The 144,179-nt window shown below is 38.0% G+C and overlaps 2 protein-coding genes across 5 annotated transcripts in view; one reads left to right on the top strand and one right to left on the bottom strand.

Moving 5' to 3' along the window:
- Positions 1–14,973, bottom strand: part of ANXA13 (annexin A13) — a 79,000-nt gene extending 64,027 nt beyond the window's left edge. The window contains exons 1-2 of one of the 2 annotated variants that reach the window (XM_027854068.1): positions 14,914–14,958; positions 13,272–13,394 (exon numbers count right to left, since the gene is read on the bottom strand). In XM_027854068.1, the coding sequence (XP_027709869.1) occupies positions 13,272–13,394; positions 14,914–14,928 (138 nt within the window). In that variant the 5' untranslated portion in view covers positions 14,929–14,958. Of the gene's footprint in view, positions 1–13,271; positions 13,395–14,913 lie in introns of both variants that reach the window. The other variant, XM_027854069.1, reaches the window with a different exon arrangement.
- Positions 14,974–66,706: 51,733 nt separating this feature from the next.
- FAM91A1 (family with sequence similarity 91 member A1) lies at positions 66,707–126,178 on the top strand. 3 transcript variants are annotated; one of them, XM_027854006.1, is made up of 24 exons: positions 66,707–66,809; positions 77,815–77,899; positions 79,292–79,443; positions 80,725–80,782; positions 90,719–90,786; positions 91,699–91,812; positions 92,809–92,899; positions 94,627–94,689; positions 99,364–99,470; positions 101,307–101,345; positions 101,750–101,862; positions 102,244–102,359; positions 103,063–103,175; positions 103,781–103,867; positions 106,048–106,180; positions 106,561–106,709; positions 107,927–108,061; positions 108,234–108,347; positions 109,862–109,934; positions 115,405–115,557; positions 117,660–117,764; positions 118,723–118,846; positions 119,800–119,869; positions 123,179–126,178. In XM_027854006.1, the coding sequence occupies exons 1-24, from the start codon at positions 66,738–66,740 to the stop codon at positions 123,362–123,364; spliced, it is 2,520 nt and encodes an 839-aa protein (XP_027709807.1). In that variant the 5' UTR covers positions 66,707–66,737; the 3' UTR covers positions 123,365–126,178. The 3 variants fall into 3 exon arrangements, with proteins under 3 accessions (XP_027709807.1, XP_027709808.1, XP_027709809.1); XM_027854007.1 differs by lacking the exon at positions 66,707–66,809 and adding an exon at positions 76,505–76,864; XM_027854008.1 differs by lacking the exons at positions 66,707–66,809; positions 77,815–77,899 and adding an exon at positions 79,946–80,022 and having other exon boundaries at positions 79,357–79,443.
- The last annotated feature ends 18,001 nt before the right edge of the window (positions 126,179–144,179 follow it).

The raw sequence follows: 144,179 nt of genomic DNA, 5'->3' as shown, positions 1-144,179 counted from the left end.
TGGTCTGAGGCTGGATTTGAACTCAGGTCCTCCTGACTTCAGGGCCGGTGCTCTATCCACTGCGCCACCTAGATGCCCCCCAGAATCATCTTAACACCAAGATAGGGTACAAAAGTAGGATTCTAGTGGAATCTAATATGTGAGCCTTTTAAGGCTAAAACAATATTTTCCCCAAATTGTGGTTTACTTAAGTTAATAGTTCTAGCTATCTCTCTAATTAGGCCCACTCCATACCATATCTAAGTAGTTCCTAACAGATTTCTGTCTAGCAGGGGATGGGGAAAAGAGAGATTCTCAGCTGCCCTTCAGTCATTCCTCCTGATATTAGGATGAAGAAGTTGAGTCAACTTGCAAGGTATGGTCCAAAAGCAAGAGCTGCAAAACAAACTCATCAGAAATAAAGAACTTAGAAAACATGAATTGCTGTAATTACCCCAAGAGAAGACTACTGAACCTACAGTTTTCCCCTAATTAGTTTAAGAAAATACCTGGAATGCAGGTGTGAAATGTAGACAGAAGAAAGTAACTGGGAGAAAGAGAATGATATGAGATCACTGCAAGGAAGTAAGGGACCTGTTATCATCCACTTCTTTGTTTGGAGCAAGGCTCGTGAAGGGTATCCGGTACAACCCAAATCAATTTCTGTAATGTTTCTCAATTTCCTCATTCCTAGAGGTATTTAAGTATTGTGTTCTGAGGGAGTTTTTTTTTTTTTTTTTGAGTGCTTAGTTGCAGGGGAGCAACATTAATTGCAGAGAAACAAGATTCTACAGCCCATGACAAATGAATGTCTGCTTCACTGGGTTCCTCAGATTGAATTGGGACTTTAAAGACCTCAGAAGTGTGTTTTATAGCCAAGTAACCAATCACTGCTTCTTCTCATCAGCAAAATTGGATTTTGGATGGAGGTGTAGGAAATGGAGAAAGAGTTGTTTTTTTTTTTTCCTTTAGCAGTGAAAGTAGCTGTGTCCATTAGTGTTATGAAGACGCAAGTATTACTTAGCTTAGGAAATAATAATCCATTTCTTTCTGATGTTGCCAAAGAAAGTCTTTTGGCAACTTAGTATGAGTACAAACATGGGACTAATTACACGTGAAAGGAAGTGGCTAATGTGTTCTGGAATTCCCAAGAGTTGAGGGTGAGTGGGCAGAGGGTATTGAACAGAGGAAGCCTGGGGTATGGAGGTGGGCTGACAAATAGCATTAAATGGTGCTATGTGGTCAGAGAGAGCTGGTGAGAGCAGAGGAGCAGGTATCAATTTACTGAAAAGGATTAACAATAGTGCTTAATTTACTGTGAGCCAATTAACGACTCAATCGGGATAAAAAACAATGAACTTCATTTCTCCCCTTTGCTAGGGTGGCTTAGGCCTGTCTCAATTTGCTCTGCATACAGAGTGCTAAGAGTTCTTTTCAAGTATATTCTGTCACATCATTTCCCTCCTTTTCTTTACTGTAATAGCCACCTTTATTAAGCCCATCAATACCTCAGGGCTACATTATGCTGATGGTCTTCTAGAAGTGGAGCAACATCGGGTTCTGGGTCAAAGAACTTGGCCATAAATCCTAACTTCTCACTGACTACCCATATGAGTTAGACAAGCCCATTCATTCTCTAGGACTCATTTTCTTTATTTATAAAATTAGAATTGAACTAGATTCTTTTCTGTTCTATTTTAGTCTATCCTTCTGAAATCTCTTCCAGTCTAGTTAATAGCTGACTTTCATATAGTGCTTTAGAGTTTGGCAAAGCACTTTACATATATCATCTCATTTGAGTTTCAGAACAACCCTGTGGGGTAAGTATTATTTATTCCAGATTTTTACAGATCAGGAAACTGAGAACCAGAGAAACTAAGAGATTTGCCCCAGGTTGCAGACCTAGAAAGTATTAAGGGCAGAATTTAAACCCAGGTCTTTCTGACTCGAAGTCTCTCATTATTTTCACTATCCCATGTTGCCATTAGGAATCTGCCTTTCCTAAAAGGGCACTTTCATCCTGTTCCTTCCTTATCAAAAACCTTTCATATTTTGCATCAGCCTACAAGATAAAGTACAAACTCCTCAGTCTGGCATTGAAGACTTCCATTATCTAACCATACATTACCTATCCCACTTAAACATAGTCCAGATTTGTGATTTTATCAATGTAGGAAACTCCCTGTTTGGGGAACCTATCTCACAAGGTTGTTGTGAAGTTCAAATGAGATAATATATGCAATATTTGCAAGCGTTATAGAGACATATAAAAGCTAGCTATAATTATTATCCATACCTCTCCCATCTTGTACTTGTGAAGTCTCTTTTTTTTTTTTTTTGTTTGAGGAGTAGATGGATGCTGTCCATTCAGTTCATTAATTATACCACCAAGTTTATGGCGGCAGCTAGGATAGAGAGCTAGACCTGCAGTCCTCTTTCTGAGTTCAAATTTGGCTTCAGACACTTACTAGCCATGTGATCCTGGGCAAGTCTCTTAACCCTGTTTGCCTCAGTTCCTCACCTGTAAAATAAACTGGAGAAGGAAATGACAAACTGCTCCAGTATCTTTGCCAAGAAAACCCCAAAATGGGGTCATGAAGAGACAGACATGGCTGAAACTCTGAACAATATACATATGTACATATATGTATGTATAACTTACATGCATATATATGTATATATCTCCAAGACTCTTTCTCAGATCTTCTCTCTTTATACTCTCTTCCTCAATAAGCTTGCACACTCATAAGCCTTCAATTAACAGTTCTATACAGAAGACTAGTAAAGCTATTCCTCCACTTTGAGCTCCAGTATGATATTTCCAATTATCTGTTGGACATCTCCATTCAGATGTCCTGTTGGTACCTCAAACTTAATACATAAAAAATTGAATCATTCATTTTTCCCATATAACCTGACCCTTTTCCTAACTTCTCTCTTTTTGACCATGGTATCACCATTCTTCTATATTTGTCACCTTGGCATTATCTTTAACTTTTGCCTCTCCCTGACCCCTGCATCCAATCAGTTATCAAATTCTATGCTTTCTAACTCTGTAATTTTGGCATTGTCAATCACACTCTTCTTGATACTTTTTTCTCTTTGGGTTTTCATGACTCCAGTCTTTTCTGGTTCTCCTCCTATCTATTTGATCTCTTCTTCTCAGTCTTCTTCATTGGATCTTCATTCACGTCATATTTGCTAAGTGTAGGTGTTTCACAAGATTGTCGTAAGATCCTCTTCTCTTTTCCTTCTATGATATTTCACTTGGTGATCTCATCAGTTCCCATAGATTTAATAATCATTTTTATGCAGGTGATTCTCAGATCTACTTATTCATTCCCAAACTTTCTCCTGACCATCCTCAAATTTCCATCTGACTATTGGACATCTTGAACTAGAAATCTCAGAGACATCTTAAACTCAACATGTCTAAAACTGAACTCATTATATTCCACCCCCCCCCAAACCCTTTCCTCTTCTGAACTTCCCTATTATTGTCAAGGGTACCACCATCTTCCTAGTCACCAGGGCTTGAAAGCTAGGTACTATCCTCAACTCCTTACTATTTCTCACCCCCCACCCTCATTTCCAGTCTATTGCCAAATCCTCTACCTTCCTAACATCTCTTGCATATGCCCTCTTCTCTCCGTTTCCATTTCCACCACTCTGGTGTAGATTCTCACCTCATGCCTGGACTATATAGCCTGCTTCTTGGTTTCCCTGACTCAGGTTTCTCCCCACTGTGGTCTGTCCTGCATTCAACTGGCAAATTGATCTTCCAAAAGCTTGGATCTGACCATGTCACTTCTCTACTCAAACTCTAGTGGTTCCCTATCAACCCCAGGATCAAATATACCATCTTCTGTTTGACATTCAAAAACCCTTCATAACTTGGACCCCTCTTCCTTTTCCAGCCTTCTTATACCTTATTCAATCCCATGTATTCTGTGCTGCAGTGACACTGGTTTCCTTGCTGTTTCTTGAACAGGATATTTCATTTCTGAATTTTAGGCATTTTTACTAGCTCATCCTCATCTCTGCCTTTTAGTTTTCTTGTCTTCCTCTAAGTCTAAAATCCCACCTTCTATAAGAAGCCTTTCCTGACCCCTCTTGATGCTATTGGTTATCTCCAGTTAATCTTAATCCCTAATTAGGCTCTTAGCTCCTTGAGAGTAGAAATTTCTGCATTCTCTTGCCCTTCTTCCTTCCTTCCTGGAGGTAATTGAGGTTAAGTGACTTGCCCAAGGTCACACAGCTAGTAAGTGTCTGAAGCTGAATTTGAACTCAGGTCCTCCTGATTCCAGGCTCTGTGCTCCATCCACTGTGCCACCTTGCTGCCCCTGTCTTGCCTTCCTTAATCTCAGCATTTAGTATGCTGCCTGGTCCATAGTTAGAGCTTATTTGTTGCTGTTCATCCTCTGTTCTCAAGGACCACAAGGACATAAGGTAGGATTTCAAATGACACTAGATTATGGCATCTTGAAAAATCATAAATTCTAATCATTTTCTACTAAGGACATTTCCTATAAAATCCTTAGGAAGACTGGTCTTCCTATGTTTCCTATAGACCTCTGTTCACTTGTATGTTTTGTAGTATTGTTTTAATGGGATTCTAATGACTGAAAAGCATTTCTAGCTAAAAGAAGTATGCCTCTCCCTAGGGAATGAGCTTCCTTCATTACAGGTTTTGAAAATTCACTAGATGTCAATTATTTTCATTATATCCTCTGTCCCCCTACAAACTGAGTGCTTATAGCTTTTCTAGGTTGAATATAAAATTATATTTCTTGGTCAACCAGATAATCAGCATGTAAGCGGTGCCCTGGGATTTGGTTGACACATTTAAAAGGGCATTATAACTCTTCTAGACCATTAAGGAACATTTAGTTCATTAGAAAACATAATGAACAATGCTTTAGTGCACTCAAAGAGTTAATGCTGTTCATAGAATCACTTAAGGGCTGTACTAGAATAACAATTCATTCATGAGTCTCTGACATTTCTTTTAAAAAATGAAGGATTTGTACTAGTTGATCTCCAAAGTCCCTTCTGGCTCCAAATCCTATGGTCCTATTGTGACTTACTCCTATTTGTACCTGCTCTAGCACTTAGCTTAGTGACTAGCTTGACAAATAGTTGTTGAATTGAATTGAATGATACTGGTCTAGCCACTATTTTACTACTGCACTACTACTATTACTAGCTAATATTTATACAACATATAGTGCTTTAAGGTTTTCTAATCCTTTACAAATATTATCTCATTTGGTCCTCATAACAACTCCAGCAAGTAGGCATTATGATTATCCACATTTTACGGATGAGGAAACATAGGCAGAAAGAGGTTAAGTGACTTGCCCAGGGTCACATAGCTAGTAAGTATCTGAGGCCAGATTTGAAGTTAGGCTTCCTGACTCCAGGTCTAGTACTCTGTCCACCATGCCACCAAGTCCTGAACATGACTTGATGTAGGACTCCTAATACCACAGTACCTGAGTGCTGGCTACCTACCTTGAGTAATTATCTTGCACCATTTAAAAGAAATGTTGTAAATAGCTTGTTCTTAATCTGTACAGTGATTTTTTTTTGTTTTAATTCAACTTACCTATAAGAATCTATAATCCACTGGCATTTTATCAGAGAATAGTAGACTTACAGGTAAATATATTTGTTAGAAGTCTTGTGAATCTGATCAAGAGGGCTTTAAATTGAAAAGAAAGGAGGAGGAGTAAGATGTTCATATAGTTCTGTTGGATTCAACATCATGGACAGTAGCAGAAATAACAAAGGCAGAGTTATAGAAGAGAAGGACAAAACTTTATGGGAGGCAAAATCCAAGAAAAGAGCCAGCAATAAAATGAATGCCCTCAAATATCTAGATAAAAGGGTACAATGTATGAGTAATAAACAAGGTCAAGTAGATATCCCGAAGCAAGGAAGCACGTTTGATCTCCTAGGCATCCCTGGGACTTGGTGGGATAGTAATAGCCAGCCTTTATTATCATATTTGATACTAACAGCAACCCTGGGGTGGGGGGCAGGTGCTATTATTATTCTAATTTTACAGGTGAAGAAATAGAGAGAAGTTAAGTGACTTGTCCAGCATCACATAGCTAATACATGTGTGAGATAGGATTCCAACTTAGGTCTTCTGATTCACTGCACTAGGTGGTGCAGTGGATAGAGTGTTGGGTCTGAAGTCAGGAAGACTCATCCTTATGAGTTCAAATCCAGTCTCAGACTCTTACTTGCTATGTGACCCTGGGCAAGTCACTTTGTCCCTGTTTGCTCATCTGTAAAATGAGCTGGAGAAGGAAATGGCAAACCGCTCTAGTATCTTTGCCAAGAAAACCCCAAATGGGTTCACAAAGAGGAGGATAAGACTGAAATGACTTAACAACAGCAATAACTCACTGAACTACCTAGCTTTGATGGAACTGTGATAGGATGGGAACCCATGACTCAAGTAAAACTCTGGAAGATTAAAACTTCAAAAGGAATGGTAAACTAGCCTTGTACATTAAGAAGATATACTTATGAGGAAATTCAGGAAGTGAAAGGGGAAGCATGGCAGAGTACATCTGAGTGGGATCAGTGAAGGAAGAAAAGAAAAAGAGAATTATTGTGGAGGGCTATTACAGACCACCTAAGAGAAAGAAGAATTAGATGAGGAGTTTGGGAAATAGCTCACAGTATTGTAGTAGTATGGGAGAGGACTTGCTGTGTCTGGTAAATTTCGCGGTACTCTTTCTCCACCAAAAGAAGAGGAGCTGCCTTGGGAGGTAGTAGAGGCTAGATGACCGTGTCATGTGAGTTTTCCAATCTGCATCCTTTGAGAGTCCAGGGAGAATTTCACCTACTATCAGGTGTACAAGACTATTTGATTGTAAGCTCCTTGAGGGCAGGGTTTGTCTTTTGCCTTTTTTTTTTTTAATATCTCCCACACTTCGTGTAATGCTGGTTCATAGCAGGTGCTTAATAAATATTTATTGTAGGGGCAGGTAGGTGGCGCAGTGGATAGAGCACCAGTCCTGGAATCAGGAGGACTTGAATTAAAATCCGGCGTCAGACACTTGACACTTACTAGCTGTGTGAACCTGGGCAAGTCACTTAATCCCATTGCTTAGCCAAAAAAAAAAACCAAAACATTATTGATTGATTGAAGACTGAGGGTCAAATAAACTGAGGAGCTAAATTAAAAGGAAAATAAATTTATTAGCGCACCGAGGAAGACTGCTCAGGCTGGTGGTTGCTTCAATTTCTTAAAGTATAGATTGGGTTTTCATAGCTTTTTAGGCTCTTTTAGAGTACACAGTCAATCAGAGGCATTTCTCAGCAAAAAAGAAATGAGGGAAGTGTATGAGCCTTGCAGTCACAGGAGTTGATAAATGTTAGGTTTCTTCCTTTGAAAAGGATTTTTCCCCCTGTGGTTAGTCTTATCAGAATTTCATGTTGGCAAGAAATCTCGAAGATTATGCAGGACTCTTTTAAAATCAAGTTGTTCTTGTTCTCCTGCTGTCACCAATAAAGAGGTGAGTAAAGGACAAGCCCTGTGAGTCTGTTTCATTGGCCTTAAGGGTTACTTTATCTGGTTAGTGATGTCTCTCCCAAACTCATAGTACTCATGTGTATCTATCCACCTCCTCCACAATCATTTACTACAGAAGAGACTTTTCGTTAAGCGTGGCTTGGAGTCCCTTACAACTCTGGTATTCCATCTTCATGAGCCACAAGAGTTTTTGGGTCCAAGGGTCGGCAAATTATGGCCTGCCAGTCAAATCCATCCTGCTGCCTGCTTTTGTATGACCTGTAAGCTAAGAATGGTTTATGTCTTAAACCATTCTTAGTCTATAGGCCATACAAAAACTGGTGGTGGACTGGATATAGCCCATGGGCCATAGTTTGTTGATTCTTGGTTTAGTTTAACTCCCTCCTTTAGAGGTTAAATGATTTGTCCACATTACATGGGTATGAGGAGAGCCAGGATGAGAGGATACTCTTAGGAAGAGCCCCCAGCTTTCTTGCTGGTCAGGATATATTGGAAACTGTCTGGGGCAGCTAGGTGGTGCAGTGGATAGAACTCTGGCCTTGGAGTCAGGAGGACCTGAGTACAAATCCAGCCTCAGACCAAACACTTGACTCTTACTAGCTGTGTGACACTGAACAAGTCACTTGACCCTAATTGCCTTAAAAAAAAGAAAGAAACTGTCAACACTCAAGACCGTGATACCTTCAGAATAGTGGAGAGGCTATAACTTTACTGTGAACAGACCCCTATCAATTTTGGTACCTGTTGCTCATGGAATCAAACCATGTCTGTCTACTGAGTCCTCAGGGTCTGTTACTTTTGCAGATTTCAGATGTGACCTTGAAAGTTTAACCCTATTATTACTTTTTGATCACTGTACTTTAAGCTTGGGTTAAACTCCCTTTCTGTTATCTTTATATTATTTGTCAGTTACTACTATACTTGTACCCAACACTCATAGTCAATTTTCAACGTCAGTGGGAGGGAATGCCCCATTCTAACTAATATTCTTATCAAGGTTTACAAAGTCCTTCACATACTATCTTGTTTGATCCTTGTAACAACCTTGTGAGGAAGTCATTGCAAGCATTATTACCTCTATTTTACAGATAAGAAAATGAAGCTTTGGCCAGTCAAGTGACTAACTTAAAAATCTTAAAGCAACTAATGAGTGGTAAAGTTGAGTTGAGATGGTTTCAATAAGGCTGAGATGAAGCATCTGCCATCTTGAGTCAGGGACCTCCCACTTAGTTGAAGGTCAAGAGAGAGCTCTGCAGGATATTGGTATGTCATTCTTTGACAAAAATGGCCCAACCCTGCTCCTCTGCGTATGATGGATAATAAAGACACAAAAACCAGGTGAGAACAAAGAGAGTCTAAATTTAAAGGATAAGGAAAGTGGTAAACAATAGACCTCATGGGACCATTATATCCAAGAAAAATAAGAGGGCCTGATTTGGCCAAGGTTATCTTTTAGGGGCTCAATGGAGATAGCCCCATCACATGCCAACAGGAGGCAAGATAGGCGTCAGTGGAGCTTGGTATAATTATAAAAGACTTTAAGGTCCCTGAAAGGGGTAGCCACAAATAGGGCTACATAGCATTTGTTAACAAAAATTCTTTGGTGACATGAGCTATGAGTACTTGCAAGTGGGGGATGCTTGGTGGTCCAATAGGATCTATTTCTTAGATTTCCAGGTGGAGAAAACAGAGATCCCCGGGAAGTAATTCAGAATTATGCTTTACACCAGTGTACACTCAAATAGAGATGGGGCCGCTAAACCATACAGAAGAATCTCTGCGTGCTGCATGTTGACTTAGTGTACTGTATAGTTAAATATATTATCAATGTTCTATTGTTGTTTTATTTATCTTGTTAAGTGTTTCCCAATTACATTTTAATTTGGATCTGGCAGTACTGGGGAGTGTTGTGTCCAAACTACATGTTTGACAGCTCTGCTGTATAGGTTGAAATGTGACAAAACATTAGTGCTTCCCCCCCACCTTTTTTTTTTAGCCTGTGACACATTTGTGAACTTTCTGGGATATAATATCAGTACACACTAGGTTTCCTCTGTCACCTCCACCTATCACTATGGCATCTGTCAATTCACACGTCCTACATGAACCACAGAATTTGTAAATACCATATAGAGAATGAAAGAATGTTAAAGTAGTAAGGATTCTTAGAATTCATCTAGTTTATCCTCCTGTCTCTTCCCCCTTTTAAAAAATAATCAAGGACACTGAGTCCTAGAGACAGAAGCTGTTTGGCCAAGGTGGCAAAGCAAGCATGTTGCCAGAGCAGAGCTAAAGAAAAGCTCTTTGACCCCTGCCCTTGACCCTCTGAGGTAAACCAGGCAAATATTTTTATCTCCTTTTTATGGAGGAAGAAAATAAGATGCTTAAAGGTCAAGCAACTTGTTTGTGGTCATAGAACTAGTAAGTACATGAAGAGGAGAACCCGATTCTCCTCACTCCAAGTCCCGTAATCTGCCCATTATATCACACTGCCATTCTAACATGTGAAGGTGGCAGAGAGGTAAAAGGGCTGATCACAGAGTCAGGACTGCCTGGCTTCAAGTGCCATCTCTGACATTCACTGGCTTTTTGACCTTGGGAAAGGACTACAGATACACAGCAGTCCTCCTCTCTTGTCTCTTCATTGAGGTCACCACGAATATTTCCGTTGTCATCTTCCTGCTCAAAACAATATTCAAAATGGGAGGAAGAGATCCTGGATACTGCTGGACCCCAAATATATCTTCAGGATGCACCCAAGTATTTTGCTACATGGCCTGAGCAGCAACATTGTATATGGGGGTCCAGGGATATCACTGCTGCCCCTTTGTGCCTTAGACGGTGAGCTGTTACAGGGAGAGGTGCCAAGATCAGTGCTAAATGCGGTTTAGTACTTGACTACCCATGTGATCTTGGGCAGGTGGCTCAACTTCCAAAGGTCTCAGTTTCCTCCTCTGTCAAAAGAGGCATCTGGACTAGATGACTTCTTGGCTTCCTTCCAACTCTCAAATGCTATGCACAAAAATGCCCATAAATCCAACTGAACTATCCTTTATGATAATTCAGTAGTCTTGACATCCGCTGTGTTCTTTTGTTTACTTTGTCGGTTGGCAAAATGCTCTGTTTGTCATTTGGGTGTTTCCCTGTGAAACAGTGAACCAGTCTCAACTGTGTGGAGTACAAACCTCTCAACTTACACAGAATTCTCTCAATTCTGGTCTTGCTAAAGCCTGGATTTTGTTTGTTTACTTGGTTTCATTTCAGTGGTATGGGAGAGTGCTAGACTTCGAGTTAGGAGTACTGGGTTCACTTCCCATTTCAGACACTTTCTAGCCATGGGCAAATCATTCTTCATCTGTAAGGTGGGGATGATCACAGTTAGTGTTGTGACCTTAAAGGCCATCTAGCCAAATTCCCTCATTTTACAGATGAGTAAATGAAGGCCCAGAAAAGTTAGGTAATTGGTCTAGTAGTCAGAAGAGTCCTCAAAGAACTGGATCCCCTGACTCCAAAGCCAGTGAGCTCTCCATGGCAGCATGCTTGCCTTCTCTTCTTCCCAGGGTTATTTGAGGAAAATGCTTTGCAAACCTCAAAAGCTATAAGAATGAGGGTTGTTGCTCATTTGTGGATGTGGTTGGGTGGGCCAGGGTGCACCCAGCAAGAAAATGGTCTTGAGGCAGATGAATGATGAACATGAGAATAAATATGGATGGGGATTTCCAATGTGAGTGAGCAGGGGAGCTGAGAAAGAGAAACCAAGGGGACTGAGAGACCTGGGGAGGGGGCAGTCCTGGAATCGGAAGGCCTAAGCCGGAGGTATAGCTCTGCTCCTTACTGGTTGTGTCATGTGACTAAGCCATTGGAATACTGTACAGGTTTCTCATCCTAGCATAGACCTTGCTCAGTTTCAGTTTTCTTATATGTAAAATGGAGATAATTAAGGATTTATTCTACCAACTTTAGGGTTTTCTTGAGAATCAGAAAAGATGATGAGTGAAAAATTGAAATTCATAAAGCACTATAAATATATAGATTACATATACTAAAATTATAATATATTATATATAATATGATATTTTATATTTACTTTATATTATATATACTATAATATAGAACAAATATATAATTATATATACATATCTATACTTATGTATATGTGTGTATGTATATACATATACATGCATACATATATACATATACATATTTTTATATACATAGATTGTTAGATAGATAGGTAGATAGATAGATGGTTATAGCCAGTATGATGTAGTGGCTGCAGTGGGAAGGGACCTGGAGTCAAAAAGATTTGGATTCAAATCCTATCTCAGACACTTGCCTTCTGTGTGACCCTGGGCAAGTCATTTAACTTCTCTCAGACTCAGTTTCCTCATTTGTAGAATGAGGATAAGAATAGCGCCTGCCTCATGGTGTTGCTGTGAGGGTCAAACAAGACGATATACATACAATGCCTTGCAAGCCTTAAAGCACAATGTAAGTGCTAACTATTAATGTTATTTTCATCATCACATTATGTCTTCAGAAATTATTAGTGTTAAAAAACACTGGGGCCAAAAATGTTTAAAACTTGGAAGCAGTTTTGAAGTTTGTTTATTGCCTTAGTTGTTGTTCCATAGAAGCTTAATAATGCAGGACTTTAAAAAAAATATGACATTCAGGTGGGTGACATCCTGTCTCTTGATAATTAGTAGCGGTATGACCAGGAGCAAGTCACTGGACTGGTCTGAGCTGCAGATAACTCTCTAAGACTCATCGGCTCAGTTATAGAACACTAATGATCTTCCTGGTGATGGGAGCTCCCACGCTTTTGAAACCATAGATCCTTGGCAAGTTGGCAATGTTCCATTGTCTTTAAAGGTTTTCTCCTTCATGTTCTCGGCTATCTGCTTTTCATCCATTTCTCGCTTCCAGGAGTATTTTGTACAATACTCTCTGGTAGACTCAATGTGACTTGATTGATTGATGTAATTAGAGAGATCTTAATGTCATAGGATATCAGAATTGGAAGAGAACTTTGAGACTAGTCCAATATTCACATTTTACAGATAAAGAAACTGAGGCCCAGGCACATGAAGTGACTTGACCATGTCACACAGCTAGTTAGCAGCAGAACTGAGATCATAGCCCAGCTCCCAAACTCCCAGTTCAGTATTCTTTTCAGTACATACCAGATTGTTCCTAGAAAACCATAGTCCATCATTCATTTAAACATAAACCATTTCAAGCTCTTAAAGGAAAGGGTCCATTAATGATGTAACATTATTATTATTATTAAAATCACTAAAATAAGATAGTTTATGGTATAGCAATATGTGCAAGCAGAGGCATTCTCTGGGTGTCAGGGTTCCCAAACTGGTGTACGTCTATCCTACGGGGTGTGAGAAGCTCGTCAAGAGGGTAAAGGGAATATGTGAATCAGTCATCTGATTGAAATTAATCTATTGTATTTCTTATGTGCACATATATTTCCTTTCATATTGAATAGAGAAATATGAAGGTTTTTCTTACGTGAATATGTATGGTAAACTCCAGCATTTATTTCCATTCGTAAGAAATAGAGGACAGAGGAAGGTTTACTGAAAGACAAGGAGTACTGGGACTGAAAGAGCTTGGGAACCATTACTCTGTGGCCCAAGTTATAGGGTATAACCGGAAGATGCTGGGCTGTGAAAGGTCTCCAGCTAGGCTCTTCCTTGGGAGAAGGAATGAGAAGAATGCTTACTGGTTGCTGGCTCACTGGTTGTTGGCTCTCTGGCTGCTTGTTCAGGGGCTGAACTGGTAAAGTTGATGGGGTTTTCCCTTTGGGTACCTGCTGACTGCCCTCTGAAAGTTGGTAAGACTGACTCTGAGGATCCAAATAAAGAAATAAAAAAAAATGCTCAAAGACCAGCCAAATTGTGACTTTTGAAAGACTGAAAACAAATCATAATAAGCTAACTATGCTAATCAATAAATGAAAATTTTCCCAATGCCCAATAGCTTTGAAGAGTATTCCAGAAGCGGATCTTAGTATTTCCCAAAGGTAATCTACAAAACTACTGTTCATGATCTTGGATCACTTGCTAAGGTGACCCACCCTCCTCTAGCTTATTAAATAATGCCTCTTTGAAGACAATATCTTTAGGCTTAGGATCTTGAAAATTTCTGAGCAAATATGGGACAGCTAGGTGGTACAGTGGATAGAGTGCCAGGCTTGGAGTCAAGAAGACCTTACTTTAAATCCAGTCTCAGACAATTACTAGTTGTGTGACCCTGGGCAAGTTACTTAATCCCTGTCTGCCTTAGTTTTCTCACTTGTAAAATGGGGATAATAACAGTACCTACCTCACAAAGTTGTTGTAAGGATGAAATGAGATAATATTTGTAAAGGACCTAGCATGTAATGGGTGTTATATAAATGTTTATTCCCTTCCTTTCCCTATCCTCTACTTACTAAATAGGCAGAAGCAGAAAAACCTTGTAAGCAAAGCTATAGTTAGCACAGAGATCTAGCACTTCCTGATGGGTTTCAGAGTACATATATAAACCTTATTATACTCTGTAAACCCTCCCTCTTAAACATCACTTCTAATGACAGGTAAACACAGTCGACCTCAGGGATTTTTTTTTCTCCTTCAATGTACAATTCATCAAAATAAGAAGATGCTGTATTCATTAGCATGTTTTTTATAATGTCCCTATGACTTCAAGGAATGCCAAAAGTTACTGCGATTAACAGAAATTAAACCCAAAGTAAAACATTTAGTCTACTACCTGGGTATTTTCATATGTGTTTGATGCTGGGTGAATGAAATCCCTGGATGACTGAATTTTCCCCTTTATATCCATATCGCATGTTGCTTTGTTTAAACAGAACCACAGTGCACATACATATCCTGCTGTCTGTTTGGCACATTTGTATATGGAGCTGAACTTTCTCTCCAACCAAGACAACTGTGGAACTAAGGGTTTGTGCAATTCTCTGAGTTGAAGCAAAAAAGCCTTCATTCGTTCACTCATCAAATATTGATTGCATACCTATTATAGGTAAGGCACAGTGATTTATTTTGTTGCTTTCTTAAGATACATTTCTTTCTTTGTTCCTTACTTAGGATCCATTATTTCTGAGCTAATTAACTGAATTCTATTCAAAGAAATGCCCAGTACTTGTTAAAATTTTGGTACTCCATAGTTGAAATGAATAAGAAATCACATTGACACCCCCCGGGGTGTGGAGGGGGAAAGCTTTGTATAAATCAATCCAGATTTCAGATTGTAAATTTATATCATCACATAGATTTGTTAAATTTATATAAGTTCCCATCTCATGCATGGCAAAATTAAGGCTTGATTTCTTTGCTGGCTTCCCCAGTGAAATTACTTACATGGCGATTGCCCATTTTGTAGATTTCTTGGATGAAAAAGACAGAAGTGGCGTGTAGGTTGATAAAATGATAGTGGTAGGAGTGGTGAAGGTTTATAACACTTCTCTGAGGGCTTGGGACAGTTTCTCTCAGGTTAATAAATAACTTATAGAATTTAATTTGAATAAATTTTTGGTGGGAGGTTTTTTCCCCTACCCTTTCTGAATATGCTGTTTTTTATTCTGAGGTGTAGCAACAGCATTGCAACAATAACTATTTGAGAACTTAGAATGGTCAAGTGGCCTTGGTCAGAAGTCTCATTCAAATTAAATATTGTATCAGTCGATAAAATATTAAGGTTTATTAATATTAGTAACTAATTAATCACTAGGGGTGGGTGGATCAAATGCAATTCTCTGACTTGGAACTTATTGTTATTATTGTTTTATTTTTCATTTGTGTCTAGCAGGGCCTCAGTTTCCTCATCTATAAAGGAAGGAGTTGGATAAGGTGACTTCTAAGGTCCCTCCAACCTAAATCTATGATCCTGTGCAGAGTAGGAAGGCTTTTGCTGTTGTTCAGTCGTTTTCAGTCATGTCTGACTCTTCGTGACCCACTTTGGGGTTTTCTTGGCAGAGATACTAAAGTGGTTTGCCATTTCCTTCTCCAGCTCATTTTACAGATGAGGAGAAGCAAACAGGGTTAAGTGACTTGCCCAGGGTCACAAAGCTAGTAAGTATCTGAGGCTGGATTTGAACTCAGGTCTTTATGGTTCCAGGCCTGGTGCTCTATCCACTATGTCATGTAAGTACCTACCAAAACTACAAAACAACAAAACTACTTCTTTGTTTGTCAATTAAAGCCCCTTACAATCTGGTTCCAAGTTACCTCTCCAGACATTGCAGTGTTCCCCTCACACACTTGACCTTCGGACCTATTTATCAGTCAGTCAAATGTATTTATTAAGAGTTTACCTGCTCCATGATCTAGTCACTATGGCCTGCTTGCTGTTCCTCACACAAGACACTCCATCTCCCAACTCCCAGTACATTCTCCCTGGCTGTCCATCTGCCTGGAATTCTCTCCCTCCTCATCCCTGCTTCCTGGCTTCCTCGGCTTTCTTCAGGCTTCAGCTAAAATCCTCTCTTCTGTTGTTCTTGTCGTGGAGTTGTTTCAGTCATGTTTGACTCTTCGTGACCCCATTGGGGTTTTCTTGGCAAAGATACCGAAGTAGCAAAGATATAGTTCATTCTGCAGATGAGGCAAACTGGGTTAAGTGACTTACCCAGAGTCACACACAGCTAGTAAGTATCTGAAGCCATATTCAAACTCATAAAACTGATTCTTCCTGATTCCAAGCCCAGTACTCTATCCACTGTGCCACCTATTTGCCCCGCTTCCATAAGAAGTCTTTTTCTAATCCTCCTTAATGCTAGGGACATCCCTTTTAGATTTTCTTCAATTGATCCTGCCTATATCTTGTTCACATGTTGTCTCACTCATTAGAATGTGAACCCCTTGAGGGGAGGGACTGTCCTTTTCCTTTGCATCTCCAGCTCTTATACAATGTTTAGTGCATAGTTGGTACTTAATAAATGCTTGTTCTGTTGCTGTTGTTAAGTGGGAGGGATACAAAGGAAGCTAAGAACACCCTCTTTGTCTGAAAAAGGCTTTTATCTATTGTGGGAACAACATGCCAATATCTATGTCCATGCAAGATAATAGATGGTTTATATGGAAGGTGTTTCTCTCCAAGGGCAGACAGTAATTGTGTGTGTGTGTGTGTGTGTGTGTGTGTTCGGGTGGGGTGAGGAGGGTAGGATAGTAACAAGGAATGGCCTGATGTAGAGTGTGGGAATTGAGTTGATCTTGAAGGAAGTCAAGAAAACCAGTAGAGGACGGTGAGAAGGGAGAACATTCCAGGCAAGGGGAACAGCTAGGGGAAAGGTACAGTTGGGAGAAGGAATTCTGTGCAAGGAATGACTAGAAGACCAGTGTCATTTTATTGTGGAGTACATGGAAGGGAGTAAAGTGTAAGAAGATTGGAAAGGTAGGAAGGGGCCAGATTATGATGGACTTTAAAAGCCCAACAGTGGATTTTATATTTAGTCCTATAGGTAATGGGGAGCCATTGGAGTTTACCGAGTAAGAGAGGGTGTGACTTAATCAAACCTGCACTTCAGGAAAATCTCTGGCTGTCCTGTGGAAGATAACACCCTTCCTCCATCTTGGTTGCTTTGCACAGCCTGTCACCCATATCTGGAAAACCCTCCCTCCTCATTCCCTCCTTTTAAACTCCTGAGCTTCTGGGAAGCAAGGAAGGGGTGAGATAGGGAAAGGCCTCCAACCAGAAGATGGTATCTGAGCTGGCTCAAAGGAAGCCAGAAACGCCAGAGGCAGAGGTGAGGAAGCAAAGCCTTCCAGGCATGGTGGAGAGCCACTACAAAGGCATAAAGTGTAGAGATGGAGTGTTATGTGTGAGGAATACCAAGTAAGCCAGGTACCCGGATGATAGAATACAATGAAGGGAGAAAAGTGTAAGAACACTAGAAATGGAGGAAGGAGCCACATTATGAAAGGCCATGAAAGCAAAAGGGAGAATTTTGTATTTGACTCTGGAGGTCTTTGGGAGCCACTATAGCTTCTGGAGCACAGTGGATGATATGGTCAGACCTAGGCTTGAGAAAAATCACCATCATGGTTGACTGGAAGATGGATTGATTGGAATGGGGAGAGACTTGAGGTATAACCTGTTAGAAGACTCTCTCAATAAACCAGGAGGTAATGATAATGGCCTGCCCTGGGGGGCGGGGGGGGGTTGTATAAGTAGAGAAAAGGGGATATACATAAGAGATATTTTGAAGGTTGAAACTACAAGACTTCGCCATGAATTTGGGAGGTAGGGTGAATGTGAGTGAAGAGTTAAGGATATTGCTGAGGTTGTGAGCCTGGGAAACTGAGAGTGGTGCCCTTGATAGTAACAGGGAAGTGTGGAAGAAGGGAGGGTTTGGAGAGAAAGGTAATGAGATTTTCTTGCCCATATTGAATTTGAGATGCTATGGGCATTGAATTTATCTGGTGAATAAAGTGACTAGTGCATATCCTCACTGGGCACTTTATTCTTAGATCAAAAAACAAATAAGCCAACTAACAAACCCACAAATGTTGCTCACAAAAGTGGGCATTGGGTTATGTCAGCTGCTATGGTTATAATCTGTTTTGGGGAATGAGTTGGAACCAATCACAAATTATTTCAGATAAAATTTAAGAGAAAAAAAGTAAATAACGAAAATTTGTGGGGAAAGCTCTCTGCTACACATACTTAGCTCTAGAGCCACAAAAACTTCCTTGGGAGTCCAACAATTAAATTTTAGTGCCATGAGTTGGCTTTAAGCTAAAAACTGATAAATGAAGCATTTTTGGTTTTTAGAAAATATTTTCCATATATACATATATGCATGTGTATCTGTAGATAGAGCCTGCACAACATATGGCCCCATGGATCGCTTGCAGCCCACCAAAGGATTTTGGGTAGGCCACCAAAAAGTAGGGTTGCCACTGTGCATTTTCTCCAGTTTGTCACATGATCCATGGCAACCAACCATTGTCTGTAGTCTCACCTATCTATGACCTGAAGAAATGTAGCCTATTTTAATTTCGGTCCCTACCCTACTGCCAAGTTGTGCAGGGCTGCTATAGATACATACACATGTGTGTATATGTACATATACACACACACACACACACACACACATATCTGTAGATATATTGGATGCTATGGGACATCCAATTTGGGATGTCCAAAAGGCACTTGATGATGTAGAATTGGTGCTCAGGACAGAGATCAGGTCCAGAAAAAGAGATTTAGAATCATCTGCATTGAATTGGGAGCTGGTGAGATCACAGAGTGAGACAGTATAAAGTGGAAAGAGAAGAGAGTACAGGACAGAATCTTAGGAAATACCTACAGTTAAAAAGTGAGACATGGAAGAAAAACCAGTTTAAAAAAAAAAAAGACAGAAAAAGTGGTTGAACAGAGACCTGGAGAGAGTAGTATCACGAAAAGCTTGAGACTCATGTCAAAATATCATGGAGAAGAAAGGATTCTACAGTGTTGAATGCTGCTGAGAGGTTCAGGATTGGAAAAAAGGCTTTAGAGGTGGCAAGTAAGTGTTCACGAGTATATTTGGAAAGACAAAGTTGAATGATAGAGACAGAAGCCAGATTTCAAATGGTTTAGGAGAACAATGAGAGGAAATGCAACCAATGAGGCTATCTGCATAAGTGTCAGGTGCTAGTGGGGATTCTTTTTCTTTTTCTTTTTTTTTTTTTGGTTAGGCAATGGGGTTAAGTGACTTTCCCAGGATCACACAGTTAGTAAGTGTTATGTGTCTAAGGCCGGATTTGAACTCAGGTCCTCCTGAATCCAGGGCCAGTGCTCTATCTGCTGCACCACCTAGCTGCCCCTGGGATTCTTTTTCAAGTATGGGCTGAATGTCCTCAGACATCCCCTCCAAATCCAAAATTCTGTGATTCAATCATCCATTTTTCATCACAAGTAAGATCAATAATTGTGTCAGAGGCTCATAGGAACTTAGATTTCAGGGCTGGAAGAGACCATCTGGGACATTTTTTTTTTAAATTTATTTTTATTTTTTAATTTTTATTTAAAATTTATTGTTAAGACTGGAAATGTATTAATATTTTCTTTATAAAATATACATTACTTAAAATAAATTTTATTAAATTTATCATTTTGTTTATTTTAAAAATAAGTTTTATTAATGCCTTTTATTTTTGACATCACCGTTCTTTCTGTAAAGTCCCATTCCTGCCTTTTTCCCTGCAAATATTGAACCTTCTCATAACAAAGAAAAACCAGTTAAGCGAAAAGAATCAGTATGGTGGTTGTAACAGCAACAACATTTTAATGATATTTTATAGGGGCAGTTAGGTGGCACAGAAACAGAAAGACCTGAGTTCAAATCCAACCTCAGATATTTACTAGTTGTGTGACCCTGGGCAAGTTTACCTCAGTTTCCTCGTCTATAAAATGAACTGGAGAAAGAAATAGCAAACTACTCCAGTATCTTTGCCAAGAAAACCTCAAATGGGGTCACAAAGAGTTATACATGACTGCACAACAATAAGAAAACATTTTTATACTGCTTACTATGTGCCAAGCACTTTACAAATATTATCTAATTTGATCCTCACAACATCCCTGAGAGGTAGGTACTATTTTGGTCCCCATTTTATAGATCAGGAAACTGAAGCAAAAGGAGGCTAAGTGACCATGTCAGATAATACATGCAACATTCTTTCCCAGATAGTCCCCCTCCACAAGTAGGCTTCGTATCTTTTCTCTAGGACATTATTCTTCCCCCTTATTTTACAGATGAAAAAAATGGAGACCCATAAAAGTTAAGTGATTTGCCCATGATCATTCAGGTAAAATCAACTCTGCTATCTTCCAAAGCCCAGAAGTCAAGCTACTATTATTATTATAGTTCAGCGACACTGATGTTTTTGTGGGTTTTGTGGAAAAGCTTGGGAATTGAACTGCAATTTATAACATTTTTTAATAATGGTAAATACATGTTTCAATTTTCAAACAGCTGAACAGTGAAATTTAAAGCAAAACTTATGTGTAATTTGGGGTTCAACTGTATAAGCCTCATTATCTGAACTAGATCGTAAGCTTCTTGAAATAGGGGCCCCAGATTACCTTTTTGTATTCCCAGCATCTAAATCTAAATTTTAAAAAATGTGTGCACACACACACACAGGGCTTCTTGATAGTTGAACCTAAGACTAGTCCTCAACAACAACAACATGTTCTAACCATTGGAATTCCCCAACAAGAAACCAACCTAAGTCTGAGATGTTTACTCAGAAGCGAAAGATCATTTCAGTTATCTGGCCTACTTTCAGAACCTGAGAAAATTTAGGTCTCTGACAAAGGAAATCAAGTAGAAGTTTTATGTAATGCATATATGAATTTAGAAGTTCCAGACATGATGTTGCCACAGAGCCAAAGATGAAGGTCCTCTTTCCGCAACCATATCATCATGGACAAGGATGGATGAAGAACTGGGATTAGAGGAAATGGATAACTCAGTCATGAATGAAAGCCTAGTGAGGTCTTCAGACTGAATCTCTATATCTGATAGGCAGTTTCTATTAAAAAACAACAACTGCTAAGTATTATTTCAGCCTTATTCAGAGTAGGCAGTCCATAAGGGCTGAAGGGTATGAAACAGAAGATAATGGCTTAAGAGCTTTCTGGGCTAATGTATTGAATAGATCTTTAATGATAAAGCCCTCTGATTTTGGTTCTAGGATCTTGTAACTTCCCAACTTACAAGAGCACACCTTGTTTAGATCATTGACTGAGAAGGTTTTCTCGTTGTTTTCTGTGGTTGTTTAATAGGCAAGGTTTTGGGGGAAGTTTCACAGTTTTGGCCCTTCACTGTGACATCTTGACTCTTCCTCCCTGAATTCAAATATGAAGTAAAATGAGCATTTCCACATTCATACTAGAACAGAGAAAAGAAGATTGTGCATGAAACTGTGAATATGATAGACAACTTGCTTTTCTTTTTAAACATATACTAAATTCAACATGTAATTTTCAAAGCTGCCCGCCCGACTTATTTATGATTTTTTTCTGGCCTCCTTTTTGTTCTCTTTTCCACATGAAAAGAAGAAGGTTTCAATGACCCTCTGTTCTTTCTCTTCTCTCTTCTCCTCTCCTCTCTTCTCTTCTCTCTCTTCCTTCTTTCTTTCTTTTTTCTTTTATTTCTTTCCTTCTCTTTTTCCTTCCTTCCTTCCTCCCTTCCTCCCTCCCTTCCTTCCTTCCTCCCTTCCTTCCTCCCTTCCTTCCTTTCTTTTTCTTTCCTTCTTTCTTTCACCATTCTATTACTACCCTCCAACTCCATTTGGGGGAAAAAAAAAAGAAAAACAAATCCCTTGTAACAAATATATCAGAATGACTCTTGAAGGTGGGAGTAATGGATGAATCATGGTTCCAACCCTTCTTCCTTGAACTCTGAAACTATGATAAATATATGAGGGAATGAACAACCTGGGTATAATTCATTTCAATTCAACAAGTATTTATTAAGTACCCACTATGTGTCAGGCACCATACCAGATACTGGGGATATTAAGACAAAGATATTGTTAACAATCTTTGCCCTTAAGGGGCTTATGAGAGAAACAACATGAATGTACATGCTTGGGGGAGATTGGAGAGAGAGATGGGCATGCTAGATGACATCAAGGTCTTTAAAGTCTCTCATATGGAATAGGAATTAGACTTATTCTGTTTGCACTCAGTGGTCAGAACCAAGAGGGATAAATAGAAGTTGCAAAGAGGCAAATTTGGGGTTGGTGTCAGGAAAAATATTTCTTAACAATTAAAGCTGCCCCAAAATGAAATGGGCTACCTTGGAAGGTGACAAATTCCTCTCACTGGAGGTCTTCGGGCTGAGACCAGGGGAAAATTTGTTGGGTATACTACAGTAGCATTTCCTTTCAGGTATGAGTTAGACTCTATAGCCACTGAGGTCCCTTCCAAATCTGAGATTTTGTGACTAAATACAAAATACATGCAAATAAAGGCAGAGTAATTTCAGGGAGAGGGAGGGTATTAATAACTGTGGGCATCAGTTCCTGTAAGAGGTGGCACATGAGCCGGGTCTTAAAGGAAGCAAGGGATTCTAGGAGGAAGAGACGAGGACAGAGAGTTTTCCACACCTGAGTGCCATGGTGCACAAATGCACAAAGATGGGAGGTCTATTCTCTATACAGCTGCCAAAGTGACTTTCTCAAAAGTCAGATCTGACTATGCTTTTCCCCTCCTACTTAGTAAACTCCAATAACTCCTTCAAGACCAAACACAAAACCATCTGTTTGGCATTTAAAGCCCTTCACAACCTGGCCCCCTCCTACTTTTCAGATCCCTAGCACCTAGCACGTAAAATGCACATCACAAATGTTTGGTGGCTTGCTGACTGACAAGTAAGCCAGTTTGTCTGGAATAGAGAGTTTGTGAAAGGGAGTGCTGTACATTAAGTCTGGAAAGGAATGCTGGAGTTGGATAGGAAAGGCCTTTAAAAGCCAAACAGAAGAGTCTGTACTTTTGGAGCATATGTCCTCCTAGAGTGAACTTAGTGGGAATGGAAATCTCCAAGGTTAAGCTAGTTGAAGGCCAGATTAGGTCTATGATCTGTTGTTTCTCCCTACCACATGAAATTCCCTTATATATTTCATTTGCTTTCATTGCATACAGAATAAAGTCCACATTCCTGAGACCAGCTTTCAAGGATCTTCACACACTGCCTTATACCTATCGTTTTAGACTTATTGCTCACCAATCCCTTATTGGAGTCCAAAAGTCTCTAGGCATTGTCTCCTAAACATATTTTATATATTCCAGACTCCACACAATACTCTGGGCATTTTTCTCTCCCCTTACCCTATGTCCCTACCACTTCTTCTCAATGTATTCAATTCCTACTCATTTTTTTTTTTTTGGCAATTGAGGTTAAATGACTTGCCTAGGGTCCCACAGCTAGTAAATGTCAAGTCTGAGGGTGGATTTTAACTCAGGTCCTCCTGACTTCAGGGCGGGTGCTCTATCCACTGTACCACCTAGCTGCCTGATTCCTACCCATTTTTAAAGATCCAGCTCAGGTCCCACATAATCTATAAACACTTCTGTGACCTGTTAAGTCTTCTACTGATGAATTCCCACAGCATTTGCTGTCTGAGCCATATATAAAACATGTTGCTTGATATTGTCAATTATCTTGTTATGCATATGAGTCTTGATTTCCAAACTAGACTATAAGCAGGGACCATGTCTTGAATTATTTTGTATCAATCACATCACTTAATACAATTCCTTGTACATATTAAGTAATCAATAAATATTTGTTGATGAGTGTATAATGCTCCTGCTACACACATCTACAATATCAAAGTCTTTTTGTCCTGTAGCATGTAGGAAAAGTGGTCCTAATGAATGTGGTGCTCCATGAAATCTTTCCCTTTTGGCTGCCAAAAGCACGTCTCAGATGAGTAATTATGGTTTTGGAGCATCAGAATAAACCTCCAGAATATTTCTGGCATCAACCACCTTTTCCACTCATAGATGGTGAGGCAACTAGTGCTTCCTGTGGAATCAGGAAGACTGTAATTCAAATCCTGCCTCAGATGCTTCCAAGCTGTGTGATCCTGGACAAGTAATTTAACTTCTTTCAGCCTCAGTTTCCTCACTTGTAAAGTGGGAATAATAATAGCACTTACCTCCCAAGATGGATAGATGTTTAAAAAGTTCAAGATACATAATTTTGAGGTAATTAATCATTTTATTAATAAAAGGGTCAGTGACACTCTCAAATGCCAAAGACCCATCATGAGGGTGGGTTACAGTTTATACGCCCTTGGAAGAGTGGGTGGTCCTGAGGCTTAATCAACTCTGATTGGTTAACAATTAGTGAGAGAGAATGAATATTACAATGAGAGGTGGACCTATTCTCATGAGGAACTGGGAGAACTTTAATTAAGTCATTTACTTCTAAATTGCTAGCCTATGGTAATCTAATCAATGAATCTATCCACACCCATACCTGTGTAGAGGACAGTGGACTTCCCCACCTTAGATTAAATTCCTTGTAGGATGGGTTGGAGTCTGAACAAGATTGAGGTAAAAGTCAATTCAATCTCATCATCAGCAATGTCCTTCAGAGACTGAACCTTGAAATGAGGATTTAAGAAAAAAAGGGGGAACTCTGGATCTCCCCAAATCATTGGCTATCATTTCTCTCAGTGGTTATGAATCAAATAAGATTACATATGTAAAGTAGCTATCACCCTAATTCAATCAGAATACGACGATTAACACACAAGGTCTCTTGAATCTGCTATTTAGTCGTTGGATAGAATGCAGGGTTGGGAGTCATAAAGGCCTGGATTCAAATCCTGGCTCTAACACCAGCCATGCCATCCTGAATCAGTGACTTAACTGCTAAAGCCTCAGTTTCCTCATCTATAAAATGGGGATAACAATACCTATAGTTCCTACCTCACAGAGAGTAGTGAGAATATGGGACAAAACATGCCAAGTTCTTTGCAAACTTTCCAACACTACCCACATGCCAGTTTATCATTATTTCTGCTCTCATTGTCTAGATTCACACTCCTATTTCTGCTCCTTAGCTTTTGCTATGTGAACGTTATCTTTCTTTTGCTGCACAGTGTCTCTCTTCTGGGCTGGCTCCTACTACCAAATCTCAGACTTCTCAAGGTATTGCACAATCCCTGCTGCGGTGGCAGTCTTTTGTGCCAACCCCCCCCCTCCCCCCACCCCAAATGACATAAAGAACAACTCCTTTCTCAGCCTTGAGTCATATCTTTTCCTAATCAGCCATACCCAGCAGAGTTTCTTGAATATCAAAGGTCAGAACCTTTGGGAGATAGCTTAGGGGTATACATTTCCATTTAGTTTAAAAGAGCAGAGTGAAACTATACTGGGAAATTCCTGGCTGAGAAAGAGATATGGTTTGTCACTATAGGATGATAGATACTAAAAATGAAAGAGGCTGGGGAGTAGATGTGAAACCATTCAATTTGTCAAAGTTAAAACAAGCACTCCATTCCCCAGCCCCCTCACCTACCCAGGTGCAGAATGCCCACAGACAATGTTTAATTTAGCAGAATCAAAGTCACTCACTGTCACTGCTACCTTTGTCTGCTCCCACTGATAAAATTATTGGTGTGGCAGGAACTCTGGGAGGAAACTTTAAAGACAGAACCCCAACTGGCTTTTTTTCAATCTGGCAGAACTCAAATCATACCCAAGGCAAGCAGCAAAAAACATACCCTTAAATACCTGAGAGTGGAGAAGATGTGGAGATGGGGAGGAAAGAATGAGAAAAGACTTCGTTAGGGAGGAGTTCAAAAACAAGTCACTTAGTAGCTTTTTATTTTCATGAATTCTTCTTGCTAAATATGTGCTAAGCTTTGTTATTTCCCTCCTGAAGGAGTGCACCTTCTAAACATGGTGTGTGTATGAGTGTGTGTATGTGTGTGTGTGTGTGTGTGTGTGTGTGTGTGAAAAGCCCTAGTCACACCATCGTAGTTATACAGTCAGTCCTCAATATTCTAGTGTTTAACTTTGGTGACTTCAAGCATTCCTGTGATTTTACTAATAACCTCATTTTCACTTGTGCGTTAGCAACCACACATGTTAGGGGCTATGTACAGTAGAGAAAAAAAAGGAGGAAACTATTCGTACAAGTGCTCATGAAGCCACTCTAGAGTGCGAAAGTAAAGTCTCATGTGCATGATGAAAAAATGGAGAAGCAGCTGGGCTTGTGGGTAAATGAGATGGTGGTCACCCTTGCCCTCTCCCCAGGAGCTAATTCCAGCTGGGGAGGTTGGACTAGGCTAGGGACTCATCCCGAGCAAGTGCTGAAACTTTCATGTGGGAATAGTTCAATCACAGAACTGAAAAGCAGATTAGAGATGGAAGGTTCCCTCTTCTCGTTTTTACCTTGGGGTTCTTCTGACAATAGCCACTTCCCCTTCCTATGCTGTCCAGCATTGCTTCTCCTCTCCCTAGCATTTTATGTTGTTTCATGGTTACTGTGTTAGGAAAAGTGCCTATCAGAATGAATATTTTGCTATAAAGAATTACAGGCAGAAAAGTGAATTTTCAGCAATCTCTAGTGAAAGATTACAGTTGTGGATAGTTGAGGGAACCTAACCCTCTATTTCCCATGGGTTCAATGTATCAATATTGGCATTTTTTACTTTCGTGTCCTTTTCTAGGAATGTCATCCCAGCAGAAGGTGAGGATTGACTGTAGTTCTTTTATGGTTGGCTTCAAGTACAGCTGGTGCTAAAAACGAATGGAAAAACAATTTTTAAGTGTTAACACTGTGCCAAGCATTATGCTAAGTAATGGGGGATGCAAATATAAAAGTGAAGGTAGGTCTTGCCCTCAAGGAACTTACATTCTAATTCTAGAGAAGCTAGAAGGGTAATGATCAAGGAGTGAAAGTTTGGTTTAGAGAGTTACAGAGCTGGTGAGTGGAACCATAGAGGCATAGATTGACCCACCTTTTCTAGGAGCAATTACAAAATTATGCCAAAAATGGAAGGGGAGAGGGAGGGAGAAAGGGAGATGCAGTAAAGGAGGCTGATGAGAACATTGCCAGGGAGTGAAATGAGGCACTGCTGGAGCTCAGCCCAGATATGGTCAGTGTGAACCAACCACCAATCGGAAAAGTGAGGTGGGATTTGGGTATGGAGGTGAAAGGGTTAAGTCCTTCAAGATATTTCCCTGTTCTAGGTGGAAAAGAAATCTTTATTCATAAACAGTGCAGAAAACCAAAACCATGGCAAAGTGGTGACACTATTGCTCTCTTGTGACACATGCTCATACTTCCCAGGCTGCCTTTTTGTGACTTCCTCCCTCACTGACATCTGCTCTTGGGGGCACCAGCATCCTCTTGAGGTTCACAACCTTGACTCTTCCTTCTCCCTTACCACCTATATCCAATCAGTTATTAAGTATTGTCAAGTATATCTCTGGGTCATTAGTTACCCCCTCTCCACTCACACAGCCACTACTTTAGTTCTGAATCTCATCACCTCTCACCTGAATTATTTACAATAACCTATTAATTGGATTCTGCCTCCAATCTCTTCCCTCTCTAATCTACCCTCCTCCCAACTGCCAAATTAATATTTCTCAACTATGATTCTGACCAGATCATGGCTCTCTGTTCAAAAATCTGGAGTAGTTCTCTATTACCTTTGGGATATAATACAAAATGAATGAATGAATCAATACCAATGCATTTAATAAGCACTTACCCTGTACCAAGTACTGTGCTAAATCCTTAGCCTGGAAATTAAAGTTCTCCATGGTCTGATTCTCACCTATCTCCCAGACTTAATGAATTCTATTCTTTTTTTTGTGTGCTCTAGTATTCTCAAACTAGTTTACTAGCAGGTTTCCTAACTTTGACATTCTAGCTCCCATTTATCTTTATGTCTTTGCAAAGTTTGTCCTCCACGTGTAGAATATATTCCTTCTCCTATTGCATGTGAAGCCTTTGCTGATTCAAAACTGGTCCCTCCCTCCTCAAATTATCTAGTGTTTACCTATTTGTGTGCATATTGTATCCTAGCTACACCACCCATGATTTCATTGAAAAAGATAGAGACTATTGACTTTATCTTTGTCTCCTCATCATCTTGTACAATGCCTTGCTCGTAGCAAGTGCTCATAAATGTTTGTTAGAAGGTATTGATGTTCATTTTAACCTAATTTTTCTCTGTAAAAATGGGATGTGATGGTGGTGGTGGGGAAGCATGCTGTGATTTGCTGCACAAAATTCCCTAGGGAAAATTCTGGATAAGAAAAAGTTTCTGAGTCTCCTATTTTACTATCATTTAAAAAAAATTATGAACCTAACAGGTATCAACAAACATGAACAATTCATTACATTCATTTCTTTTCTTCCCTTTTCTAGCATTCTTATTATTCCTGCCCCCCAAATACTCACCCCCCTTCCCACTGCCAAAATAAATGAAAGTCCTCCTTTACAGTAGGTAAGCTCAGATAAACAAAACAAATTCATACATTAGTTATATCTGAAACTGTAAGTCTCATTCTATACAGATAGTCCATTATTTTTCTACCAAGACATGGGAAGCATACTTCATTATCAGTCTTCTAGAGTTGTTAAGTCTTTCAAAATTGCTTTCCTTTACAGTATTGTAGCCATTGCATAGATTGTTTCCCTAAATCAACTCATTTCATTCTGCATCAGTTCATAAAAAAATCTCCCTAGATTTTCCTGAACCAATCCCTTTTGCCATTCCTTATGATGTAATATTATTCTAGTACATCCATAGAACACAATTTCTTCAGTCTTCACCCCGGTTGATGAGTATTCACTCTGTTTCCTTTTTTTATTTGTTTGTTTATTTTGTTTTGCTACAATAATAAGAAGTGATGCTAAAAATATTTTTTGAGTCTTTGGGTCCTTTTCTGTTGACCTCTTTGGAGCATATGCCAAGTAACGGTATTGTTGGGACAATTTAGTGACTTTGGGGGGGGGTTAGTTCCAAACTGCTTTCCAGAATGGTTGAACCACTATACAAATTGCCTTTCTTTGTATTCACAGTAATTAGCACAACACCTGGCACATAGTAGTTGCTTAATAAATACGTCTTAACTTAGCCACTATTGAAAAAATAGGATATAAACTTAAAATAAACATGAGATTTGAATAATAACTGTTTTATAAAGGCTATTTGATTGATTGACTTTAGAGGTTATCTCATAGTATACTCCCCCATTCTACATATGAAGAAACTGAGTTCCAGAGAGGTAGTAATGACTGATGGAAGTAGATGTATAAAGGAGGAGAAATATTGTGGCGATAGAATCAATAGCACTTCTTATCTTTTTGGATGTGGAGGACAAAGAAAAATGGAACAAAGCAAAAATGACTTGGACTATGAGCATGGGTAATTGGAACTTTGGTGGTGCCATTGACCACCAAATAGGGAAGATAGGAAGCAAAGCAAGTAGACTTTGGAGGAAAGATAATGAATTACATTTTAGACATGTTGAGCTTCAGATATGATTGGAGTATCTAGGTGGACACACCTGAGTCTCTGGAGAGAAATGTGCATCTAAGCCTCAGAAAAAAGTCAGGCCTGGAGTTATCTATTTGAGAGTTATCTGTTGAAACTATTGGAATAAATGAGATCACAAAGGGAAAGAACATATAGAGACAAGAGGGAAGGTGAAAGTGGGCAAGTCTTGGGACATGTCAATATTAACAGGGCAGGGGGTAAGAAAGAAAAGTAGAAGGGATCAGAGAATTAGGAAGAAGATGAGAAGAATGCAATGTCTTGACATCAATGAAGCATTTATTGTGGTAATTCACCAAGTGAGATGATATTGTCTTTGCCCTTGGGAAATTTATTAATAATGGAGACAAAAATATATAAACACACATGACAAGAATCTTCATTTCTTTGCTTTTGTTTACTTATTGAAAAATATCAGTTTACCAAGAATGCACTGTAGCTTTTGTGCACTCTACAAATGACACAGAATAAACTGTCACCAACTCTCTAATATGTAAAAGGGTTGGCCAAATATTTTACTTTTATCTTTATATTTAGAAAATCACCATCAACATGTTTTTGTTTTCTAGCTATTACTATGACAGCAAAAGAGCCTCCTATTAACATACAATGAAATGTTTACTCAGTGAATTTCTAAATATGAACTTTATGAGAAATTATTCCTGAATCATCTATTTGCTGGAGGCAAATTGTTTTTCTTGGTTACATAAAGTGTAATTTTTAAGAGTGAAAGAAATTTGACCAAGGAGAGAAATTTTGGAAAAGTTTGACTTGTAACTGGATATTAGAATCTTAGTATTTATAGCTGGAAGGGACCTTAGAGCCCATCTAGTTCAATCCTCTCAGGAAACTGAAGCGGTAAAGTAACTTGCCAAATGTCACTGAGGTGGCATAGCCAACATTGGAACCCATGTGTTCTGTCTCCATATTTGCTGCTCTTACGTCAACACTGTCAATATGAACGTGGCCACACTCACACTTTGAACCTAAAAGAATTTGGGAAAGCCAACAGCAACAATAACAGCAATACCAACAACAAGATATTTAAACACCCACTGTGCTAAGTGCTGGAGATACAAAGGAAGGCAAAAACAATTCTTGCCTTCAAGGATTGATCTCACGATAAGCAAACAGCTATGTACAAACAAAATGTGTATGTGGTAAATCGGAGATAATTTCAGAGGGAAGGCACTAGCATTGAAGGTGACCTCAAAAGACATCTTTCAAGCCAAATAAATACCGAGATGTTACTTTGAGAGATTTTGCTGTGGAAATGTATATTCATGGGAGAACTCTTCGTTTTTGGCTGATCAAGGCTAGAACTAGCTAATAAAATGCATTCACTCATAAATCTTTTAATCGATCCAAAGTCAGATTTGAGTAGACAATGCACCATTGTGTAGTAGAAAAAGTGCTGACTAGGAGTCAGAAGTCGTGGAGTTCTAGTCCTGGTTCTGCCTTGGTTCTTGAAGCAAATCAAGGCTGCCCTGGGTTTTTATTTCCTCATCTGTAAAAGGAAGGGATGGAACTAATTAAACTCTGAGGACCCTTCCACCTCAATAGTCTATGAGTTTTGAGTACTAATGGATAGCATAAGATAGATGAGAAAAAAAGGAAACTGAGAAAGGAAGTGAAGAAAGAGGATGGAAAGAAAGAAGGAGGGGATGTCTCAGGGCTGCATGTATCCCCTCAAAAATGGGGGGAATGAATTGAAAGCCACTGGAGGAAGCAAAGGCTAGTCATCTGTGCACATGGGTCATTTGGTGGGGGGGGTGATGGGGGTGATGGGGTGTGTGTGTGTGTGTGTGTGTGTGTGTGTTTGTGTCTCAAGTGCACCCTGGTACACTATGAGATTTCTAAACTGTTAAAGGGGAGGAAGTCACACAATCCTCAGGACGGTGTCATCGGCACCTTCTGAAGTTGCTTCCCAGAAGCAAAGCTCCAGTCATCCTTTTCTAGCTATGGATCTGAAAAAGAGAACTCAGATGTTTCTTCCTACTGCTTCTACCAGTCTCAATCACTGCTTTTTCTCTATTCAAAAATCCCATTTTTGGGCTGTCTCATGAATGATTGGACAATTTCCTTTGGTCCATCACAGGATCTCAGAATTGGAAGAGACCCCAGAGGCCATCTAGTCCAATTTGGATCTTTAATATACGAATCCTCTTTAAAATACGCCTTTCCAACTTCTGCTTGATGACATCTAGAAAGGGGAGCTCACTACTTACTTCCTGAAGCACCAGCTTCTCATCTCTTAAAGAGATGAGTGTGCGTTTTCACCCATCTCCAGCACAAACAGATGAGCTAGACTGAGGTAAATGCTAGTTTAGTGCTTGTTGACTGACCAAGTTCTATGCCTTCATTTATAGTGATCCTGTTAGGAGAAACTTCTGCTTACACACTTCACTATGCAATTCTAGATTGCTACGTTCATAAAGTATTTACATAGCATATTGTTGCATAATGTTCTGCCAGGTGCCATAATAGATCAAAAAAGTACAAAACATAGTTTGTTCCCTCAAGAAGACAAGATAAACTCACATGACTCTTAATCTCCTGACTCCATACCTTTGCATTGGCTGTCCCCTGTGCCTGGAATGTGCTTCATCTTCACCTTGGCCCTTGGAAGCCCTAGTTTTCAAAAATACTCCATTTAAATGCTACTTTCTGCTAGAAACTTTTCCTGATTCCCATAACTACGACTACCTTGCTTCCAATAATATAAGTATCATTCACATATTATATAAGAATGGTATTATGAATATTATTAATATAATAGGAATATTCTATGAATGATGATACAATTATACAATATATTATTTTACATATAATTATATTTGTGTGTAAATATAATTATATGTAATATATATTATGTAATCATATATAGTATATAATATAAAATTAATATGAAAATAAAACATAATAGATAATAAATAGCTCACAACATTAATATTATGTGTGAATAATATGAATGTTATTAATATGACATGACTATATTAATTATATAATATCTATATATGTACATGTTGTCTCTGATAGAATGTAAGATCTTTGAGGGCAGGGACTATTTCCCTTCTGTCATCACATCTGTCATACCTAGCATAGTGCTGGGTAGCAGAGCGATGGAGCTAATAAGGGTGTGTCTTAGGAATGTCACTTGCTGTAGAGAGCTGTAGGAGAATGACAAATGAGAAAAGGCCCTTGGATCTGACAATAAGGAGATGTTATTGGAGAACATGGAAAGTGAAGTTTCAAGAGTGGTGGAAATAGAAACCAAATTGTGAGTAGTTGAGATGACCAGTAAGAGAGAAGTAGTGGATGAAAACCTCTCTTTTGAGAAGTCTAACAGCTAAGAGGAGAGAAATAGATTAGAAGAAAGAAAAGTGAGTATTTTCAAGGTAAGAAAGACAAATGCATTAATATATTTATCTGTAGAGTATTGGAATGTGTACTCAAGCAAAAGGCTGACACAACTTCGTTCTTCCTTATGGCAAATATCTTATGGGACTCTACCTGGGATTACAGAATGATATCCTGTTAATAGGATATTGCTACAATTTTAAGTTGTTCTTTTTTAGATTTCATAAATGTGTAATTGTGAGGGTATATTAGCTAAAGTTAACAGTGATCCTTTGATTAGAATATCTGATTTCTATAAAGTCAAATCAATTTTAAATGGATTTGTTTAAAATACAGCTAATAAGTCACATTAAAAAACCCAGCAAAACATTTATTAAGCATCCATTATATACCAGGTACTGCACTATACACTGGGGATGTAAATATAAGCAAAGATAGTCCTTACCTTCAAAAAGCTTAAAAAATAAATGAAGTTCTTTAACAAGAAACTTCACAACAATAAAATCTTATTACAATCAGTGGATTATTAGCCTACAAATGAATTTGTTGTGTTGCAATTTTGTTTTATTTTTTTCAAATTTTGCTTGAAATAAGTGGGTAATTGGCTAGCAAAACTCTGTATAGGCATGCCCCACTGAATAAATACAATATATAAAAATCAGAATTCATAAAAATAATATTAAAGAGGGATAAATATTTTACAAAAGGATGAATAACAGATTATCTTAAATAATGAGTTGATGGATTTAAAATAGATGTATTGTTCCTCCCTTTCTATTTGCAGAGGTGAAGAACTATGGTTTTGGAACACTGAATATATTATTGGATTTGGTTGATATGTTGGTTAGTTTTACTGAACTGTTTTTTTTCTTTTTAATTTTTTTTGTTTAAATAAGAGATGGCTCTCTGAGAAGGGTAGGAGGATGATACGTTGGGAAATGAAAGTGATGGAAAAGCAAAAGATAATGAATAAAGAGTTAAGTATATGTAATTTTGTCAACAGAACTTGACATACAAAATTTTTCTGTAACATTTGTTAAGTAAATTGAAGTGCATATACACAAATAATTTTGTTGAAACAGTACTTGTTTTGGAATTTATCTATAATCAGAGTCAATTTTATGTAGAGGAAAAATAAATGATTACCTATATGGGATGTTTTAAAGGGTTTCCATTACAACATCCCTCCCCCTCACTTCCTTTCTATTGAGACAATGTGGTGTGATGAAATGAGCATGATTTGGTGTTAGAGGATACCTGGGTTCTAATCCTGTCTCTGACACCCAGTAACTGTGTAACCATAATAAGTCACTTCCCTTCTCTGAATTTCAGTGATCTCAAATGTAAATCAAGGATAATACCTGTAGTACTTACCTTACCTGGTTGTCAAGTGGATCAAAGGAGATACTATATATAAAATGCTACATAACTGTCACAATTATGACTTCGAAAATGTGTAGTTATAGGGAGTAATTTTATGGTCTTTTCCCATGCTCATTTGTCGATGCCAGGAAGCCTTAGTGTTATGACAAGGGAGTCAGAGGAGCAGGGCTCCAGGAAGTCTCTCTTTAAATTAGACCGATGGACAAGGCTTGAACACCTAGCTGAGAACTCATGTTGTGAACTAAGGGAAGCTGACAGATTTTGGTGGTGGGAAATGTTTTGCTCAGCTCTCGAAGGCTTGGGGTAGCAGGTTGTTTTGTTCAGCTGCTTCTAAGGGAGGAAGGGCACCGAGAGTCAACTCAGGGGACCCCTGGAACCACTCTGTAGGAGTTTCTGCTATCTTTCTTTTAAGGCACTTGCCCAAGCAACAAACTCCCTTAAATTTAGAATGGACCAAACAGAAAATGATGACTACACGAGACAGCAGGAAATACTGGACCAAGACCAAAAGACAAAAAAAAGAAGAAAATAAAAGGCATTTCATAGCAAAAACCACTGACTTGGAAAACAGATCGAGGAGAGATTATTTAAGAATTAAGGGACTATATGACCACCATCACTAAAAATGAATCTAGATCTCATATTTCAAGAAATCATTAAAAAAAAAACTGACTAGATCTCTTAGAACCAGAGGACAAAGTGGAAATAGAATCAATTTATCATCTCCTAAAAGAAACCTCAAAATTAAAACACTCAGGAACATCGTAGCTACAATCCGTAACTTCTGGGTCAAAATAAAAAATGTTGCGAGCAATCAGAAAGAAAGAAAGAATTTAAGTATGAAGGAACCACAGTCAGGATTATACCCAATTCAGCAGCTTCTAATATAAAAGAGTGAAGAGTTTGGAATATGATATTTCAGAAGGCAAAGCATATAGGCCTACAACCAAGAGTAACTTACCCAGCAAAACTGAGCATTATCTTACGGGGAGAAAATTTGATCTTTAATGAAACAGAGGACTTTCAAGAATTCCTGATGAAAAGACCAAAAGTGCATAGAGATTTGAAGTGCAAATTCAAGAGTCTAGAGGACCATACAAAGCTAAACATGAGTGAACAACCATAAAGGACTAAAGAAGGACAATGTGCCCACATTTTAAAATAGGGAGATGACATGTGTCCCTTGAGAACCCTATCATCATCGGGGATCTTAGTAGGAGTCTAATTAGATGGAGATCGTAAGGATAGTTCTGTTATATTTTGATGATCTTAAAAGAAGAATGGAAAAGGAGGAGAAGAGAAAAAGAAGGAGAAGGAAAGATGGGGAAAATTATGTCACATAATTAGTGTACACAAGTAGAAGTCTATACAAACAAAGAGGAAGGGATAAGGGAAGAGATTGACACTTGATCCTCACTCTCATCTGAACTTTCCAAAGGAGGGAAAAATTCAAGAATGTGCACACACACACACACACACTCACAAGTGGGACTGGTGTAATTGTGTACAGGGATAGCAGACAGATTAATCAGATTATCACTATTATATAGTATATATAATATATATTATATTATATATATATAAATATAAAATATATATTATATAATCACTATTAGTCCTAAACAAAACAGTCTATAAAAAATATTCATAGGTTTTTTTTGTGGTGGTAAAGAATGAGAAATTGAAGGGGTGCCCATCAATTAAGGAATGGTTGAACAAGTTGTGGTATATAAATGTGAATACTACTGTGATATAAGAAAGGATGAAAGGAGTGGTTTCAGAGAAATGTTGGAAGACTTGTGTGTACTAGTGCAGTGAGGTAAGCAAAACCAGAAGAATAGTTTATACAGTGCAACAATATTGTAAAGATAAATAACTTTGAATGACCCAGAAGTTCTAATCAATGAAAAGACCAATAATGGTTCCAGAGAACTCATGATGAAATCGACCTCCTCATAGAGAGGAGATAGACTCAAAGCGCAGTTTGAAATACTTTTTTATATACGATGTAGGAATTTGCTTTGTTTGGTCATAGCTATTTGTAACAGGATTTTTTTCTTTATCAGTTGTTTGGTTTGGGGGATGGGGGGAAGTTGAAAGAGAGAAAAGGTAGATTTTTGTTGATTGAAAAAAGTGTAATTTAATTATTTAAGAAACCTTGGCTCACCTGGTCAAGTCACTGAGCTTCTCTAAACCTCTGTTTCTCTAGACCTCAGCTGTATAAAAGAAGGGTTGGTCAGGGATGGAGAACTTTGTTCTATGAAGTTTGGATTCAGTCAAAAGGCCACACTTGAGGACCTAGGGAGGGATTTGTTTTGTAAAGTTTGGATTCAGTCAAAGAGCCACACTTGGGGACCTAGAGGGCCACATGTGGCCTTGAGGCTGCAGGTTCCCCACCCCTGGTCTAGATGGCTCCTTCTAGTTCTGACTCTTGTGACTCTATGAAACATTAGATGCTTTGCATATTTGCCTGATCTTGTTTCTACAATAGCATGTAAGGAAATGCCCTTTCTTTTCTTCCTATTTCACTCTGACCTCTTGACTTTCACCAGAAACCATCAGCAACAAGATGGAACAGTTCCATCCCAGAAACATTGTTTTTCCATCGTTTATTTTTCAACTTCATTTTCCAAGTTTCATATAAAAATGTATTTTGCTAGGGTGCAGAAAGGGTCCTGAGCTATATGAATTCCTTCTTAACATTTTTGTCTTATACTGCTGGACTACTCTGAGATGTGGTGGTGTTGAGATTTGTCTAAAGAAATCACATGCTTAAATCTTTGCTCTGTGGCTAGTTGTTCCCTTGTGGCTGCTCTAAGTGATAGTTCAGAATTCAGTCAAGGATCCAAAGTATGGTTCATGTGATACTCTATATGTTGCAAAGAGTGAAGGCAAAATATTTTTGGGCCACAAAAATGTTTTCTAAGCACTGAATTTTGGAGGTCATAAATAAATCTAGTTGGGCACAGTAAATTTACGTAAAATAAAGGTTGTAAGAAAACTGTATCATAAGATTTGTAAATAAGAGAAGAAAGCAATAAACCACTTCTAGACTTAGAAACATAGCAGCTCACTAATAATGTATGTTGAAAATATAAATTCTAGAGTATGGATGGATGCTGGCTCTGCAATAATTTTTTCAAGAAAATGTGGTTCCCTAAGTTTCTTTGCCATCTAAAACTGCTTTTAATGACAGATTTCTAAAGGCAACAAAGAAAAATGAAGTACCCAGAAAGAGAGTTTAGAAATTTTATTTCATTTACTTGTTTTATTTTACAAATGAGAAAGCATTTTGTAAACTTTGTTTACAAAAAGTACTATACAAATATACATAAAGTGCTATACAAATATAAGGTATTATTTTTATTGTCATCTTACTTTCACATTTTTCTTACCTCTTTTCTTTTCTTTTTTTTTTTTTTAGTGAGGCAATTGGGGTTAAGTGACTCGCCCAAGGTCACACAGCTAGTATGTATCAAGTGTTTGGTCTAAGGCTGGATTTGAACTCAGGTCCTCCTGACTTCAGGGCTGGTGCTCTATCCACTGTACCACCTAGCTGCCCCCCTACCTCTTTTAATATTTATATTAATCAGCCCACTGAGTTGGTGCGGGAGCATATTAAACCTTTGGCATATTACTTTGCGGGAGAGGTGTATGTTTTTTTTTTTTTGATAAGGCAATTGGGGTTAAGTGACTTGCCTAGGGCGACATAGCTAGTAAGTGTTATGTGTCTGAGGCCGGATTTGAACTCAGGTCCTCCTGACTCTAGGGCTGGTACTCTATCCACTGTGCCACCTGGCTGCCCTGGGAGGGGTGTATGTTAAAAGGGTAGAGTAACTTATAGTTTCTAAGTTACCAGAGAGTGATAAAGCTTATTACTTGACTATATATTCAGGAGGTGCTCAATAAAAATGAATGAATCCCTTTTCCTTAATACTTCAATGAATCTATGATCTAATGAATATGCACATTCCATCCATTGGGACCAATCACAAATCATTCATGGTTTCTCAGGCTTCTAGTCTGTGGATTTTCATAAATCCTCTATTGAGAATCTGCCTAAAATGTTGGAAAGCACACTCTAGGTTATTTCCATTCCACAAGTAACAAAGCAACAGTTAAATTATCCTTATGTTTGTTATTCTTTGCTCTTACTTCATGACTGGCCCAACTTTTCTAAACATACATTTCCTGGATCATAAGTTTTATGCTTCTTGTGTACAAATCATCATTGATATTATGCTTCAATCTATATGCCATACTTTACATATCTGGTGCTATTATACTAAGCCATATCTACTTCACTAATTATCACCATCAGGAAGATATCCTGGCCAATTAAAAAAAATTAACATAGGGGAATAGTAAAATACATGGGTGGCTGTGAGCACACAGCTACTTCCTCTTCAGCCATCAGCAGTCTGGACAACCAGCGTTACTTAATAAATTAGGTTGCTACTGGGTGTACTGTTTGCCTTGTCCCTTTGGGTGGTTGTGTGTCTCATTGGTCACCCATAAATGGGACTATTTGGAGTACTTTCCCCATGTTCCATTTGTGTCTTGCACAAGATCTCCTCTGCTCCAGTAAAAAACACCTTTGGAAATTATACGTCTTCATGATTTATGACTCATTTGATATTATTCACCAGAGGATTGTTGGAAAAGTTGATCTCTCTGGTTGGGTTATATCTCTCCAGAAATCTTGTATGAACTTAGCATGTGCATGGGCAACATCTTATTTGAAGGAGTCCTTTAAGACCATATTCTGTTCTACCAAGTCAGATTTTTTTTTTTAATTGAAGAATGGTCATATAAGGCCAGGTTGGTGGTACACTGGAAAGAATGCTGGATCTGGAGTTGGGAAGACCTGAATTCAAATTTGGCCTCAGACACTAGCTGTGTGACCCTGACCATGTCACTTAACTTCTGCCTCAATTTCTTCATCTGTCAAATGAGAAAAATAATACCACCCACTACCCAGTGTTGATGTAAGGATAAAATGAGATAATATTTGTAAAGCACTTTGCAAATCACAAAGCAATATATAAATGCTAGCTATCATTATTATTTTGAGAGTTTATGTTCTCTATACCTTTCAGTCAATTGTTCAGTGCCTTAAGCATGGCATTTAGCTTACATAATTGAATTAATATGCCTCTAGACTGGAGATATCAAACTTGAGTGCCAAACCAGATTAAAATGTAATTAGAAAATGTTTAACAAAATAAATAAAAATATTATACAACATAGATAATGTTAATTTGTGGTTTTCTTTTCTTTTTAAAAAATTTATTAATTTATTTTTAATTTTCAATAATCACTTACATATGCTTTTGAGCTTTAAATTTTTCTCCCCCTCCCTCCCCACCTCCCTCTCAAGATGGCACACAATCTGATATAGGCTCTACATATATATTCCTATTAAACATATTTTCACATTAGTCATGTTATAAGGAAGAATCAGAACCAATAGGAGGAACCACAAGAAAGAGGAAACATAACAAAACAGAAGGAAAAAAAAGAGCTAATAGTATACTTCAGTCTACATTCAATTTCCATAGTTCTTTCTCTGGATGTGGATAGCATTTTCCATCATGAGTCTTTTGGAGATGTCTTAGATCCTTGCATTGCTGAGAAGGGCTAAGTCTATCAACGTTAGTCATAGTACAATGTGGCTGTTACTGTGTACAATGTTCTCCTGGTTCTGCTCACTTTACTCAGCATTAGTCCACACAAGTCTTTCCAGGTTTCTCTGAAGTCTGCATGCTCATCATTTCTTATAGCACAATATTATTCTATTACATTCATATACAACAACTTATTCAACCATTCCCCAATTGATGGACATCCCCTCAATTTCTAATTCTTTGCCACCACAGAAAGAGCTGCTATAAATATTTTTGTACATGTGGGTCCCTTTCCTATTTTCGTGACCTCTTTAGGATACAGCCCTAGAAGTGCTATTGCTGGGTCAAAGGGTATGCACATTTTTATAGCCCTTTGGGCATAGTTCCAAACTGCTCTCCAGAATGGTTGGATCAGTTCACAACTCCACCAGCAATGCATTAGTATTCCAATTTTCCCACGTCTTTTCCAACAATTATCATCTTCCTGTTTTGTCATGTTGGCCAATCTGATCGGTGTAATGTAGTACCTCAGAATTGTTTTGATTTGAATTTCTCTGATTAATAGTGATTTAGAGCATTTTTTCATATGACTATAGATAGCTTTAATTTCTTCATCTGAAAACTTCCTGTTCATATCCTTTGACCATTTATCAATTAGGGAATAATTTGTGGTTGTTTAAGTCAATATGTTGTCCACAGGGATATTTCTATTTGACTTTGACACCAGTGCTCTAGATCATTCCTATAAAAATTTTAGAGATGAAAAAGTAGTTGGGAGGGCAGAGTACCTAGTATGTGTGTATCCCACCTTCTAAGACGGGTCCTACAAGTATATTATCTTTATTTTGCAGATGAGGAAATTGGTTTAGGGAACATAAGTGACATTGATCATCAGAGAGCTGGTTAGTATTCCAGCCAGAATCCAAATATAGTCCACTCAACCACCTTTTTGGGAGGTTATAATACCATCTATTATTTTTTCTAATTGTTTGGTATCTTTCTCCTCTTCAGCTTTCTTGAGAATCTCTTCCTCAAAGCTTTCATAATTATGCCATCTCATTTGGTCTCATCCAGATCAGTTCCTACCTTCACCGTACATATCGTTATTCAGTATATCGTGTACTGAGTTGTTAGAGTCCAAATGTGGTGGTTCCATTGCCTTCCATGGTGAATAGATTGCTATAAAAATGCTGGGAAATATTTTCCATTTTTTTCTGTTTATTCTTCTCTATTCATCTTTGTCTGTAACTGCTCCTGGGATGATGGTTTGGCTTGATTTAGTTCATGCTAAGCTTTAAACTCATTTTTCACTTCCCCTCCATTTGTTCTTGTTACTACTGTTCTTGAGGTGATATTGCTCATCCCCTTCTTACCACCCTTCTTTTTAACCTCTAGCAAATGAATGTATTTTCTCAAATGATGTTGCCCTTCCCCTCCATGTCTCTTCCTGGGCAAGGAGATCAAGTGTTTGCTGGCTGGTATTATTTCTGGGTTCTTTTGGTCTCATTGTGGTAGTTGCTTTCTATAGGTACCTGGAAAATATGCAAATATGTGTTAAAGAAACTCTCAGAATGGGTAATGAGAAATAGTAATTCCATTGGGACATGAAATTCTACTTTTCTATGCCAAAATTCTTTCACACGTTGTTGGTTCCCGCCCTACTTCCTTTAAACATGCCTACTTCTCCTCATGCCTTTAAAAACAAACAAAACAAACAAACAAAACCACTAGATTCCATTATCCCTTCAATCTGTTAGTCTATATTTCACCTCCATTCCTTAGCCAAATTTTGAGAAAAAGCTATCTGTGCTTGCTGTTTCCACTTATTCTCCTATCACTTTCCAACAATTTGCAATTTGGCTTCAACGTTCAACCAAAACTGCTCTCTCCAAAGTTATTGATAATCTCCTAATGGACAAATGTTTTAAAAGTCTTGCTCTTTCTAGACTTCTCTGCTGTATTTGACACTGTTGATTGACACTCCTCTCCTTGGAGACTTTCTTGGTCTTAATGAGAATACTTTTTGCTGGTTGTCTTCCTAGTTGTCTTCCAGCTCCTTCTCAGTCATCTTTGCTGGCGTGATCCAGATCATGCCCCTAATTGTAGGTCTTCCACAAGATTCTTCCTGGCTCTTTCTTTTGTTTCTATATTCTCTGAGCCATCAAAACCCAAACAATTGCACTAGGGGCCATCACCAGTCATCTTGATCTGTGTCTTACCAATTGGACTCAGATGACTTGAGGAGAGATTGAGGAAGATAACCTTGCACAGCTCTGTCTCACTCAAATCCAATGCACTTACAAGTCAAGACATCACCCTGCTGATGTCATTGGTCCTCTTCAAAAATGAAAGACCACCACCATCACCACCACCACCAGCACTCTCTTGGTGACTTCATCAGCTTCCATAGGTCCAATTATTATCTATATGCTGATGACACACAGACCTATATATCCAGTTCTAATTCAGTCCCACGTCACCAGTTGTCCATTGAACATTTCAAACTGAAAGTTTTAGAGACATCTTAACCTCAACATATCCAAAACAGAACTAATTTCTCCACCGCAAACCCTCACCTCATCTAGCTTTCCCTAATCCTGTTAATGTCAACACCATCCTTTCAGGATCTCAGGTTCATAACCTTGTCGTTTTCCTCAACTTCTTCCGCTCCCTAACCACACATATCCAACTGGTGCCAAGTCTTGCTGTTTCTACCTCCATAACATTTCTCACATCTGACCCCTTTCTACTCACACAACCAACACCTTAACTCAGTTCCTCATCACCTCTTTCCTAGTCTGTTGCAATGACTTCTCAACTGGTTTTCCTGCTTCAATCCCGCCCCCCCCTTCCAGATCATCTTCCAAAGGGATGCTAAAGTGATTTTCAAATGCAGAACTCTCTCTGTCACTCCCTTCCTCAATAAACGGCAGGGGTTCATTGCCTCTAGGATAAAATATAAATTCCTTTTTTGGGCTTTTAAAGTCCTCCACAACTTAGCCCCAACTGATTTTTCTATTCTTGTTGTAGGTGACTCCCCTTTCCTCTGTAGTCCAGGGGTGGGGGAACCTGTGGCCTTGAGGCCACATGTGACTCTCTAGATCCTCAAGTTTGGTCCAAGTTTGGATACAAAGTGCCACATTTGGGGACCTAGAGAGCCACATGTGGCCTCGAGGCCACAGATTCCCCACCCCTGGACTAGTTAAGCTGGCTTTTTCTCTGTTTTCACACATCCCAGCTCCAGTCTCAATGCCTTTGCACTGGCCGTTCCTCATTTTTGGAATTCACTCCTCACCTCACAGAATCTTTCTATTCCTTCTAGACACAGCTCAAGTACCACCTTCTACATAAAGCCTTTCCTCTTCCCCCAAGTGCTAGTTCCCTCCCTCCCAAACTATCTTGTATTTAACCACTTCATATTTATTTATATCTATTTTATCTGTATTTATTCTGCATGTACTTATGTAAGGGTGTGCCCCCTTTTATACTTCAGCAAAAGGCAAAGGTCGTGGAGAGAGACAATAAAACATTAGGGAAAACCCTTTCAGATATGAAAGAAGCCACCTATACCTTTTATGGGTCTAAGGCTTTTAAAAGCTCATTAGAGAGGCAGCTAGGTGGCACAGTGGATAGAGCACTGGCTCTGAAGTCAGGAGGACCTGAGTTCAGATCTGACCTCAGACCAAACACTTGACACTTACTAGCTGTGTGACCCTGGGCAAGTCACTTAACCCCAATTGCCTCACAAAAAAAACAAAAACAAACGAAAAAAGCTCATTAGAGTAGGAGATGACAGAGACAATTAACTTACCCCAGGACACGGACTACTGCTACTACTAATTTGCGAACACCCCAATAGGATTCTGGGAAATTGTCTGGGATTGTCACCACAAATTAAGGGTGTGGACCCTCACAGAGAGTCTGAGTTGAACAGGAGAGACAATGTGACCTCCATCCCATACTTGACAGGTAATAAATCTCAGCTGAGTCCCTGAGTAGAAGTTAGTCAGTCTCAGTGTCTGCACTTTCTTAAGGAGCACAATAATGTTCATACTGAAAAACAAAAGAAAACAAAACAACAAAAACCTAACACCTAGCTGACCCTGAGGTTGAGAGGCAGAGCTGAGTCCAACCCAATAGCAGCCATGCCCTGTGAACTACCAGCCTGGCTCCACCTAGCAGTGGATAAACCCAAACAGCAGAGATGCTTGCCCTATAAAGAACCCATGTGATATGTGGTAGTCTATGGGGTGTCAGCCAAGCCTAGTAGGAACGATGTGTCCATCACTGACACTAATGTCTTGTCTCACAGTGAACGAAAAGCAGGACACAACTGAAACAACTGAATGACAACAAAGCAGAATAGCAACTATGGAGGGCCTGGTCCCTTTAAAAAGGACCTTTTCTGCACCAGAAAGACATTTTTTTTTTTTTTTAGCAACAACAAGGGGCTTTAATCAAGGTAAGAGAATTACAATTTGGAACATCATGCAGCAGGAAGAACTGGCCCCAGGCAGGGACAGAAGAGGTCAGACTTAAATACATAATACATAGATAGTATAATACATGGTATTTAAATATATAGTACAATATGTTATTCTTGCCAGGCTTGAAAATTAAGACTCCTTTCCCTCTCTCCTTTCTCATCTACTCATAGAATTTTGTCAGTTTGACTATTTCCCATACTCAAATGAAGCTATATAACCTGCTGGATACCAGCTTTAGAATTGGAAGGAATCCTAAATCACATAATTTTACATAGAAACAGACCTAGAGAGAAGAAATTACGAAGTCCTAAGGTCATAGAGCTCTGTCGTTTCATAAAAGAGTATTATGTAGCATGAAGAGTGGTGGATTTGGCATCAATGTACCTCAGTTAAAATCCTATCTGCACTTCAGTTTCTTTATCATAAATTGAGGAGGTTAGACTAGATGAACTCTAAGGTATCTTTCAGCACTAGATCTTTAATCATATGGACAAATGAACCTGAGTTCTCAAAGAACACAGATTCTGACAACTACCAAGCTGGGAAGCATTTAAATATAGGTCCAAATGATGCAGTTTAGGGGTTCAGGGGTGCTGGGACCCCAAAATCACAACATGTGGGTCCTGCCCAAAAGAATTCTACCCAAGCCTTCTTTCAGCCAAAGGCAAGGTTTATTAGAACGTCCATCATATTGGGCAGACTCTTAAGGAGTCTGAACACGGGTAAGCAGTGGCTGGATTTTAAGAATCTGACCAGTGGCTAGATTATAAGAATCTAAGCCCAGAGAGACATTTTCAAACACTCCTCACAGAGATGGCACCCTGAAGAAAAAAAATATCTCTTTACTCTTGGGGGCCAATGCAAAGTTATTCGGCAAAGAAGAAAACAGGAAGTTCACTCTTTATGTAAATTTCATGGCATAAGATCATCTTTTCCCATTTATTTATTTATTTGTTGTTTAGTTGTTTGTTTACTTATTTATGCTGAAAGAGACCAATAATTATCCCAGTTTGGGGAATGGCTTTCTGGTTTTGGCCAATCCCTGATGCTTTCATAGATGTCCTAATAGAAGAGACTAAATAATTTTGATCAAGCATATAGTGTGAGGAGGGAGCAACCATAACAAGAAGCTTCTGAATGTAGGCAAGTAAACTCTTTTTAAAAGGTATTTTATCCCCGCTATCCCCAATTACATGTAAGATAGGCATTTTTGTTTTTTGTTTTGAGTTCCAAATTCCATCCCTCCCTTTCCTTGAGAAGGTAAGCAATCTGACATAGGTTATACATGTGCAATCATGTAACACATCCCACATTAGTTATTTTGGACAAGAAAACTTGAACAAGAAAGGAAGAAAGAAAAAAAGAGAAAGAATGAAAGAGGAAAATAGTGTGTTTCAGCCTGTATTTAGACGACATCATTTCTCCCTTTGGAGGGCAGATAGCTTTTTTCATCATGAGTCTTTCGGGATTGTCTTGGATCATTGCATTGCTGAGAATACCTTGTCATTCATAGCTCTTCATCATACAATGTTGCTGTTATTGTGCACAGGGTATATATTCTTCTGGTTCTGCTCACTTCACTTTGTATCAGTTCATGTAAGTCCAGATTTTTTTTGACATCATCGGGCTTGTTGTTTCTTATAGTACAATAACATGGGGGGCGGAGCCAAGATGACGAAGGGAAAGCAGTGACTTGCTAGAGCTCTCCCCCAAACCCCTCCAAATACCTATAAAAATGGCTCTAAACAAATTCTAAAGCAGCAGAACCCACAAAAAAACAGAGTAAAACAAATTTCCAGCCCAAGACAACCTGGATGGCTGATCGGAAAGGTATATCGAACCGGGCTGGGAGAGGAGCACAGTTTGGCATGGGCACGCAGGCCGCAGTGACCCTGGAGCAGGCCTCAGAGGACTGAATCGCGGGCAGCTGTGGTTGTTTCCAGATTCTCAACCCACAAACACCAAAGACAACTTAGAAGGTCAGTGGGAAAAGTCTGTGACTGCGGTGAGAAAAGGAGCTAGGTCTCAGCCACAAGTCCTGAGTGTGGGCCACGGCTGCCTCCTGAGCTTCTGGCCCACAGACTGGGGGAGTCGAATAACTGATCAGAGGGGGATTGCAGGGATCTCTTTGCCAGGGCTTAGGCAGGAATCTCTTGCTTTGCCCGTGCTTGGATCTGGGTCACAGTTCTGAGGGGCAGTCCTGGGGCAAGGAGGAGTGCTGGCAAGGAGGAGCGCTGGCATGGTGGAGCTAGTTGTGGCAGTAGAGAGGAAACATCTCGCCCCTTATCATAGCACCTTGGAAGAACTGACACTTTTCAGGTCCCTAGAAGTATCTCTGAAAACAGCTGTACAAACCCCCGAAGCTTGGGACAGTACATTCTCCACATTGGAAACAGACTCTTACCTTAACAAAGAGTTTAAAACTCAAGTAATTGGTTGGGATCATGAGCAAGCAGCACCAAAAGAGTCAGACTATATTATCTTACTTTGGTGACAAAGAAGATCAAAACATACAACCAGAAGAAGACAACAAAGTCAAAGCTCCTACATCTAAAACTTACAAGAAAAATATGAATCAGTCCCAGGCCTGGGAAGAGCTCAAAAGGGATTTTGAGAAGCAAGTAAGAGAAGTAGAGGGAAAACTGGGAAGAGAAATGAGAGTGATGCAAGAAAATCATGAAAAGCAAGTCAACAGCTTGCTAAAGGATACCCAAAAAATACTGAAGAAAATAACACCTTAAAAAATAGCCTAACCCAAATGGCAAAAGAGGTCCAAAAAGCCAATGAGGAGAAGAATGCTCTAAAAAGCAAAATTGGACAAATGGAAAAGGAAGTCCAAAAGCTTACTGAAGAAAATACTTCCTTAAAAATTAGAATAGAGCAATTGGAAGCTAGTGACTTTATGAGAAATCAAGACACTGTAAAAGTAATCCAAAAGAATGAAAAATTAGAAAACAAGGTGAAATATCTCATTGGAAAAACAACTGACCTGGAAAATAGATCCAGGAGAGAGAATTTAAAAATTATTGGACTATCTGAAAGCCATGATCAAAAAAAGAGCCTAGACATCATCTTTCAAGAAATTATCAAGGAAAACTGCCCTGATATTTTAGAACCAGAGGGCAAAATAGAAATGGAAAGAATCCACCGATCTCTTCCTGAAAGAGATCCCCAAAGGAAAGCTCCTAGAAATATTATAGCCAAATTCCAGAGTTCCCAGGTCAAGAAGAAAATATTACAAGCAACCAGAAAGAAACAATTCAAGTATTGTGGAAACACAATCAGGATAACACAAGATTTAGCAGCTTCTACTTTAAGGGACTGCAGGGTATGGAATATAATATTCCGGAGGGCAAAGGAGATAGGATTACAGCCAAGAATCACCTACCCAGCAAAACTGAGTATAATTCTTCAGGGTAAAAAATGGTCATTCAGTGAAATAGAGGACTTTCAAGCATTCTTGATGAAAAGACCAGAACTGAATAGGAAATTTGACTTTCCAATACAAGACTCAAGTGGAACATCAAGAGGTAAATAGGAAAGAAATCATAAGAGACTTATTAAGGTTGAACTATTTACATTCCTGCATGGAAAGATGATATTTGTAACTCATGAGACTTTTGTCAGTATTAGGGTAGTTGGAGGGAAAAATTTATGTGTATGTATATATATATATATATAGATAGATAGATAGATAGATAGAGGGCACAGGGTGAGTTGAAGATGAAGGGGTCATATCTGGAGAATAAAATTAAGGGGTGAGAGAGGATTATACTAGGAAAAAGAGAAAGGGAAAGGTAGAATGGGGTAAATTATCACACACACAAAAAAAAAACAGAAAAGAGAAGGCTCTTACAGTGGAGGGGAAACAGGGGAAGGTAAGAGGGAATGACTGAATCTTATTCTCATAGGATTTGACTTAAGGAGGGAATAACATACACACTCAATTGGGTATGGAAATCTGTCTTACCCTATAGGAAAATAGGAGGGGAAGGGGACAAGAGAGTAGGGGGATGATAGAGAGGAGGGCAGATTGGGAAAGGGGGTAATCAGAAGCAAATACTTCTGAGGAGGGACAGGGTCAAAAGAAAGAATAGAATAAATGGGGGGCGGGATAGGATTAAGGGAAATAGAGTTAGTTTTTCACTGCGTATCTACTATGGAATTGTTTTGCATAACTGCACATGTATAGCCTATATTGAGTTGCTTGCCTTTTTAATAAGGGTGGATGGGGAGGGAGGAAGGGAGAAAATTTGGAACCCAAAGTTTTAAAAACACATGTTTAAAAAAAAATGTTTTCACATGCAACTGGGAAATAAGAAATACAGGAAATGGGGTACAGAAATCTATCCTGCCCTACAGGAAAATAGAAGGGGAAGAGGGGGAGAGATAGCAGGGAAAGCAGACTAGAGGAAGGGGTATTTAGAATGCATGCCATCTTGGGTGGGGGGAAGGGTGAGATGGGGTGAAAATTTGGAGCTCAAAATCTTGTGGAAGTGAATGTTGAAAACTAAAAATAAAAAAAAAGAAAAAAAAGAAAAAAAAGAAAAAAAGTGGTACAATAATGTTCTATTACAATCATATACCACAACTTGGTTAACCGTTCCCCAAATGATGGACATCGCCTCAATTTTCATACCATAAAAAGAGCTGCAAATAAATATTTTTGTACAAATAGGTTTTTTCCCCTTCTTAAAAATCTCTTTGGGACACAGACCTAGCAGTAGTATTGCTGGATCAAGGGATATGCACAGTTTTATAGCCCTTTGGGCATAGTTCTAACTTGCTTTCCAGAATGGTTGAATCTGTTCACCATTCCACCAACAATGCATTAGTGTCCCAATTTTCCCACATTCCCCTCCAACATTCATCATTTCCCTTTTTTGTCATATTAGCCAATCTGAGAGGTATGAGGTGGTACCTCAGAGTTGTTACAATTTGCATTTCTCTAATCAATAGTAATTTAGAGCATTTTTATATGACTATAGATAGTTTTGCTTTCTTTGTCTGAAAACTGCCTGTTCATATTCTTTGACCATTTATCAATTGGAGAATGACTTGTATTCTTAAAAGTTTGACTCAGTTCTCTATTTATTTGAGAAATGAGGCCTTTATCAGAGGTACAACAAGTAAACTCTTGAAGCGTATCACCAATAGACTGTAAGTTCCTTGAGGGCAGGAATCATATATTATTCATCTTAGTAGTATATACAAAGTGAGTTTACATACATACAGGAGATGGAGAAAGGAAAAAAGGAAATGATGAAGGAAAAGGAGAGGAGATGAGAGTGTTTGCTTATAAACACTCCAGTTATAAATAACTATAAAGGTGAAGATTTCTACTACTTCCTTCTCCTCCTCCTTTTCCTCCATATGTTCTCCTTCTCTTCTATCTCCATCTCCTTCTTCTCCTCATCTCTTCTCCTTCTCTATCTCCCCTTTTTCTCCTCCTTTTCCTTTTCTCTTTCTCCTCCTCTTTCTCCTTTTCCTCTCCTTCTCCATCCCCCTTTCTCTCTCTCCTCCTCTTTCTCATTGTTGTTGTTATTAACATACAGTGGCTTAGCAAATGCTGAATTTCCTTTGCTTACCACAACCCCTACATGGAAGTGATCTTTTTTCTTTTCATACTTCCATCACATTTAATCTGGACTTTCCCTTTGCGCTTAACTCGTTCTTGTTATATTTTAGTTATTTGTATACATATCTAATTCCATCTTAGACTGTAACCCTCTTGAGGGGATCATTCTTGTTTCTGCACTTTAAAATCTGTTTTATTTCATCTTTGACTCCTCAGCACCAAGAATATGGCCTTGCAATAGGTACTTTTTAATAAATGGAATTGAAAATTTCTATTCAGCATAGTTTGGGTCTGTGGTCAGGGTACCAGGGGAAAGGAATGATTTTTCAAACCACGTAGTTGTGTAGTAGATAGAAATCCACTGAATATTTTAACCAAAATTGGTTGAGAAGCCTGGTTAAAGCCGGATGTTGCCTATCAGTGGGATTGCTTTATGCTCTAACTTCTTTCCTCTAATTCACTCATGATACAATGTCATTATTCATTAATAACAGGTGTGTCTAGTTGCTCATATCAAAGACAAACAAACAGTACCAACTCACAGTTTGTACCAGCTGATAGCTTGTAATGAAGCATATGATGAATCTTGACCTTTACAGCTTACTTATAAACTGGAATGACGCATCCAGAGATTCCAGTTTCACTAATTTCTATTTCTGTGGCTATGCAGTTGGCAAGAATCTCTATTAGAACATAATGTACTTGAATATCTAAATCCAACTATACTGTTTTACTATATTTTCCATTTGGTCATATCAAGGTTATATTTTTGTTCTTAAATATGGAGTAAATTGCAACATTACTCTTCTGTATGTGTTTTTGACATTTTGACTGGATTCTGCAGCATAGAAGTCAAAATTTCGACCATGATGTAGTAACACATAGTATCAAACATTTGGATAGCCCTCCTAAAAAGGACAAATAGTTACCCAAGGGCATAATTTTACTTTATTATACCACTAGTGCTAGAGGCAAGCATAAAAACTAACTTTATTGTCTATTTGAAGCACTTCTGACCTCTGACATTCCCTTCCATCTCTAACTCTTGAAATTCTATTTAGTATTTAGGGCCTAGCTCGACTGAGAACTCCTCTGAGAAAACTCCCTTTATTTCCTCTTTACCCCCAATCTCAAGCAAACTCTCGTGGCACTTTACTCATACCCCATATGGCACTTACAGAGTCCAGATGTGTTTTATGGTCTTTTCTGTACATGTCTTATCTTCCCAATTAAAGAGGCTATACATTTCTTAAGAATTAGGATCTTTTTTCATGTGTTTTTGCATTCTCCGTAACATTTAGCAATGTATTTTGCACACGATAGGAGTCTAATAAATGTTTCTGGAAATTGGCCCTTTGTTTCATCTGCCTTTATTATTAATTGACTCTAGCAGCAGAAATACTTCCATTTTTCCAGATGAACAAGTCAGTTGCTAGTGTTTTATCTGAACTATTTTATTTTTAAAAAGGCTTAATAAGTATTTAGGCTCTATTGACAATTTCCAGAAAGGTATAGACTTTTAAAGTTGAAGAAACATTTATGAATGCAGAACATACAGAGAATCTAGAACTTCTGAAAAGAAAGAGAGCAAATGACTTGTGGGGACTTGGGCCAAGAAATAGCAAATTTATATCTGGGGATGGTTGAATCCATAGCCAAGAATATACTCTATCTCTCATTCAAATCTCGTTTATAGAGGCCATGAAGCTGACTTACTTGTACTTGGTTTTTATCACTGATCACAGTTTACTCTAGTAGTGAAACTTGTATTTCTTGTTGGACAGTTAAGAGATTGTGTGCTGCTAAGGGGTATAAAGTTTGATTGGCACATAAAGTAGAAGGAAACAAAAGTGTTTCATGCCCAGCCAAATTTTCTGCCATTCTGATGATACAACCAAATAAGCTAAAGACAGCTAAGACAAACCTATGCCATATCTGTTACATAAACTCTGAAAATGCCCATATTAGTTCAGTGATACATAGCTCTATAATTATCTCTGCCAATTGTTAGCAAGGGATGGGGCTGGTAGGGATCATATAGCTTATAGAAAAATCTGTTGATTGAGCACCTGTTTATTTGATCATGACAGAGCATTAACAATAGGGCCAAGTTGGGGGGTTAGCATTTATTGGGGGGGTTAACTTTCATAGAAAAAGAATTTGTCCTCTAGTTGTTTCCAATAGTTAGAGTTGGACAACATGTTTTAAGATAATTTTGTCCCACACGCACATTTCATTACTGAAGGAGCTAAGGCCAAGACAGTTTAAGTGATTGGGCCAAGATCACAGACCTAATCGGTTCGAGATCTGTGACTAGAACTGATGTCTCCTGATTTTCAACTGGATATTAGGACTGTTAGATAGGACAAATTTTATACAAAACTGGGAAGTTGAGAAGTTGTCTTTGGTGTACATTCCTCTCTCTAATCAAGGATAAGCTGCCTGGACTCACTATGGTCCAATGATATTGGTCTACTTGCTGTTCTTCACACATTCATTTTTATTCCACGCCTTTGTGGAGGCTCATCCCCATGCCTGGAATGATCTCTTTTCTCACCTCCAACCTCTTGCTCCCCCCAATGCTAATGTCTTCCCTTTGAGATCAATTTCCATTTACAGTCTCTTTGTATCCCCAGTACTTAATGTGATGCCTGGCACATAGCAGGTGCTCAACAAATGCTTTTTCAATGATTGACTGGCAAGCTCTCTGTGCATTCCAAAGACATAATTGATTAATAAATTAATCTGTGTCAGTAGGAAAAGGGTAAAGAGGCTTGAGGTGTGTGTTAAAGAGAAGTTTGGAGTTTACATGTGAGAAGAGGAAACTTTCCAGATTGTAGCTTAGGACCAAATGGACTGAGGTGAAAATGAAGATGGTAAATATGCTAGGGGTGGGGTTGGGCTGGGGATGAACAGAGAAGTAGAGCAGAACAGTAGAATAAATGTTTGGATAGTAAGATGAGGTCAATGGCTCTACTTATTCTAACTTCTTAAAGGGTCTTTTTTTTTTTTTCCAATTTTATTCTACTTTCAGTTCTAAATTTTCTTTCTCCTTCCATCCCCTCCTCCACCCATTGAGATGACAAATACATTCTTAACAACTTTTGTTAGGTGTACTACTCCATCTTCAGTTTATTTATCCTCCCTATATATTAAGCCCTTGTCCAGAGGTCCAAATCCCATTCTCGGACACCACCTTCTTAGCCCTCAATTTACTTCCCAAGTTCATTTTTCTCTTCTGAATTCCTTGCCTTCAATGGGCAACAGCCAGAAAAATGGAAACAGTGCTCTGTGTGGTTTTCAATTTCTTCACCAAGATTTCATGGACTGTCATTCTTATGTACTCTATGGTCTAGCCAAATGGACTTATGTGTTGATCCTTATGCATAATATTCTCTCTCCTACCTCCATGTCTTTATACTGAATGCCTGGCATGCACTCCCTTCTCGCTTCCATCTCTTTAATTGCTAGCTTCCTTGAAAGTTCAGTCCAACCGCTACATCATATATGAGTTCTTTCTTAATCTCCCCAGATGCTAGTGTCTTCCCCCACCAAAGCTACAGTTTTTTGGGGGGATGTGTATATTTTATGTATATGTGTACATATTCTTTCTATTAACAGATTGTAAGGTTCTTGAGGGGAGGAACAGTTTTGTTTTTGTCTTCATATCCCCAGTGACTATCACAGCTCCTGATTGTAGCAGCCACTTAATAAATTGCTTGTTTATTGATTGACCTGGGGGGGAGGGGTGGATAACTGACTCCCTCCCCCCCACCCCCGAATCTGGATAGAATGACATTTCTGAGTTGGAGTAAACCTCAAAGAAGGAGAGGTTGTAGGTGAGAGTCTGGAAGTGGTTATGAGGGACAAGCATTGTTGTTATTTCTCCGTGCATATGTGTATATATTTCAGGGAGGGGAAGATATGTTATGTAACTTTAAAAATGAATCTTGTATTGGAGAGGGTGGCTAAGGCTACAGAGTCTTTTGAAGAGAGGCAAGTTTCTCTGATTGCAAGAAGATAAAAAGAACTTGAGAAGAGGCATAATATAAAGGACCATTTGCAAGTAAAAGAATAGAAAGCCCATAGGGCAAATGGAAGAGGAAGGCAGAGTGGGGTAGGGACATGGGAGGAATAGAGCTGACAAAGATAGGTACGAAGGACAGGGAAACCCTATCAGGGAAAAGGATTTTTTCCCCCAAAACAGTCTATAACCCTGAGTCAGAGATTCTGAGAGGAGGAGAGATATTACTAACCATAAGACATTAGGAGACTGTCATACTTACTCCATTAGCAAAGGTAACTGCGTCCCAGGTTTTATCATTCCCTCAGCAAAAGGTAGAAAGTGGATGTGGATGGCATGGGACAATTACAGTAAGAGGTTTGTGTCTGGGCCCATGCCCAGACACAAAAATTTATGTAATACTTAATACCTGCCTTCATGGAACTTGGAGTCTAATAAGGAAATATGAGAAATATACAGATAATTACAATACAAAATGAGATGGAGAAAATATGTGAATGTTTATAGTAAAAAAAAAAAAGGAGCCAAAGTATTCTAACTGTTTTTTAGTCTTCTAAATTCCTATGTTAGAAAACCATTTGCTAACCTCAAAAGGCAGGTTCAAAAGCATTTTAAGGACAATAGAAATATTGTATGATATCAGCCTCTAGTGGTTGTTTCAAGTATTACAGTTCTGCTTGTGTATTAAGTTTTACAATAATATAAATTTCCACATCAGGGTAACTAAGGTTAAAAAAAAACTTAAATATTTCATTTCTTTAATTATTATTCAACTATATAAAATGAGCCTTTCGAAAATTATGACAGGTGATCTTTGCCACTTTCTGTGCTACCTTAGATAAATCTTTCATCTTGTCTGTGCCTTAGTTTCCTTGTATGTAAAATAAGGGGGCTATTTGAAAAAAGGACTTTTAAAGTTTCTTTAATGTCAATAAGGGGAATGAGAGATAGTCCCCAGGCTTTGGGTAGGTGGTATGATATTAACAGAGGTCAGAGAATGCTCTTAATCACTATTTTGCTTCTTTTTTCTCTGTTTCATTCATCTGATCTCCAGTCTTGAGAAGATAGAACGAAGTTCAATTTAATTCAACAAACATTTATTAAGCACTTACTGTATACATGGTACCATAGTTCTGTATGGGGAAAACAATTCCATCCTTGTTTTTAAGGAGTTTTTATTCTAATGGTGGGGTGGGGGAAGATAGAATGGGCACACAAATCAATAAATACAAGAAAATACAACATAAAAAAGTTACTTACAAAAGAAAGAGGAATTAACAACTGGGGGGGATCAGGAAAAGCCATCTGTAAAAGATGGCATCCGAGCTGTCCTGTGAAGGAAGTTAGAGATTGTAAACGAGCCAAATGAAGAAGCACTTCCATACCTGAAAGGCTACTGTGCAAAAGTATGGAGGTAGGAATGTCTTAGAAGAAGAACAGTTACTGGGGTCTTGCTAAGATAGAAGTTAAGCTAAAAATTGGAGAAAACATTAATAGACGAGCACCTAGCATCTCTAAATGAATTGAACTCTTCTGTCCCGGACAAATTAAACCTCAGAGCATTAAAAGAATTCTAATATTGTTTCACCAGTCTGACATTGAGAATCTGTGACCTTGGAAAAGTACTTTATCTCTAGCCTTCAGTTTCTGTATCTATAAAATGAGGAAATTGACCTAGGTGATCTCAGGGATCCCTTTCAGCTCCAATATTATATGATTAGATGATTGAGGAAAATTTGAAAATGGATATCACTCCTGGAGATAAGAGGTGAACAAATGTTCCACTTTTCAAAAAGGGAAAGAAAGATGAATTAATCATTCAATCAAATAACATGCATTTATTGAGTGCCACTATATGCTTCAGGGGCACTCAGCAAGGCATGTTTGTTTCCGACTCTTTTGCCTCATTTGCTCTGGGCGGGTAGGGGGGGTTGGTCATGGCATGTTGAGAGAGACCCTGTCATCAGGGGAAGGGCTTAGGGCTTTTTCTCCTCTGAGGTCATATAGTTCCAAGAAACAACCTCACTTCTTAGCCTTATCATTTATTCTTTTGTATTGTAGGTGAAGGGAGTGGAGTCTCTAACACTGGGAGTTCTGAAATGTTAGGAAAACAAGCCACAGTAATGTGAGTTTTGGAGTCTTGGTTAAATTTTTCATCAGCACAGCATCAATGCTCTGAGGAGCAAGGAATGAGTCGCTTTTGGAAGTGACTTTTGGGAACCTAGCCCAAGTGTTACCTGGGATGAGGATTCATTCACCAGATATACTACCTTTGTATGTGAACATGGTAGGACCGATGCTATGCAGAAACTGAGCTAAGTTTTTTGAGTTTACTCCCTCAGAGATTAAGGTGGTATAGAAGAGAGTATGCCCTCCATACCCCCTTCTTCCTCTATCTCCAAGTGTTGGGGCAAGAAAATGCTCGTACTTTGCTCTTGTTATGTCTTCAAATATCCCTGTGTAAAAGCTATCTGATGTTAAGTGATTAAGTAGAACTGGGATGCTAGTCACTGCCAAGGGAAAGTCACTGGGACTTAAGCAGATGAAAATAGAGAAAAGAGAAACAACCGACTTCTCAGGGTTCTATAGGGTGATATAGGCAGCCTGGCGCTGGGAGAAAGAGCCAGGGCATCCATGCTTCAATAGCTTAAGGAAGGCTGGGGATTCTAAGAGCTAGAGATAGGGAGGGAGTGTATTCCCGGTCTATGCAGGGGGTTTTGTGGTTGTGGTTTTTTGTTCTTTGTTCTCAGAGAAGACCATGACGTCGGGGAGATGATGCTACGACGTGCGAGTGAATTGGATTTAAGTGAGGGAGGGCTGCGCAAAGTCACCAGCCTCACTCTCTCCTCCGGAGCCATCTGGGTTCAGCGGCCAGATACAGGTCAGTATGACTAGAGATAGCCCCAGATGCAGTGGGGCAGTCTATGAAAAGGAAAAGAGAAAGGAGATAATAAGAATAACAACAACAGTAATGATGGTGATGATGATGATAACAATAACAACAACAACAATAATAGCTAACATACACTTTTTACCATGTGCCTGGCACTGTGCTAAGTACTTTATAATAACTATCTCATTTGATCCTCACAACGACGCTGGGAGGTAGGTGCTACTATTATCCCCATTTTATAGATGATGAAACTGAGGCAGAGGTTAAGTGACTTGTCCGGGGTCACACAGCTGGTGAGTATCTGAGGCCTGATTTGAATTGAGGTGTTCCTTGCTCCAGGCCCCGTGCTCTGTGTGCAGTGTGGCGCCACCTAGCGGTTCTAAATGTAATATCATGGACAGCATTGTACATCAGTTATGTTGCATTTATAATGCTAACGGGGTAATGTCAGACAGTGAGTCAATAAACATTTATTAAATGCCTACTGTGTGTCAAGCGTTGTGCTAACTACCGGGCATACAAAAATGGCAAAAGGCAGTCCCTGCTTTCAAGGAGCTTACAGTCTAATGCAAACAACTTTGTAAAACAAGCCATGTATACATGGATAAACTGGAGATAGTCCGCAGAGGGAAGTCATAAGAATTAAGAAGGATGGGGAAGGGCTTCCTGTAGATGAAGGGGTTTTAGCTAGGCCTTGGAGGAAGCAGGGAAGCCAGGGGATGGAGCTCAAGAAGGAGAGAGTTCCAGGTATAGGGGACAGCTAGTGAAAATGCCCAAAGTTGGGAGATGGAATTTCTTGTTGGAGGAACAGCCAGTCACTGGATCACAGAGTACATGAAGAGGGTGGTTATGAGGGATAAGAAGACTAGAAAGGTGGGGGAGGTGGGAAGGGGGATAGATTAGGAAGGGCTTTGAATGCCGAGCAGAGGATTTTATATTTGATCCCAGAGGTGATAGGGAGCCACTGTAGTTTATTGAGTAGGGGGGCTGAACTTCAGGAAGATCATTTTGACAGCTGAGTGCTTGATGGACTGGAGTGGAGAGACTTATGGCAAAAAGACCAATCAGCAGTCTATTGAAATAAGGTTAGAAAGATAGGCAGAAATCAGCTTGTAAAGGACTTTCAACAATAAACAGAGGAGTTTGCTTTTGATGCTAGAGGCAACAAAGAACCATAGGAACTTCTTTAGGAAGGGAGAAACAGAGTCAGACCTGTATTTTAGGAATATCACATTGGTAGCTGTGTGGGTTATGGAATGAAGGAGGAGCCTGGAGGCAGGGAAACCAATCAGAAGGACATTGGGATAGTTGAGGGGCTGAACTAGGGGGGTGGCCATGAGTGGAAAGAAGGGGATGGGTGGATGAGATATAGAGATAGAATTCATAAGACTGGATTAGTGGTGTAATGGAGAGTGGAGATGAAGATGATACCAAAGTTGCAACCCCAGGTGACTAGAAAAAATGGTGGTACCCTCTGCAGAAATAGGCAAGTTGGAAAGAGTGATAGATTTAGGGGGAAAGATAATGATCTGTGTCTGAGATAGATTTAGTTGAAGATGCCATCTAGTTTGAACTATCCAACAGGCAGTTGGTGATGGGCCACTGGAAGTCATGGAGGCGACTAGGGCTGGATATAGCTCTGGCAGCCATCTGCTTAGAGATGATAATTGGTAGCTGATGAGCTTCTTGAGAGGGGAAGAGGGAAAAATGGTTCCAGTGTTGGAAGTGGGGCATGGATGATAACCAAGACAAAGAAATTGAGGACAGTTAGAAGGTGAATTAAGAGAGAACAGTGTCATGAAAACTTAGGCAGGAGGAGAGTATTTAAGACAGGGTAATCAAGTGTCAAATACTGTTTAGAGGATCAAGAAGGATGAGAACTGAGAAAAGGCCACTGGGCTAAGAAATTAAGAGATTATTAGTAATTTTGGAGAGATTAGGTTTAGTTGATTAATGAGATTAGAAGCCAGACTATAAGGGCCTGAGAAGTGAGAAGAGAGGAAGTGGAGATGAGCATAGACATCTTTTCTAAGAGTTCTGCTGTGAAAGGAGAGTAATAGGATAATAGCATCAGTGTGGTGGGAGGGTCAAGGGCCATTTTTTTAAAGTACAGGCTTCCATATGAGTCAAAAGTGTAATGGGACTACCAGGAAAATGAATTCAATCTTAGGTTTGGTTGAAAGAAGCTTTGTGTATAGAACAAAGGAGGTTACTAGTGAGACCATATAGCATTGTACTATGCTGTCGGCATTATATTTTGCAAGGGACATTGTTAAACTGGAATGTGTCCAGAGGAGGGAGAGCAGGAAAGTAGGGGGATTTGAAATCATGTCATATGAGAAATGCTTGAAGGAACTGGGTGTATTGAGCATGGATAAATGAGGCCATAGTGAAGATACCATAGCTATCTTCAGATTTATGTTGTATTGTTTAGAGGAAGTTTGTTGTCACTTTTCAGTCGTGTCTGACTCTTCATGACCCCATTTGGGGTTTTCTTGACAAAGAAACTGCAGTGGTTTGCCATTTCCTTCTCCAGCTCATTTTACAGATGATGAAACTGAAGCTACAGGGTTGAGTGATTTGCCCAGGGTCACGCAGCCAGTAAATGCATGAGGACATATTTGAACTCAGGTCTTCCTGATTCTAGGCCTGATGTTCTATCCACTGTACCACCTAACTGGTCACCTTTATAAGGAGATACATTTCAATTATTATAATGAACAATTTGAGCTCTTCAAAATGGCATAAACTGTCTCACAAGGTATTGGATTTCTTGTCAGAGGATTCTAACCTCAGATAAGTTAGACTTAGTTTGACTTGGGGGTTAGGCTAAATGACCTACAATGTTCCTTCCAACCCTAAGAGTTAATGAATTTTTAGAGGGTCTAAAAGTTACATTCAGCTCAAACTATGATATGTGTATACAATAAAGGAGAATTTCTCCTCATTTCTTCTCATAGCTACCTCCTATCCCTCAACAATTTCATACAGGTAAAAAATAAGGCTAAAATAAATATGGAGGGTAGCTGGAGGGGAGAATAAGGAAACAGGGGTAGTACTATCTGTTTAGCCTTAGTGAATTATATATGAACCTTGGTTCTTTTTTTCTTTTTTTTTTTTAACATCAGCTAATCTACCTTTTTCTTGATACTCCTTCCTGTGCTTCCCTCTCCCCAACAGCTGCCACTTTACCTCACTTGCCAGCCAATTATCCGTCTTCTTTTTGCAAGAGGAAGCCTGGGGAGGAGGAATGAGGGGAAAATGCATCATAGAGTCACCTAAAGGACAGGATGCTGGAGTAATTGTTACTATTCTATGCTCACACAGCAAAGTAAATGCATCTGTGGTGTCTGAACTCATGACCGGTGTTAGATTAGGTGAAATAAGCAAGTGAAGTTTCTCTTCAGGGCACTAGCCTTCCCTATCTGGAACCTTTCTCCAACTCTGTGAGATCTTCTCTATTTCTATTGACAAATGTCTTCTGTTCTTTCCCCCCTGGCCTATCCCCTATAACAATTTTCTGTAGGGAAATTTACAAACTCATTCAAATTAAGATGCAAAAAGCCGATACAGCTTAATGGGTGCAAGGATTTATATTCTAATTGAGGGAATAGGACTAAATATCTAATTTGGGAATTTAGCTAGAAATCAATTGTGTGAAGGAAACATTTGGGCTAAAAAGGGTTTTTGAGCAACCTGAAATCCCAGCATTTGCCTGATTGTACCTAATCCTAGGAATTCCTTTAAAAACTCGTGCTTTTCAACCTCTGGTGTTCAGATATCAATATGTTCTCACATGCTGGTCTTTTCTTCTGCTCTGATTCTAGATTCTACTTTGTAAGAACTGCTGTCAATATTGCTTATTACCATATCTTTCCCTAGTTCTACTTCTTTCTTTGACCTTTTTCAGTTCTCCACCCTGTTGAATTAGAAGTTCCCTCTTTTCTTCATCAAAGTCATTTACTTCTCCAGCTTTCCCCAAAGGCCTGCTATTTCTCTAAACCCCATTTTTTCAAAGTGTATAAGATTAGTTCCATTCATTCCTGGCCTAATTTAGAAGTGTTTGAAGTGATAGGATAAGTAAAACAAACACTAATTGAATTGATAAACAAAAGCTAGAAAACAAAGTCTTCAATCCTGAAGTATTGAGGTAAGAAGTAAAAGTATAAAAGAACTCAATAAATGGTTGTTGAACCAATGCAAAAAACTTGGAAAGTATTGCCTTAAATGAGGTTAATCAGTCAATAAGCATTTATTAAGTGCCTGTTATGTGTTGTGCTAAGTGCTGGAGATATAAAGAATAGAAACAGATAGTTCCTACTCTCAAGAAGTCCCAATCTAAGGGCAATCAGTCACTAACCTGTTTGACTATTATGAAACAGCAGAGGATATGTGTTATATCTTGCATAGACAAAGTCTTAGTTTATAGGGGACCATTATGATATTTAAAACAAAATTTTCATGGTTGTTCAAATAACGAAATTTGTTTTGCTAATACAAAAACAAAGGGGAAAATATAGGCAAGTGGGTAGAAGAGCTTTTCTGTTCTTTTAAGTGTTTCTTTCACATCTAGGAGAATTTAAAAAGATAATAAAAAGCCTCATTGCTTTTAAATGAAAGTTTCTTTAGATGTAACTGAATAGCTCTGACAACATAGAATTGAAACAATTGAGTTAAGGATCACAATGCCTGCACAGGTTTTAAGATTGGTGCATCTAATGAGATATGTAACATACATATCTATATCTATATCTGTATCTATATCTGTATCTATACCTATACCTATATCTATATCTATATCTATATCTATATCTATATCATGTACCAGCTAGGTGGCACAGTGAATAGACAAGAGACTTACCCTCTCCAGGACTCAGTTCTTTCATGTGTAAAATGGCAATAATTATAGCACCCACCACACGGGTTGGCTGTGAGGCTCAATCAATCAGTCAGCAAGCATTTATTAAGCACCTGCTACATGTTAGACACTGGGGATATAAAGATGGAAGTGAAAGTGTGTGTGTGTGTGTGTGTGTATGATGAGATATAATTAAGAAGGCCAATTTGTGTAGGCTCTAGGGAGTATGAAAAGGAGTAATATGCAATGTCTAGGAGGATAGGAAGGGGACCATGTTTTGAAGGGATTTAAATGCCAAACAGGAATTTATATTTGAACATATAGGTAATAGGAAACAACTGGAGCTTACAAAAATCACTTTGGCAGCTATTTGGAGAATGGGTTGGAATGGAGGGAGATTTGGGGCCAGGAGCGAATAAGGAATCGATCACAATATCTAGGTGAAAGGTGATCAGGACCTGAACTAAAGTGATATATGAGTAGAGAGAAAGGCACGGGTGTGAGAGATATAATGGAGGTAGAAATGCCAAGATTTGTCAACTGATTGGTTATTCGGGGTGAGTGAGAATAAGATTTGAGAATGACGTTGATGTTGCAAATATGGGTGACTGGAAGGATGATTATACCCTTCATAGAAATAGAGAAGTTTGGAAGAGGAGTGTAGTTAGAGCAAAAGATAACGAGTTCTGTTTTGGACATAGTAAGTCTAAGATGTCTGCAGGATATGCAGTTTGAAATGTCTAATGGGCAAATGGTGATGTAGGACTAGAGTTCAAGAAAGAAACTAAGGCTGGATATCCAGATCTGATTGCCATCTACACAGAGCTAATAATTAAACCTATATTTAGGAGGTCACCTCTTAAATGTAGAAAGAAAAGAAAAAAAGGGGACCCAGGACAGACCCTCAGGGGACCCAAGCTAGGGAGTGAAATATGGATGATAATCCAGCAATGGAGAATTAGAAGGGGTGGAGATTCAAGAGAAAAAAAAAAAACTCGAGAGAAGAGAGAATATCCTTGTCAGCTAAGTGGTGTTATGATGACAGTGGAAGGAGGGCCTAATTCAGAGTAAAGCAAACCTGAGTTCAAATCCTGGCTTAGACAGTTACCAGCTGTGGGATTCCAAGTGAGTTACTTAACCCCTTTCAGTTTCAGTTTCCTCACCTGTAACACGGGAATAAAAATAGTATCTGCTTCCCAGGGTTGTTGTGATGATCAAATGGGACAACATGTAAAGCACTTTGCACACTTCAAAGTGTAAGTGTATAAAGGTTAGTTCTTATAATGATCATATGCAGGAGGAAAAGATAATTAACAATGTCAAATGCTGCTGAGGGGTTGAGAAGGCTGAGGATTGAGAAAATATCTCATTTGGAAGTTTGAAAACTTTAAAGCATTACATGTGTTAGCTATCAGTCTCATCTGCTATTATTATTATTATTACCGCTAACTTTTCCTTTTCAGATCCCAGTTGGAGAAATCTAAAGTTATGTGATCAGATTCTCTGATTGAAGCATAAGGGGGTACTTCATGGGGCTCCTTTCCCTTTTCACTTTTTCCCAAGGAGTAGAGAGGCTTTTCATTTATTTATTTATTTATTTTTAGTGAGGCAATCAGGGTTAAGTGACTTGCCCAAGGGAGAGAGGCTTTTTGAATGAATGACTATGGTGGTTGAAAGTATTTTCCCTTCTTGTAGAGGACCATTCTTTTCTTTTTCTTGGTGAAAGGGTGTTACCCCTCTTTTCTGAACCATTCCCCCACATGATAGGGAACCAAAGAACATCTTTGGGAACAGAAGGTTTTCTGAGTGGGAAAAAATTAATGTTGCTAAATTTTGGTTTAGTGAGCAGAGAATGGGAAACACTAACTGTGACAAGCTCCTATTCCTTGCAGGGGTCTTCTATAACATCCTCAATGCAACATTCTTGGCAAAGTGGTCATCTAATCTCTGCTTGGACCCTTGGGGTGTATAGGGTGTTCAGGGAGGACTAGTACCTCTGGTGTGAGGGCTTGCTGAGCCCTTTCCAGGGCTTCCCATTTACCTTTGGTGTCCATCTGTCACCCAATGGCTCCAAGAAGGTGTAGCATGTGCAGTGGCCACACCCCTGTAAAACCATCTTGATAGACAGGCTAAACCAGGTTGAGGGTAACTGACAGGCCTCAAACCCATCAGTGAGTTAGGGGGAGTTAGGGTGAGTCTACCCTAAGCATATGAAGACTTCCCTGGTAGAATGGCAGGATGAGAACAATTTGTTCCAATGGCCACGAAGGTGGCTGAAACGGGTACTGTGGAGTTCTTAGAGGTTGGTTAGACATTGAAGACTCCAAAGTCACCCCACAGCATCCTGGGCCATTACCAGTCATCTGGATTTTTGTCTTGCCACTGAACTTTGATGACTCTGGAAGACAGAGTGAGGCTGACTACTTTGTGCAAATCTGCTTCACTTACATCCAAATCATGAGCAAGTCAAGATATTACCCCATGATGTCACTGGTCCTCTTCAAAAAGGAAGGAACAACAACAACAGCTTAGACACTGGAAATAATGGGAACTTACTTGTTACCAATCAGCCTGGCTCACTGTTGGACAGCTCAAATTGTAGGCATTGAGCAAAAATCTGCCTTCCTGTGATTTCCAATGATTGTGAATATCTCTGTCTGCTGAAGCTACACAGAATCAGACATCATCCCTTTATTCCACAAAGCGTTTCAAATTCTTTACAGTATTTTAGAATCTCAGAGCTGAATGGGACCTCTGAGGCTAGTATGTACACCAGACCAAGAGTTTCCTGACAAGTTGTTATTTAACCACTGTTTGAAGGCTTCAAGTAATGGGAAACCCACTAACTCATGAGGTAACTCGTTTTCACTTTTGAGTAGTTTTAATCATTATTAAGCAGTTTTCCCTTACATCGAGCCTAAATTTGCTTCTTTACAACTTTCGAATGGGGATAATAGTTCCTATCTCACAAGGTTGTTGAGAAGATCAAATGAGATAATATATGTGAAGCCCTTTGCAAGCCTTAAAGAGCCATATAAAAGCTAGCTATAATTATTATCCACACCTCTCCCATTTTGTACTTATGAAGTCCTTTTTGGAGGACTGGAGGGAGGCTGCCCATTCAGTTGTTAGTTACACCTCTAAGCTTTATGGGACCGCTAGGTGGCGCCATAGTGCACAGAGTGCCTGGCCTGGAGTCAGGAAGACTCCTCTTCTGAGCTCAAATCTGGCCTCAGACACTTACTAGCTGTGCGACCCTGGGCAAGTCACTTAACCATGTTTCCTACAGTTTCCTCACCTGTAAAACGAAGAGAAGGAAATGGCAAATCACTCCAATATCTTTGCCAAGGAATCCTAAATGGGGTCACGAAGAGTTGGGCATGACTAAACAACAAACAAGAAAAAGCTTTATGTCCTCTGCCAATGTGATGAGAGCATCATCTATGCCTTGTATAAAAATGTTAAAAAGCACAGGGATTGAAGGATCCTAGATTTAGAGCTAGAAAAGTCCTTGGAGGTCATTTAGTCTATCCCTCTCATTTGGTAGAAGGGGAAACTGAGCTCGGTATTAAATGACAGAACTCAGGTTTCAACCTTAGGTCTCCTGGCTCCAAATCTAACATTCTTTTCCTCCACCCAGATAGTATTCATATCCACAATCTTCTGTTTGGCTTTCTCCTTTGAATCCCCAGAGCCTAACACAACACACAGTAGGCACTTAATAAGTAATAATAGCTGGCATTTATGTAGTTAATTTTAAGGCTTGCAAAGCATTTTGCATATCCCATCTCATCCGATCCTCACAACAAGCATCAACCTGTGAGGTAGATGCTGTAATTAGAGAAGAAACTGAGGCAGAGAGGGGTTAAATAAAAGTACCTTGCCCAGGATCACAGGGCTTCCTTTAAGTCCCAACTAAAATCCCACCTCCTACAAGAAGCCTTCCTTCTCAACCCCTCTAAATTCCAGTGCCTTCCCTCTTTTATTTCTTATTTATCCTATAAATAGCTAAGTATGAATTAAGGGGTGATACAGTGACCAAGAAAGTCAGTATAATGCATCTTAAGCTTCATTTAGACAGATAAAGTGTTCAGAGTTTGCTTTGTATATATTTGTTTGCATAGTCTTCCCCATTAGATTGTAAGTTCTTCCTTGAGGACAAGGACTGTCTTTTGCCTCTTTTTGCGTCTCAGTGCTTGTAGTGCACGGCACATAGTAGGTGCTTAATAAATGTTTGCTGATAAAGTGAGCTGTTCAGCATCACATTGCTAGTGTTTGTGCTATTGTTATCTCCATTTTACAGATAAGGAAACTTAGGCTGTGGTTACAGGGTCACGCTGTCACAGAGTGTCTGAGACCACATTTGAACTCATCTTTCTTCTTGACTTCAAACCCTGCCCTCTAAAGCTGGACCCACCATTGCCTGATGGATGCTACAAGCCTTTTTGCTACCAGCAGGCCCCGCCTCCCTGGGGGCCCTGGAGGCCGCGCCCTGGCTCGCGTCTAGGTGCGGGTCGTGCTCGCGTCCCCGCCCCACAGGTAAGGAGGAAGCAGGAGGCCCTGAGGGAGGCTTATGAGGCGTAGGTGAAGAGGACGCGACCCTTCACAACTTTCCCGCCCCGCCCCTTCTTCCCCCTCCCCCTTGCCGCCGCAGGCGGAAGTGACGTGTGGTCGTAGGCCGCTTCCGGCAGGTCGAAACTAGGAAGAAACTTGGAACCGTCGCGACGTACGCGCCCCTACGCCCCCCTCACCCTTTCCTTGTCCCACAGGGTGGCCAAGGTCTCGGTCCCCTCGGCCCCGGGAGCCCGAGGCATGGAGCGGCCTTGCCCTGCGGCGCTGTGAGCCGCGGAGCCTCCCTCAGGCAACCCCGGCCAGGCCGTGAGGAGGACGAGGAGGGAGGCGCCGCCGCCTCGCGCCCGTCCGCCTGTCAGCCCGTCGGCGCCCGGCACCATGAACATCGACGTGGAGTTCCACATCCGCCACAACTACCCCTGGAGCAAGCTGCCGGCCAACGTCCGACAGGTGAGGCGGCCGGAACCGGCCGGGGCGGGAGGAGGAGGGGGCGCCTTGGGCAGAGCGAGCCCCGAGCGTCGGGGTCCGGAGTCTGCGTGGCTCTCCGGGCTCCGCCGTCCAGTCCATTCCCTGTGCCTGATCGGAGTGACCCTCCTCTCCCTCGCTTCCCCGAGTCCCCGTTCCCTGAGAAGACGTCGTCAGGTAGGCGCGCTCCCAGAATTGGGTTTTCGGACGGTTTGGGCTGGGATGCCACCCCAACCCCCTGTTCTGAGGCCAGCATTTCAGTGCTATGTAAATAGCAGTCTGTGGCTTGCATAATAAATGCATTAAGCATTTATTGTACGCTTGCCGTGTTTCAGGCACTAAGTCCCGGGGATGGGTGAAAACAGTCCCCCTCCCCAAGGAGTTCACAGTTTAATAATGGGGGAGAAAACGTGCGAGCAACCTTATGTACAAACAAAACACATAAAGGGTAAATTGGGGGAATCCGAGGGAAAACATTAGAGTTAAAGGGGAGGGCTTGTGCAGGAAAGGTCAGCAGGTGTGTCATGTGAAGCACCGTGTTGAGAAGAGATGCTTCTGATTAGGAAAACCATCCAGCCAGGGGAATAATTACATGCATGGCGTTTCCCCTTAATCTCAGGAATATCAGAAGTTGGCTTTTCTCCTGAAGAGGTTGTGCTTGCCCTGCACCTGAAAAGGTGATAGGTTTTCTATTGTCAGATTTGTGTAACCTGGCATAAAAGTGATGGTGGAATATTGGAGTGTGTGAAATGAAAAAGCCCGTGGAAATTTCATGTCTGGTCTGATTGGTTGTCTGTTAACATAATCTGTTATGTTAAACCCCTTGGGTTGACACTCCTTTTAAGTGTTTGTCACTAAATATAGTATAGGATATAGGATCATCTATTTAGGGAGATATATGTATATTTACATATACATGCATATATATCATAGATCTATAGCTCTGAATGGACTTCACGGTCAATCTAGTTCATAGCCTTCATTTTACGAGAAACTGAAGCCAAGAGAGGTGAAGTACCTTGCCCAAGGATTCACAGATAGTGTTAGAAATCGACTTGAACCCAGGTCTTTGACTCTATAGTTGGTCCTCTTTCCTCCATATGAACTTCTGGGAGAACCACCAGTTATTTTATTCCTATTTCTCTTCTCTGTGATGGAGGGAAGATGAATGTTGAATATGTGTTACTTTGAACATGAATAATGGTGGCAAAATTGAGTGCTTAATTTAGATTGGAAAAAAAGGTGGAATTGCATATGCTTTTTTGTAAGAAAGGCTTTAAAGCAATTGGTAAAATTTAAACTGAATCTAAATTTAGCCACATAGAGAAAATGTTGCAAAATCCTCCTGCACAAATTTCTTAGATGAAATTGTGGAGCTACACGGTAGCATCTTTAACATTTTACCAATACAGTAGAGCTGTCAGTAATTTAAATTACTGGGAAAGGGACTAATGATGATTTTTCATACATTACTGTAGTACTTTGAAGAATTTAATTATGTGAAGAAAACACTATTCACCAATATGAGATAAACTATTAAAATTTGTTTTAAAACCAATTTTATAATGTTATTTGGTCCATTTTTTTAAGACTTTAAAAACTATATATAGTTGAAAGGAGGGGAAGAGATCATCATTATAGGATTCTTATTTCAGTTATTTCATTTTAAATTTTGTCTAAAACACATCATGAAATTGAGGGAAAATTCAGGATAAAACATTTGTATTTGTGTGTAGGTAGATTAACTTTAGTCTGTTTTTAAGGTTTTAAACATGAGGTCTGCATCGATGAAACAAAGTCCAACAGTTACATTCTTGATCTTAATTTTTAAATAGAGGCAGTATATTATGATGGAAGGAAGACCAGCCCATGTTTCAGTGGACCTTGTTTCAGTGGTTTAGATATCACCTTTGACTGACTACCTGCCACCTGTGTGACCTTGGGCAAGTCACTTAACCTCCTTGGGCCTCAGTTTCCCTGTTAGTAAAATGAGGTGTGTGGAGTAGATGTCCTCTGAGATCTCTTTCAGCTCTAAAGTTATGATTCTAAGTATAGTTTTAAAAGTTTATCTGAGCCTAACCACCACAATCTGAAGCACCCCAATCATTTGTAACTGTTAGCCCATTTCCTTTAAGTCTTTTGCCCTTCTTAGTTTCTTAGTGCTGCCAACCAGCATTTTTTACTTCTCTACTAAAGTAATATTTCTTTACCTTCTCCACTCTGCCTCTGGAACTCCCTAACTCCAGCCCTAGTATCATCAGTTTTTTTTACATAGGGTTGGGAGGGAGTATCCCTAGAAAATCTTTGATAAACATGGATATTTCCATATAAAAAGAAGTCCAGAAAAAGATTTTACATGAAACTGTTAATCTATTTACTTACATCTTTAAAATATACATACATGTATATATGTATACATACATGCATATATATGCACATATATATATATATTTATATGATATGGCAGTATAGCATTGCCCTGCTTGTTTATGTCCCTTTCTGAATTTCCTTCTCTCTATTTTAAAAATGCTTCATTGATACTCATTTCTTTTTTCTTTTTTTAATCACTATTACTACCCCTCCCCACACACATTTGACTAATTGTTAATATAATTTTGAACTTTATGTATTTATTAGCTGATCAGGATCCTTTAGCCACTTAATGGCCAGCACAATAGCAAGCACACTTATACATTTTATTAAGCATTATTTCTAATGTAAGCAACAGCAGTGTCTTTTTTATTATGAAAAGTATGTTTTATATTTTCCTTAAAAATTTTTGTTGCTATCTTTTGTTTTTATGGTACTTACATTTATTAATATATCCTATCTCCTATTTCCAGAGACCCATATTTTATAACAAAGGATAAAAAAGGAGAAAGACAGTTATGCCAAAGCTAAAGAACACATCAACCAAGTGTGACATATGCTATGTTCCATATTATACCCCTCTTTACCGGCATCTACTACCTTGTTCTTTGCTACTAAAAATACTTTGGTATATATAAACTTTAGCTTCATTATCTGTAAGGAAGGAAGGGAGGTCAAGCTTGGCCGTTACAATTTCACAGCTTTCAGTTGTGATTATTTTGTTTTTGTTCTTTCTGCTTATCATCACATATGTCATTTTAAGTCCTTGCTTTTTGGTAATTTTCATTTCTTACAGTGTAGTAATATTCTATTAAATTTGTGTGCCACCATTTATTTAGCTATTATGCACTTTATGGGCCATTTACTCTCTGATTCCTTGTTTCTATAAAAAACATTGCTACAAATATTTTGGTCTGTCTGGAACTTTTCTTTTTTTAAATCACTGACCTTCTTTCTTGGGGTATATGCCCATCAGTGGGGTCACTGGGTTAAATGATATGGACATTTTCACCACATTCTAAGCATAATTCTAAATTGGTTGAACCAATTCACAGTATATTAACATATTTGTTTCTCTCTTTTTACAACCCTTTTACTGACTATTCTATCTTTTGATATTTTTGCTAGTTCCTATGTGTGAGGTGAAATAGTTTGTATATTCTACTTCAGAGTTTCCAAGAATGAAATATTTGGAAAGGTGGATAGAGAGCATTGATAGTTTTAGCTTTATCTCTGTCTTTTTATATCTATATACACATAAATATATGCAGGAGTAAATTATGTAATTATTTCTGAAGGGATTTAATTTTATGAGAGAACAAGAATTAGTTCTTGGAAGATACTAAGATTTTAGCAGCAACATCTTGTCCCTGGGACTAGAGGCAATCCTTTTTAAAGTCTTAGCACAGAATCATGGATTGATTTTTCTTAAATCTCTATAACATCTGCTTATATCCTTGGTTACATATGATGAATGCTATAGTTGTTCCCTTGTAACAAGTTTTGCTGATGAATAATCTTTTAAAAACAACATAACTAATGGAATAAGGTGTATGTAGTTTGCTGTATGTAGTATATATATGTATATCTTGGCAAGGCTTTGCCTGATGGTTTACTTGTAAAAGAAACTGTACTACTCTAGGTATGAGGATGAAAAGATTGGTTGCCCCAATGTTCCTTTTCTAAAATTCCACTTAATATTACATGAATGCCCACAAAATCAAATGTGACTCAAAGTGTTAGTCCCATCTTCTCTCTTCCCTTATGATGATTAACTTTGGCAGTAACAGGTAAGGCCAGGTTCCTTGGCATTTGAAAAGGCAAACAGATTAAGCACAAGAAATGATACCTACTAAAATGTTCAAACATATATATATATACGTGTGTGTGTATATATATATATATATTCTGCTCTGAGCACATGGATTCATCCTATAGTGTGCTGATGATACCTTATACAGCAGTTAGAAAGCAGGCTGTAGTCACAACAAAAGCTTATGAGTGTGCCCCAAATATTTATTGATTGACATTAGTTAGGCAATGTTATTGGTTCTTTGTTTTAATGAAAACTAAACTTTTGGATTTAAAATATACTGAAGGTACACTTAGTAACAGTTTTTGACTCATTTTTAAAAATATGTATTTGACTCTACCTGAATCCTGAAAGTATGCCAGCATTTGGCATACTGTGTCATTAATGTTATAATTATTTGTGTATGTATCATCCTCTCAACTAGATTGTAAACTTCTTGTAGATAGAGAATGGAATCTTACTTTCTGTGTATCCCTCAAAGAAATAGCTCCCATAAAAACTTAAGTACGATTGTCTCAAATTACAATTTTATTTGTTTTAAGTTTATATCATATTTTTTCACTAGTCAGGTCAAGTCAGCAAGCATTGACTAGGTGTCTGCTATGAACAACACTATGCTAAGCATTGGGGAATACAAAGAAAGGCAAAAAAATAGTCCTTACTCTCAAGGAGCTCACAAGCTAATGGAGTAGACAACATGGAAACAGTTATGTACAGTCAAGCTATGTACAGGATAAATTGGAGATAATCTCAGAAGGAAGGCACTAAGATTAAGGAGGACTGGGAAGGCTGCTTTTAGAAGATGGGACTTTACCTGAGATTTGAAGGAAGCCCGGAGGTGAAGATGAAGAAGGAGAGCATTTCAGACATGAGGAACAGCCAGTGAAAACGTATGGTTTTGGGGTTAAGAAACGTCAAGGAAGCCAGTGTCACTGAATTGAATAGTGTGCAGGAGTGTGTAAGGTGTAAAAAGACTTGAAAGGTAGGAAGGGACCAGAGTATGAAGGGCTTTAAAAGCCTGAGGATTTTATATTTGGTTATAGAGGTGATAGGGAGCCACTGGAGTTTATTGAGTAGGGAATGACATGGTCGGACTTATACTTTAAGAAGATCACTTTGACAGGTGAGTGGAGGATGGATTGTAGTGGAGAGAGATATAAGGCAAGAAAATGAACTGGCAGGAAATAACCCAGGCATGAGGTAATGAGGGCCCGTATATGAGAGATATTCTGAAGGTAGAAATGACAGGACGTGGCCATTGACTGGATATGGGTAGTAAGAATGAGGAGTAAAGGATGACACTTAGATTTTGAACCTAGGTGACTAGGATGGTCATACTCTCAATATTAATGGGAAAATTAGGAAGAAGGAAGTGGTTTTTGGGGAAAGATAATGATTCAGTTTTGGACATGGTGTGTTTAAGTTGTTTATGAGACATCCAGTTGGAGATGTCCTGAGAGAGGATAGGACAAGATGAAGACATCTGAGAATTATCTGCATAGAGACGATAAGTTAATCCATGGGAACTGATGAAATCACCAAACAAAATAGTATTGAGGTAATAGAGAGGAGAGCCAGAACAGAGCCTTGGGGACCATGTGCCATTAGTAGACACTAACTAGTGGGTACTGGGATTAAGAAGGAACAGTCAGGTAAAAAACCAGGAAAGAACAGTGTCATAAAGACTTAGAAGAAAGTATCAAGGAGAAGGGGCTGATTGATAGTGTCATAGACTGCAGAGAGGTCAAGAAGGATGATGACTGGGCAATTAAGAGATCATTGGTAACTTGAATGATGAAGTTGGAGGCCACACTGCAGAGAATTCAGAAGAGAATGAAAGGAAAGGAAATGGAGGAACTGATTATAAATGGCTTTCCCAAGGTGTTTAGTCAAGAAAGAGTGGAGAAATATAGCACTACTACTATATGTTTTTGTTTCTCTTCAACAAGAACTTAGGATTTTACATTTTTTTGGACAGAGATAAATAATGCCTTGGAAGGCTACAAAAGCAGATACCCTGGTTTAGAAGATACATCAGCAGTATAAACAGTCCAGATGTCAGACAAGGCCTGTATACTGTGACCAGAGCATTATCATGTTGGCCAGGTCTTGATAAACAATGAGCACTAGATTGCTTTGGAAGTAATTTAGTTGGGGACATTTCATCTATTTTAATTCCGTCTTTCTTCCAAACTATATTAAGACATTCCATTTTACCCACTTCTGCATGTTTATATTATACTGTTCAGGAATATGATTAATTCTATATGATAGAAAAATTACCTTGGAAGGATATTGGGTAGACTGGAGTAGGGTGTCAGGCAGTCAGGAAATATTGAGCACCTACTATATGACAAGCACTATGCTAAGTGCTGGAGATACAAAGGCAAAAGATGGGAGATAACATGCAAACAAGTATGTACAGACAAAATATAGACAGGATAAATTGTAAATAAATTAGTAGAGGAAAGGCACTAGAATTAAAGGGGATCAAGTAAGATTTCCTGTAGAAGGTGAGATTTTTGCTGGGATTTGGAGGAAGGTATGAGGCAGAGATGAGGGAGAACATTCCAAGTATGGAAGTGTGCGGGTGAAAATGCCCGAGTGAAAATGCCCAAGAGTAATCCTGACTTTGCAGCTGATTGGATTTGAGTTTGTAGAAGAGGAAAATGATACCAAGGTTTCTAGTCTGGATGATTGGCATTCATAAAGTTTAGAGGTAGAATAGAACCTAAGGTGAAATTCTTTTTTTCTTTTTTCAATAATATTTTTTCTCCAGTTACATGTAAAGACAATTTTTAACTTTCATTTAAAAAAAATGTTAAGTTCCAAATTCTCTCTCCCTTCTTCACCTCCCCTCTTCCTGACAGAGTAAGCAATATGATATAGGTTATACATGTTCAATCATGCAAAATATATTACCATATTAATCATATTGTGAAAGAAGACACAGACTCAAAGGAAAAAATGGGGTGAATTTCTAAAACAGCCTTTTCTAAGTTTCTTCTCTCTGTCTTCCACCCAATCATATTTCTACTTAACATGAGAAAGAGGCGGCAATATAAATTTATGTTGCTCATCTTTGGTCTTCATTTCAGAGTTCTATCCGTCGAAATCCCCAGTGGGTTCCAAAAGAAACAACAGTTCGTCTGAGTGCTTTGAATGGAATCCAACCATAGTGTCTCCAGATACACAAAGAAACTTCTTGCTATTTCTATAACTCATTCACCAACAATTCACTTGCAATTGAATAGACTATGACTCCAGTTTATGTGCCTCACTTAAACCAAATCTCTGTGTTTCTAAGAAATGAGAAATGTGGTGAGAGAATAGAATTAACATTGTGTCCTTTAAAAAAACAATTGCTTCCAACAGAAGAAAGCATAGAAGAACTAAGAAGTACTTAGTGTTTAGAATTGGACAGTTGGGTAGAAGAGGCATGACATACCTAAAGAGGTATGGGAGGCGAGATATGGAATAGGCAATGTAGTCGAAAAAAGTCTAGTCAAGGGAATATGTGAAATAGGAAAAAGTCAGCAGCATTTGTTGAATTATTTTGTTAAGAAAATGAAGGCAAGAAGAGTGTCTGGGTATATAACATTTCAGGAACAATACAATTCTAAAGGTACTCAGAGATAGATTTTTTTTCAAGGTATCTCAGAGAAGGGAACATTCCAGAAGAATAGAAAAGAGCATCAGTTGTGCTTTTACTAAACAAACACAAAAAGGCAATCCTTATGCTTGTTGTCATACCTGGAGAGTATTTTTGATGAAAATAAAAGAAAAGATAGGCTTTTGTTTCCCCTTCCATCCCTCTAAAAAGCAAACCATATCTTTCTTACAGTTTGATACAGCATTGTAAGAATTAAAGATCCTGCCATGTTTATGTTTTTTTTTTTTAAGAAAGCATTTGATGTAGTGGAACAAAATTCAGCTTTGAAGGCTCTCAGAAGAGGATTCTCACAAATGTATTAAGTTTATAAAAGACAGATGTGACTAGCAATCAAGTAAGTAAGCATTTATTAAGTGTTTACTATGTGCCAGGCACAGTGCTAATTACTGGGAATACAAATACAAGCGGAAAGACAGTTCTTGCCCTCAAGGAGCTTATATTCTAATGAGGAAGGACATGGTAGAGAAATTCTAGAGTCAGGAGTGGAGCCTGGAGAGTTATGAAGACATGGCTGATCTGGATACTTTCCTTGAAATGGAAAATCTGGGAGAAACTAGCTAATCAAGGGGTAGAGCATACTTCTGGTATGAGAAGTCCAGGGGTGAGGAGGCTTCTGTGGCATGGTATCGAAAGTCCAGAGAATCATAAGTGGAGCCTGGAAAGGCAGTAATGTATATATTCAGGAAGAACAGGTTTGTGGTGAAAGCGTAAATCTTGTTTTGAACATGTTAAACTTTAGGTATCAGTGAGTTGACATCTTTTGGAGATGTTTCCTGGGGAGTAGGAATACAGGTTTAGAGCTCAGACAAATTAGGGCCAGAGATAGATATTGGTGACATTGGAAGTCTTGGAAAATGACAATGTAAAAGCTGGAGGAGGTGTTACTGAAGGAAAAGTTAGAGAAGCAGGCCTTCGTCACCTCGTGCCTAGACTGTTACAATAGCCTACTGGTTTGTCTCCCTGCCAAAGATCCCTCTACTCCAGGCCATTTTCTACTCAGATGTCAGTGATTTTTCTAAAGCGTGAGTCTGACCATGTCAACCTTTCTCCCCTCTCCCTCACTCAGTTAATATCATTAGCTCCCTAGTGTCCCCAGAATCAAATATAAAGTCATCTGTTTAGCATTCAAAGTCCTTTTTTCATAACCTCCTCCTGGCCTCCTTGACATTCCTCACACAAGATACTCCATTTATCAACTCTTGGCATTTTCACTGGCTTTCTCTCATGACTGAAATGCTGTCCCTCCTCATCTTTGCCTTCTGACTTCCTGGGTTCCTTCCAGGCCCAGCTAAAATCCCACATTCTGGGGGAAGCCTTTCCTGATCCCCTGTATTTCTGATGCCTTCTCACTGTTGATTATCACCAATTTATCTTGTCTGTATCTTGCATGTTGTCTCCCTCCATTAGACTGTGAGCTCCTTGAGAGCAAGACACTTTTTTTGCCTTTCTTTGTGTCACTAGTGCTCAGTACGATGACTGGCACATAGTAGGTACTTAGTAAATGTTTATTGACTGACTATTGAAAACTAAGAAAATATATTATCTGGGAATCCAAGGTAAAAATGTGTATCAGAAGGAAGGAGTAATCCATGATGTCAGAAGTCAAGGAGCTGGTTAAGTACTCAGAAAGATGGATTTTTTTCAATTAGGAGGCCATTGGTGAGTGACTGACTTTTAATAGGTCAGTTTTAGTAATTCGGTAGGAAAATAAGGTAGATTGTAGGAAGCTGAGATTAAAAAAAAAAAAACCAAACCAAAAACCCACTCAGAACTTTGTAGCATGGAAATTAATATGCATGTATGTACATTTGCATTATGCCATATGATCTTATCAATTTTTAAAAAAGATTAACTCACCATGCAGTACATTAATGATATAATGAGAATAGTGAGGATATCCTACTCTTTCAATAAGCTTGGCAAAGTGTGTGTGGGAAGAGGGGAGAGGAGGAGAGAGAGGAAAAGAGAAGGGAGGAATAGAGAGAGGTGAAGAGAGAGTCAGTCAGAGTGGAGAGAATGGAATCAAGGGGACAGATAGATTTGCTTTGGCAAGAGGAGAGTCTTCTTTTGAAACTGGGCAGAAGGAAAGGAAGAGAATTTGAGTGAAGACACAGAAGTATTGAAGTATGGATGCAAGAAATTTGAAGGAGTGCAGAACAGTTGGTGCCTCCGTCAAATTGAAGGGTAAGATTGACCATGATAATGTGTGAGTTATTAGTAGAGTTTGGGACTTGGGCTGTATGAACTAAAACTTGGGAACTTATGTTTGTTCTTTGGCAATATACTGCTTCCCCTGCCCTCCAGCTCCCTCCAGACTATTTATTACTAGTTCTTAGTCCAAAGCAAATTGTTGATCCTTTTTATAGGTGCATATCCATGATTACCTTAACTGAACTAAAGATAAAATTAAAAATTATATTTTGTATTATATATGTATATACATAAAGACTTTTTCATATTAAGTCAAATTAGTAGGAGATTAGTTCTTTTAAAATAAAAGCAAATTCTCTGTTAAATATACTATTCTTACCATCAGACTGTCTGCTTGTTTATTCTAAGCCACTGTATTTTAGGTGAATATTAAAATGAGATACTTTGGATATTTCTAGTAAACAAACCTTGAAATATAAGACAGAACTGTCTTAATACTGTATTATATGTTTTAGAAGATAGTGTTCTAGGAAGGTGTTTTCTCTCTCCGTGTGTGTGTGTGTGTGTGTGTGTGTGTGTGTGTGTGTGTGTGTGTGTTAAAAGTTGGCAGCTGAGTGGTACACCAGATAGAGCGCTGGGTCTGGAGTCAAGAAGACTTGAATTAGCATCCAACCGCAGATACTTACTAGCTGTGTGACCCTGGACAAGTCGTTAACTCTGTTTACCTCAGTTTTCTCATCTGTAAAATGAACTAGAGAAAAAAAGGCAAACCACCAAAGTATCTTTGCCAAGAAAACCTCAAATGAGGTCACAGAGAGTCAGACATGACTGAAACGATTGAATAATAGCGACAAAAAGTCTTCTTTATTTCTAGTGTTAGAAGTTAAATGAGATAAAATGAAATTAGATATGAATTTTGAGAAGTTTAAATTTGCATACTCATATTTTTGAAAATACTTTAAATTTGTATCATTATTTTCTAGGGTCTTGGAAATTCACAGAGAGAATATGAAAAGCAAGTTGTGCTCTATAGTATCAGAAATCAGTTACGATACAGAAGTAACTTAGGTAAGTAGATATTTTGTTGTTCAGATGCATAGTACTGATACTGATTTTTAATTTGAATCAATTTTCCACAGTTTTTCAGTGTGTACTTTATGTTACAGGCAGCATGAGGTAGTTGATAGAAAGCCAGCCTAACTATTGGGAAGACCTGATTTCAGAACTATTTCTGACCCTGGACGAGTTATTTTCTGTGCCCCAAGCAACTCTTTCAGACCATGTGGTTGCTGTGCTGATCTGCACTGGTAGAGGGAATTTCTCTCCCAGAAGTTACTAAACCAGTGAAATCATAGTTCCAGATTAAAAAAACAAACCAAAACCTCACTGAAAACTTTGCATCATGGAAATTAATAGACACACACACACACACACACACACATATTTGCATTGTCCCATATAAGCTTATCAATTAAAAAAAGTAACTCAAATGTAGTACATTAATGGCTACCATATTTTCTTTGTGATTTCACTGAAAATTACAGTAGAACACTGTTTAGGTTACTAGTAATGACTTAATCTCTCAATTCAAATCTTTCCCTCTTTGTTTTGTAGGTCAGGAGTACACGAATTTTTATTATTTTTACCTTCTAGATGACAGTTATTACCTTAGTAACTGTTTCAGATATATAACTTTAATGACAAGTACTTTTTATAATAACTAGAAACAGTGTTTAGATATTATATTCATAATGTTCCTAGTTTCTTGTGGTTTTTCTTATATTTACTTTAAATCCTGAAATGATAGATTTATCATTTTATTTTATTATTGGCTATTTTCTTCTCTCTAAATTTTTTAATGGTTGTTTCAGGCATGGCATTTCAGAGTTAACTTGCTTTTAAAAGTATCCTGTCAGGGTCTGAAGGCCGCATAAATTAAAAAACCCAGGCTATTACTTACTTGTTTCTGCTCTAAGTTGGCATTTAGTTTAGCTATCTTTCAGTTTTCTGCTGGTTTAAATGTAGCAGCTTTTGCAAGAAAAAAAATGGCATTAATTAATATTATACAACACATCTAATGCAGCCTTGCCTTATTTAGCTTTTTGGAGTCATGTCCTATCAAATTACTCTTCTGAGCCTAGATAAAATAAAGTCTTATTCCAAAGTTCAGTGACTTCAGGTACAGAAAAACTTTGTTATTTTAGTTATTTTTTCTGAAGAATTGTTTCTTGTAGTATCATGAAAATTCCTTTGGTTTTCTTAGATGAAAAGGGAAAACATTTCTCCATTATTTCTGTCTCTGCAATTTTGTTTTCTCATTTGGTTCCTCCCATTTTTTCTAGTTTTCTGTTTTATTCTTTTATTGTTTGAATTTTATTTTCTATTATTGATGTGCAGATTTAAATAATAAGAAGCACCAACAGTGAAGAATTACTGATTTGTTTTACTTCTTTTAACCAGTTAAGCATATCAAGAAGGATGAACGCAAATACTATGAGGAATTGTTAAAATACAGTCGAGAACATCTCATGTTGTACCCCTACCATTTATCAGATATTATGGTAAAGGGCTTGAGGATAACACCATTTTCTTATTATACTGGAATTATGGAGGTGAGTTTCAGCGTTGTAGTTATAATTAAGAATGGATAAACTCTTATATAGGAAAGACTTCTTGTCAACCACAAGTCAAAGACAGAATTGTGGATGATGCTAGTCTTTGCACATGTGTGCACATGCACACTTATGCCTCTTTTGTGCCATTGTAATTATTTGTTAATCAGTTAAACAAAATGAGTTGTAAGATTTTTTTTTTGCTTCTAAAATTGAGTGTTTTAAACTGTAATTTCTTAATATTTGAGGTTCTTAGTAATTTTTAAATGTTAAGGTTAATGAACCTTAATAAAGTAGATAACTATCTAATTGCTGACTATGTACATGGTTTAAATAACCCAATACATTGCACTAAATCAATGGAAGAATAAAGAAACATGCTTTTTGGGGTCTTCATTCTTAATCCTTTGTCTTAATAATTGCTATTTGATAGTACCTTTGGACCAAAGAAACTTTAGATCAGTTATCCCAAACCAGCCCAATTCTATTTTTTCCATTGCAGAATGTTCACTAAACTATTGGCTCCTTTGGTTTGTAGCTACTATATAGGAAATGGGTCTTACTTCCACATTTATCCAGGTAACTAAATAATGGGGAAACTTTTTATAGTTGGCTGATTTAGGATGTTGATATCAACCCATTTTTGACTTACACATAAAAGAACAGAGAACATTGAAGGACTCAGTTCTTGGCTAACATCTGTTAACCCCTGTTCTCTGGTCTGCTGCTGACTGGTGTACTGGGCTTTTCATTAGAGGGGCCATTGTTTAATTTTCTCTTATGGAAGAACTCTAGATTTGGATGTATGATAATTGAAGGGGCTGGGGTCTTGAGCTTAATTTTTTGCTAGTTATTTCATCTACTGTCTCCACAGAGCAGAGGAAATATAACTGTTTGGAACTCATAAAATGGGAGAAAGTCACATTTCTTTTTTTTTTTCTTTTTTTCTTTTTTTAGGCAATTGGGGTTAAGTGACTTGCCCAGGGTCACATAGCTAGTGAGTGTCAAGTGTTTGGTCTGAGGCCGGATTTGAACTCAGGTTCTTCTGACTTCAGGGCCAGTGCTCTATCCACTGCGCCACCTAGCTGCCCCAAGTCACATTTCTTAATATTTTGAATTGGGACTGGGTGTCATATGCTATAGATTACTAAACTATGATGTTACACTTGTAACAATTTTTTTGTACCATAACCAAAAATAATGTACATTAAAAATCATGTTATTTGCCTAAGCAAAGTTACCTGAAAATCTTTATAGAATATATTGTTTTCTTTTTAAAAGGACATAATGAACAGTGAAAAAAGCTATGATTCATTGCCCAATTTTACTGCTGCTGACTGTGAGTATTATTCATTCAATTATGTTCAACAAAGTAATGCACCGATGTATGTATCTTTTATGACACTATCTTGAATTACTTTATTTGTTTAATTTGAAACATTGTAGACCAGTTGGCGGTATTGATTTTTCATAATAATAGGATATGTGTGAATTGTATTAATTGGTTCCTTTGAGGTTCGGTACTTCATCTAATCACCAAAGAAAAAGAGAAATTAGACTGGATGAAAGGGGAAATAATTATTTATTTCTAGAAGGAATCTGCTTTTTTCTGGAAGTTTGAATGGCATTAGTGAGACCATTAGATTGGGTTGTTTATTTATGTGTTTTTTAAAAATCTAATTTTGATGTATTGTCAGGATATAGTGTAACTCTCTTGATTTCTTTTTTCTAAGAGTGTGATAGCTATCAAGTAGTGATACATTTATCTATATATTTCTATATCTAGATATGTCTATATCACATAAAATATATTATGTTCTTGGGAGTTCTGTAAGTGTATAACATGCTGATTCTGTTTTACCTGTACAAATAGACTCATCTTCCAAGAACATTTTATTTGAGCTTAGTGTCCCTTTTAATATTTAGTGAATTTAGAGTAGTTTGAGAATCAGCCAAAAGAATGATCTCCAGAATAAGTAAAAAGCCATTTTGGGATTAGCGTTTCTTATTTTATCAGTGTTTCATTTAATCTAGGAAACGTTTTTTATGACCCTATGAGGTTCTAGGCATTGTGCCTAGTTGTTGGGGAACCCCTAAATTTCTAGTGCTATAGAGTGACATGAGAAATTCTTTAACAATTAGCTGAAAGAACAGTATATAAATGGGTTAAGTGCTGATAATTTAGAAATTGAATAGATGTGATTCTTTATTTAAATATTTTGCTTTAAATTTCTAACTGTTAAATAAATGAGGTGAAATAATTGTGTTGTGTATTGAATGAGGGTCTTTTTAAAAAAATTTGACTAATACATTTGCAAGGAGAAGCGACTATCTGTGTTTTGGATAGACTTTCCATCTACTGACACAAAAACAAAATATAAGCAAGGTTTTTCTTTTTTTTTAAAAAGGACATATAATCAGTGAGAAAAACTATGATTCATTTTGTAATAACATATAATTAATCCAGTTTCTGTTGTTATGGTTTTACTAATATAATTTAAAAGTAAAACTACATTTTCATTAAGGGGGAATGTTGAAATAAGTCCATTTAGAAAAAAATATGTATATAAAATGAAACTTAACATTGGATTTCAGATTCTTTCTTAATTATTTTAAAAAGGCATGGTAATTCTTGTTTTTTTAAGAATACAAATAAAAATTAAGATATTGTTTACTGTTTCTAGGGAAAACTTTTTACCTAAGTTCAAAAGCACACAAAGTAAAATATTAGATTTTGTCTGAAGGGAGAGATAATTTATAAAACTGGTTTCCATTGGTCGAGAATCTGAAAATATCATTTATATATGCTTTGTATCAAAAAAAGTCACTCCCTAAAGAAGATTCACAAATCTAGACAAACATGGTAAAGATAAATAGAGGATTAGAAGGAGGCAGAGGATTTTAGGTAACAGAATCAAAAGGATTTTCCTCAGGAGTCATTTAGTCGAACCCATACCTACCCAATAATCTTTCTTACGACATTGCCAGAAAGTGGTCGTCCAGCTTCTCCTTGAAAATCTCCAATAGTGAGAAGTCTTTTCTCCTAAAGCAGCTCATTCGAGTCCTAATTGTTTGGATTTCCCTCCATGTATCGCTCTAAATCTGTCTTGTCAGAGATAGTCGATTGTTTCCTGTATGGGTTGGACTGTGTGGTCACTGAGGTCCCTTCTGACTTTTAAATTCTGTGATTCTGCTTCTCCAGTTGTACCTTGTTCTGTACCGTGGGGCCAGAACAAGTGTAGACCTTTCAGATATTTTAAGAAAGCAATTGTGCCCCCTGTATGTGTTTTCTGAGGTGAATATCCCCTATTCCCTCAGTTGATTCATAGAACACGGACTCCATACCTATCCAGTCCCCACACCATCCTAGTTGCGTTTCTCTGGAAGCATTAGTCTTTGTGAAATGTTTTGTGAAATCTTAGTCTCCCATCAGATACTGTGTTTAGTTCTTCAATTCAGCAAACATTATTAATTTTCTACTATGTTTAAAGGAGTGTGTTAGGTGTTAGGAATATAGATAGAAATAGGTCTTGTCTACAAGGAGTTCACATTATATTAGAGGGTTACACACAATCAGTCAATCAGTAAACATTAAGTGCCTGCTATGTGCCAGGCTCTGCTAAGTGCAGTATATACAAATTATTCTTGCATGCATTTTTACATGTCTAAGTATATATAATGTCTAGAGATAAATAAATGCAAGATTCTTGGTTATCATGTGTTATAAATACCTATTTGTCTACATGCCATAGTTATCTACAAAACCTTAAGTGCCATGAGAACAGGGACTTTTTTACCTGAACTTTTTGTGCCTGGCACAATTCACTATATTCAAGTAAGTACTTAATAAATGACTACTGAATTGAATTGAAGACCTAAACACAAATCCGTACTGTAGGTGAACAACAGCACTAACATTATATTGTACTAATAACGCTAGAATTCAGTTTAACAAATAATTACCAAATGCCTGTTCTGTGCCAGGCAGTGCTAAGAACTTAGGCATTAAAGACAAAAACAAAACCATCCCTGCCCTCAAAGAGTTTCAGTCTTCTCAGAGGAAGCATGAAGACTAGTAAGTAAATGCAAAGTAAATACAAAATAAATGGAGTAATTTTTGGGAAGAGGTAGAATATTAACAACTGGGGCAATCCAGAAAGACCTTGTATAAGAGGTAGCATTTAAGCTGAGCCATGAAAGGAAAGTGTAATTCTAAAGACAGATGAAGAGAGAGCATTACAGGCAGTGGACAGAGGACAGTCTGTGCAAGGGCCTGGAGGTGGGAGGTGGAATATCAGAGATGTGGCATAGTAAGTAGGCCAGTTTCATAGAAATATTGAGTCCATGTGGGGGAGACTTCTTTATTATGGAATTGAAATGGTCAGATCTGTGCTTTTAGTACATCAAACTGGGGAATGGATTGTAGAAGAGAGAGGCAAGAAGCAGATCAATTAGGCAACTGTTGCAGTTGTTGAAGTGAGAGGTGATGAGTGTTTGAATTAGTGTGGAAGCTGTGTAAATTGAGAGATGTGCTAGAGATGTGACTTTGAATTGACAAGACTTGGCAACTGATTTGATAGGGGAAGACTCAGGTAAAGGTGAGTAAATAGTCAAGGATGATGCTGAAGTTTGGTGAACTTGGATGACTAGAAGGATGGTGGTGCCCTGAATACAAAAGGGGAATTTAGAATAAGGGAACACTAGTAATATTAATAGTAGTATGATTTCATTACATTATATTTTAAGTAGGTATTAGTAGGCTAACGTTTAAAACATTTTAATGGGAAATCTGTGATATGTCCTGAGAAGGAAATGTGACAGTTTAAGAAATATTTCAAAGGCAGCTTTGTTGATGTGCCTGGTATGTGGCAATAAGGGAATATGTGCTCTGCTTTGAAACTCTTGCTCTGGATGATTGTGGTGTTTTGGGAATTAAGTGCTCGAGACTGCAGTGTAGGCAGGTGTGCCATCTCTCCATGATGAGAAATGGAACACAGTAATTGGGAATGTTTCTCTTTCTCTGGAATTCTACCCTGACTAGGACTGGGAGTAGGGTCATTTCTCTTCTTTATCTTGGCAGCAGCTGTATGTCTCTCTCCCTCCCCCCTTTATCCCACATAGTCACTGCCATCAAGTTCCCATGCTAGTCCAAGCTAGTGTGAATCAGCTTTTCATCTAAAATGTAAATGAATTTCCTTATTTTTGTACTTACTCTCTGAGATATGAATGCAAAAAAGGAATTAGTCATCCACAAATGAGGAAAACTTTTAATCCTTGGCAATAGAAAAGAAAGCAGTGACAAATAGGACTTCAAAAAGAAAAGAAAGGGCTTGTATAGGGAACTTATTAGACTGGTAAATTGAGGGAATGCTACGGGAAGGCTTTATCCCGATTCCAGAAAAGCATTTTACAGTCTCTCATTCTGTCATTATACCCCAGATGGAGAGATGAAGGATAGATGATATCAAGTTAATTCAACTTAATTAGATTTGTAAATGATTGAATGACTGGACTCGAAGAGTAGGTATTAATGGGTCAGTTTCAACCTGGAGAAAGCTTTCTGGTGGAGCACCCCAGGAATCTGTCTCTTGACTCTATAATGTTCAGCATTTTTATTAGTGAGTTGGGCAAAGATAATATGCTTATATTGCAGATAACACAAAACTAGACTTGGGTGGTTAGCAGATTGGATGATATCCAAATGATACCCAAAATATCCAAAATGATCTTAACAGATGAATAGACCAAATTACAGTGATAGACCAAACCTAAAAAGATGAAATATAACAGCGGTAAATGTAAAGTCATAATGTGGGTCCAAAAAATCAACTTCATAAGTACAAGATGGGAGAATGGCTAGGCATTTCTTCGTGTGAAAAGATATGGGGAATTTATTAGTTTACAGTTTCAAGATGAGTTAGCAGTATAATATGACAACCCAAAAAGCTAATTTGATATTAGGCTATATTAAGAGAGGCATAATGTCCTGAAGTAAGGTTCTGCTCTATTCTTATCTTGATCAGACTACATCTAGAGTATTGTGGTCAGTCTTGGATTTCACAGTATAGGCAGGACATTGATAAGTTAGACTCAGAGGTGGGGAACCTGTGGCCTTGAGGTCACATGTTGCCCCATAGGTCCTCAAGTGTGGCCCTTTGACTGAATCCAAACTTTGCAGAACAAATCCCTTTAATAAAAGGTAAAACTTGGACTCAGTCAAAAGGCCTCACCCAGGGACCCAGAAGGCCATATGTGGCCTTGAGGCCACAGGTTCACCACTCCTAAGCTAGACTATGTCTGGAGAAGGACTGCCGAGATAGTGAATGGATTGGAATTCCTCTCCTATGGGAACTAATTGAAAAAGCTCGTGATGTTTATCTTGAAGAGAGACTGTGGCTGGATTTATAGTTCTGAATCATCTGCATAGAGGTGATAATTAAACCCATGGGAGCTGATGAGGTCACCAGGAAAGAAAATTTAGAGGAAAAAGGCCTAGAGAAGAGTCTTAGGGAGAGCACCCACAGTTAGGGGCATGATCTGGGTGGTAATCCAACAAAGAATACTGAGAAAAAAATAGGATGAGAGAGTATCTAGGAAGGGAGGTGATTAACAGTGGAATTGTGTATGTGTGTGAAATATGATGATGATGATGATTATTATTCAGGTTGTAATTTTCTGGGGAAGATAGAGCCAGATGCTAAACACAATGAGAAAGGAGGAAGAAGGACTTGAGGATTAGAAGATCACCCATAATCTGGATAGACATAAATTTAGATTGTGAATCTAAAAGGGAGGAGAGGTTCCTGAGTGATGGTGTTTCTGGAATTGCCAGTGAGGTATACTGTTTTCTGGCTACCCTTCCAGTACAAGTGTGTCCAGAGGTGTGGGTGAAGGTGCAGTACAGCCAATGGTAGAGAAGAGGGTTAGGGATTTAGTGTAACTGGGGTGGCGTGGAGCCAGGTCTCAGTGATTGCTACAAAGGGAAGGAGCATGAGAGAAAGGTCTGGGAAGAAAGGAAATTTGTTCACTATGGAATGACGGTTCCAGAGGGCACAATGAAAGAGATTAGAGGTGGTTGTGGGCTTAAGTTTGAGGAAGATAGGGGTAAAAGAATAGAAAGTGAGCGTTGGGGATGGTTTTCTCCTAGGTAGCCAGACATTGCTTCACCCAGAGATAGGGCCAGAGAAACCTCTGGTGTGAAATTGTTAGCTAAAGGGGTCATAGTGAGTGATAGATAAAAAGTAAAGCTAATAATGTCAAGGTTATTGTTGCCAGCCAAGGGCGACGGGTGTAAGACTTTAGTGACTCTTGCTTGCTTTCCTGGAGTTGGAGTGGGGGGTAGGAAGTAGGTGGTGTTGCATCAGATTCCTCCCTTGCTTGGTTAGTTGTCCATCTTCTTGTTCTTCTTTTGGGGTGGTTGGGGGAGGGGCAGCGTGGGGTCAGTAGGTTAGTGGTAGTAGTATAGCTGGGTCCCACGAACTCCCTTTAAAACATACCTGGCTTTTCTTATAAGGTAGCCCATTCTACTTTTGGCTAGTTCTGATTGTTAGCAGATTTTCCTTATATGAGTCATAAATTTGCCACTTTGTTCTAGTTTTGCCTTTGGGGACGAAACAGAATAAATGTAAATCTTCTAAGTGCCAACCCTTCAGGTATCTATCCTGTCTGTCATGTCTCCCCTCAATCTTCTTTTTCTTTCCTCTAAAACTAAACATTCCTAGTCTTCAGTTGATCCTTATATAGCATTCCCTTACTACCCACTCTCCTCTGGACATTTTCCAGCTTATCTTTGCCCTATCTAAGATGTGGTTACTATAACTGAACACAGCACTGAGCTTCACATGTGATCTGAATATGCTTATCTTTTAGTTCAGTTCAGCAAACTTTTATTAAACAACCACTATATGCAAGGCACTTTAATAAGTGATGAGAATATGAAGATAAACACAATGCTTTGCTCTCAAGGACCTTGTGATATTCTGAGGAAAATAATGACAGTTCCATTAGTCTGGGACACAGAAGAGATGCAGAAAAAAGTGCTGTCAGAAAACTTGAAGCTGCAGAGCTTTTAGCTGGAAATCAAGCAAGGGTTCATGGAAGAAGAACTCCCTCCCTTTCCCCCTCCCCAAGATGATGTGCATTCTGATATAGGCTCTACATATACATTCATATTAGACATTTTCTCATTAGTCATATTGTAAAGAAGTATTAGAACCAATGGGAGGAACCATGAGAAAGAGGAAACAAAACAAAACAACAAAAGAAGAAGAGAGATCAAATAGAATGCTTCAGTCTACATTCGACTCCATAGTTCTTTCTCTGGATGTGGATAGCGTTTTCCATCATGAGTGTTTTGGAGTTGTCTTAGATCCTTGCATTGCTCAAAAGAGCCAAGTCTATGAAAATTAGTTATCGCGTAATGTGTCTGTTACTGTGTACAGTGTTCTCCTGGTTCTGCTCACTTTACTCTGCATCAGTTCATATAAGTCTTTCCAGGTTTTTCTGAAGTCCCCCTGCTCATCATTTCTTGTAGCACAACAGTATTCCATTACATTCATATACCACAACTTATTCAGCCATTCCCCAATTGATGGTTGGATAAGTTCACAACTCCACCAACAATGCACTAGTGTTCCAAGTTTCCCACATCTTCTCCAACGTTTATAATTTTCCTGTTTTGTCATGTTAGCCAGTCTGATAGGTGTGATGTGGTACCTCAGAGTTGTTTTGATTTGCGTTTCTCTAATCAGTAGTGATTTAGCTGCTCATCATTTCTTATAGCATAGTAGTACAGAATAATGTTTTTAAATGCATAAAATAAAAGGCATAAGATTTTCAGAGGAAACCAACTATAATGAAATAAAAATATAACTTTTGATCCAAGTCCACAGACACCCTTCCCCCCCTAAAAAATCAGTGCACAGACCCCTTTAGGGTCCGTGGGCCCCAAGGTAAGAACTCCTACTTTAGATGGAGATAAATGGAATAGTGAGGAAGTGTAAGCAACAAGTGAACATTACTTGTTTTCAAAAGTTTAGCAGTGAAGGGAGAGATAAGAATGAAAATTTGAGGGTCTCCTGGTTGAGGGGAAGAATTTTATTTGTTTTTAGGATAGGGGAGATGAGTAGTTTTTTTGTCAGTGGGAAAAGGTTCAGGATAGGAAGAGCAGAGACTGAAGATGAAAAGAATAGGGAGTATTTGATGCAGCAAGGTCCTTGGGGGGGGAGGGGGGCAGGGATAGAATCAAGACAGAGGTACTTTCCATAGAAATATTCTTAACACCTTGTGGTTACTTTTTCTAGTATTAGAAGGGATTTTAAGGTCAACTAGTCTGTTGCTCTCATTTTGCTGTGATTAGAATGAACTCTCTAAAAGATTAGATTTGCCCAAGATTTAACAGATAATTAATGATAGACCCAAGAGCAGAACCCAGGTCACCTAGAACCCAGGTTACTTTATTCCCAACTTAATAAAATGATGATGATGATGATGATGATGATTGTGATGATTGTGATTATCACAGACAAAACTTTTCCCCACAGTTAGCATGGTCTGTTGGACAAGTAAACACACTGACTATGCCATTTCTTAGGAAGGAGACACAGGAGGGCTTCTAGCACCTCTCTCAGCAGCAGGTTTGCTTTTGATCCAGTCAGATAGGAAGACAAGAATGGAGTCATAATAAGGGGTTAAATAAGCTTACTTTATTCCAGTCTAGTATTCTCAAAGGGAGTTTGCTGATAATGGGAGCTCCAACTACTACAGCATTCCCTAACAATTCTTCTCGAAGGGGCCAGTGTGAAGGGGGGGGGCAACTACTCCTTGTCTTGATGGGGTCAATCGAGATCAGCACAACTTGCGCACTCCTCTAAATCCCCTCAAGCCTCAGTGGGGGCCTGTTGAGGCAAACACACAGATTCCCCCTTCCAAGCCTTGATGGGGGCCGATCAAGGCATGCACAGCATTCAGCCTGCACATTCACTCCTTTGGGGGTCCCCAGTCATTGACCAGTGCCCACTTGCTTTATAGGGCAACAGACAAAGAAGGCATATTGCCAGCAATAGCCTCATAATTTTACATCACTTCACCCCTATATCTACCGCAACTGTGCAGTAGAAACTGTTTTGAACCATCATCGTGAGAACTCATATCTAACATCTGGGAGGTAGAGATTGTTATGGCTATGGATCCTGGGAAGAAAACCCACTTTACACACACTAAGATTCACGTTCCTTACATGGTCCAACAAAAATTTATGAACGGTATTTTTTAGTAGACATCACTGTACCAAATACTCATAATCTCCAAGCTACAAGGAATGGAAAATTTTCAAAATATAGAGATCTAGTGGAAGAAATCAAGACGAAATAGGAATGAAATGAGGTACATGTTATCCCCATCTTCCTGTCTCCTATTAGAGTTGTCCCAAAGATGCTTTCAGTGAACCCAAAGATGAATTTATATATCCTAATACCTTTATTCAGTTACAAGAGATGGTTATTTTGTCCACTTGTGTAATAGGTCATGGAACAAAAACTGTGAAAGAATAATAGCAGACCAGTGGCTTGTTTCATATCTCTCTGAATTCCATTGTAAAAGATGAGAACGAGATGAATCATGATGATAATTATAAGTGATAACTTATATTTATATGGCACTTTAGGATTTACCAAACCCTTTATCTTGTGTGATCCTCACAATAACTCTTGAGGTAGGTAGTGTGAGTATTATTATCCCTATTTTACAGATGAGGAAACTGAGGCTCAGAGAGGTTAAGTGACTTGTCCAAGTTCACACAACTATTTCAACTGCACCATGAAGTACTGTTAGTATTAGGAGAGTGCTATACTTCAGGTACGTAGGCTTTCACAGACTGGCCTGGGACCTAACCTCTGTTTTTATAGGCAAATGAATTCCAAGTTCTAGACAACTGGCTTAAACTAAAACCCCATTCAAAAGTTGGAGGTTTTCTTTGAAAGCTGTAATTTTTCTCTCTTACTTCTCTTGAAATTAAGAGATTTTCTGCTTTTTAAATTTTATCTCATTCAGAGAAATATTCAGTAATCACAGCTTGTTGTTATGGTTGTTATGAAATATCTTTAATTCTTCACTTCAAAGTATTTCTTGCTAATTATTCTTGATTTTAGGACTTAATATTCAACTAAGTTTTCAAGGAACAATAAAAGCTGAGAATAAGTTAGTAAGAATCATTTAAAGTATATATTAATATTAAAAGTATACAAGGAATGTATAATTCAAAGTTTTTTTGTTTCAGGTCTAAGGCTTCTTGGCATAGGAAGAAATCAATATATTGACCTTATGAATCAGTGTAGGTCATCAAAAGTAAGTTTTTTTTCTTTTTTTCTGTCCAAGAACCACTCTCTTACCAAACAATTCTGTTTAATATGGGTATTTTTGTAGTGGTAGGATCATAGATTGCAGTTTCTTTTATCAAATTAAAGTCTTTCAAAATATATGTTTATGCAAAAAATCTAATTTATTCCCTGCAACTAATTTCTTACACGTTAGTGTGCTGAAAAACAAGATTTTACGTAGAAATGTTTAAATAAGAAAGTGTTTGGATATTTGCATTTTTTTATTTCTTAATTTATCTCTTCTCCCCATTCTTAATATTAACTACATTGAAGAAGTGACTATACCTTTTCAAACAGTTTTTACCTAAATTTGTATGTATTCACTTAAATTTTTTGAATTGGAATGGATCAGTAGGAGTTAGTGAGAACCCTAGGAGATGAATGCATTTTCCTTTTCAAAATACTTGTGATATACACAACCCAAACATACTTGCATGCATATGTGCATACCTGCATACATGGATACATAAATAATTCTGAATACCTCCCTGCCCCTGACTTATGATTTTATCCACATAGGGTAATCCTGATTTAGAAACTCTTTCCACTCAAGCCACTTGGGGTTGGATGTCTCTTCTTAATGAGTTTGTCTTTGCGTACTGAAGCAGCTGGCCCATGGCCAGATAGCTGTTATGTATTAGTGCTGAGACTGGAACCCAGGGCTTCTTGCCACTAAATTTGGCCCTCTATCCACTTCATGTTGTCTATCCAGAGTACTTATTGTACCTTTTAAAGCATATTTTGAAATCAATGTTTATTCAGCCTCTAGTGTTCTCTTAAAGGAAGAATAAGATATTTTCTTTTGGCGTAAGGGAAAGTCATAATTTTTTGGAGGACTATACATGTTAAATGTTATCTCAAATGGACTGTGCCACTGCAGAAATTTTTCAGAAGGAAAACTGCTCGTGATCTTCTGCCTGTGAAGCCTGTGGAAATTACTATAGAGGCATGGTGGGTGGTTCAGGCTGGTTACATCACAGAAGATGATATAAAGGTAATTTTAGATATTTATTTTATTCTGAGTTCCCTATAGAATTTTTGGTTAGATTAGTTTTGAATTTGCTACAAAAATATATTTCTATACTTTGTTATAATTTTAATACTTCAAAAAAATTTCAAACACTTCTTTTTCTAAAAATCAATTAATTTATTTTTAGTTTTCAACATTCACTTTTATGAGATATTGAGTTCTAAAATTTTCTCCTTCCCTTCCCTCCTCCCTCCCCCAGATTGCCTGAAATCTGACATAGGCTATACATGTACAATTAAATTCCACATATTTCCACATTAGTCATGTTGTCAGAACAAAAGGGAAAACCATGAGAAAGAAAAAAAAAGAGAAAATAGTATGCTTCGATCTGTAAATAGACTCCATAGTTTTTTTTCTGGATGAAACACTTTATTCTTAATAGATGGTCTTCCTGGGGTGCCAAAATTCATCAGGCTTCTGCACCGAGCTTAGCTGGGCTGCTCCTTGTTTGATGGGCATGGTCTGTCATCTAGTCTCAGTGTCTTTCCAGCTTAGATGCACCACGAGAGACTGAATTCTACTGTCGTAATCTTTGAGCTCCCGGATCACTTCCATGCTACATTAAGGCATTGTGAAAAAACTCTTTAGCTGTGGTGGTTCTAATAACATACTATTTTTCTCCAGGAAAATAAAACTAAAAGTCTCAGAGTAAATACTGGACAGTCATTAACAGACAGAAAACAGCTAAGTATCTTTTTAGGTCGTATAGCAAGCTCACTTGAAATCCTTGTTCTTAAGGCTCTAGTTCTGGTAGCCAAATGGATAGCAATGTACACAATTTTGTATGTCCTGGGGTGAAATTTATAGGACGCTCAACCAATGGAGCGAAGTATTTTAAAAAAGTAATAAATTCATAATTTTATAACCCTTACAGCTTTAGTTTAACATTTTAACAGTTTTTAAGAGACTTACAGATTCAATTTGGACAAAGCTTAATGAAAAATATTTTATTTTCTTCAGATATGCACTTTGTCTGAGAAATGTGCTATTGATAAGATCATCGATTCAGGTCCTCAGCTGTCTGGATCTCTAGACTACAATGTAGTACATAGTAAGTGGTTATTAAAACATTCCTTTAGGCAACATATGAACTTGTATTTAAGCCATTGAAAGGTTTAATAACATTTATTCCCTGATTAATGTAGATGAAACTCCTGTTTCTTAAGACGTTGTCTATGGAAACATACAGTCAAACATATCAAGTGTTCATTGTTTCCCAGCACAACCACACTAATTGATAAGTGGACTAGAAACTTAAAACAGCATGAGAGAGATTTATCTAATTTTGAACATATTCAGAAAATTATCTGGTGTGTAACTTTGGGCAAATTACTTAAACTCTCTTTGTGCCTATTTCTTCATCTATAAAAAGAGAGAGTTAGATTAGATGACTTTTAAAGTCCCTTCTAACTCTAAAACTGTGAGCCTGTGATTTTAGGTATAAGATAGTTCCTGCCTTCAGATAGTTTAGTTGGGGAAAGGAGAGAAACATGTATTTAACAAATAGAGAACAATTAATGGCACCATGAATTGGTTAGGGTTAGTGCTAAGTAATAAAGTATTGGCTATAGATACCCTTGAAATTCAGAGAAGGGACAGTGTGTTTGGAGGATTTGGAGGAATAGTTAGAGATGAGTTTTAAGCTATTCTACCTGCTATTATAAATTGTTAAGAGGAGCGAGCCTCATATCATTAGAAACCTAGACAATGAAAGAAAAGCCTCATTTAAAGGAACAAAAAGTAATTTTTTTCCCTTTAGCTTTTTAATTTTGAGATTCAACATGGGGAAGATAGTAACACATTTTTATTTGTAGTTTGTCAAAATGAAGAAGTATTTGTTAAATACTAAGAAAATTTTGCAAGCGTATTCCCATGGTAGGTAGAACAACTGGGCTTACAGTCAAGAAGACCTGAACTCAAGTCTTGCCTCAGACATCTACTAGCTACGTGACCCAGGCAATTCATTTAACATTGCTGGTCCTTAATTTCTGCACATTATTTTCATTTCATCCGCAAATTTTGTCTTAATTTCTTCTGCAAAGTGAGGGTGCTAGACTCGGCGGCTTCCAAGGTCTCTTCCAGCGCTAAACCCGCGGTCCTCCGAGCCTGTGGTTCTTGTGGGTCTTACAAGCCAGGAAAGCTCTGGTTTAAGCTAGCGTGCAAGGCATGTTGTAATAGCCAGATATGGACTTTAATATATGAGAAGTGGACGTGAAAGAATTTATATAACCTGTAGTTGTGTGTTTGTAGTAGAGGTTTGGAAGGGTAGGATTACGTTTGAATGAAGAGAGAGAGAAGGAATTTAACTAGTGTCTCCAAGCTAAATGAGCATCGTTTTAGTGGGCTCCTCAGTGGGCCGGCAGAATTCACGCCCCGTGCTCTCAGCCTTCTCTTTGCTTCTGTACCCAGGCAGAGAGCGTCTTAGTTTTCCTTTCAGCCTGCCAAAATTTTCACTAGCTCCTTTGCTTTTTTGGTTGTCTGTGTCTCTTCGTTAGTGTTAAATCCCTTTTACCTTCTAAGCTATCGATAACTAAATCTTAAAAAACCCATTACAGTTGTGTGTAGAAAGTGTTAGTAGTGCCATAAATACACAAAATGAAAAATATTGAACACATTTTAAACTTATGTTTAAAAAAATTGAGTGCAAAATGTCTGCTGTCCTGCAAAATATTTTTAGTCTTTTGGGGAAGGGGGTTGGAGGGAGTAAAGAAAAGAACAGAAAATACTTATTTTAATTTAGTTTTGCAAAACTAAAACAATGTATTCTTGTTTCTGTAGGTTTATATAACAAAGGATTTATTTATCTTGATGTGCCCATATCTGACGACAGTTGTATTGCAGGTATGTATGTACTATTAATGTGATATGTTACAGCATTTATTAAGTGTCTGTAGTGGATACTGTCTGCAGAAAAATGTATTAGGCACCAAGGGAGATAACTATTTATATAGGAGATGGTCCTTACTCGTAAGAAGCTTGCAGTCTAATAGATGGATAAGATGCCAGCCCAGATAGTTTTTTACAGTAACACAACATTTCATAGGAAGTGCTTTGCAGAGTCACAGAATGCTGTTTGAGGAAGAAGATTGTCATTGATGTGGGAGGACTGCACGTCTGTGGTGTGGGTAGCGTCTGAGTTCTGCATAGTTAAGGAATGTGGGGGGCACTCTGATAGCTCAGTTTCTCAATAAGTACTTCATTCTCCTGATTTCTTAAATGATTATTTCATTTGGTCATCTTATTTTTCCTTGGGCCATTTTAATGATTTTGTGTTTAAGCTCTGTCCTAGTTGTGGAGAGCACATAGGAGTCTTAGAATATTTCTGAATCTCCAGCTGTCCTTTGCTCTAGAGTATGTAGTAGCAGTGGTGAACATGGTTAAATTTGTCCTATTGTGACATGATTTGACCCTGTTAGTGAAAGAATTTACTTCGCTCATTTTCTACTTAAAACAACACAAAAGCTTTGTTAACTGTTCTTATGTGCTTTATAGTTTTGGGTGGTATGTAGGTGATAAAACAGATTTAACCTCATAAAATATATTTAGACATGATTTATATTAGAAGAACCTGCTTAGTGATATAAATATTCTAAGGAGGAGTTAGTTGATATTGAAAATACTTTCAAAATGTGAAACAAAATCTGAAAAACCTAATGAATCATACCTACTCCAAGAGCCTAATTTAGATATTAAAGAATGTACATTAATATTTTCTGACTGCTTGGATACTGCTTGTATTTCTCTCTTTCACTGCCAAATTATTGTTAAACAAATAGATTCTGATAATAACTTCTATGCCTTCACTACCTACTCCCTCTTTAACTCTCTGTAGTCTGGTTTTTGTCTCTGACATTGTGATTTTGAAAGTCACTAAGGACATTATAATTGCCCAATCCAGTTACCGTTCTGTGTCTTCATTCGCTAGGACTTGGCAGCTTTTCGTGTTGTGGCTGCAGCTCCTCCTTGAAACTCTGCTGCTTTATGCTCTGCTGTCCTCCTGCTGTTCATACTGCTACTTCTTTGCCTTCTTTGTCAGGTCTTCTTGCCCCTTAAATGTGGGCAGCTTCGGTCTTCAGTCTTAGAAGACATGTCTTCTAGTGACTTGAACTCTCACATTTATGCAGAATATTTTAAAATCCATTCCTAGCTTGACTTCTCTCCCAAGCTCTACTTTCATACTTTTCAATGTTTGGACACTTCTATGTGGTTACTCCACCAGAATTCAAATTAAATCTAAAACTGAACTTCTGGCAGCTAGGTGGTAGAGAGGATATATAATAGCTGTGTGACTGTGGACAAAATCACTTCACCTTTCTTACCATCAGTTTCCTCATCTGTATAATGAGAATATTATCTATGTCACAGTGTTGTAGTGAAGATCAAATGAGATGACCTTTGTTTACTTTGTAAACCTTTAAGTGCTATATAAGTAAATAGAAATGCTTCTCATTTTGCCCCTCTTAACTCCTTCTGATTTTTAACTGGTATTTCAGTTAATGATACCACTATTCTCCATGTAAAATGGAGATAATTATATTAGCAATATTTATTTTACATGGACTTTTGACGAAAGTGTTTTGTAAACCTTACAGCCCTTTTATATATGTGAATATTATTCTTTCTAGTCTCAGAGACTAGGAAATTTGCAGTCATCTTCTCCCCCCCCCCCATATTTATATCCCCGGCATTTAGCACAGTGATTTTATTATTTGTACTCATGTCTGCTATTCCTTTATTTAAAAAAAATTAAAATTTTTAAACACTATTGTCCTTTTTCAGTGATTCTTCTTTATCACCCTCCTGACAATAACCCTCCCTTATAATAAATAAATATATTTAAGCAAAACAAGGCTACACTTTGGTAATACCTGCAGTGTATGCTGTTTTTTGCTGTTATACTGGCAGCTAGGTGGCTCAGTTGGTAGAGTACCAGGCCTGAAGTTAAGAAGACTCATTTTCCTGAGATCAAATCTGGCCTCAGACACTTACTTAGCTGTGTAACCCTGGACAAGTCACTTAACTCTGTTTGCCTCATTTCCTCATCTGTAAAATGAGCTGGAGAAGGAAATGGCAAACCACTCCAGTATCTTTGCCAAGAAAACTCCAAATGGGGTCATGAAGAGTCAGGTACAAATGAAATGACTAAACAACAACAACAAGCTGTTTATAGTCCAGAGGAGGGAGATGCTTTCTATTTCTTAGTCCTTTGGAGAAAAGATTAGACATTACATTGATTGAGGTCTTTCATTGTTGTTTTCCTTTTCATTAATGTGTAAATTGTTTGCTTCTGCTTTACATTTGTCTGTTGAGTTTCTCTGAATTCTTTATAAAATTTCACTTTCTTATGGCACAATAACATCCAATTACATTCATATATCCTAATTTATTTAGCTGTCTCAGTGATGGGCACTCACTTTGTATTTAATTGATGGACACTCACTTTGTGTTCAGTTTTTTGATACTATCAAAATTGTCTCTGAATATTTTTGTATTTTGGGGAACTTTCCTTGTGTTTTTGACCTCCTTGGAACATATCCGCAGGATTAGTATCATTGGACTTTAATAGTTTAGTGATTTTTCTACTAAAATTCCAAGTTGTTTTTCATAAGTGGAACTAAGTCACAGTTGTACCAACAGTGTGCCTGGCTTCATACAGCCTCCCAGCATGTCATTTTTGTATTTTGTCATATTTGAGGGATTTGAGATAAAACCTCAGAATTGTAATTTCTTTTGTTTCTGTTGCCACTGACCAAGCCTACTTCATAAGCACAATTAACTAGGAAAAGCCCAATTTAGTCTTTCATGAAATAGCCTTGTTTTCCCTTGTCTCTAGTTTCTTTCTCCTTTAATTTCTCCTTAATTCATCTTGCACATTTTCATATTATAAAACCTCCTAGAGCACAATTTTGACCATGCCATATTCCCCAATCAAAAATCTTCAGTGGCTTTGCATATACAAAGTGATCCAAACTCTTTTACTTGTCATGCAAGATCCTTCATACTTTGGTCTTCACATTCCTTCCAAGTCTCATCTCCAGCTCCTCAACTTCCTAAACTCCCCACTTTAACCAAGCAGATTGTTTTGAGGAAAGCACTTTGTAAACCTTAAAGCATTACATAAATATTAGTTGTTGTTCCTTGTCTCCTGAAGATACTTTGTAATTTCCTACCTCTGTGCTTTTATTTCTACTGTCCCACCCACCTGGCATATCCTTTTCTTTCCTCCCTACCTTTCCAAAGTCTGCCAGTCCTTTGAGGCCCAGTCTAAGCCATATGTTATTCAAAAAACATTTCCATTCAGAAGTTTTCTTTCGTCTCTCTGTACACTCATAGCAGTTGTTTGTTTGTTTGTTTGTTTTCACTACAATTTATTTGACAATTATTTAAAAATTTTATTGGCCATTGTTTTTGTTGTATGCCTATGAGCAGTGCTGTAGCATGCTAATTACCTTTTGGTTGGCAAATAAATACATATTAAACATTTTTACATCAACATATTGTTGGCAGTTTATACTTTTAAGTTAAAATTCATTTTAGTTGTAACTTAAGGATCTAAGATGTAAGATGGAAATGGGGAAGCTTTCCTGATTCACAAAAAAAAAAATCAACTTAGGGGCATATACAAGTAAAAATAAATTTATGATCAGCTTTAGGATTTTTTTCCAAGAGAAAAATTTGAAATCTGCTTTTAAAATTAAGAACATGTAGTGCAAAAGCTCAATTAAATAAATACACAAACTGTTTCTAAGTTATGGGCTGCTTTAATTCTAAGTGATGGCTATTTAAAGGACAGGGGGAGAAAGAGAGACATAAGGAAACTCGGGGAGATTAGTGGAGGTAGATTGAGGGAGAAGAAGAACAAGAGAAAAGATTGAGTACTAAATGAAAAGAGTAGGGAGATAGAGTGCAACACATTTTCTTCCAACCTAGTCACTGCTCTGCATGACATTGACCTCATTCTCTTAAGGCATCTGCTGCCTGCCTTGGACCTTATGCAGTAGTTGACCAAAGAATAATCCCAAATTCCACTGGAGCAGCCTTGATTCTCTCTGTCTTCTTTTCAGCTAACATTTTCATAGAGGTAATGAATGACCTCTAGTAATCTGTTTAGCATTTGCTTTTAAATTCTTGAGAGTATGGTCCTCACTTCAAGAGCTTTATGTAGGCTTAGTGTATTCTCCATCAACAGAGGTTCTCAGGTAGAAGTTATGTGATCACTTCTTTAGGTGTGCTACAGAGTGGACAGGTTTGTTAGGTATGGCTTTTACTGTATGACCTTGGGGGACCCATCAACTTTTAGATTCCCTGTTTTTTATTCTTGTTTTTTATTTGGTTTTGACTGTAATGAAACAGTGTTTGCTAATTGACAGTTTTTGGAAACTTTCCCTGAGTCACTAAAAATTAAGTCAAAGATCAGATTCAGGTGACTGACTTTCTATCCCTGGTAAGATATTTAAACTATGGTTTCATATTTATTAAAATTATGTCCCTAAGGAAATTTATATTCCTTTTAAGTACCACCGCTTGAAGGTTTTGTAATGAACCGGGTCCAAGGTGATTATTTTGAAACTCTACTCTACAAGATATTTGTTTCAATAGATGAGCACACTAATGTTGCAGAGGTAAGTGTGACAGTTCTTATGACAAAGTCTTAGAAACATAAAATGTACTTGTAATAAAGCAGACAAAATTTGACTTGATGATTTGGATAAATTGGGTTTTTTCAATAGTATTAAAGATCTAATGTATTTTAGGCATTTATAGCTCATAAAAAAGTCATTTCTTCAAATTATTTCTTATACATTATTCTTATACATTACAATCTATATACATATACATACATACATATATATATATATATATGAAATTTAAAACATAGTCAATCCTATACATTTTATCAAATGACTTTCCATAATCTTACTATTTGGAAGCAAAAGACTGTAGAACTACATTCATATATCCAGGGACCTTTTAAAATCATAACTGAGTCAGGGAATATATGAAATAAATATATATATATTTTTTTTTTAGTAATTCTTCCCTTTGGGAATGAATGAATGAATGAATGAATAAAGCATTTATTTTGCACTTACTGTGTCCCAAACTCTGTACTAAATGCTGGGGATACAAATATAGAGGCAAAGATAGTCCCTGTCCTCAAGGAGCTTATATTCCTTTTGGGGAGACAACAACTCAGGGAGTGGTGGCTAGGGAGGAGTACTTTGGTTACAGGGATGGTGAATGGGATCATGAAGAGAGTGGATTTACATACCCTATTGAGGAATGATGGCAGAGTAGTCTTAAGAATAGGAGGAGGGTTGGAGGTGGAAGGAGGGTGACAAGGTTCTTGGCAAGGTTATAGAAGAGATGGCCAGAGAGAAGGAGGGGAAATGAAACATGGATTCAGGGGAGTAGTAGTCATCAATCAGGACAACGGGGCCCTAGGGAGGAAGGTTCTTCAGGGTATGGTGTCTAGTGTAGGTAAGACTATGGAAGAGATAGTGAGTTATGGTGGCTGGGGCTTACCTTTTCTGCTTTTCCTTGACTTACACTATATCCTTCTGATTGATTCCTCTTCTTTGGGTCCTTATTCTTTTTCCTCCTTTATTGTCTGGCTTCTTTACTTTATGCAGTCCTATCAGTCTTTTTGCTTCTACCATATCTTACCTGTTCAATTCAGGGAACATTTGTTAGATATCTACTATGTCCAAGGTAGGGATAGGTACTAGACCTGTAACTTCTTGGATATAGGGAGTTCTTAAATGACGAAACTCCCTCTACTACTGTGTGTTAGCTCTTTCTTAACATCTTATGATTTTAGAGAGTTTCTATACCACTGAGTCGTGAACTGAATTGCCCAGGGTCACACAGCCAGTATGTGTTAGAGGCAACACTTGAACCTATGTTTTCCTGGCTCTTTATCCACTAAGCTGTGCTGATTACTGGGGATTCACAGACGAAAAAGAGATGATCTTTAGCATCAGGGAACTTAAAATTCCATGTGGTTGGGCAGGGGGAACAAGTGCACAGGTAAGGAAATACAAGATAAGTGTGGAAGAAATGAGAATGGTGAGAATAATGGGGGATGGTGGGAGAAATAGGTGGGCTCCCCAGAGAAGTCTGAGTTGCTGAGCCTGGAAGGGAAGTCATTATGTAGAGAAAGGAGAGGAGGCATGTCAGCATTTCAGGCAGCTAGGAGCTGCCCAGGTCTGGGAGTGGTTAGGGATGCCCCCATCTGAGCTAAGCAGCTGTGAGAAGTCACCTGGGAGGCCCTGTAGAAGCAGGAATGAGTATTACATCCTTTCTGAACCTGAGGGTTTTTTTTTTAATTTGGTTGGTTCTCTTCATCACTTTCATAGTTTTTCAATTTTATAATAATAATGTTCATTAAATGGTAATGTGCATCCTCTTATAAAGCTTTTATTTTTGAGTTCTTATGTTTGTCTTTTTCCTCCTAGCTTGCAAATGTACTTGAGATAGACTTATCACTAGTGAAGGTATGTAATTTTATATAGAAATTTAATTTTATTTCGTTGTTTGAATTGAAAGCTTAATGTCTTTTGTCAACTTTTTCTTCTTAATGTAAGTCAATGAGGCTAGATGAATTGGAGGCTGGTTTGAGATTATCAGGAATATTCCGAGAGAGTAACAGAGACCAGAATTGTTAAGTCTTTGGAAAACTGGCCTGTATGAGTACTTTCTGGGTCTTCCTGTATTTTCTTCTCAGATGTGTCAATATTTTTAGGAGGAAATATAGTTAACTAAAAAAACACTTGGGTAGTTGTGGGGTGTGATAATGTTTAAGAACCACGGTTATAAGCTGTCCTGATATTTTCCTTCATACATTCCCATAGGTACTTTGTTTTAATCTAAGTAATAATCTATATATTTGTATTTTCAGAATGCAGTTTCCATGTACTGTCGATTAGGTTTTGCCCATAAGAAAGGACAAGTAATTAATTTGGATCAACTTCATTCATCATGGCGGAATGTTCCTTCTGTGAACCGATTAAAGTAAATACTTTTTTATAGAATCATGGAATTGTTAAAATGCAAAGGGCCTTAGCAATTCTAAACTCCCTTATTTTACAGATGAGAAAAATATGACTTAGCTGAGGTAATGGCTAGTTAGTGGTAGGTCTGATATGAGAATTTAAATCTCTTAATTTCCAGTCTGGTTCTCCTTCTTTCTCCTTCTGCCTCTCAGCTAATTTCTCATGTATATTTTAGACCTTAATTGTGATAAACACAATTTTGGTTTATACTCCAGGTCTTGGTCAGAACATAGCATCCATTTAAAATTGTATATAATATATAAGTGTTAACATTAGTAGATATTTTCGCAAGGTCACACATAGATGTATATTCAATTTAAATTTACTCATTCTTCAATAGGAGTACTTTAGATCCACAAAAGATACTCCTTTCCTGGGATGGTGGAGAAAGTAGGAGTCCTGTTCAAGAAGCTTCTTCAGCAACTGATACAGACACAAATAGTCAAGAAGATCCAGGTGAGCACTGACTTTTGGTTTAATTCAAATTATATTTGTGAATGTGGAAAATTTGAAATGAACTTAACCTGTGTATCAAAACAGCATTAACTTTCATGTATGTTCAGGGTTGTTGCAGTTGTTTAAGAATTGAAAAAAATAGATTTTTTGGTGGGAAATGAGAATGGGAAATAAGCATAGGAAAATGAAGATGACTACTAATTTATTTTCATATTTATATAAAGGTTCAGAACTTGTACATTTTATTAAATTTTTTGAAGAAATACTTGGTTAGAATTTTATGGTTAAAATAATCATCCAATATATGGCTAAAATTGTGAAGTATGAAAAAGACACCTATATTAAGAAGACTGAGAAATGATCTCTGGAATTTGTTGAGATGTCATTAAATAAAAATAAGTTAAAATTATTCTCATTAAATCTTTGATATACATGGAAGCTTTATCAATAGTGATATGTTTTTTGAGTCTAATTTCATATTTGTATGATTGGGTGCCTGTGTTATGCTTTCAGTGTTCTTTACATGTATTCTTTGCATTGAATGAATATGTGCTTTCTCATCATTAGTGGAAAAAAAGTTGAAAGTGATGAGATTTCAGTATTTCTACATTAGTGAACTGTTTTTAGTGATTGTACAGATAAAGCAAGCTCTTGATTTAGCTGATTGTAAATATGAATTGCACATTTTTTTTTTTTAATTTAGCTGACACAGCCAGCATAAGCAGCTTGAGTCTGTCTACAGGATACACAAAGCGTATTGCCTTCCTATTTGATTCTACTCTCACTGCCTTTTTAATGATGGGAAATCTTTCACCAGTATGTAAATTTCTTCTTAAAACTTGAAAACTTCTAAAATTGTAAAATAGGTTGAATATGAACTAATGTGATACATATGTACATTGCTTCTGAAAACAAGTATGCAAATATATATATACCCAAAGAAGAAAGGTAAGAACGATTGAGTTTGAAATATTGCATATAATGTTAGACTTTTTTGATTCATTAGTTTTGCTGAACTATTTTTTCTTCCTTTATTCTTATTATAAGTGATGTCTTTCTTTGAGGGGGAGATGGGCAGGAAACAGTGGGAAATGCAGGTATTAAAAAAAAAGACATCAATATAATTTAATTTTTTAAAAAAGGATGTAATTACTTTTCTGGTAACCCACGCTATATTTAAGATATAACTGGTCAGTGTGTTTTTAAGGAGCTTGTATTGAATCATTTTGTGAAATATGAAGAAAATCCCCTGATTTTGTAAAAAAAGGTTTTCTTTGTGGAGTGAGGGGAAGGAGTGTAATGTAGTTTTTTGGAGTTTCTTAAATTGAAGCATACTCGAATTGTTAAAAAAGAAAGAAAGAAAAATTTGGAAAATATTTACAAACTAAACTTGTTTTTCCTTTCTTGGATATCTCTTTTAGAACCTGAAAAGTCATGCAGTCACTATGTTTGAAGTTGGGAAACTATCAGATGAATCTCTGGACAGCTTTCTTATCGAGCTTGAAAAGGTAGTTTTAAACTTTCAATATGAATGTAGTTATCCATTCTTCTGAGCAGAAAGAACTAATGGGCACTGATAAAATTAAGAAGCTAGATTACAAGTGTTACCATTTTTTCGATACATTTATTTTTCTTCTTTAAATGTTTTAAGTACATTTATTCTTGTCAGTCTTTGAGGCCCTGACATATTGAATGAATGAGTCCACTGATTACTGGAAAGAGTGACATGACATAAGTCTACCTCTATAGAAATAATTAATTTAGTTATGTAGAAGGGGGATTAGAAATCTGGGTCTGAAAGTAACTTGATTCCAAAATATCTTTGGGGTTGTGGAAAGAGCATTGTATTTGGAATCAGAAGATTTGGTTTCAGGTCCTGCCTCTGCCACTTTATGAACTGTGTGACCTTGGGCCAGTCCCTTCTCTCTGGACCCTCAGTTTCCTTATTTGTAAAATAAAAGGGGTGGACTAGATAGCTGCTAGTGTCCCTTGCAGCCCCAAATATACAATCTTGTGATTGTTCCCTTAAATTATATCTTTTAGTATGCCACTGTTACGTTCACCACTTGGTGAGATTTACCTGAACTTTTGTTCCACCTTTAAATGTGGAACAGTATCCCATGGTATTACAGTTATTTATGTCCACTCTCACTATCCCTTTTAGCATCTTGAAGACTTCAGCCATATTTGCCCTTAACCAACTTTTTCCCAGTGAGTACAGCCCTAGTTTTCCTAGCTATAAATCTTCATTGCCCCTTTATTGGTGTTTTCTATCCCTTTGATATTTTCCTCTCTGTGGTGTTCCTTCTCTTTGTCTGCCAACAGTTTGTGCGCCTAATTTGTTCCTTGACTAATAATTATGGTGCCTTCTGGTCTTCTTTTATCAGCCCTGTATATTAATGTGCTATTCACTCAATTTGTGGTAATTCCAATTTGTTTCTATTTTTAAAAATCTAGTATTATTTTTGTTTTACTCCTTTTTTTGTAGAACGTCTGTTCCTGTTGTTAGTAAAGAAAACATATTTCTAAGATAATCTTCATTACTTTTCTTTTGTACATCTTACATTAGATTTTAACTGGTCTTCTAGCATTTTAAAAATCACATCAGCCTTTTTCTTATTGTGCCTCTTCTTTACTTATGAACTTTCCTTGTGTGCTAGTACAATGAATTCTGATTCCCAGGCTATTTTTTTTTTAACCTTATCCTATCTTTCATTACTATAGTAATTACCAGGTTAGCTCAACTTTCTCATATTTTTTCCCCTTTTATATGTTATAGTTAATCCTGGGTAAAGTATTCTGTGTTCCAGGGTTTAGTTTTTTAACAGTAATTTACTCCCAGTTTTTTAACAGTAATTTACTTCCATTTTTTTTTAATTTCTAATTTTGATTTAGCTCATTTGGTTGGCCTTGTCCATTCTACGGGGTTAATGTTTTTTATATTATACTGTAGATTTGTCCTCTAGTTTTCCATATTCTTAGAATATATATGCTGCTCTTCATATATAAAGGTGACATTACTAACCTAGTGTCAGTAGGACATGTGCTTTGTATTTTGTATTCACTTCTACGTGTGATGAGCAATACGAAGTTTATGACAGAACTAGACAAGAAGAGAGGTACAATCCATGGCCCTAACCTATATTTTTCCCCTTTGTGAGAGTAATTGGCCCATGTAGAGATATAATCATGACCTTGCCTGCATTAGCACCACATGCAAGTAAATTGAGTTCAGCTCTTGACTGTCTTCTGGAAGAACTCATTTTTATTTTTTAGGGAGTTTACTGAGGTGTCAGTTTTCTAGTAAATCACTCTTGGTTTTGCCTTTATCATTGTTAGCAACAAGTGATACATCTGATATTGATGGCTCAGCAGTGGATGCTATTTTGTTAATTTTGTAGTGTCCTTTAAAATCATTTGGTATTTTATGTCATGAAGAAATAGGGAAGCCACTGTTCAAATTGTGGCAGTATCACTCCACATATATGAGCACTACTGGTTTCATTTCTCATTGCCCTAGCTGGGAAGTATTAATTTGAAACACAAGTGAAGTGGCGGGGCTGGGTTTCACACTGCTTGGACAAACTTACTGATTTTTAAGTATGAACTTAGTATCTATCTGTATCATGTTATATGTTGATCTATTAAAGTGAATGTGTTATCTGTTGGATTTATTCTCTTGGCTTAGGTTCAGAGTACTGGTGAAGGAGAAGCACAACGATATTTTGATCATGCACTTACTCTGAGAAACACAATACTGTTCTTACGTCACAATAAAGATCTAGTTGCACAAACAGCACAGCCAGAACAACCTAATTATGGTATGATAACTGCATATGATTTTTAAAGCCATAATTCTGTGAGATTTACAGTAAAATTAAATAGATTGTCTTTACATACTTGATCCTGAGGTGTAGATAAAATACTGGGTTTGTAACTAGAGGCATGCTTTTATAACAGTTCTTTGCCAGCTATACTTTATGTTAGGATGTGAATAGACATTAGCTTTAGTTTTCTGTTCTTTAGGTAGTATGTTAGGAAGTTGTTAATAGGCATAGTGATTTTTCCTCACAGATTAGAACTTAAACTGTTTTCATTAAGAAAATTCAAGGCAAAAGGCTTTTAAAGTCTTTCTCTCACCCATTATCTTTCAGATTTTCACTGATTCTCATCGTGTTGTGTATGCTTATTCATAATTCAGGTTTTCCTTTGGATCTTTTACGATGTGAAAGTCTCCTTGGTTTGGATCCTGCAACCTGTAGTAGAGTCTTAAACAAAAATTATTCTCTACTTGTTTCCATGGCTCCCCTCACCAATGAAATCCGACCCATCAGCAGCTGTACTCCCCAGGTAATAATATTGTAAAAAGAATAAATCTCTACTCAAAGGGTAATAACGTTTACTTCCCACAGGAGACAACAGCGGGAGGCCATCATAATCCTCTTTGACCTTGAGTTCTTAGGTACCTTCAAGATATGAGAGTTAGACAATAAACAACTCTGTCTTATGGAGCCACAGTACTATACTTTTGCTTGGAGAGGTTTTGAGCGGCAATAAGGATTTTCATCCAAAAATTAGAATTACAATGAATTCATTAATAAAATATTTTAAAGTACATATTCTTGAAAGCTATGAAATTTTATCTCACATTTCTTGGGGATGTCTGATAAGGACAAATTAAGTCTCATGCAAATGGGAGTGAAGATGTTATATAATTTGAAAATCAGTGACTCTGAAATCCTAAGTTTTATGTCAAATGTTCCTACAGTTATCCAAAGTTTAGAAATTAATTTTGGAAGTTGCCACTTTATTTCATCTAGTTTTCTACATGTGGCAAAAAAGTCCTCAGTACCATTTTCAGGCCTGGCTTGTTCTTTTTCCCAGGCCTTTGCCCTCGAGATGCAATTGAAGAGGACAGGGTAAACAGAGGGAATGGCTTCTACAGCAGTCCTTACGTCTGCTTCTTGTTCTCTGTCTGTCAAAGTATAATGTCCACCCACTGGGGAGCCCTCGGCAGAATTCTTGAAATGCAGATATAATATCAAGAGAGGTTTCTAGTTAACTTAGGTTTGAATGCCAGTGAAACATCATATCATCAGATTACCATACTTCTAAGGATTCCTTTACAGGCATAATATTTTTCATTCTGTATAAAGATAATACTTATGATCCACTAGTATATACTCATCTCTTTGTCCTATACATCTTTGTATCTCCCACAGCACCAAACACAGAGCCTTGAACAAAGTGTACTCAGTCAATGTTTGAGTGAATGGTCTTACTTGTGACATGTTGCCTTTGCACCATAACTCCTGATGTACAGTGAAAGTCTTTTCAGCTAGATTCTGCTGCCTTGTCTTTCAGTTGTTGGTACAGATTTCTAGCCATTATATTTTTGGGTCATTTGAAATGTATTTTCAGAAGTGTAGCAATGACAGAAATTAAATATTTAACATTTTGTGGAAAAATACTCGATCGTCATCTGTATTTAGTGAATGCATGAAATTAATAATTTCAATTTCCCCTTTAATTTGGTATTGAGATCTGTTTTATTGTTGTTGTTGTAGCATATTGGACCAGCGATACCAGAAGTCAGTTCAGTCTGGTTTAAATTATACATTTACCATATTACTGGGCAAGGACCACCATCTCTCTTGCTTTCCAAAGGGACGAGGCTGCGAAAACTTCCAGATATATTTCAGGTATTCTGAGTGCATGTGACTTTTTTTTTCCCCCCAACATGGGAGGGAGTAGTGCTGAGAGAGTGGGAGCTGCTGTTGACCATAAAGTTAATTATTAAAAATATTTTTAAAATTATGTTTAAAAGTGACTCCTTATCTTTTGGCTTATCTGTTGTTCATTTGTGTCCTGTAGGGTTATGATCGCTTATTAATAACTTCTTGGGGTCATGATCCTGGAGTAGTTCCTACTTCGAATGTGCTTACAATGTTGAATGATGCTTTAACACATTCTGCAGTTTTAATTCAGGTATTATAAGCTTATTTGAAATACTAAAATTTGACTTATTTTAACTCTGCTTAGATAGCTCTCTGCTTAGAATGAGGCTGAATTTTAGTTTGGGCTTGATTAATTTGGAATTGTGAGAATAAAGTGAATGGCTTCAGAAGATATAGATTCTTAGTCTGGTCATGCCACTGATTTGCTGTGTGACCTTTGACAAGTTGCTTAACCTGTCTGGTCTTGTTTCTTCAATTGTAATATGAATTAGGTGCAAAAGAAGATACTCAAAATCTTCCTAGTTCTCTGGTTATTACTATAATGCAAATTAGTGAGGTTCTTTTGTGTATAATAGAGAATTAACTTCTAACCTAAGCATTAAAATGTCATAGTTTTATGTTATTTAAGAAAAAAGATATTTGATTTTGTTTTTGCCTAAAAGAATGCCATTATTATGTCATATAAAAGTTAATAGAGCCAATATTTTTCTTTAATGTGCTGAAATATAAGTAATGGACTTTTGATGAAAATGTTATATGTTTATTTCTTTGTGTGCTTTTTATGTATGAGTTTAAATTTTTAACTGTTGTTTGCTTATGAGATAGGGTAACAGTGAAAAGGTAAGTCTAGTAATCATACTCTTAAGAGTAAAACAAGTTTGAAAGTTCAGTTTCTTTTAAAGTATAATGTTTTAGCTTATGTAATTTTTCCCTGAAGTAAAGTTCTTTATTTAGAAGCCTTATGCTTATATCAACAAGATTATAGAGAGATTTATTTGTTGTTCTAACCTTTCAAAAAGGACAGGAGCAGGATGGGAAATTGTTTCAAGTTGAATGTCAGGGTGCAGTTTTGCTACTAGTACTGCTCCATCTGGTATCATGTAGAGGCAGTTGTGGTACGATGGAGAGAATCCTGGGGCTGCCTCTAATGTGTGTAATCTGGAGCAGGTGCCTTGGCTTCCCGGAGCCTGAGTGTCTTCATCTGTAAATTAGAATGATGATGTCTAGAATGCCTTCCTCACACAGTTACTGTGAAGATCAGACTAAGATCGTTTATGTAAAGTACTTTGTGAACTTTCAAAGCTCTATGTAATTTGGATCAATTCAGCAAATGGAATGCCTATAAGCAAGGCTTTCTGCTAGATGCTGATAATGTAAAGACAAAAGACACAATCTTTCTTCCTAAGAAACTGAACAGATGAATGAGATGCCAGTTGTGATTGAGGAAGAAAGAGAACTGAACTATTTTTGTAATATGTAAAAAGGGAAAGATGAGGAGGCAGTATGTCACAATGTTTTACCACTGACAAAGTCAGAATCAAAGGCTGTGGGTTCGAATCCTACCTCTGATCCTGCATGTGTGATCATGAGGAAGTCATTTCACCTGTGGTGGCCTCAGTTATTACTTCATCTATACAGTGGATGAGGAAGTGAACTAGATGTGTCCTTGGAGCTTTCTGTTCTTCAGCTCTAGGCATTCAATGTGACTAGGTGTAGATTTTTAATATGTGCCTTTGACTTTTTTTTTTCTTTGTTGGTATTTAGGGACATGGCATGCATGGAATGGGTGAAATGATGCATATACCTTTCCCATTTGATGAATTGGAACTGCAAGGAGGTAATTCAACTCAGCACATATTTATTAAGCTCCTGTGTGCAAGACACTGAGCTAGGGACTGGGTAATCTTTTACTCTTGAATTGTTCACAGCTGGTTTGCTAATCTCTACATAACATTCACTGTAGAAAATGGAGCAGAATATCTTTCTGCTGTTAGGAAAAATGAGTTCAATTTTAGATCCCTTCCTTGCTACTCTTATGGCAAAGAGAAGGTGTAGTAAAACCTTAATCATATATTTGAATACAGGGAAATGTCTCTAGTTTTTTCCACCATGCCTTGTGTGGCATGGCTGAGTCTGTACACCATTCTGCTCTCTTCTGAATGCTGTGATTTGCCAGTATCCTTCTTAAAAGAATACTCAGAATTTAACACAGCACTCTAGCATGGAATGAGGAAAGATTTTTAAATCTCTGATCTGGACACTGTTTTAAATATTGTATTATCTTTTGACTCATATTATACTAGTATTTGGCTAAAACTTCTAAGCTTTTTGTATATGAATTGCCAAGTCAGATCTCCACCATCCTTTATTTGTATAGTTAATAAAACAACAACGGACTCCACACTTTTTATTTGTCTTTATCAAACTTCATCTTGTGTATTTTAGCCTAGTGATGTTGAACTCAAATAGATAAATATTCCTTCCGTATATTCATCCAAGTCATTAAGAAAAATGTTGAAAACTTTCAGGGTTGAGACAGAACTCTGGAGCGTACTGCTAGAGACTTGCAGATTACAATTGATTGGGAATCAGTACTCTTTGAATATTGTGCTGATCAACTGTTAATTCATGAAACTGTATGATCGTCCAGCCCATATTACTTATATCTTGGCTATAAGCACATCATCAGAGGTTTTGTCAAATGCAAATATGTGTGTGTGTTTATATGGACATATACATGTGTGTATGTATACACATACTATATGTATTATGTATTGTGACATACACATTTTACACACATACATATTTATTGTGTATATGTTTTTAAGTAGGGAGAAAACTTTAAAAATTATTCAGGGACAGAATACTTTTTGATAAAGCATTTATGTTCAAAATACTAATCTTTTATATATAAACTAGAATTCACCTAAATCACCTTTTAAACATTACTGCTTTACATTTCTATATTTATATTACCCTCCTGCAGTACTTACCAACCTTTAGTTAGAAAATAATCCATTCTTACTAACCAAATTTGGAAACTTGGAATAATTGATTTATTTGTACATGTTTGACATCACAGTATTCCCTTTCAGAAAATGGTAGAATTTAGAATAATGTAATAGAATTCCCTGTTCTTGTTTTTTGCTCATATGTCTAAGACTTGCCATTTTCTACTTTTCTTATGTCATATAGAAATCATATCTATATCATGAATTATTTTAAAGGTAGTAATTTATTGTGAATTCATATTTTTCTACATTAGAAGTTTATCTTTACTTCTCTTTGCTCTGTCCCCTAACCCCACCCCTCATGAATAGATAATGAAATATAAGAAATTAATTTGAATGTATGGATTTTTTTTTGCCTACATATAAGTAAACATGTAGAAACTTGGAGATAGTCACACTTATTTCTAATAAATAATTTTATAAAATTGGGCCTTTAACAGATATACCCTAAATGTCTGGTAATGCATTTTAAAAAAAATCTTTACAGAAATAGCTTCTGTAGATATGGGAATAGGGCACAGATAGCAGTAGGTGTCTCAGATTTGTAATTTTTGGTGATACTGAACCCAAGAGTGACTTGCCTAATTTTTGCTGGACCTTTAGTTCTTGGTCTATAAAATGAGGGTGGAGGTGTGGTGGAGAAATAAATAATAAATCATCCCTACTGCCCTTTCTAGCTCTAAACCTCCCTGTCTGTTATGTGTTGGATATATGCATTTGAATGCAGACCTTTGTTACGTGAAGGTCTCCTTTATCTCTTGAACTATGTGATGGATATATGCATTTGAATGCAGACCTTTGTTACGTGAAGGTCTCCTTCATCTCGTAAATTAAAAGTAATCTGGTGCATCAAGTACCAGAATCACAGAGTTGGAAGGGACCTTAGATGCCATATAGTTTATGTCCACATTTATGGAATTTATGCTAATTTTCATAAACAGCCATTAAAATCTGTTCAGTAGAGACATTATGCTTCTGAGGTTTTCTAAAATGATTTTACTTATTTAATTATCTAATCATTTATTTGTTCTGCTTAAGCCTGAGTTCTCTTGGTTTATTAGTAATACTTAAGTACTCAAATGGATCTGTGATCTCTTTGATTCTGGAGTACCTGTATTGATGGGAGTTGATTGAATCCTTACTTGCCTGTCCTAGGTGACTTTGCTTTCTCTTGACATCAGGAGGGTTTCAGTGGAGCACTCTGGCTGTTTGTCATCTCTTATTCTTCCCAGGTGACCAGCCTGCCTTTTCTTTTGGTCATACAATTCTTTGATGACATGATTTATTCTTGTTCTTCTTTAGAGCTCCTTGTTGATTATATAATGCAGCCTGCTCATATGTCTTTTCATTGCCTTTTCTTTGGTGGGCTTTTTTAGTTTTTTAGAGGAAGTGGTGTTTTATGTCTCACTGCCATGCAGTAATATATGAGTAAAATGTTTATATTGAAAAGATGAGTCTTTGCTGTTATGAATGGTCAGTAAAAGTATCAGGAAGTTTCCTGAAAGAAACTCCCCATGCTCTCCTCCTTTAACTTTGGGTCCTGCTTATTCTCTATCTGTTTTTTTCTGTCCCAGATATTCTCTCTGTTTCTCTCTCTGACATGTTTTTTAGGTATCCATTCAGACACATGTTAAAATTTGAGCAATAGACGTTCTTCATCCATTTGTTTTTTCTAGGACAGATTACTTTGAGTAAGTACAGATGTCTTCTAGGAGATTCTGCACTCTTAGGGCTTAATGCAATGAACACAATTCTGTTCACAAACTGGAGCATCCACAGATCCCTCTTCAATCTAGACTCAGCACTAAATGTTCTCCAGTACAGTGGTGAATACTTTTGGGCAAGTATCCTTCTTCCTGTTGTTTATTAGAGGGTGATTGAACAGGGTGATTTCTGTTGTTTTATCTTACAAAGAACCTTGAGTCATTTTGATCTGTGGTTGGGAGAGCCTTGCAAAAGAACACGTAAAGGCCCATTTTGTTGTGCATCACGTACTTTTTTGTAATCAACAAGCAATAAACACAGTGGGACCTTATAGTTCTGAGATGGTAAAAGATGAGGTCCATTGTTGAACATCATTTGCAGTAGCCTTCTTGGTCTTTAGTAATACCTTCAATTTGTGAATAGATGGTCCCTGTGACGATTTTGTATAGATGGAGAAGAGGCATACAAGTTGGTAATTGTTTTCTCTGGAACCTTTTTTTTTTAATAATCAAGGGTCTGAGATTTTTTTTTTTAAACACCCTTGGTGTCCTCCTCTTGTTTAGATACCTTGTAAATGAATCCCTGAATGCCCTCACAATTGTGTTTCTTCCAGCGCTGTTCTTTAGATAAACTTCATTCAGTCAGCTACTTTTAACCTTTATTCTCATTAGTGTTATTCCTACTCCTTCTGTAAGCATGTCAGGGACTTTGAGGTGCAGGTCCAAGTGTGGTGGTTCCACTATCCTTGGTGGAAAAAACAATTTTTTGGTAATTGCTTTTGTAGATCTTTTCCATTTTTCTTCCATTTGTAGTCCTTTCCTTTTTTATCCTTCAGTGCTCTCATGATGACTTTGCTGACTTGGATATTTTCCAAGGTTTCTTTAGACTGGTTTTACCCTCCCCTGCTTCTCTCTGCATTTTACGATGATTTTGCTCATAATCATCCATTCTTCTTCTTAATGTTTATAAATGAGTTTATATTCTACTTCGTCACCATTGGGGTACCCATCTCTTTCTGGCAGTTAAGTCAGTATTTGCCGGCCATGATATTTTTAGGGCTCTTTTGGTCTCTTTGTTGTAATAATTTGCATTAGTTTACCTTCTGGATGAAGTTATTACAGTTATTGATATTATTCCAATCTCCATTCTTTATTTTTGATTTTTAGTAGAAATTGTTTCAGTAAATTTTCTTAATTGTGTGCCATACCCATTTCTCATTAGTATTCTTTCCTCTTATTGACTAAACATATTTGTCTTCTCTCTGGTGAGCAGGTGGACCTGACTCTGCACACAGTGGGGATTCAGGGGTAATTCCTGGCTCAGTAGTAAATCTTTTCTTACCTGTTAAGAGGCGGTGAACCATTTCATTCTTTTGGTGCTTGCCTTATCTAGTGCCTGGCAACTCTTTCTGAAGAAAATGTTCATGTTTTAGAGGTGTGAGGTTTCTAAATAATCTCTAAATGTTTAACATTTATTTCTCGTAAACAGTATTTTCACATCTATTTCTCCTAATCCTCACCTTGACACACCTTTTTATTTAAGTCACCAAAGAGACCATTGTAGGAGGACCTAAACTATACAACATTTTAAACAGTGAATTGTATGAAGACATCAAAACCATTCAAAAAACGTCATTAAGTGCCTTCTATGTGCACAGCTCTAGTCTAGGTGCTGGGAATACTAAGACAAAAATGAAAGAGCCCTTGCCTTCAAGAAGCTTCAGTTTTGCTGTGGGGATACAACCTTGCACAGAGATAAGTAAAAAGAGAGAGCACTAAATTTCAGGAGCACCAAGATGGGAGTGTAGTGTGAGTGGAGATCAGGAAAAGCCTCTTGTGGGGTGTGACATCAGAGCTGTTTTCAAGGTGTGTTTGCCAAATTTAGACATGATACCAAGATGGGAAGGAGGATTGGTAATGTATTTGTTGGATGCCAGAGTCAGGATTCCAAAAACTTTCAGTGGTTAGTAGCATAGAACACAGTTGAAGAAGTATGGTAATAAGAATCAGGACATTTGGTTCTAGTTTCAGTTCTTCTGTGTGACATTGGACAAGTCACTTTTGATCTCTTGGCTTCAGTGTTTTCACTTGTGAAGTGAGTACTTTGGACTCTATAACTATGAAACTCTAAAATCTCTAGTCCTGATTTCCTGTTCCTCTTCTTCTGGGCAGTATGTTCACCTGGTAAAGAAGTGTAGCAGATTTAGAACTTCAAAGAAGATCCAGATAAGAATGTGCTAATAACTATCCCTCTTGACTGAAATTAGCATATGTAAGCATTTGGCCCTGACTTGAAAGTGAACAGAGTTGGTGTAAATGGTTGCTGCTTCTCTTGGAGGTCAAGTGCTTGCTCCTCTAAAAGAGTGCATGTATCCTTTGGGATAGCAGCAAATAAGTTGTAAGATTGTTGTGTTTAATCTGGCTGATATACATATATACACATATCCAAAAGGTGACATTGCTAATAACTTGAGGAAGAGAAAAGTACTCTCCAGTCTGGGATATGGATACTTGTGATAAAGTCTGCAAAGTTTTTTGTAAACCTTATTGTTTTATAAATGTTAGTTGTTCTTATATTACTTTCTATTCTTAGAGTTGACTCGAGCCAATCTGGGTGTTCATAAAGCACTGCAGACGTTACGGGAGAAAGTGGACTTAGAGCACCTCTGTGGCTATGTCACCATGTTGAATGCCTCCAGCCGTCATGCTGCCAGTAGAAAACTCAGTGATGCATCTGATGAAAAAGGTCAACTATTTGTCAATTTATTTTTGAGTTGGAATAGCTGATTTTTAGTTTAGTACCTTCAAAAAGCAGTAAGGGACTTGGGAATGTTTTCTGTGAGACTGAAATTCTTTTATTAGAGGATAAGAAAATGCTTTTTTGAATATTTTTCTTTAGCCTCCAGATGAGGCTCCATTGCCTGAGGCTGACTGCTAACTGAGCGTTAAAGATAGGGTTAAAAGTTGACATTATTAAGTTCTAGTCCTTGAATGCAGTTGTGTTGGTGCCATACTTGATATGACTAACAAATCTGGAGGCCATGGTGATTAATCATTTCAAAAGAAAATACGAATTATTTCAATTTCCTAAACATAGATTTGTATTCCTTGATCATACTCTATTTGTATGTTAATAATCATTTTCACAGCAGCAAAGGATTAAAAATAGTCAACCAGAGCAGGTGCACCTTATAAGTGAGTTTGTTTCCTAGCTTTTGGTGCCTCTAATATTCCGGGTTCTGCCTTTTGCTTTTGTGCCAAGAGCCTTCACGGAGAACGAGTTGAGCACATGACTATCCCTGTATGTCCCTGGCCTTGAGTTAGTACCTTTCACTTCTAAAAAGATTTGTAATGAAATATTGGCAGGTGTCCCACCAGCAGACTGATGTAAAGAGAACAAAAAGCCTAAGAAAATTGATAAATGATACTTTGCTCCTGAACTAAGTCTGCTGCTTCCTCTTGACAATTAGAATTATTTGTTAAAAGAATTATATTGATAAAGTAAAGAATAGTTTTTACTTTTCTTCCTTATAAAGTAATCCTATTTAAAAAATATTTCTTGAGATTTTAAAATGCAGTTACCAATTGTATGCTAAAACTTAATCTTTGTAAATTTAAGTTGCTCTCTTGTTGACTGTATAAACAAAACCATATAGAAAACTATACATTAGAAGAGATTTCAGATGGAAACTCTTCATCTGGTTTGTCCACTGTGTGTGTGTTTTTCACCTTAACAATGGCTCCTTCTTTCTTGTCTTTCCATCATTCTTTTGCTTTACAGCTTGTCTTCATCCCAAAATTCTACACTGGTCATTCCCAGACTTTGAGTAGGACCTCTGAATAGTTGGAGCAGTTACTGTCAAAGGATTATGAATCCATATATTGCACTAAACATTGTCCTTTTGATCTTTAGCTCTAAACAGTATGTAACTCAAGACTGAGTAACAGCTGTCTCACACATATATGTTTTAAAAAAAAAAATTATGCAGATACTATTGCATTTCCAAGATACAAATTTTAAAGCATTACTGACTCTTGGCCACTTTTTATTATGTGTTTTCTCAATCCCATGTCCAGCCTGTTGCCAAGCCCTTCATAACCTGACCCCCTCTTATATTTTCAATTTTCTTAGTCTTCCTCCCTGTCACATATTTTGTGATCCAGTGACAGTGGCCTCCTTGCACCAGACACGCCATCTCCCAACTCTAAGCATTTTCACTGGCTGGACTCTATGTCTGGTACACTGTCAATCTTCTGCCTCCTGGCTCCCCATGCTTCTTTCAAGCACTGGCTAAAATTCCACCTTTTAGAAGAAGCCTTTCCTGATCCCCTTAATGTTCGTGACTTCTGTCTTTTGATTATCTCCAATTTATCCTGTGTATATTTTGTTTCTACATAGCTGTTTGCTTGTTGTCTCCCCCGTTAGACTGTGAGCTCCTTGAGAGCAGGGACTGTCTTTTGCCTTTCTATTTGTAGCACATACCATAATGCTTGATATGTAGTAGGAGCTTAATAAATACTTGTTGACTTGATTTGACTGTTTTCATGTGGGAGTCCACACACTTTTTTTTTTGACGTTAAAAAGAGGTCTTCATACTCAGATTGAGAAACAATGCCTTAGACCTTCAGCTCATTTCACCTTCTTAATGCTAGAATTTTTGGTGTGCTAACCTAGCCTAGCTACAGTGTCCCCTTGTTGAATGTTATTTTGTGGACATGAAAAAATAATACAAAAAACCTGTTGCCTAAAGTCGTTTTTTATGAAGTATGAAGTCTGATTTTTGCAGTACTTGGGTTGACTCTCTGAATATGAATGCTATGTAAATATCTTTAATTATCTTTAATTAGGTGAACCTGATTTGGCTTCAGGATCCGATGTAAATGGAAGCACAGAATCATTTGAAATGGTCATTGAGGAGACTGTAGATTCAACAACAAAGCAAAATGTTGATGGTAAAATTATTAGAATTTTGAGAGACTATTAAATGTTGTAAGTCACTATTTTTAATTCCCTCATTAAGTTGGTATTGCTCTATGATCATCATGGACTTTTGAAAAAACAGCTTTTCAAAATCCTTTTCATATCATCCTAACAGTTGTATAATTAAAGGGTTATAAAATTGTAGCCCCTGAGTACTTGTTTCAGTTTCATTGCATTTTTTTTAAATACTTCTTTCTCTAATATGGTTTTCTGCATTTCTGCAGCTCTCTCATCCATCCTTTTCTCTCCTCTCATAGTCACTGCTGTCATCACTCCTCACCTGATTTTTGCAGTCGCTTCCTAATTGCAATCCCCTCTCTCCAATCCATCCTTCATATAACTGCTAAATTAATATTACAAAGACATACGTTAATTCATGTCTCTCCCCTGCTCAGATCTCCAAGTCTTAGAGCCCTCCACAATCTGACTCGCACTTACCTGGTCATCCTTACTGTATATTACTCCCCTTCACGAATTCTCATTTTAGTGACAACAGCAGTGTACTTGATGTTCTCTAGACTCAGTCTTCTAGCTCTTGACTCCTTTGTGAAAGGCACCCTCAATGTCTGGAAGCTGCTTCCTCTTCACCTTTGTCTCATAGAATTCCTGGCTTCCTTCAAGGCTCATCTCAGGCACTCCCTTCTATGTGAAGCCTTTCCTGATTCTCCACTGTCCCAGTTGTATTTCCTTAGCTATAGGCATTTTGTTTCCCTCAATAGAATAGAAGCTGCTTGAAGCCGGATGTTAGAATATCTGTCTGTTTGTCCCCAATGCCTGGCATATTGCCTTTTGTGTAATAGATGCTTTGTAAATACTTGTCAAGTTAAACTCTAGAGAGTTTCAAAATTAGTACACATTTTATTTAACTTGAGCTTTCATTTTAATAATTTTGAAGGTTTTTTTTAATAATGTGTATTTTTTTTTTTGTAGTAGCTACAACAGAAGTTGAATGGGTTCCTCTTGAACTGTGCTTTGGAATTCCACTATTTAGTTCTGAGTTGAATCGTAAAGTCTGTAGGAAAATTGCTACACATGGCCTTTGTAGGAAAGAAAGGTGAGGGTTTGTGTTACTGATTTATATTCCCTCAATCTTGGATTCTCAGTTTCTTGAAGACAGAGATGTAACAGTGTCTGAGATAGCTTTTTCTCTAATGGGGCACTTCCCATCCCCACCCTCTTAGCCCCCGTTCCTCTCACCGGTTTTCTGTAGCGTGGTGTCTTATTGTAAGTTAGTATTCAGTAAATATTGATTAGTTGTGATATCCTGTTCTATTTTTAGACATAATCTTCTCTACTTTATTTTTTCCTAAGTTGAACTGGAATTATAGGGCCAAGATTAAATTTGGGAAAAATAAACTTTTAAAAAAGTTGACATTCCTTTTTATATCAAATTTTTAACTTTTAAGGTATGTTTACTGAATATAGCTATCAGCAAGTTAAAATTGTGAGATGACAAGCAATACTAAATGATTAACATTCCCCTTATGTAAAATAATGTACATGAGTGTTTTTAAAAGGGAAAATGTTATACAGAGGAAAGGTATAGATTATCATCATAATTAATATTTAATTCAGGTGTATGCTTAATTTGCCAGCTCTTTAGAATTACTTTTTTGAATTTTTGGGAATATTTTAAATGTGGCTAATTGGCTATGTCTCAAAATACTTGTTATTTAAAAAAAACATTCAATTTTATTTTTATTAGCTCATGGTAGATGATGTAAATGTTTTGCCAAACTTCTTTTTTGAGGCCAGTTTTTCTGTCTTTTTTACATATTATGGTCGATTTAATACTGGCTCTTTTTATAAAATATGACTTTCTAGACTCTTGATACCTTTTATATTTATTGAGTTATGCAATAATTTTATCAGGTAATGTTTTTGGGTGCCATCTAGTGTAAATGCTAATCAAAATTGCAATTTGTATCACAAAATCTAATATGCAATATTAATGCTTTTCTAAAAAAATCTTATTTATGTCCTTATTTTTCTTATTTTTTTTTTCAGCCTTCAAAAACTTTTACATTCCAGTAGAAAACTCTCCCTCCATGTCCTTAATTTTGTTCATTCATTCCAGGTAAAAAAAAAAAAAAACCAAACCACAAACAGGCAGAGTTAAAAAAACGCCTGACATTTAAGCCGTTAAAATTGTGTCAGTCTAATTTGTACAAGGTGATAATTTTAACTAGAAATACTTTTGCTTAAAATGTCCATATCTAAGATTACTAAATAATTTATATCATAGAGAATAACTACAGACTGTTGTTCGATGCTTAAAGTACTCACTGTCTGTGTAACTGTTTCTTGGTATGGGAGCCAGCCAACTAGGATAAAAGTTAGATGATACTTTTAGCATTTATTTAATTCTTTCATCAGGAATCCGTGCAGTGGCCCAAAAGCAATTCGTGTACCTCCTACAAGTGCCCAACTTATATTAGCCTAAGAATACTTTTCTGGAATATAATGAGACTTTCATTTTGTAGTTTCATAGCTATTTTTATTTGTGAAATTTCCTTGTGGTGTATAATCTTTGCTATTTTAATAGTGCTACATTACTGACTTGTGTTTAACTTTCATGAAATATTTTCTATTTTTAGTACATCTTCACAAATACTGTGAAATAAATGAAATCTACCTTTATGTAGAGACTTTCTGATTTTTGTAACCTTATCAGTAAAACACTTTTTTTTTTTTTTGGCTTAGGGTTTGGGAGAGGTGGGGCTTAGTCAGGGAGCAGGACTGGTGATTTTCCCAGTGGCATCAGTACAGTTATCCTTCTGAGGACAAGGTCAGGGTTAGGTTATAAATACCTTGAGGGGTGGATACCTGGTTCAAAAAGGAGAAGGTTGGAAAGTTACACAGTACAGGGAGAGGATGGAGTAGGGAAGTGTTGGAATATTGGACCATATTGGATGAGGGGCAGGTGTAGTTGTATTGGAGAAAAACCTCATGACTGGCTTTCGTGGAGAGGATGGGATGTACCATTTTACCACCTTCCCATTTAGTTGATGACACACACTCTTTGTGTTATACCATAGTTCCCACTTTGGAGGCTCCTACTTTGGAGACCACTGATGCAAAGGACAAAAATTCTATTTCAGAAAGGTTGAAAATAGTTCTATTAAGCCGCAACAGAAATGACGTTCCATGGCCAGGGAACATTCATGGAAAAGCTCCTTCCTAATTCTTTCAAGGCGAAACCTAAGAATTATCTGAGGTTTTATGATTGATCTTGCATATTAGGGGAGTAAATAGAGAAAAATGAGACGTCTAGGGCCACACCATTATTAAGAGTCATGAAATTTACCAGAAATAATTATAACAGTAGCAGCAGCAGCTGACACTTCTTTAATGCTCTTAAGGTCTGATACATTTCACATACAGTTTCATAGCCAAGTGGGCTAATTACTAGTAATACCACCTAGTATGAAATATTTCCATTTTATAGATGAGGGCACTGAGTTTAGAAAAGGTAAGTCTTGACCTTGGTTACACAACTTTTAAGTGATAGGTGGGATTTGAATCCAAGTCTTCTGGACTCTAGATCCAGCCCATCTGTCCATTAGAAAGCACTCTGTCCTTCATTATGCCATACTCCCTTTCCAAAATTGAATAGCTCCAGTGTGCCCTGGTAAATCACAGTTTTCCTCTGGTCAGACTGTCTCTTCAGTTCTTTTAAATAGGACATTGATCAGCTGGCTTGTGTCCAGGATGGCAAATGGTACTTGAAACCGTGCTCTCTTTAAGAATCAGTTGAAAAAGCATGGCAAGGGAGTGGAGAACAGGCAATCCAGTTGTCAGTCAGCAAGCACTGATGAAGCTTTGGTTATGAGATACTCTGCTAAAGCACTGGGAATACAAAGAAAGGCAAAAATGGCCCTTGCCCTCAAGGAGATTACATTCTTGTAGAGCACTGGTGTTAAACTCAAACAGAAATGAATATTGACTTGGAAAACCACAAATTAACATTATCCATGTTGTATTTTTATTTATTTTGTTAAACATCTCCCAATTACATTTTAATTTGGTTCCTTGAGTTTGACACCTCAGTGATAGAGGAGACAGCATATAAATAACTAGGTAAATACAAGATGCCTATTAGATGGAGTAATCCAAGAGAGAAAGATGCCAGCAGCTGGAGGGATTGGGAGACATTTTGCAGAATGTGAGATTTGAATTTAGTCTTGGAAGAAGCCAAGAAACTAAGACCCAGAGCATTGCAGGCATAAGGCATAGTCATTGCAAAGGCAGGGAGGGGGAATGCATTGTCATGTGTGAGAGCAAACAAATAAGTCCAGTGTAGTACACTCAAGAGAGCATGTGAGAAGACTGGAAAAATAGGAGGGGGACATATCATGAAGAATCCTAGAAGTGATAGGGAGCCAGTGAAGCTCATTGACCTAGGGGGCAGGGAATGGTGACTTGATCAGACCTCTGATTTAGAAAAGTTACCTTGGTAGATGTCTTCAACTATTTGAAGATTTGCCCTATGGAGGAAGGGTAAAGTGTATTCTGTTTGATCCTAGAAAATTGGCATAGCTTGAGTCTCAGCTCTGTCACTTTTTAGCTGTGTGATCTTGGGAAGTCACACTTAGCTTCCCTGATGCTTAATTTCTTAATCTGTAAACTCTGCAGTATTTACTTAACATTGTTATTTTAAGAAAAGTGCATTATGAATCTATAAATCACTATGAAGATGAGCTTATGCTTATTAAATAGAATTGAAGGATGGGATTGAAAGAGTGAGCAGATTTCAGCTCAGTGTAAAGGAAAAAAATTTTAACAGCATTCCAGAAGTGGAATGGGTTGCCTTATGAGATGAGATAGTAATTTTCCTTTGCTTAGAAACCATCAAGCAGAAGTTAGTTGAGAAGTTGTTCCAGGCAGTTGATCATTTGTTAGAGATGTTGTAGAAGGTGTTCTTATTCCAATGTGGGTTCAGCTAGGTGATCTTTGCACTGTGTGTCTGTTTTGCTTGGAATGCCCTCCCTCCTTCTTGAAGATATATGCCCATGAACCATATTCTCCATGAGCCTTTCCTTAACCCCACCAAGTGCTCTGGCCCTTCCTCCCTGATGACCTTGGATTTGGTTTGCATTTATTCTGTATATGTCATTTCCCCAAAAGAATGAAAGCTCCTTGTGGGCAAGAATTGTTTCATTTGTTTGTCTTTGTATCCCCAGTATCTCACACAGTGCCTGGCACCTAGCAAACATCAAAATATAATTACTCATTGGTTGATTAACTTCTGAGGTCCTTCCAGTGCTGAGATTCTATGAAGTTCAAGTGCTTTGAGCTAGCAGGAACAACATATTTTGATTAAAATGGTCTGCATAGTATTGTTTATAAATCAATGTTTTCTCCTTCTTGATTTTTTTTTTTTTAGGAAGGAATTTCAACCCTGGACTTACACACTGAGGCCAATTTTTCAAGTATGTTTTCACAGCCTCCTTGTGCTGAACTGGGTGTTCCACTTCCTGCGAAGAATTTAATATTTAAAGATGGCATCTTATCTGAGTGGAATGGACGATCACCTTCCTCAGTACTTATTGCAAATGTCAATTTGCAATAGTTCATTCACATACCATTTGTTGTTCACACTTACTGCCTTTTTTCTTTCTTAACAGTTAATTTCTGGTGCCAACCACTAAGAAGTGTACTGCTGCTGCAGAATAACATATGCTAAAGTGGTATTAAAAGTGTGTTGTGTTGCAGTTTGGGGGAAAATATTTGCACTGTCTGGAGTCTTACTCACTATTGCATATCCTGCTGCAACAGAGAGCTTTTTAGCAGTCAGCACTGTATTTTTACCTAGATACAATCTGCATTTCTTTTATAAACCTAAGGGTACCCTTTATAGGCTTTATGATGATTGTTAAATTTATAAGCTGTCACCACAGATATTGCAATGGTAATTTTATATGTTAGTTACTCAAACATGAATCCTGTTTAATTTTATATTTTATTACCTATACTTTTTTGGGGTAATGGAAAGAGATTTACTTCACTGAAGAGGCTTCCTGGTACTTAAAGTAGTAAAAATGCAAAAAACCCAGTAAAATCCAGTGTTGTATGATGATGTGATGGGGTCATTATAAATTGTAGCCATTGTGTATAAATTCTGTGTATCAGTTGGACAGTGTTGAAAGTATGTAAATCAGTATAGTTAAAAATAATTTGACCTTGCTTTATGAGGTCTTAACTCCTGGAACATCAAGATTCATTGATGCCTCATGAGAAACTTTGGAAAAACTTCCTATGTTCACTGTGGTTTTAGATATGTAAGCTTCATTATCTCTCACATAGACTTGATTATCAAATGTTTCCATAACAAGAGACCTTGTTTGGTTGCTACTACTGGTGCCCATTTTCGGTTTGTTTAAGTAGCACTTCATTTATAACCACAAGACTGATTTATATGGAAACAGATTTCATCTTTACAAACCAAAGATTGGGAGCTTCAGTTCAAATTAACATCAGGGAACAGTAAGAGTTGACTTAGTTAAGAAAAAAAGTATGATGAATCATTCAGTTGAATTAACTGTTGGATCCTCAATTCCTGTAAATGGGCCTGGGGGACAAAGATAGAGAAATAATGGAGTATTGTTTCAGAATTTCTCTTGAGTTATATTCTTTTAGTATAACAAATATTAACTCAATTAATTGGAATACTTCAGTAATTCACTTTTACATTTATCAAGTTACCTTCCTTAGGCAGTTTGTGCGGTGTTATTGTTTAGTTTAGACTAATCTGTAGGATGATTGCTTTGCCAGTTTAACAGAAATCCTGGTAAAACAGCATATATGGAAAAACATTTAAATTTGAGGGACGGTTGTAACATAAAGATTTCTGCTGATACTTTTTTTTCCTTGTTCTATAAAGAACAGTTATTTGTGTGTTTAATCTGGTAACATATGTCTTTCCTAAAACTGTAATCATAACCATGTACAGCGTGCTCACAGTATTATTTTACAGTTTGGACCAAGAACCTGTAGCATAGTGAGTGCTGGAAAATATTCATGGTAAATATGACAATATTTTGTTTTCTGCTGTAGTAGGAACCAAGTGTGTGTTAAATATGTTTAAAAGATGAAAAGTAATGCATACTAATAGTAAAATGATTTGTTAAACTGTGAATCACACACTAATTTCTCACATAACTGTTCATGTACATTCCTCTTCCTGTAAATGTATAACTTGCAGTTTTTCAACTGAAAGTCCAAGTACTTAATTTGATCAGTGCTGCTTTTTATTCTAACGTTTTCTTATCTGGTTTGTTTTTACTAACTGTAGGTAGTTATTTATTCTGCAGATACTAATACTTTGGGCCTACTGTGATGTGTGCACTAATAAAGGATTGAATATTTGTTTTTGTTGGCAGTAAATCCAGTTTTTCATAAATTTGTAACAAAATATGGGAATGATTTTCTGCCTTATTTCCTTTCAGAGAAAATGGAGGGGAAGATGGAATAAGATAGTGATCATGCATTTTAGGAAAAATGATTGAAAAAGCTTGTGTTCAACTCTGGTTTTTGGTCTCTGCCCTTGATAAGGAAAAAGGAATCCTTTGATGTACAGCTTGGTAGAGCTTAGTAGAGCTTCCACATGGTAAAGGGATGGGTGTAAGCCTATTCAGTGTTGTAAACAAAAAATGTAAAATGCTGCTGTTTTCAGATTGTGTTTTACAAACTTAGCTTTATTTCATTACAATTGTATATATGCTCATAAAAGAAATATTATCTCATGTAAAGTTACATCTCTTCATGTAAAACTGGTAATTAAAAAATAGACTGTTACCTAATTATTAGGTGACTACCAAAGAGAAGGATCATTAAAGATTTTTGACTCAGTTTTGTTGCTGTTTGATATGATTCCATTTGGCTTTGTTACTTTTTATTGTCTTAAAGTGTGACTTAAACAGAGGCAAGACTTCTTTGAAGATTAAAAGAGAGGGAGAAAGAAAGAACCTATAAAAATGGCACATAGCTATTATAGTAAGTAGAGCCATTAAAGTATGTGGTAGTCCCTTTGTCCTCATTAAATGTGTTCAGATAATTTTATGTTTGTTTTTCTTGGGGGATAGTGCAGCCAGCCACCTCGGTACTTTTAGCTGAAATTCTTTTAAGCATTTAGAATTGATTTTTACCATTTTTCCTGCTGGTTTATTCCCTGAGAGCTTCAGTTCTCTTTTTCCCCCTTGTTCAGTCTTTCAAACACAATTTGTATTTAAAAGGTTTTAAAGTACCAAAATTGTAACTGAGAACAATGGATCGCTTCCTGGTATGATATTGTTAATAGTATACAATGAAATGTATAAAACCCTGTGTTCAATTTGATGATTGACACATGTAACATAAATGTTTACAATAAACTATTACTGATCAAGATAGTGGGATGATTTTCACTTTTAAACGTTTGCTTTAAGAATAGAAATTTTGTAGTACAGTGAAATTTTAGTAATTAGAACATTTGGGAAGATCACTTTAATAAAAAAATCAAAATTTTAGAAATGCACATGCTGCTTAACTGTTTGCTCTGAATAAGAAGCCAGTGAGGACATTAAATTTCTCTAGTACAAATTCCTATGAGGAACACTTATCACAAACTGATATACAAAGTATATAAATTCTGTTTTGGCACACATGACTACAAATCTGAGTTGTGAAGTATCTCAAGTCATTTGTTCTTCTGGACTCATTCTGTCAGTGTTGTATATTTATTTAAAATTTGTCATACTTTTTGACTTTTATGAAGCTTGAAATTCTTTGATAGGATAACAAATTTAGCTCGTAAGCTATTGAAAGATTAATCTTCCTAAACCAGTATTGATCAATTAATGATCAGCTTAATATTTGTTGAATTAGTATTATTCTTCTCACACTCAGAAGTCTTCAGCAAAAGCTTTCAGCAATTCCCTACTGGCCACAGAATCAAGTCTCATCTCTTCAGCTTAGAGTCCAAGAACCCCTACGCTGGCAGACTAAACTTGCCTTTCTAACTTTCTGTCCCATACTCTGATGACTAAAATTTCTGAATGATCCAGGACTGGGAGGTGAGCTAAGGACAATCCAGAAAACAATTGTTAGGGATGTTAGGGGCAAGGGAATGATAACAGAAGGGATAAATAAGACTGCTGATGTGAACTGGATGGGTGGTAATGGATGATAGAACTGCTTTGTTAAGGAGAATGAGTTTCAGACTGGGAAAGGTAGAACAAAAATATTTATCAAGGAGTTGGAACCTGAGATAAGTAAAGAAGTAATAAAAAGAACACCTGCTGCTTTCATGAGTCCAAATTTTCAGGCCCAGATAACCACATCCCAGGTACTGAAAGAACCAAACTAACATGTTTCTTTTTCTCCTGTCATTGATCTTTGGAGAAACTTATCAAGAGATGAAGAGATGAGAGTATGTTGTTCTCCTGAAGGAAAGTGGGACAAAGATCACCAGCCTTGATGGCCTTCTGTAGCCACAATATCTGTTAGGACTGAGGAGCATGAAGGAGGGAAGTTATCTATAGCTTCATCACAATATCAGTCAGCTTCTTTTCTGTTTGACAAGGTTGAGCTCTGAGAGTATTTGCCTAGCCAAGAAAGTGTGTATGAGATAAGAGCTAAGACCTGCAGTGTAGTTTTTACAATGTTAGATCACATTTGCACTGAGTCTTAGGGAAGACAGAAGAGGGTAGTTTGCAGTAGTTCAGAGAATGTTCAAACAAATTATTAAAGAACCCACCTGATTTCAGCCTAGGTTTGTTAACTTTGGTGCAGCATTGAATGAGAGGGCTGCCTAAGGACAGAATAGCAGGCAGTAGAAAGAGCACCATAGTCGAGGACAATAGCTGAGGCTCAGAAAGAAGGTTAGAAAATGTATAGCCATTCCTGCAGGAAAGAGGCTTACTAAAAACAACGCTCCCTAGTTGGTGGTGGGCTTGTCTAAAAGAACTGGTTGGCAGAGCTGTATTACTCCCTACAGGGGAGAAGTTAACCACAACACTTCTAATGGACATTGGGCGGAGCATGTGAATCTGAAGATAGCTGGATGGCTGAAAGCCATTGGAAAGAAGCGTGATGTCCAATAGGTGGCAGTTGAAAATTGATGCCTGATGGGGGGCAAAGTAGAGATCAGTACAAGGAAAGAAGACTAGCAGCTTTGCAGTATCAGAGGTGTGAGTTGCCCTCATATGTATGCCCTGTTTTCATGTTCCCTTTCAGTGCTACACTCACGATTCCTGTGCAAGGTACGCTTCCCATTAAATGTGTTTTGTGGAAGATTGAGTTCACAGTTTATAGGGTGAATGTTTTATTCTATTTTATTAAATTTTTTTGTTGTGAACTAAATGTTTCATTTGGCTAATAGAAAGTAAAGAATGGGAAATTGTGAGTTGTGGTTTAGAGAGGGCTCTGACCCACAAAGTACGTAGACCTTGGGCTAGCCTTCTGGGGGCCCAGTTGATGAGGAGAGCTCTGACCATTGTATGTGCATAATGGGAGGGTGCTGCAGGACTACGAGGAGCAGCTAGGTGGCACAGTGGATATAATGTTGGGCCTGGAGTCAGGAAGACTAGTCTTCTTGTGTTCAAATGCTGTGTGACCCTGGGCAAGTCACGTAATCTTGTTTGCCTCAGTTTCCTTATCTGTAAATGAGCTGGAAAAGGAAATGGCAAACCACTCCAGTATCTCTGCCAAGAAAACCCCAAATGGGGTCACAAAGAGTTGGACATGACTGAAAAATGACAACAACAAAAATGTGGAAAATGTCTCAATTTTTTAGAAGGGGAAGAGGATGGGACTTTGCAAACTATAAAACAGTGAGCTTGACTGATTCTTGGCAAAATCCCAGAATGTTAATATTAAAAGGATGATTTATGAGCATTTAAAAAGGGAAGTAGCAATCACCAGGAGCCAGGCTTAAAGTCAAGAACAGATTGTTATCAGACTAACTTCATTTCCCATGTTGACCAGAAGTCAGGGAAATAAATGATGTAGACAAAGTACTCAATCAGTAAACATTTAGTAAGCACCAACTATGTGCCAGGCACTGTACTAAATACTGGGGATACAAAAAGAGGCAAAAAGTACCTGCCTTCAGGGAGCCCACAATCTAATGAGAGACAACAAGCAATGTACAAACAAGCTATAGGGAAAGAGAGGAAAAGCACTAAAATTAAGAAGGGTTGGTAAATGCTTCTTGTAGAAGAAGGGATTTTAGCTGGGATTTGAAGGAAGCAAGAGAAGCTAACAGGTGAGAAGCTAGTAGGCAGAGATGAGGAATGAAAGCATTCCAGGCACAGGGAGCTACCAGAGGAAATGCCCAGAGCTGAGAGATGCAGGGTCTTGAGCAACAGCCGAGAGGCCAGTATCATCGCATCAAACAGTATGTGGTAGGGAGTGAGGTTTAAAAGCCTGGAAAGGGATAGGAACGGGATGGAGGACTGGGTTATGAAGGGCTTTGAATATCAGAAGATTTTATATTTGGTCCTTGAGGTGATAAAGTCACTGGAGTTTATTGAGTAGGCAAATTGATATGGTCAGACCTGCATTTCATTAAAATATTTTATTAAGGGGATTTGTTTTGTGAAGTTTGGATTCAGTCCAAGGGCTGCACTTGAGGACCTAGAGGGCCACATGTGGCCTTGAGGCTACAGGTTCCCACCTTTGGCCTACAGGGATGCTTATCAATATGGGTGTCAATAGCATGAAGTTGGGAGGGATGCCTAACTTGTTGAGTGATAGGATTTAAAGCAATCTTGATAGCCAGCGCAAACACCAAAATAATAGAAATTTAATAGATAAAAATGTAAAGTGCCATACTTGAGTAATAAAAGTACCTGCTTTCTCTCCAGATCTAAACACCATCTGCTTGTCCTGTGACTGATTCTTCCCACTGCTCCTTGTAAATGAATCGGGTAATGGGTTATACTACTTGGGTAACACATGTTTTAACAGGAACATTCTGGAAATATCAAAATGAATTAATGAAGAACAGGTCTTTGCTCACAGAACTCATTTCTGTTTTTGAAATAGTAGCCTTTATGGTATGTCCAAGCATTCATCAGCATCTTATGATATATACTCATGGACTCAATGGGAAGATGCAGACTGAACAGTAATAGAATTACATGAATTCAATATCTAGTTAAAGACCAGGGACCTCCTAGCTCACACTCCTCTCTGCCCTTTTCTATTCCACATTTTCATCAATGATTTGATTCATTACCTTATTCCTTTTACCAAATGATTTAGTGTTACTTTCAGTCTATAAGCTAATAAACATTAAATTCCCGCTATATGCCATGTACTGTGCTAAGGATGTAAAAAGAAGCAAAAGACAATCCTTGTCCCCAAGGAGCTTACAGTCTAATGAAGGAGACAACAAAGCATTGGATATTTGCAAACAAGCTATATACAGGATACATAGGAAATAAAAGAGGGAAGACACAAAAATTAAGAGAGGTTAAGAAGAAAGACTTCTTGTAGAAGACGGGATTTTAGTTGGTACTTAAAGGAATTCAATGGACTTCTGGGCTCATTGGAAATAATTTAAAAGAGGGATTGGTTAGATTCTCCTGTCCATAATCCTTTTTATGTTTAGTGATTTGCCTTTTAAATACTTATGGTAACTAGCACACCCAGGAAGGAGAGAAACACATAGGTTATTGGTATAGAATTTACAAGTCTCAATGAGATTTATTGAAAGATGTTCTTTGCAGCCAGAAGAGGTCTCAAGAGGATTGTAAATGGGATAGTTTCTATGGGATTCAAACCAAATCTTTGCCAGTTTTTTGGACATTGTAGAAGCCTGCAATCTCAGATCAACTTGGGGTGTGGATGAGGCAAGATGGCGGCACTGTGGTAGGTCAAAAAGGGTCCACCATCAGTATTTAGGCAGCACAGAGCTGAGATCAGTCAGCTAGGGTGGGAAAGAGGGGATTGAAACTCCCAGATGGCTTATGGAAATTTCAGCACCAGATGGATGGCTCACCAAGTTTCCATATATATGGAACCAGAAAATTGAAATGTTAAAGATACATCTTACATGCATACACATATAGGCCTGTCTCCTACATATATTTATAACATGTATATGTACACATGTATAAATACATATGTATATGCACATATACATATATTCCCCATGTCTGCTACATGTCAGTAATGTCAATTTTCTATTTTCCAAGGATTTTAGGGCTAGTATTTGGCTCAATGGAATGACAAGCATAGAACTGAAAGTCTCTCATCTTACCTTTGCTTAGAGTACATAAATCTGTTATTTAGCAGCTGGAGTGCTATATAAATGTGTGTATGTGTGTGTGTGTGTGTGTGTCTACATAAAATTTGTCTTGAGATAAGCATTTAAAGTAATTTTGGAAACAACATTCTGTCGTAGGAGTATAAAGCAAAATAGTGAAACTGAAAAACATTGCATAAAGAGCAGGAAAATAGTGTCCTCAGGTTCTTTTATCTCTTAAATAACTTTTTACATTGCCAAGGCTTTTGCTCAAAAGACTTACAACTTTCCCTTGAGATTCTACTTATGAATACTAACCTAGAGGGAGGGGAAAAGGGATGAGGAACCTCTGGACCTTAATATTAGGGAGAAAAGTCTAAATTTACCAGTAAAACCACATAAAGATCTATATTTATATATACAGTGTCTACCAAGCAATATTCATTTACATTCACAGAGGAAGGATAGTGTTTGTAGTTATAAAAATCCTAAGTGGCAAACGTATTCTTATGTACATCGTAAAAACAATTGGAATGACAACCAGATCTTATGAAATACTTTGTATGCTTTGCATAATTTTGTTGACATCAACATATGTGCTCCTTTATTTTCAAAAGACGTTAAGGTGGGAGGAATAGCTATTGGTGACAGAATCTAGATTCGGAAAGATTTCAACAGATCTGAATGATGGAGCAACATGAGTAAAATGAAATTTAATAGGGATAAATATAAAGCCTGACACTTTGGTTCAAAAAATCAATTATACAAAAACAGGTTGAGGGTAGTCATGCAGGCCACAGGAAAGTCAGGTGGTTTTTTTTTTTTTTTTGGTGAATTATGTGGTTACTATTAAACTTGTAAATAATTTGTATTTATATTAAATACATAAAATGACTGCCAAAAAAGCGATCTCAGGTTGTGTTAAGAGAGTATATGCAGAACAAGAGTCTTTTGTTTTTGGTCAGAACACATTTGGAGTATCATGTTCAGTTGGTGGACATGAATCTGGAGGACAGTGATAAGGCAAGGGGACTCCAAACTATGTTATATGAGGGTTATTGAAGATAGAATGACCAGGGATGTTTAGCATGGGGGAAAGATTTAGGGAAGACATAATGAATCTCCAATTAATTAATAATAATGAGGAGGAGGAAGTGAGTTAATGTGTGCAAAGTCCTTTACAGATGTTAGATCTCAGGTAGGTGCAATTTTTATCTGTTTTACAGAAGAGGAATCAGTCTGAGAGAACTGAAGCAGCTTTTGTCAGGGTCACCTATCTAATACTTTCCTAAGGCAGAGTTTGAACTCAGATCTTGACTTCAGGTCCAGAGTTTTAGTCACCACACCAGCTGGCTGGTCCAAATATTTGAAAATCTGTCATATGAATGAATTCTCTGCTTAGCCCCAGAAGGCAGAACCAGGACAAATCTGGAGAAGTTACAGAAGCACATATTTTGGCTCAACAGAAAGAAAAACTTTAAATCTTAAACAGAAGGGTTTGCTTGTTATCCTACAGGTCACGGGGAGCGTCTTGAGCAGGGCAGTGTGACACGGTCAGGCCTGGACTGTGTGGAGGATGGATTGGGGAGGGGACAGGCTGGAGGGAGAGAGTCTTTGGAAGCTAGTTGTTCTCTGTGAGAAAAATTAGTATTTTACTTTTATATTAATAACCAATTATTAATTTGGGATCCAAGCTTTTCACCTTTATTCCCTCAGTTCAGGCCCAGACCCTGTAAAAAGTCAGTCTCTGAAGGACGTGGCTGATTGATGAGATTGTCCTAGCCTTCAAGGTACATGCTCTTCAATCTTGGCAGGACCCTACCCAACTAGGAGACCTTACTTCTGTTTAGAGTGTAAGTAGAATCCAGTCTAGGCAGGTTCTTACCCAGGGGACATGTGGCCCTGTCTTTGTACTAGACGTTAGGGTGACCCAGCTCATGAAGGAGAAAACCAACTAGAGTGGTCTAGATGGAGATGGATTTCCCTGTCCAGATTGCAGGAGGGGGCTGAGTCTCATGATCAAGCCATGTTCTCAGCAGGAGGAGCTGAAGACTTCTAGCCCACCTCCTCATCAAATGTCCACCAATCAGGGTTGATTTTCAGTTATCAAGGGAATTCCCTTTCAAGGATTATTTCAAGCTTTCAGGCTTTCCATGTCTTTTATCTTTGGTTGCTGAGAGAAACCACTGACCATCAATTTATTGATTGCTGAGTAGCCAGAAACATTTTCTCTCTTTCTCTTTCTTTTCCTTCCTTCCTTCCTTCCTTCCTTCCTTCCTCCCTCCCTCCCCCCCCTCTGTTTTTCATTCATCACACCTAACACATAAATACAAATAAATTTTAGAGCCTCAACTTTTATATTAGATGCTTAAAAAATCTGAGCGAAGGTTATTTTAGACAACATGGTTAACTTTACGTGGTAAGGTATTGGCCTACTGGTTCTTTTTAGGAAATTAACTTTATCATGATTGAAAACTCATCCCCTTTTTTTTTTTGAATTGAGTAAATCATTCTGTAGATCAGCCATTTTCTTAGTATGAATTAAGGTCAATATATTCCCTTTCCTGTAGTACTTGGATTTTAAGTCTTAGTTTAGAGTTGAAGGCACTAAGTCTTCATTTCTTTCATGCTTTCTAGTCCCCTCATCGTGCTGATCAGGCTTCTCTGGACCTACTTGATGTCTTCCCTAAAACATGGTGCCCGGAACAGAACACAATACTTCAGATGTGGCCAGACCAGACCACAAGAGGATCATCAGCTGTGTCTGTGAATACCACACATCTGTAAATACACCAGGACAGCACATCTTTTGGAGGTGTTAGGAGTGGAATAGGGAGGGTAACAATTGGTTTGTATTGTAAGTCATCTCTTTTTCTTTTGATTTACCAGACTCAGGATTTGGTCAAATCACCACCATTTACCCTCATGGGGACTGACCTGCATTTTAAATCTCAAACTAGAAATAGCCCCCGCAGAAGTGGGAAACTTCACTTGCAGATTTTTTCTTCTCCTCCAGGTGACAGTGTTTCACTTTTAAATCTAAGGTTCGGTTTCAGGAGCTTTAACCTGCATCAGGAAAAGGAAAGATTTTCCTTCTAAACCACTCAAAGAAAATGAACCCTGCTTGGGATAAAATTGTTCTTTTTTTCTTTGTTATGGCAGTTCCTAAGAATGAGTTTACTCCTTGCTTAATTCATACTGTTTACTTGGAGAACACTTCTATGGTGATGAAGTATTGTCAGTCTGTTATAAGTCCCTATGGTTATGGAATATAATAATTATTGTGGAATATTATTGCATATAATTATTATGGAATATTATTAAATATAAATATTATGGAATATAATTGTTGCAGAAAAAAGGCTCGCTGTATCTAATGTATAATGTAACAATGCTTCCAGGCAGGTGCTCAGATGCTTTTTGGATAATAATATTTCATTCATTCATTCGTTCATTCATTCTTACTTCATTACCTCACAGTGATTTCACTAGTGTTTGGTGTTCCTTCCTTAGAAAGGCAGTTTACAGGTCTTTCATGCTATAGCAGAAGGTTCTTCATGAGATGTTGTAGCCAAGAAGAATCATCACCTGGTGATCAACCCTCTGCTGATGAACCTTTAAACACTTAACTAGACTGAAAGGACCTTAAAGGCCATCTAGTACAACACCCTCATTTTATAAATGAGGAGTCAGAGGCTCCGAGTGGTCAGTGATCGCACAGATAATAAGTGACTCAGGCAGGATTCAAATCTGGGTCTTCTGGGTCAAAAGCCAGTGTATTTTTCAGTGTGCCACACTTGTGTCTGAATAGTCAGCCCCTCTACAATATCTCAAAGTGGGTATCTTGGTTTCATTTGAAGACTTCCAGTGAAGGAGAACCCACTACCTTCCAAAGACATCTCTTCTATCCTGAATAGCTCTAATTGTTAGGAAGTTTTTCTTTAATTCCAGCAAAAATCTTCCTTCCTGCAACTTCCAACCACTGCTACTAATTATATGCTCTAGGGACATGTAAAATAAGTCCAATCCCTCTCCCACATGTCAGTCCTTTAAATATCTGGAGACAGTGATGACGTTCACAGTTAAATCTTCTCTAGGCTAAATGCTCCTTAGAGAGAATAGGCATATATTCCATCATGGTGCCTCAGAGACAGTGGGTGGCTCAGGGATAGAGCTCTAGGCCTGGAAAAAGAAAGACTTGAATTCAAATTTAACCTCAGACACTTAACAGCTGTGTGACCCTGGGCAAGTCACTTTATCTCTGTTTGCCTCAGTTCCCTCAAATAGGGCTAATAATAGTACCTACCTCAAAGGATTATAGGGGCAGCTAAATGGCACAGAAGATAGAGTACCAGACTTGGAGTCAGGAAGACTAACCTTCCTGAGTTCAAATCTGGGCTTAGACACTTACTGTGTGCCCTTGGGCAAGTCACTTAACCTCATTCACCTCAGTTTCCTCACCTGTAAAATGAGCTGGAGAAGGAAATGGCAAACCACTCCAGTATCTTTTCCAAGAAAACCCCACAAGGGGTCACAAAGGGTCAGACATGACTCAACAACAACAAAGGGTTGTTGTGAGGATCAAATAAGATAACAATATTTGCAAAAGCATTTATTTAACACAGTGCCTGGCATATAGTAGGTGCTGTATAAATGCTTATTCCTCATCCCCTAACCAGACAACTGTCATACCATATCTGGGTACTGGAAGCCTTTCCAGTTTGTTAGGACCTGCACTGTACTGATGTAGCCTTGAAAAATGTTGGGTTACCTCCACGCCATAATGAGGGAAGCATCAAATGATGATGACAGTTTAAATTCATTGGCTTTATACATGTAGCACCTGGGCCTTACCATCCTTCCACTGTGCATGTATGTGAACTATGACCGAGGAGTGTGCCTACAGAGATCCAGTAGCCTGTCCCAAGAGCTCACCCATGTAGGTGCTGTTCATGGTGCAGAATTTGGAGGTGAAAGAGGGAGAAGGGACTTAATAGTGCCTAACAAATACTGCATTTTCCTAACTCGGGGGATGTTAGATTTATGACCGTCAGGTTGTGCCGTGTGGGGTTTGCCTCCACATTGTTTCAGCAGGGGATGGGGTGGAGAGACAGATGGGAAGTTCAGACCCTGAGGGAGAAGGTCCACAGGTGAGCCAGATCAAGGCAGTGTAGTGACAGGTGTTGTGGAACCAAATGGAGGAGAAGCAGACCAACAGAATTAAATTTCCTATCAGTGTGAGGAGTTCAAATAGTGCAGTACTTAGGGATTCTAGTTAAGAATTTTTAATAAATGCTTGTAAAATTTGTCTCTAAGATGAATGGACTTATGAGCCACCTTAATTCATGCTTTTTGTTGCTCACTTGTATTTGACTCTTCATGACCCTACTTTGGGGTTTTCTTGGCAAAGATACTGGAGCAGTTTGCTGTGTCCTCCAGTTCATTTTATGGATGAGGAAGCGAGGCAAACAGGGTTAAGTGACTTGCCCAGAGACACATAGCTAGTAAGTGTCTGAGGTCAGATCTGAACTCATAAAGAGGAATCTTTCCGATTCCAAGCCTGGCGCTCTATCCAGGGCACTACCTAGGTGCTCCTAACTCATGCTTCAGATAAAGCTAATTTTCACTGAAAAACAAAGATGAGATTTCATTAACAAAATACCAAGCAGTAACCCATTTCAAACTCATGATGTGGAACAGGCAGCTAGATGGTGCAGTGGATTGACAGTTATGCCTAGAGTCATGAAGACCTGAGTTCATAATCCAGCCTCAGATATTTACTAAGCATGTGACCTTGGGCAAGTCACTTAACTTCTGTCTGCCCCAGTTTCCTCAACTATAAAATGGGGATGATAATAATTGCATCTACCTCCTAGGGTTGTTGTGAGGATTAAAATTAGATAACACTTAGAACATTTAGCATGGTGCCAGGTACATAGTAAGCACTATATAAGTGCAAACTATTAATGTTATTAACTTAACATTTCAGTCCTTCTGGCAGGTATGATCCCTACAATCCTGAATGTCATCTTCTCATAGTCCCTAAACAGTTATTTGATTTATAATTTTGTCACTTATGACCAGCAACGTGTTGCTAAGCATTTCACAACTGGCTCTCTGAGGGAAAAAATATACCCACAACACATTTTTAATTTTAATCTTGATTTTCTCCATTACTTCTTAAGTTACTTAGTTAAAACAATGAAGTAAGCCCTGATTTGTAGCATTTGCAGATTTCTGTTCAGGTGCTCACAATGAAAATTTGAACAATGCACTCTATGGAGCTGGCTCCAGAATACTCTGAAAAGTCATATGCAAATGAGCCAATGGACCACAATTCCCTGGGGCCATTGCTCTGCCTTCCAATCATCCTCTCAGTACATCTATCTGAGGGGCAGTTGTTTTATTCAGGAGCTCAATAGGTGTCTCTCCTCAGTCTTTTATCTGAGAGGTTGTGCTGCTTTTCAAACTGATTTTTATCAACTTTCCTCATGCAAATGTTCTTTTTCTGCCCATTTCAGCAACTAAAATGCCTACATGCAAGGGAACAAATAAAGAAGTATAAAATGCAATGAGATTAAAGGGGGGGGTGCAGAGAAGGGATTAGCATTGGTTTCTTGGGGGAGTTGGGATATCAGGCATCAGGGGATAACTGGAAGATTCATGGGGTGGGCAGGAGGGATCAGAGGGTCCTTAGGGACTACCCACCACGCCTACTTATTAATGTAGCCTTGTGCAGGAGCTGAAGCCTGCCTTTGGATTTAGGCACTCAGGGTAAACTCTTTCCCCTTCCTGTTCTGTGAGTTATTAATAGAGTCAGAAGATAATTTGGGAGCCAAACTTGATGACATTATTGTGGCTGTTTACTTTACAGATATCCTTGGCCCTCATCCCAGAAGGAGACCTGGAAAGCTGGCTTCCCAGTGGAATCTGCTCTGGAATGGGTCACCTGAGGCACTGCTGCAGAGGGACAGGAGCTGTGCAATTAATCCAATTGAGAGAAGATGTTGTTAGCTGCATCCCTGACTTGTGAGTCTTCTCAGAGACTCCCCGTGGCAGTCCAGTAACCTTTATTACTTAAAGTTAATGATGACCATAGTGTGGCGTCCCTTTAAGTGATACTGTCCTCCTCTTCCCCCTGTCCCCATTCCTCCACCTAGGGCATGCTTAGCCAGGCAAACACATGGAATCTTGGAAGATGGTGCTTCCAGTTATAAATGATGGAGGGACCCATTGCCTCCCAACTTAGAGGATTCATAGACATCCTCTGATTGCTTCCAGTAGGTCTTATGACTCAGAGATTTGTACTATAGAGTGACCAAAAAATAGTCTTATAATTGACCGTTGAGCTAGAACTCCCTGGATATTCTGGGAGTGATCCCCACTCCTCAGGACTCCTTTTCTTGCCAGATTTGAAGGGCAAGGACTACTCTTTGAGCTATCAGGAGAGTTGGGCCACTATGCAATGACAAGTCAAGAGCTCTCGACCTCCTAGGCTGCCTTGTGCCTGTGATAGAGCCCACCTTCCTCTTTGTATCTTCTTTCATTTGGTACAAGGCCTTGTGAAACTTTAAAAGGCAGTCTTTCCTTGGTGTCTTCTCCTTTCTGAGTACCTGAATGGTGGGTAGCAGCCACCAGAAGAGCTGTGGTGGTGACAGTAACAGAAGCAGACAGAACAAAATGGAAAAAGCTTCCAACAGAGAGAAAAAAAATGGAAAGAAGGATCCCATTTGGTGTGGGTGAAACTGTGCTCAATGAAGGTAAGATACAAAATGAGAATCAGCAGCCCTCAGAAACAATTGCAAATGTCCCAAAGAGCCTTGAATATTAGCCTCTCAATTAATTGTGCTAGTAGTGAAGAGTTACTATATTCTGCACTAATGATTCTATAATTCTTTATTGCTTAGCATTCCCTTTTCTATGTGGGAACAAAACTATTCATTACATATTTGATTAATGTTGGTACTCTGAATGTCTGTCTTTCTTTTCTTTTCTTTCTTCCTTCTTTCTCTCTCTTTTTCTCTTCTTTTCTTGTTCCCTCCTTCCTTCCCTCTTCCCTTCCTCCCTTCCCTTCCTCCCTTCTTTCTTTCCTTCCTTTTTTCCTTCCTTCCTTCCTTTTCTTTCTCAACTTTCACCTTTTGCTAGGAGAACTCTTAGACAAGATCCAAAAATAAAATTGTCCCTGAAGTAGCAAGGGTTGGGGCATGATGCAATAGCTGTGAGAGGAGGGAGACTGCTTCCTCTGGGGAAAGATCAGGCTCCTTGAGCTGAACCTGGGCAAACCATGGGGCAGGGACTATCTTTTGCCTTCTTTGTATCCTGAGAGCTTAGCACAATGTCTGGCATATAGTAGGCTCTTAACAAATGCTTATTGTCTTGCTCACTCCCAGTCCTGTGCTCTTTCTGGTGTATCTGCTACTCATATATTTGAGGAGCCTAAGGTTGAAAACAGCTAGAACCAAAGTGGGAAGAAAGAAAGTAGACTGATTATAGGAAGCAAAGATATTAAATTTATTGGGCTTGGCCCTTGTTCTAAGCACCTTGGGAAAAGAATATAGTGCACAGAAGGAATCCCACTTAATTTAAGTCCAAGATGGACCTTCAAAAGCCCTGATTCTTGAGAACAAGAGGTTTAATGATGGGAAAGAGAAGGACCTCAACTCCCTTACTTCAATTCAATTGAAAAACTATCTTTTAAGCAACTACAGTGTACCAAGCACTATGCTTGGTGTACTCTCATGGTAGAATTGGGAGATCCTTAGAGTGAGAAGTCCTGAATTCGAGTCCTGGTCTCACTAGGTATGTGACCTCAGGGAAGTCTCTGGGAGCCTCAGTTTCCCACTTGTCATTTTTGGGGGATGGTAGTGATACACACTCTGCCTCACAGGATGTTAGGAAGAACAAATGAGGTATTATGTGTAAATGGCTCTGTGATCATGAATCCCCATGTAAATGTCAAGGTATCATTATATACATTTCCGTTTTCTGGCTTTAAAAGTCATCTATCCAATTTCCATGGACAAAAGATGCTACATAAACAAACACAAAATCAATAAAGAATCCTCCGATGACGGTAACACCATCCTTCATTACTTCAAATGGGAAGAGGAACAGAAATGACATCTGTCTGAAAAAACTATTCTTTGAGAATCTGATGCAATACTGTACATCTGTGTGGGCCTGTGTATTTTTAAGTGCACTATACGTGTGCAGCAGAAATCACACTGGGCTTGGGATCAATAGAACTGGACTTAAGTCCCATCTCTGTCACTTATAAGCTTCATTGCCCTGTCTGCTGCCCTTCCCCACACTAGCTCCTTGAAGTCAGGGACTAGATTGTTTGTACCTTAGAATCTTTAGGGCCTAGCCCAAGGCTTTATGCATTAAAGGTGCCTAATAAAGGGTCATTAAGTTAATGAATAAATAACACTAGATGTGTTGTTTTAACCTTCTCTGAGCCCCAGCTGACTTATCTATAAAATAGGGAGAGTAATGCATAACTTTCAGAGTTATTATAATGAAAGCAATACATAAATAAGAGCTATATATCGATTGATCTGTCACTAAAATTCTTCTCCTGAGTCTTCTTCATGACATTTCTATGACCTAGATCTGACCATACCAATCCCCTCCTCAAGATTCTTCAGGGGTTCCTGATCACTTCCAGGATAAAATGAAAACTTCTTCTCAACGCGACGTGAAATAGAATGCCTGAATCTGAGAGTTAGAAGGGAATTTCCCCTATGATTCCAGGACAAGTCGTTGTATGGGTTCTGCTTGAAAACTTCCAGAGAGGGGGACGGCAGTCACTCCAGGAGCCCATTCTGTTTTTGCATAGCTCAGATTGTTAGTTGACATCCAGCCTCAATTTGCCTCTTGGTAGTTTCTAACTTGTTTTGCCCTTTAGGGTCAAGCAGGACAAGTCTAATCAGCCACTGTATAAGACCCCTTCAAACACTATCAAGTCTCCCCCCCTGCCCCCGAGTCTTTTCTTCAAGTCAGACATGATCAATGACTTCAGCCTCATGCCATGGACTCAAGGTCCTTCTTTACCAGTTTGGCTGCCCTCCTCTGGACATTCCCTAAGTATATCAATGCTCTTCTTAAACCGTGGCTGCCGGGACTGAAGCCAACACTGCAGATGAGAACTGTCACCTCTCTATCCTGGAAGATATGCCTATCTTAACTAGGGATTATGTCAGTCAATAAACATTTATTAAGCTCCTAGCAACCGTATGTACACCTTCATTCTGAGGGTCAACCTAGCTAAATAGGGAGAGATTGGCTCATCACCAGGAGATTAGACACCAGATGGTCAATTCCGTTAGTCACAGTGACTCATGAAATTGTACTGAGGTGTGGAGGGGTTGTGACTTATGATGAAGAGGGTGCTCTTTCTTATGAAGTTACAGATCCTTGAAGTAATAAAAAAACTGCTGTTCTTTGAGTCAGGAAGACACAGATTCAAATCCTGAGTCTGACATGTAGCTATGGGACACGGATAAGTCACTAAACCTCTGTCTCCTCATTAGAGGAGAGAGGTGTAATCATCAGGTGTAACGTTTGCCTGCAGGGTTACTGAGAGGCTTAATTGAGATAATGTATGTGAAGTGCTATGAAAACTTTGAAATATTATATCAATATCATTCACTATTATCCTAACACCATTATGTGGAGCAGATAAGACAAGGCAGCTGGATTGTATGATGGATAGAGTGCTGGGCCTGGAGTAAGGAAAACCTGGGTTCAAATCCACCATGGGACACTTCTAGCTGTGTGGTCCTTGCCAAGTCAGTTAGCTGCTGTTTGTCTCAGTTTCTTCATCACTAAAATGGGGACAATAACAGCACCTACTTCCCAGGGTTGTAGTAAGGATAAAATAAAATCACATTTGTAAAGCACTTTACAAGTCTTAATGTGCTATGTAAATAAATAAAGTTTTAGTTAAGTATGATAATCTTCAATTTTATTCCAGATTAGGAAATTGAGGTACAGAGAGTTTGTCACTTACCACTTACTAGCATTTTTCTAATAAATGAAGGCCATATGATAAGTCAGTGGAGGAATGGGAATCATAGAAGCATAGATTTGAAACCAGAAAAGACTTTGAAGTTCATTTAACCCAATCCATCCATTTTACAGATGAAGATGCTGAGGTATATAAGGTAGTGACTTGCCCAAGGTCATACAAGAAGTTACTTATAGAACAGAGCCCTTTGACTACAAACCTAGCCCTCTTTCCACTATATCACATTGTTTTGCTTGAACCCAGTTCCCTGATTCACAATCTTGGACTTTAAGACTACATCTTTATGTAAACTTTTAAGCATAAGATATCTGGGGAATGGGTAGATCTGAGATGTTTTTCCATGGCAGATCAGTCCAAGAACCTTTATTTCTTGAAGAAAATGATGAAAACAGCAAGAGGAACTTTACTAGCTGTGTGACTCTGGAAAAGTCACTTAACACTGTTTTCCTCAGTCTCCTCATCTGTAGAATGACCTGGAGAAGGAAATAGCAAACCACTCCAGGATCTCTGCCAAGAAAACCATGACTCATCATCATCATCGTCATCATCATCTTTATCAACAACAACCAGTTACAAAGCACTTGCCCATGGAATGGTTCTTTTGATCCTCACAACAACCTTGTGATAGTTCCTGGAGCTCAGGGTTCCATCCCACATCACAGACAAGAGACTATCAGGAAAAAGGAAGAAATAAAATCACAGCTTACATTTGCAGAGTGCTTTATTTATACTGACAAAATGCTTTGCATACACTATTTCACTAGGTCTTCGTAGCAATCCTATGGGAGCAGGCATCAAATTACTGAAAAGGATCATTTTACTGATAAAGAAACTGATATTGGTTCAGGTCACACAACTAAGAAGTGACCGAGCCAGGACTCCACCCTAAGGCTCCTTTCTCCATTTCTTGTGGTCTTTCCACTGCCTTTTATGATGAATAAAAACCCAGAAAGTCTAGATGACTCTGGGAGAGTGAGAGAGATTCACTCACTCAACAAATAAATGAGTTTGGGTACTGAGAGCAAAAATGAGAAAGCAGGAAAGTGAGTAAGTATGAAATGGAAAAGAGATGAAAAAAAAAAGGACAGGAACAAAACAGGTATTTAAGGATTGTATAGATGAAAGAGACCTTAGAACTTCTCTAATTCAACCCCCAAGATCACACACGTGTTGAATAGGAGATCCAGGACTCAAATCCAAAGACTCACCTTCCAAGTCTATGCTGTTTCCTCTATCCCACATGGTTAAAATGTGTTTAAAGTACACAGAGAACCAAGAGAAGTGAATGAGGCTTCTTTAGTCCCCGGGGTACTATAGAAGGATATAGTTAGAGGCTGAAAATGGATAGAAATTTCCCTCTGTGGAAAACTAGAGAACCTAGAGAAAATTGCCTCAGAATTTTATGGGCAATGTGACATCAAATATTCTAATGCTCTACCAGATGGGATGCTTTTCAGGGGTTAGAGGACAGGATAAGGAAAAAGGGAATTTTGAGCAGATGGGTTTGAATGATTTCTGGAAACTGGAGAAACTGGAGAAATATCAGTGTGTCTTTATTGATCTATTCTCCTGGCATAACCATGAGACCTTGGGCAAGTTTCAACTTATGGGCTCAGTTTCCTCAACTGTAAAAAGGGGGAAATAAATACTTGCATTGTTTGGATCCATATTTTGGAAAAAAAAGTGTTTTGGAAACTGTAAAGTGCTATGTGTTTGGCAGTTATTATTATATAGTAGTCAATAATGTATTTCATTTCTGTAGGAGATTGAGAGTCTCTGAAGACTACCATAAGAGAAACTGAGTCAGGAAGATTTTGACAGTGGGAACTGGCTGAGGGAGGATTCCAAGCTTAGATGAACACAGAGGTAGGTGAACAATCTGAGCCCTTCCCCATGTAGCCTACTGTGGGCTTTGCCCTTGGAAAGGACTTCTGATCTGTGATTCTCCCCTTTTGGGCAGTCAACCCACTATTCTTTCGTATACCTTCCATTTTTATTTTTATTTTTATTTCATTTATATTTATATTCTATATAATATATTTATTTTTATTTTTTTAAACTGAGATGATTAACTCTTGTCTCATGTAGTTTTTATTTATGATCTCTTGATATATAGCTCTGAAGAAC

Source organism: Vombatus ursinus, unplaced genomic scaffold, assembly GCF_900497805.2.
Source record: "Vombatus ursinus unplaced genomic scaffold, bare-nosed wombat genome assembly UNPS02010284.1, whole genome shotgun sequence".
In the NCBI taxonomy this organism is placed as follows: Eukaryota; Metazoa; Chordata; class Mammalia; order Diprotodontia; family Vombatidae; genus Vombatus; species Vombatus ursinus.
This window is presented reverse-complemented; position numbering and strand designations above follow the sequence as displayed.

Bases quoted from the DNA above. Each gene is read 5' to 3' on its own strand.
- FAM91A1 (XM_027854006.1), top strand. From the start codon at position 66,738: ATGAACATCGACGTGGAGTTCCACATCCGCCACAACTACCCCTGGAGC. The intron at 115,558-117,659 runs GTCAACTATTTG...ATCTTTAATTAG, and splicing joins TGATGCATCTGATGAAAAAG to GTGAACCTGATTTGGCTTCA. The intron at 117,765-118,722 runs GTAAAATTATTA...TTTTTTTTGTAG, and splicing joins AACAAAGCAAAATGTTGATG to TAGCTACAACAGAAGTTGAA.